Consider the following 137,237-nt stretch of genomic DNA (forward strand, 5'->3'; position numbering starts at 1 on the left):
ATTTCCCCCAAGCTGTTTGCGCAGCAGTATCCATTTTGGAGACCCGTAAGCTTTCTGCCACGAGGCACGGACGCCAACTTGGGTACCCTTTTTAATTCAAAAATGTCCACGCAGGGTCCCTTTTATCGATAATAACCTTCGGGGAGATGCACAAATTTTGCAAATCTTACATTCCCCCTCGATATCCATTTCCTCTGGGGTCATTAAGCATATTATCCCCTTCTCTACCGATAGACGAGCTTTCAATCGCTCAATTTCCTTTTGGCATTTAGTGTGATCAGCTGCTCCTGCTTTTTGTTGCTGCAACACCTTAAATGCTGTTGTTGCATTGCTGAACCCTTCCTCAGCCGAGGCTGCCTGCCGATGTTGCTTATGGCTTTCTTTCTCCCATCTATCAGCTCTTCGCCAATACTCCATCACCTGACACTGCAAGTATTCAATGTTACTTTCCCCTTTCACTTTCTCAGCTTGTCTCTGTTCTTTTAATTCCTCTAGCTCTATTAGCAAATGGTTCTTCACCGCTTCCCTGTCGCTCGCCTTTTTTTTCAGTTGCTCAATCTCTTTCTTATTTTGAACTAGTTGTCTTTGATGGGTGAACAGCGATATCGCTTTATACCATGGCTCCATTCCAAACGGACCTTCCGTCCACTCCTTTACTTTTTGTACAGGGTTATCATTCTGCACAATATCTCTAACCCATGGTTTATCTGTATCAAATTTTGAACTAATATATTTTGCTACCACATCCTCCACACTTCTCACTTTCTTGTCCAGCATTGTTATAAAAATGCTTTTTCCCCTCGAGGTCCCTTCATGGTTCGCCAATTTATGTAGCACTTTCTCTTACTACTGGTCAGACCTCGAGAATTAGCTTAACAATGACAGACAAGGATGTGATCAATAAAATTGGTCTTTTAATCAGAAGTTGAAAATTCAAGTGTACATAGAAGCACCTTTGTCAATAAATTCAAAGAACTCCCTGCAATAAATATGCCTGCAAATGATCAATTCAAGGTATATAAAAGTGCCCCTTTAATGATTCAAATATACATAAAAGTGTCCCCCTTTAACAATATCTAAGCCTTTGTCCAACTTCCATACATACTCCTTCATTTCTGGGTGATCGGTCAAGGGAAACTATAAGGTGAAACATAAACTGGCCAGCTCTCTCATTTCAATCTTCCTCCTGCTTGGTCTTCAAAACCTTTTAAAACATGCCTATTAGTGTCCCTGCACCTAAGAACCTAGCTTAATTTTAAGAGGCTCCTTGAAGGCCCGCAAACAGGCACAATTACCAAAAACTCCCCACGGTGATTAATTCGATCTGGGGATTTGGCCAAGCTTCTAGCGCAATTTTTTTAAAACTGTAGTGGAGCTGAAACCACAGAATTTTGACCCCAGGCACTTCATGGTATAACACTCCTTTCATTATGAAACATCAGATTCTCCAATTTACCATGAGCTCTGCCATTTGAGATCCTCCAGTAACATTTACAATAACAGATGACAAGTCTGAACCCTTTGCTACCCATACCGAAATGATTTTGAACATGATAGTTCCCACTTTGAGCTACCCTGTGTTTCCTATTTTGAGCCAATTTTCTATCTCTGCTCAAACGCGCTCAACACCAATGGTGTCTGAAAGGGAAGAGGAAGCTCGCCTGCCCTGTGATTTCACAAGAGACAACGCCATTTACTTTGTGCAGAGCAACGACAGAACCTCGGTGTGTTGTGTGTCGCTGTGCTGGGAGCTGTGCTGCTCAGTCTCTGGACGTCTTCACTAGTCTCTTCCCACAAGGTAGGCAATCTTACTGCAATCATACTTCTTTTAAAGGATTGATTCAAATGTGGTTGAAATAACTGATCGCATTTTTCAAAGATGTTGCACCCTTCAGATTAAGCAAGGGTACTTCTTTATATAGTTTCATCTCCTTTTTCATAAACTTACACTAAGGGGGTATCTTACAACTCAATTACTGCCGTCTGTTATTTTACACATTTTAAACTTTCCTGCTTGTTGCCTGGTGGATATAAAATTTTCATCTTTAACTGGATTTGATTTTTCTGGTTTCCCAAGTGATGCTCTGGTTCTGTTTGAGGTTTTCATTGTCCTTCAAAGTTCTGCTGGCGATTCAGTTCTTTGACTAAACAGTGATGCCCAATTTAGTTGAAAATGTCTCCCAGAGAAATAGGAATTAAAAGAGTGATAAACTAAAATGTGAGAGAAGAGATGAACCATTATGGACGAACTTGATTGGCAGCCCTTAGTGTGGGCTTGACGACTGCCCCTACTTTTAGTTCAGCTCCTCCAGTGAATATAATACAGGGAAAAGCAGAAGCTCTAAATGACCTAAGGATCTGCCTGAAATCCGTTACCTTCTAATTGAGCTCGGAAAGCACAGCAATTACACCTTGCAGTCTGAAATCGTCACATTGAGTTATCATAGTTTCCCTTTATTGGCACAGTAATACAGTGTGTGTGAGATAGTACAATGCTCCTGCCCTTATAAATCAGCCTCTGACCTACTGTGAGCAGCACCATAGCAGATACACTACCTTTAAAGGATTCTGTTTGCAAATCTATAAACAGAAGCATCACTGTCTATTTACGGTCATTTGGGTCTTTAAAATGTTAAAAAATAATGAAATTGTCATGAACTTGTGCAACTGGTCTTGACTCAGGTCATGTGAGTAACTCAAAGCAGTAGACAGTTATTTTAGTGTCAACATTTGTTTCTTACCCAAAATCTAAAACAGATATTCTGGTCATATATTTCATTACTATTTGTGGAAATTGCTGTGTGCAAATTGACTGCCGCATTTACTGCATTAAAAATGTACTTTATTGATTGTAAAGAGGTTTGGGATGTCCTGAGGTTATGAAAGGCACTATAACTACATGCAACAGGTATCGTTGAAGCAGAGACAATTGCATCTTTAAGGGAAAATTGGATACATTTTTGAGGCAGGGTAAGATTTAGGGCTATGAGAGAGAATGGGGCAGTGGGATTAGTTTTGGATTGTTCTAGCAAAGTGCTGGCAAAGACACAACTGGACAAACACTTCTGTGACGTAAACTTCAATGTCTCTATTGAAAGGAGGGATTGTATTGAAGATTATATTGAGCAATAATCTTTGTATCCATCAGAAAGAACCTTATCCTGGAGGTAGTCATTTACGTGTTAAGGTTCTGCCTGAGATCATCAACATGTATGTGCGTGCACATAGGGAGAAAAAACTTGTATTTATAGACTGCGCTTGACATCGGGGCAGCATTTAACCATGCGTGGCCCCAAGGAGCCCGAGTAAAACTGGTCAATGGAGATCAGGGGCAATACTCTCCAGTGTTGGAGTCAAACCTGGCACAAAGGAAGAAGATTGTGGTCGTTGGAGGCCAATCATACCAAGATGAGGCCATCACTGCCCATATTTTGGTAGCTCAGGAAGGTATTTTGTGTCCTAAAAATGGGGGCTGCGCATTTGAATTTTTTGGACTTTCAGTCCCAGCCTCAAGATAGACTGCTGCCACCTCTAGGCTGCTGATTTGAATCATACGCAATCTCAGTACAAGGAATTTCTTTGCTTAATACAGAGTGCAACAACCTGAGGTAAGATTATCAAACAGCTCACAATAACAACAGCAACAACAACAACTTGTATTTATATCACACCTTTAGCGTAGTAAATGTCCCAAGGCGCTGCACAGGAGTATTTTAAGACAAAAAATTTAACACTGAGCAACATAAGGATAAATTAGGGTAGGTGACCAAAAGCTTGGTCAAAGAGGTAGGTTTTAAGGAGCGTCTTAAATGAGGAAAGAGAGGTGGCGAGGTGGCGAGGTTTAGGCAGGGAATTCCAGAGTTTAGTGCGTAGGCAACAGTAGGCACGGCCACCAAAGGTTGAGCGATTTTAATCAGGGATGCTCAACAGAGCAGAATTAGAGGAGCACAGATATCTCGGGGGGTTGTGGAGCTGAAGGGGATTACAGAGATAGGGAGGGGTGGAGGCCATGGAGGGATTGAAAACAAGGATGAGTTGTCACACAACTGACAAGCAAAACCTATTGATGCACAGGTGTGATGGAACTAAGTTGACTCTGATTTGGCTCAGTGTTAGTGATGAACAAACCAAGACTTTCCTTTTGGTAACTACTTCTTTTAACTCTAATCCTGACCAGTCATTTATATTATTTAAGATCAGGTTTTAAATTTTTTATTTTATTTATTAATTTACAGGATGTGGTCATTGCTGGCAAGGCCAGCATTTATTGCCCGTCCCTAAATGCCCTTGTGAAGGTGGTGCCCTGTAATATCCTTTCACTGAGATGCAAAACAGCCTTGCAAAGGTTTTTAAAAAATGCACAACAAAGATTTTTTTTAATAAATTATTCTCGAGATATTGGCATCGCTGGTAATGCTGGCATTTTTTACCCATCATCAATTGCCTCTGAGAAGGTGTTGGTGGGCCTTCTTCTTGAACCTCTGCAGTCCATGTGGTGAAGGCACTCCCACAATCCTTTTAGGTTGCTTGTTGGCCGTTATTGCAAGGAGGTTGGAGTACCAGAGTAAGGAAGTCTTGCTACAATTGTACAGGGCTTTGGTGAGACCACACCTGGAGTACTGGGCACAGTTTTGTCTCCTTATCTAAGGAAGGATATACTTATCTTAGAGGCAGTGCAACGAAGGTTCACTGGATTGATTCCTGGGATGAGAGGGTTGTCCTATGAGGAGAGATTGAGTAGATTGGTCCTATACTCTCTGGAGTTCAGAAGAATGAGAGGTGATCTCATTGAAACATATAAGATTCTGAGGGGTTTTGACAGGGTAGATACTGAGAGGTTGTTTCCCCTGGCTGGACAGTCTAGAACTAGGGGCATAATTTCAGGATAAGGGGTTAGCTTTATAAGACAGATGAGGAGCAATTTCTTCACTCCGAGTGTTGTGAATCTTTGGAATTCTCTACCCCAAAGGGCTGTGGATGCTGAGTTGTTGATTATATGCAAGGTTGAGATAGATAGATTTTTGGACTCTGGGGGAATCAAGGGATATGGGGATTGGCCTTTAAAGTGCAGTTGAGGTCAAAGATCAGCCATGATCTTATTGAATGGCAGAACAGACTCAAGTGGCCGTATGGTCTATAACTGCTACTAATTCTTAAGGAGGTAGGGAGTTCCAGGGTTTTGACGCAGTGACAATGAAGGAACAGCAATATATGTCCAGTTAGGATGGTGTGTGACTTGGAGGGGAACTTGAAGGTGATGGTGTTCCCATGCACCTGCTGCCCTTGTCCTTCTAGATGGTGGTGATCGCAGGTTTTGGAGGTGCTGTCAAAAATGTCTGGCGAAATGTGCAGTGCGTCCTGTAGATAGGACACACTGCAGCCATGGTGCTCAAGTGGTGGAAGGCGGGAATGTTTATGGTAGTGGATATGTTGACAATCAAGCGGACCGCTTGTCCTGGATAGTGTCGAGCTTCTTGCAAGTGGAGAGTATTCCATCACATTCCTGACTTGTGCCTTGTAGGTGGTGGAGCGGTTTTGGGGAGTCACTTGATACAGCAAACCCAGCATCTGACCTGCGCTATTAGCCACGGCATTTATATGGCTGGTCCAGTTGAGTTTCTGGACAATGGCAACCCCAATGGAAGTTGCTGGTGGATTTGCCAATAATAATGCCATTGAAAGCATGTTATTATATAGACAGTATCAATAAATGGAGCAGCAGTGAATAAGAAAATGCTAATTGCTGTTAATTCATATCCTCAGTTAAATAAAATTCATAGGTTATCTGATCAGTTTTATTTAGCTATATGTGGAAGTGAAAATTACATTGTAAAAATCTTTGCAAGTGCACATTTTGTCCATTCTTCCTATAATAGGTTTCATTTCACTTTTTAGTTCTATTTCAATTACTTTATTGTCAAATGGAAAGTCTATGTGGCTGGTGGATAAGAGGTGGATTTTGCACGGTCCATCTTTTATTAGGATGAGTAACTTTTATTACACTTCTCACAGGAAGAGGTGGAGAAGAGGTTTATGAAGAAATTTACTGAAGAAGTTTATTGTATATTTTACAGTTAAAATCAGAATGGGGAAATAATTTGGAAAGCTCTTTTACCTCATTTCTTTTCTTCACAGTCTGAAGTGTTAAACATATTCAGGAAATGTGCCTCGGTTTTCCTTCTGGTGGTTTTCTGGTGCTATATATATATCTGTATCTATATGTATATTTCTTACAGGCAAAGAGACGGAATCTGTGAAATGAGGCTACAATTTTTCTGCAACAAAATGCCAGCTGGTTTGATGTTCAGTTTCTTTGTGTTTCTACTTCCGTCTGTTTTCACACAAAGTAAGTGTCTTATTTCCACCAATCACAGTCATATTGTTTTACTTTATCAGAGTGTTTAATGAATTCACCCACCTAGTATTCAGCAAGCAAGTAAGGTCTTTATTTTCCTGTCCCTGCTCCTTTAAACAGGGGGTAGAGTTTCAGATTTGGGCACAATCGGCGATTCCAGTGCAAATTGCGCACAAAATTGTGTCCGCTCAAACTCATTTGCATATCGGCGAAAGCAAAATCTGCCCTGAAGCAGTGCAATTGGGCAAAGTTTTAAAACGTTTTTTTATAAAGTTGCTTTAAAAAAATTCCTTGATATATTTAAGAGTGGTAACTTGGTGCAGTTTGCTTAATACAGCTGGAAATGAGTTTATCAAAAAATAAGCATTTTAAATCAGTGTCAATACACCTGTGAGTAAGTGATTTTAAATTATTGAAAATGAATTCAAAAAAATATACAAAGCTGTTTTCTAGTTAGATGTGAGTTCCTTAGTAAATTATATAAAATATTCATTCAAAAACATACCTATTAGTGTCCTTACGCACAAAAGTTCCAGCTTATTTTTTGGAGCCTCCTCAAAGGCCTACAAATGAGCGCAATTAGTGGAAACTCCCGACGGTGATTAATTCATCCTGGGGGCATGGCCAGTTTGTGGGCGGGGCCAGCTTCCAGCGCGATGGTTTTAAAAGTAACGCAAAAGATGGCGGAAGCTCTAGAACTGTTGAACGCAATTTCCGCTTAAAATTCTGCAATCTTTTGCACCGTTTACTCCGATATCGGGGAAATCGTGCTAAAAAAACAGCGTGATCGAGCGGAAACGCCAGGCCGCTGTGTAAGTTCACTTTTCAGAGTCCAACATTGGAACAACTTAATAAAATGAAAAATGTTAGCAGATTTCTCATTGCTCTTCAATTCCTTTTCCCGATCTATCTATTAATCTCTCTGTCTGTACATCTACTCTTGCATGTAGCAAACGTCCATCAGTGCATTTTCTGTATTCTATGATAGGTTATATTTGATCAATCAACAGCTTAACAGATTGCATGGTATAGAATGGGTCAAAAGTAACAACAATATTAAAACGTTAATAAATGTTAAAATTAGGAATTATTGAGAATCATGTTTTGTGTTTGAGGCTGTGGAACATATAAAAGTTACAGTTGGGTAAAACATAATTTGAAAAGATTTGAATGTTTGTCGCTGATCCTCACTTCGGGTCACATCTTGGTTTAGTGTCCAAAGGCATTTAAACATCACTGTGAATTCAGTGTGCACAGAGCCATTGTGGTTTGGGTAATTGTGATGTGAGCTAGTATTTAATCAAGACTTACAGACACATGGGATTTACTGCGTTCGATCACTTCCCTTATGACAATGTAGATAAAATAATGGTTACAATGAGGATTAGTTTACTGTTACCCTTGAAATGAAGGAAGATAATGATTCAAAGGTGGAAATGTAGCCCAGGGAATGGTAACGATGAACTATTGACTGAATGATGTGACCACTGTCACCAGAGACCACCTGGAAGTATCCAAATGCATTATCGTTAAATGTCACCTTCACATCCACAGTTGTCACCTTTCACAGATAAGGCAAAGCATCTGGTGGAAAGAGGCTGCAAGTCAGGTTCCAAGAGCTGGTTTATCTCTGTCACGGTGTCTTATCAGACAAGGGGGGAGGATGCAGGAACTGCCTGATCGCTGCCCACCTCAGGAAACCCTATCACAGGACAAACAGGGTGGAGACCCGACATAACTAACCTGCACCAATTTCTCTCCCCGAGCTCCTGTCCACCCTGATAATGCCCCCTGTAGACCAGGAGTCGCGAGGAGATTTGGAACCTTTATTTTCTGTAACAAGATATTTAGCCATGATCTCTCTGTTTACTTTGATTACTTTTTGTAATAATAATGTATGTTACATAGAATTACAAAGTATTTTACAGCACAGAAACATCTCCCTCATGTGCCTATCTATGTTCAGAAAGCTCTAGTAATAGATACACAGAATATCTACTGGAAGTGTTCTGTTTTTCCCTGTAACAGTGCCTGCAGTGACGGTGACATGGTACAGTGCTTTCTCCTTGTATTATTGCTTCATTGTCACCTCCTCTGGACTGAACTCCTCAATGAAGGAGCTTTGCCAGCTTCTTGGGATTGTAATGGGAGAGGATTTCACTCCCCCTTCTTGCCCAATTTTGGGTAGATTGTGGTCGGCAGGGGCAGAAACTGGGGATGGGGATCCGGCGGGCTGCTCCCTACAGATTGTCGTCACTTCACTGAATATATGGACCCAAATATGGAGAGATTTATTCAAATTGCGTGGAGAGGCCAAGTGTTATCAGATGTTACATTCACCGTCATTACCGCCATAACAATGCTGGAACACAAGGGACATAGAAACATAGAAACATAGAAGATAGGAGCAGGAGTAGGCCATTCGGCCCCTCAAGCCTGCTCCGCCATTCAATGTGATCATGGCTGATCATCCAAATTCAGTACCCTGTCCCTGCTTTCTCCCCATATCCCTTGATCCCCTTAGCCTTAAGAAATATATCTAACTCCTTCTTGAAAATATTTAATGAATTGGCCTCAACTGCCTTCTGTGGTAGAGAATTCCACAGGTTCACCACTCGCTGGGTGAAGAAATTCCTCCTCATCTCAGTCCTAAATGGCTTACCCCTTATCCTTAGACTGTGACCCCTGGTTCTGGACTCCCCCGCCATTGGGAACAGCCTTCCTGCATCTAGTCTGTCTAGTCCTGTTAGAATTTTATAAGTTTCAATCAGATCCCCTCTCATTCTTCTAAACTCTAGTGAATAACAGCAGCATGTTCCCGGCATCTAGCATTGCAATGGCTTGTGGGAGGGGATTTCAATTTCAAACATCTATCTGAAGCAAAGCAATTGATCATGATCAAAGCAACTTGATCCCTCCCTCTCCCAGCTGAGTTCCTCGGATCAAAGCACGAGTCCTGCTGGGAGCCCACAATAATTATGGAAATTATTCTGACCTCAGGAAATTGCCCGGGGTCACGGTTTGGTAAGACAGGCAGGCACGGAGTCTGTCACGCTGACCTACAGACAGATTATGGCCAAGTGGAAAATCATGCCTCCCTTTGATATAGGTAATCCTGTGGGTAGCCTGGTCACTGGTGGTCCAGGAGAATCAACAACGTACTGGGCATTGCACAAGAGGAGGGGAGATCACTTTTGGAGATCGCTGACCTGATTTTTGAGCCTGAAGTGATATAACTGTACTTGTACTGTATTCAGTTTTAGGAGAACACTGATTATTGTGGTGGTATTTCAGATTTCTTAACAACGCTTCCCCTTCCACACTCCCAGTAAATGCTGGATTGTGAAATTGGACACTGGAGGCCCATGAGGTCAGAGTGCAGTGGCAGAAATTCACCCTCTAATGTCCTAATGTATCACTGGATCCGGGCAGATTATTCCCGACAGACAGCTCTTCACCTGAAGGGATAAATACTAGTCCAAGCCCTTTTCAGGCTACCCCAGATCAGGCGTATTCCCCAGACGTTCACCTTCAACTAAAGTTAGAGATAGCCAAATTCTATAAGATGCTTAATTGGGTCTAAAGTTCCAGGCTATCTCTCTCTAAAGGAAAGGAATGACTTGAAGATGTTACCGTCTTCCAGATAGCACGTTTAATAAGTTTAGCTAGATTGTATCCTTCTGGATATTATGAGGGTCTGGAAAACTCTGCCAGAATTCTGCAACTCCTCACAAAAGAGTGTACAGAAATTGAGTTTGCGAGTTTGATACAGAAATACTATTTGAGACAATTCTAAAAATATATAGACATACAGTTAACAGCTTGTGAGTCAATTGCGACTTTAACAGTTCAAAATACAAATAGCTTACATTTCTTATTCTCAGAGACCCTTATTCTCAAATCTTAACTTCGTACATTTATACATTTCATATTATTTATAATCCAGAATATCCACCAAAATCAAATAAGAGTATCTCTTGATCCCCGAGCCTCAAAGAGTTAAAAACTTACAGAGCCTGCCTCTGATGTTGAGAATAGCTTGCCCTTTCCAGCGACTTCTGACTTTCCATCTGCAAAGCTCTATTTTTGTACCTTTTTTTAGTGGTTTATTCTTTGAAGTTTTCTGCTGATGTAAGCTAATTATCTCTAGTCATTATTGTGTTCTTACTGTCATTTCAACTGTTAGCTTGCAGACTTCTGTCTGTTGTTTAGGTGTTCAAAACGTATCATAAAAAATGGCTATAACTTATGTATCTATTCGATGCCATTTTTATCGAAGGGCTTCCATTCAATTCTAAAATCACCTAGCTGTTTGGAAGCAGACGTCGTGACTCCTATATGTTCCAAGTTCAACACAAACACAATGTGATTTCTTGGTGTATCTAATGAAGTCATATTTTCAAAGTCTTCTGTAGGTACTTTTTACAATATGTAAATTGAAAACACTTCAACCGAGTATTTACTTGTTTTACAACTATCTCAATGGTTATACCACAGACATTGTGTCTGCTTGTTTCATTTGATGTGATATTATGAAGGCATATGGTTGTTTAATGTTCTAAGTTTCTGTTTCCCGGAGTGTTAGTTTATAACACTTTAAACTGGGCAATGGTATTGTGTTTCTCCCAAACTGCAGACTTTCTGGAAATTCCAATGGTTTGCTTCAGTAGGGCCATTGTTTTATTGTCAATAACCCATTCCTATTTCAAAAGCTTGTATGGTGTTTGCAGCTTGTGTTAACAACTCATCTTATCTCAAAAGCCTTTGTTCTGTTTGCAGCCTGTGTCATTGAGGCTTTTAGATTTTTAAGCCCAGTTTTCATGTTTTATTGAAGTCAAAATCCCATTCATAGGATGGTGTATCTCTTGGAATATGGCTAGATCCTTTACACACCAGGGTGTGTATGTGTCATTGCTGAATCCATTGTATAAAAAAAAGATGTCTGTAAAAAAATGCTCTCCAATATTAATCATTACAAATATGGGATTAAGGAGTTGCCATTTAAGTAGTTAAATACTTACATTGTTTCTCTTTCTAACAGGAAACCCAAATCATATTTATTTTTTGGATAAGAGCGGTGACTTTCAATTAAAAGGACCAGACAATCCTGGGAATGGCCCTGTTGGCTGGGAATGGAAACCACACTCAGGGCAAGAAATCCAGCAGCTGGTTACTTTTCGCAAAAGGATTTCGAGTCGGTGGGTCGCACAATGGAACGATCACCTTAGAAATGACGACTTGTACTCGAATATAGAACGAGATCCTGGTACCATTAATCTGAGAATTAGAAATCCCACATTTAAATTTGCGGGATCGTTCATCTTGACTCAAACGCAGCCGAGTAATAAAATCCTGAAACTGTACGAAATATTTGGGATCAAAGGTGAGTGGGACAAAGTCTAGAAAAGGAACAATAAAATGATTCTCGGTGAATAATTTCATGTGTAATGATGAGAGATTGCCAGGATCACGTGAGGTTTATATCACCCAGTGCAGAGAGCATCTCTCAGTAAAACAACCAGGGGAAAGATTTTCTTCTGATGAAGGGTCCCAGACCTGAAACGTTGACTCTGTTTCTCTCTCCTCGATGCTGCCTGGCCTGCTGAGTATTTCCAGCATTTTCTGCTGTTATTTTAGATTTCCAGCATCTACGGTATTTTGCTATTGGGAAGATTTTGTTCATTGTTTTTCCTGAAAGGGTCAACATGAGTAAAAACATTTTGACAATTTCAGCAGAAATAGCAAACCGAGGAATCTACCCCACAGATGTTCTGTACCCTGGCTCACTCTGTCAGATGTACTTAATGATGTTACCAAACCAATAGATCCCTTGTAGTAATGGGCCTCAGCGCGATGGGACAGGAATAAGGTTGGCCAGTATCGCTGCTCCTGATTGCTGTCCAGTGAACCTGTTAGATGTGTCACTTGGTTGATGTCCCAGAGGATGTTAAGTGTCCCTGGAACTCGTACTATGACAAGGAGTTAACGCCTTCAGGAAAGCAAGAAGAACATGGCAGAGAAAAAGAGATACATTGGGGGGTAATTTTAACTCCAAAAAATGGTTGGCTTGGGGTTGGGTGGGAGGTTACAGAGTTAAAAATCTGAATCTTGGCCCCAACTCACCTCCAACCCATCCACTCCTGGTTTGAACGGAGGTGGGACGGGGGTGGGGGGTGCAGCTAACCTGTTCTGTAGCTTCCAAAAGCTCATAATAATTTGTCCGTAACTACACAAACCACTCTGGGTCCAGGTATATTGTGTATCAGAAAAACAGTCCGTGACTACACAAACCGCTCTGGGTCCAGGTATATTGTGTATAAGAAAAACAGGTTTAATTAGCATTAAACATCCAGTAAAAGAAGTAATACTGAACAAGGAGATAGTCACAGTTTTGTTCATTTGAGCCTCGGCGTTCCTTCTGAGCGACTGTGGCGCAGTCTCTTTATTCTCTTGCTGTTTTCTCTTGACTGAAGCTCACTTCTCTGGTTTCATGCTGTGTTCTGTCGACTGAAGCTCCTTCAACTCTGATTACTTGGTTCGCGCTGCCTTCAGTGTTCAAAATCTGTATCTTTATACACTTTCCTTTCTTTTGCCTACATGACTGCAACCAACTATCTGACACCTGGTACATGTTTTATGACCTTGTTGATCCCACTCGGTCTAGCTTTGTGCATATCAAAGTGCTCTTTATCTTTAGATGTTCTCTTTTCAAAGGCTATTTCCCAAGATGTTGTCTAAACAATCTGTCCATTTTATAGTGGTATCACTGAGGGGTGCCTTCCATTTCTCTCTCTCTTCTCTTCTCTTATCTCTTTTCCATCACATTACTGAATACCACGTTCCTGGTAGTCTCCATAAACTTAGCATTACATTCCATTACTTCAGTAATTGAAAACAGAGCGAGTTTCAGTCAGGTTGGTGTAATTTCCCATCCTGCTTTTCTCTCAGCCATTCGCCATTTTATACAGGCTTTTAGGCTTTTAACATACAATTTCACATATACAAAAATGATTTACTAAATCATACAAATACACCCTATGCTACAGCTTGCAGGAGGTGAGTTTGCACTTTAAATATTCTAATGGGGTTGGGTGCCTCACAGTGATCCACCATTTTAAATTTAACTGTGGGTGGTCGTGTTTTCCAGGCCTCGGGGAACCCGCCAGCTAAAGGGTGACGAAGACTGTTGGATCCAGTGTTTCTGCCTCGCTACCCGCCCCCGATCGGACACCCCACCCCGACCCTTCCAATCTCCCCCCAACCTCACACTGGGGCCTCTGACACCTCCCCACGAGACCTCCGATCTCTGACCGCCCCTCCGGCCTTCGGACCTCACCTCCAGCCTTCCGACCTCCCCCCTGCAGCTTTCCAACCCTCCTCCGATCTCCGATACTCCCTCTGGTGTTTCGAAATCCCAACTCTGGCCTTCCGATCTCTCCACTCGGGTCTTCCGACCTCCTCACTCGGACCTCCAATTTCCCCCTCGGCCCTCCGACCATCGCCCTCTGGACTTCAACACCACCACCAGTCCCTCCCTCCCTCCTCTCTGTGGCCTGGTGCCCCAGGCCTACACATTCGACAGCCAGTCAGCCTCTCCTTCTGGCTGGCTGTGGGCAGGAAACAGAGATTTTAAATATGAATCAGGCCCTGCCACTAATTTTGGTCCCGCCACTCCCTTTCTGCCTCCTAATTACAATTCCGGCCATTGTATCTGCTCAAAAATATTTAAAACCTTTAGTACAAATAAATCAAAATCTTTAGTTTCTGCCAACTAAGGATGCTGCTCAGCAGCTGCCATTTCTGGTTGGTTGATGTGATTAACATCTGAATAAGGCTGAGGTCACTGTCAAATGTACTTGATACAAAATATAATCCAATCCTGAAATGTCGAAGGAGCCAAAATATGATGGTGACTGTACTGGGCCTGGACCATTGCTCCTGAGGTGTTGGCCCAAACTGCACCAGAATGTGTTGGCCATAATGGCCCAGCAATTCGGGTCAGGCGCTTCCCGCGGGTGCAAGCCCCCGACCTGCACTTACCTAGTGCACCAGCCATTGAGCTGTGGGCCCGCGTGGGATTCCGATCCTGGGCCTCCTCCAACTGCTGGCGCGCAGTGCTTGCGTATCCCAGGGGCGCAGTTAGTTCGATGCGTCCCCTGGGATCACGTGGGCCATGGATAGCCAATGGTAGCAGGGAATGCTTCATTCATATGTTTGACAGGCCTGTCAAACCTATAAATACTATAAGCCCCAAAACATCATTAAATCTTCAAATAAATTTTTTAAAAATCACATTTTTAAAATAACTATAAATTACATGAAATAACTATTTTAAACAATAATTTAAATTTTTGAAAACATAGAAACATAGAAGATAGGAGCAGGAGTAGGCCATTCGGCCCCTCGAGCCTGCTCCGCCATTCAACGCGATCATGGCTGATCATCCAAGTTCAGTACCCGGTACTTGCTTTCTCCCCATACCCCTTGATCCCTTTAGCTTTAAGAAATATATCCAACTCCTTCTTGAATATATTTAATGAATTGGCCTCCACTGCCTTCTGTGGTAGAGAATTCCACAGGTTCACCACTCTCTGGGTGAAGAAATTCCTCCTCATTTCTGTCCTAAAAGACCTACCCCTTATCCTTAGGCTGTGACCCCTGGTTCTGGATTCCCCGACCATCGGGAACATCCTCCCTGCATCTAGTCTGTCCAGTCCTGCCAGAATTTTATAAGTTTCAATGAGATCCCCTCTCATTCTTCTAAACTCCAGCGAGTACAAGCCCAATTGACCCAATCTCTCCTCATACGTCATTCCTGCCATCCCAGGTATCAGCCTGGTGAATCTTCGCTGAACTCCTTCCATGGCAAGAATATCCTTCCTCAGATAAGGCGACCAAAACTGCACACAATACACAAGATGTGGTCTCACCAAGGCCTTGTACAACTGTAGCAAGACATCCTTGTTCCTGTACTCAAACCCTCTCGCTATGAAGGCCAACATACCATTTGCCTTCTTAACCGCCCGCTGCACCTGCATGCTTACCTTCAGCGACTGGTGCACAAGGACACCCAAGTCTCGTTGCAATTCCCCTTCTCCCAATCTATTGCCATTCAGATAATAATCTGCCTTCCTGCTTTTGACACCAAAGTGGATAACCTCACATTTATCCACATTATATTACATCTGCCATGCTTCTGCCCAATCACCCAACCTGTCCAAATCATCCTGTAGTTTCTTGGCATCCTCCTCACAGCACACACGCCCACCCAGCTTTGTGTGAAAAAATTAATTACATTTTCTAATGGGGCTAAAAATAAACTTACCTTTCTTTAAAGTATTTAAAAATAATAAACCTGTGGAAAAAATGTTTTAATTTTAATGAATTCACCACTTACCTTGTAAAAAGCAGGCCTTGCACCTGCTTTTTAAAAAGTGTAACTCCTGGAGACTTACCGTCCCGGAAAAACCTGGAAAAAAAACCTAAGTTGGATGCGCACGCGCTGCCTCTCCTACGCACGCGTTCGACCTCTGAACCCCTTCTTTCAGGGGAATGGAAGTGCCAGTTTCCCACGCATGTGCAGTGCATGCAGGAAACCGGCACTTCCATTGGGCCTATGGGTGAGTACCCCATGCGTACTCAACCGTGGAGACCCGAATTTCTGGGCCAATAGAAAGTCAACTCATTTACATTTGTTAGTGGCACTCATGGTACATAGTACGTGGTACACGGGGAATGCCGCATGGGTTGGGCACCAGAGTGTTGGGCACCAACAGCTAATGGATGCCACCATTATTTTGGCCTGGCATTGGAATTAAAGTCCCTGTTGAAGATTTGATTCTTACTTGTCATGTTGTAGGTGGGACTGAAAGCCAAGGTGAGCATTTTTAGAACAAGCCTCTCCTGAAGTGCTGTTCCTCATGGACGCTCAATGATTGGAGCCCATCTCAGGAGCATTTTGGGAGCCCACTAATTTAAATAACGTAATGACATTTAACGTGGATTTTGCGCATAAGCTCGCAGTGCGTGTATTGGGTGGTCTTACTGAAGTGTACAAGACACTTTGAGAACAGAGTGGGACTGGAGCCTTCTCCATGTCCGATAATATGGGCGCTACATTTCCATCACACCCCCCTCTGGTGAGATTCCATCACCTGTCCATTGTGGAGTCGACTTCCCCAAATGCCATTCAAACCATGTAACCTTAACCAGAACCCGGATACTCCAGCAGGGTCAGGGGGTAAAGATCATCGGCCGCACTCTGGCTCACTTACGCTGGCAGAGCTGGACTGAGAATTTTCAGACCCACTGTGTTATTCTACTGCTAAAATGCACTTGTGTGTAATCTGGCCTGACTCTTTAATGCAGCAGGTACAAGTGCTGATGATGGGCACATCCTACGGTCAGTTAGAACCTAATCGTTGGATTGTACATGTCACTACTTACACTAAATCTTATTGATCTGTTTTTCACAGTTGAGTCAAGTCCACAGAGTGCTGTGGTGGGCAGTGACGTTACACTCAGCTTTACCATCTCCAAACTCTCAGATACAGTCAGTCTTCAATGGAAACAGAGAGACTCATCTCAGCAGAACAGGAGGAACACTGATCAGATCCGACTAAATAACACAGTCTATCTGATAGTCAAACATGTTGCAGTAGAGGATAAGGAGTTGTACGTGTGTGAAGTGCAGGAAGATGGATCCAGTATTCTCACAGGAAAAGCTGATTTTTCTGTGAACCAGGGTAAGTGCAGTTACCTCACAATAGATGTTAAAGAGTTACTAATATAAAAATGTTACATATAAAGTGGAGTCATACATGTCAACCATCAGCACTTCATGCTTACAGTCAGCATGTGGAGGCCTGGTGCACATATCAGCATTGAACAAAAAACTGGCCTCTCGCCCCTCAATGCCACTTCTAACTGAGTTCTGCTGCTATTTGAAATGATTCCAGCTGCTGCATACTCTCGGCTTCAAATAAGCATTCAGCTGGGAGCAGGACTGAGGGAAGAGGGAAGGGCAGGGAATCAATGGCCATGAACGGAGAGGGAAGGATGGAAATGATGGCAATGTAGAGGAGAGATGGTGGGCAGAGGGGAATGACAGAGGCTGGGAGTGGGGCTTTGGGGGAGGAAGTGGGGAAAAGCTGAGAGTGGAACTTTGGAGTCGAAGATAAGAATTTGCATTTGTGTGAAGTGTAGGAAAAAGACTCTGTTATTAAAATAGCATCAAAACTATTGATGTGGATCAGGGTAAGGCCAGAACTATCTTACATTAGATATTAAATAGTTACTGAAATACAGTAAACTCTTTGGTATCCGCACCTACGGGACCGGGGTGGTGCGGGTTGATTAAAAATTCCGGATAACGGAGAGGTGCCGACCGAGGCAATTTATATATCGGCCGACCTCACACCAGAAGAAGGTAATTCTGTGGGGGTGTTCCGAACTCAGGAGGGGAGGTGGGACATGGAGCGGCAATGGCCCAAGCTGGTTTGGTAAAAGCCGAAGGAGCACACCTGCTTATTCTGGCCCCACAAATACACAGTAAAACTTCCCTTTGGGTTCCACTTTGGCTGGGCGGCCAGCTGATGCTGTGCGGGGAAGATTGCAACGCCTACAGCGACGGCGGGAACAAGTGGTAAGTCATTCCCCACCATTTAAACATGCAGTTAGAATGTGCATTAATCAGAATACAATTTTGCCGGTTATTAAAGAATTCCGGATGATTAAGTGCCGTTTAAACAAGAGTTTACTGTAACACTGTTACACACAAAGTACAGGGAGCACAGAGACAGCATATGCTTTTACTACAGACTGGGACCTTATTTTCTCTTTGGAACTTTGGTGTAAATATAACATTGCAATACAGTGGGCAAATATCAACAACCAGGTCTTGATGGATCTGAAAATAAATAGCTAAAGAGTTGAAGGTGGACAGCAACATTCTCACACAGCTGATCAGTTACCAAAACACAGAGACAATTCTTTTCTAAATATGGGTCACTTTACTCACTGCAAGGGCACAGCATTAAAGTCCATCCCTGAATATTTACTCAGTGCTTGTCCAATACACACACATATGGCCGGAGTTTTCCAGGGTGGTAGCGGGGGCGATCGGTGGCAGGTCGGGTGGGAAAGTTATTATTTTTGGAAGTGGGTTGGGAACTTGCTGTCATCCCACCCTCATCGCCTTTCCCCCAGGCGCCTCTGTCATCGCTGAGCCGACTCGACTGGCAGAGGCGGGTGGCCCAATTGAGATGATTAACAGTTAGTTGTCAGACCATTAACAGTCTTTTTTAACTGCACGGCCACGGCAACCACATTGCTCGGGAAGCACGTCTGTCAACCTGAGGCGGGAGTTCCATGGCCGTTGCTCCAGCTGATTGCTTGACAGCATCTAATATATAGTAAAAGCTCCCACCTGACAGATGATCACTTTCCTCAGGCAGAAACTGTTGCTCAGTTTATTTCCAGCACAGATTCTGCAGGCAGCAAATGTTTCCAGCAAAGTCTCCATCCAGTCTCACCTCATTGGAAGAACTCTCTCACCATTGTAAGAAGTCACACAACACCAGGTTATAGTCCAACAGCTTTATTTGAAATCACAAGCTTTCGGAGCGCTGCTCCTTCGTCAGGTGAAGTGGAGAGATGCATAAAAACACAGCTTATATAGTCAGAGAATAATGTCAGATGTTTACAGGTAATCTTTCTAACTGCCATTTATCACACCTCGGCAGAGAGATAATCACAGCAAACAAAGGTGTGAATGGTGTCCAAACAGGTCAGTCAGGAAAACATTACATCAAAGAACAATGAGTTGGGGTCACAAGGGGTCAAATGTTGCAGATGCTGGGGTCTGTATGAAAAACAAAAAAAGACAAAAAACATTTTTTTTGCTAGAAATCACAGCAGGTCCGGCCACATCTGTGTGGAGAGAACAAGCCAATGACGACTCGAGTCTGGATGACCCTACGTCAGGTGGGGTTACATGTAGTGTGACATGAACCCAAGATCCCGGTTCAGGTCATCCTCATGGGTGCGGAACTTGGCTATCAGTTTCTGCTCGATGATTTTGCGTTGTCATGTGTCTCGAAGGCCGCCTTGGAGAATGCTTACCCAAAGATCGGAGGCTGAATGTCCTTGACTGCTGAAGTGTTCCCCGACTGGGAGGGAACACTCCTGCCTGGTGATTGTTGCGCGGTGTCCATTCATCCGTTGTCGTAGTGTCTGCATGGTCTCACCGATGTACCATGCTCCGGGGCATCCTTTCCTGCAACGTATGAGGTAGACAACGTTGGCCGAGTCACATGAGTATGTACCATGTACCTGGTGGGTGGTGTCCTCACGTATGATGATGGTATCTGTGTTGATGATCTGGCATGTCTTGCAGAGGTTGCTGTGGCAGGGTTGTGTGGTGTCGTGGTTGCTGTTCTCCTGAAAGCTGGGTAATTTGCTGCGAACGATGGTCTGTTTGAGGTTAGGCGGCTGTTTGAAGGCGAGTAGTGGAGGCGTGGGGATGGCCTTAGCGAGGTGTTCATCGTCATCGATGACATGTTGAAGGCTGCAAGGAACATGGCGTAGTTTCTCCGCTCCGGGGAAGTACTGGACGACGAAGGGTACTCTGTTGGTTGTGTCCCGTGTTTGTCTTCTGAGGAGGTCTATGCGATTTTTCGCTGTGGCCCGTCGGAACTGTCGGTCGACGAGTCGAGTGTCATATCCCGTTCTTACGAGGGCATCTTTCAGCGTCTGTAGGTGTCCATCGCGTTCCTCCTCGTCTGTGCAGATCCTGTGTATTCGCAGGGCTTGTCCATAGGGGATGGCTTCTTTAACGTGGTTAGGGTGGAAGCTGGAGAAGTGGAGCATCCTGAGGTTGTCCGTGGGCTTGCGGTAGAGTGAAGTGCTGAGGTATCCGTCTTTGATGGAGATTCGTGTGTCCAAGAATGAAACCGATTCTGAGGAGTAGTCCATGGTGAGTTTGATGGTGGGATGGAACTTGTTGATGTTATCGTGTAGTCTTTTCAGTGATTCTTCGCCATGGGTCCATAGGAAAAAAATGTCGTCGATGTATCTGGTGTATAGCGTTGGTTGGAGGTCCTGTGCAGCGAAGAAGCCTTGCTCAAACTTCTGCATGAAGATGTTGGCGTATTGGGGTGCGAATTTGGTCCCCATGGCTGTTCCGTGTGTTTGGGTAAAAAACTGGTTGTCGAAGGTGAAGACATTGTGGTCAAGGATGAAGCAGATGAGTTGTAGGATGGCGTCTGGAGATTGGCTGTTGTTGGTGTTGAGTACTGAGGCTGTCGCAGCGATGCCGTCATCGTGGAGGATACTGGTGTAGAGTGCCGAGATGTCCATCGTGGCGAGGAGTGTTCCTGGTTCAACTGGTCCGTGGGTGCTGAGTTTCTGTAAGAAGTCTGTAGTGTCGCGACAGAAGCTGGGGGTTCCCTGTACGATGGGTTTCAGGATGCCCTCGATGTATCCAGAGAGGTTCTCATACAGGGTTCCATTGCCTGATACGATAGGACGTCCAGGTGTGTTGGCTTTGTGTATCTTTGGGAGGCAGTAGAAGTCTCCCACGCGGGGAGTACGTGGGATGAGATCACATAGGTCTTTTGGGAGGCAGTAGAAGTCTCCCACGCGGGGAGTACGTGGGATGAGAGCATGTAATGTTTTCCTGACTGACCTGTTTGGACACCATTCACACCTTTGTTTGCTGTGATTATCTCTCTGCCGAGGTGTGATAAATGGCAGTTAGAAAGATTACCTGTAAACATCTGACATTATTCTCTGACTATATAAGCTGTGTTTTTATGCATCTCTCCACTTCACCTGACGAAGGAGCAGCACTTCGAAAGCTTGTGATTTCAAATAAAGCTGTTGGACTATAACCTGGTGTTGTGTGACTTCTTACATTTGTCCACCCAAGTCCAACTCCGGCATCTCCACACTATCTCTCACCATTGACAGAATGCTTCTGTTATCTGTACTTCACCTGCCATCTATTCCATCAACATGGGGGCCATTTATACTGTCTCAACCTGGTCCTCAGAATTGGACCACGATGAGCCCCAACACCAGCAGCACCAACAACACCAACCTTCTCTGCAATCACCTGATGCTGCACAGGACAGAGCGCATCAGCACCTGAGCACATTGCTGCCCAGGAGGCCAGGGATGCCCTCATCATGGCCAGATTTAGTTAACTTTAAGCTGTACACCTATATGGCTGCCGCATGACGCACCAGGTTGGCACCACCCCACACCAGCACCACAAAGCATCCCTACAATGACCAAACCACACTCATCACCATTGCGAGTGGGGGCATGGGGTGGGGGGGGGGGGTGGGGGGTGGGTGGTAACGTTATGTCTCACCATTCACTGCAACTCACTAAGCCACTTCCAAATTTGCACATAAATGTGTCCAAGACTGGAAAGTGTTGAAAATAAAGAATTTTATGTTTGATATCACACGAACAGAAACTTTACATAAACATTAGATGAAACACCCTTGTGTGTTGTTAGTTGCACTAGGATGAGGGTGAGTGTGAGGGGTGGCTAGTTTTCTTTTTATTTGTTTATGGGATGTGGGCATCGGTGGCAAGGCCAGCATTTATTGCCCATCGCTAATTGCCCTCGAAAAGGTGGTGGTGAGCCACCTTCTTGAACTGCTGCAGTCCGAGTGGTGAAGTTACTCCCACAGTGCTGTTAGCCAGGGAGTTCCAGGATTTTGAGCCAGCGACGATGAAGGATCGGTGATATACTTCTAAGTCAAGATGGTGTGTGACTTGGATGGGAGCTTGGAGGCGGTGGTGTTCCCATGCGCCTGCTGCCCTTGTCCTTCTAGGTGGAAGAGGTCGTGGGTGAGATGGGGATGTGATAATGTAGATAGAAAGAGAGGGATGGCTGGACGTGGAAAGTAGTTTGGTGTGAGTAAGGATGTGCAGGAATAAGGTAGGGAAGGCAGCGTGCTGGGGATGTGAAGAGAGGCACAGCAGGATGAAGTTGAGTGTGGCTTTGTACTAACGTTTTCTGATCTAATGAGATCATTTAAATGTTTGCGGCACTGCACCCAGGTCCTGCTGACACATCCCTGCTTGTGACCTCTTCTGCAATCTGCAACCAGGCTGTTTTGGTCTGCTGGGGAGGACTCTTTCACCCATCGGAAGGGAAGAGGACCTCCTTGTGTGCTGTTGCCTCACAGCGCCAGGGACTCCGGGTTCAAATCTGGCCTTGGGCGACTGTCTGTGTGGAGTTTGCACATTCTCCCTGTGTCTGCGTGGGTTTCCTCCGGGTGCTCTGGTTTCCTCCTACAGTCCAAAGAAGTGCAGGTTAGGTTGATTTGGCTATGATAAATTGACCCTTAGTGTTAGGGGATTAAATACGTGGGGTTACGGGGATAGGGTGGGATATGTGTCGGTGCAGGCTCGATGGGCCGAAATGGCTTCTATCTGCACTGTAGATTCTGTGATTCTGTGTGTGATTCTGTGATTATTCCCTCCATAAGCACAGGAAACCTGGGTGCAGCCCTGCACCTCTGTACAGTCATTGTCAGTGTTTGCAGCACTCCAATGCTGTAGTGCACCGACAGCTCTATGTTAGATTAAAAATCAAATGTAATGTGGCTGTGGTCCCTTTAAAGATCCCGGCTGAAAACACGTCATGAAAGACGTCACCAGTCATGTTCCATTTAATTGGACCGGGTAACGCGCTGGGCGGGTTTAATAGGCCCCATTAACGTAAGTTTGTTTTCAGTAGTGGGATGAAGCTTGCAGTGGTGTCGCAACCCGTCATGGCCACCGCCCACACCTGACCCGCTGAGGTAGGCAAAGTTCCGGCCATAGGGAACGATAATGATTGACTTTGGTTGAACATCATTGGTAGTGCAAGAATTGTACCAGCAGTTATGGTGCTCTGTGATTGTTAACATCTGAGATCAATAGATTGGGAGTGGAGGGAGGGCAGATGGTTTTAATGTGGCCTGGTTCTGTACAGGTAACTGAATGGGGAACCACTTCACCAGCTGTCGAGAGGCAGTTGGGGGGGAGGAACAAGGTTACAGCAATTATTTGTTTTTCTTGTCTAAAATTGTCAAAGTAAATGAAGCTGTTCAACATGAGAAGGTAGAAAATCTGAATTGCCGCATGTTTTATTATAAGTTGTACCTGAGTATAAAACAACAACAGCAAATGGTTTCAGTAATGTAGCATCTTGAAGAAAGAAAACAATACACTTCACTGAGGAAGAATGAAGTGGACATCAATCATCAGTGACTGAAAGCTTGGTCAATGAGATATGTTTTCAGTTTGTGCGTGAAGACACAGCAAGAGGTGGCGGGGTTTAGGGAGGGAGTTCCAGAGGTTCGGGCTGAGGGAACAGAAGGTTTTGCCACCAATGGAGGGAGGGGACAGCGAGATGATGACAGGGAATGTGAAAGGAGAAATTCTGCCAGAATTTGCAGAGGTAAATTGGGGTGAGGCTGTGGAGTGATTTGTGGATGTTGATGAGGATGTTACATTCGATGTGTTGAGGGACAGGGAGCTGCTGTGTGCCATTGAGGATGGGAAACAGAGATTTAGGGGGTGATTTTCACTCAGAAGTCGGGAAGGAGGCGGGACTACAAATTTCAGGGTTGTAGTCCCGCCTCCATCGAGATGCGGCCAATCCACGCGATTTTAACTTGATTGACCTTGTTGAGCCCGCCCAGCGGGCTCAGCAGGCCAATTAAGGGCCACCCGGCAACAGGTGATGTCACAGACTGAAATGTCATCTGTCAAGACGTGTTGACAGATGGAATATCAGTGTTTCACAGCTGTTTGAAGCTGCCAAACACTGACAATTTTACTTCTAACCTGAGTCCTTCTATGCAGACTCAGTTAGAAATCTCACCAGCACTGAAAGCTGCAGGCTGTCACTTTTGACAGATCGCAGCCATTCTGCTTTTTGTGCCGGCTGAATGATGGACTCCCGAAACCTAGAAGAAGGAAGGCTGTAAAGGTAAGTACAGGTAATTTAAACTTCTTTACACACACCAAACACACTTACCTTTGCACTCATGCACCCATCACTCACCTGAACACCGACATCTCGACCCCTCCAAGCCCTTCAACCCGACGGCCTGCCTGCTCTAACCTGGCGTGGTTTGGAGCCGTCGGGAATCCCACACTTCAAGCTTCAAAATAGGGTTTAGGCTAAAAACTGCCTGTTAACTACCTGTTAACAGGCAGTTAATTGGCACTAACCCCTTCCCGCCTCGGGTCGGCAGGATCCAGTGCGGGGTGGGTACCCGCCTCCTTTGAAACTTACATGGAGGCGGGTTTTGGGCAGGATGGTGTCGGGACCCCCGAATTCGGGACTTTAACCCCCCGCACGCCTCCAATCCCGACTCCACGGGTCAATGAAAGTCGACCCCTTAGTGTGGGAGAGAATGTGGATGGGCAATTTTGACTTTGTGCGATAGTAAGTCATCTTTGTGAGATGTAAAACATGTTGCTAATTCGCTGTCACCCGTTTTACACTATCGCTCAAAGGCAAAATAACCCCATGTGTAGTGTATGTACCTTTAAGAGAGGAACTATCTTTTACAGCCCCTGTATACTGCAGTACCAGCAGTGACCACATCTGTATATAAACCCGTGTAGTAATTTGTACAATTAATTCCAGCATATCCTCTATCCAGTAAACACCTGTTATTACCGTTCTTCTGCAGTTCGTGTATTATTTATACGCGGACATTACCCTGGCGACGAGCAGGTTTGAACTCACCTGCAGTTCTGCACCACCTCACGGGGATCCATCCCTGAAAAGAAGTTTCTTGGAGGTCGAAGCCAGAGCAACGGGCGTCGTTCATGGGCAACCGCCCAGTGATCCATCGGAGTTCAGAGAATCGCAGGAGAGGCTGTTGAGAGCTGGGCTTGGTTCTCCAGTCAAAGGTGTTCCAGCAAATCGGGCAGGTAGCAGGTAGTGTGCTGACCCTTCCCGGACTGCGGCGGGCTAGAGCTCGATCGAGCGGCTCTGCAAGGGGGCCGAGCAGCGTCGTCGGGAAGAAAAGAGAGAGAGAGGGTGGAGCACACAGGGCGCGGCCGGTGCTCAAGAGTCGGGCAGCGTTACAGAAACCAAGAAGAGGGGAAGGAAAAGAGACGCGTAGTGTTCAGCGTCGACGAAAGAATAAAACGCAGAAATTAACAAAAAGAGACGCGCAGAAAGTCGCGAAGCGCCGCCATTTGCCACGAGGACCGCCGAGAGCGGCGTTGGCAGCAGCGCAAGGGAAGTGCGCGAAGACCACAGGGCATCACCATTAATATTTAGAATGCTAAGAGCAGCGTTGGCAGCAGCGGGGAAGAAGGAAAAGCGCGGGAGGTGCCATTTTAATCCATTGGGGAAGAAGGAAAAGCACGGGAAGCGCCATCTTAAATCACCAAAATGCCAAAGAGTGGCAGCATCACTGCTTTCGACAACGAAATAGAAGACTGGACCATGTATGTGGAAAGAATTGAAGTGTACTGCAAGGCAAACGAAGTAGCCGATGAAAAGAAGGCGTCGGTATTATTAAATTTGATGGGCGCAAGAACGTACGGTCTATTGCGGAATTTGATTACCCCAGTTAAACCAATGAAGAAAAGTTTTGATGAAATTGTCAATATTTTACAGGAATATCTAAATCCTACACTGCTGCTGATAGCAGAAAGATTCAAGTTCCATAAAAGAAACCAGCACAAAGACGAAAGTAATGCTGACTATCTTACGGAACTACGCAAGTTATCAAAACACTGCCAGTTCGGAGCAGGACTGGCAGATACCTTAAGGGATAAATTTGTCTGCGGGCTCCAGAGTGAAGGAACCCAGAAACGACTACTTTCGGAAAAGGAGCTTACGCTAGAAAAGGCTTTCAGCGTTGCAGTATCCTATGAAGCAGCAGCACGGGGAGCTGCAGAAGTACAACAGAAACCGCAAGAATATAGCACCAATGAAATGGCATATGGAGCTGAAAAGTGCTATCGCTGCGGCAGAACAACCCATGACCAGAAGGACTGCTGGTTCAAGGACAAAATATGCAGACAATGTGGAAAAGTGGGACACATAGCATGAGTCTGCAGGTCGGGAAAGAAAACCAACACTAAAAGAACTACTAAGGAAAAGTACAAGAAAGTACAAAAGATGACGGACAGTAGTTCCGAAGATCAGAAGAGTGATAGTGACTCCGGGAGCAAGAGACTAAGTTGTCTAAAGTTACAAAATGTGATCAAAAAGGAGGATCACCGAACCATTTGGGTCACCCTCATGATAGCAGGGTCCCAAGTTAAGATGGAATTGGACACAGGATCAGCCCTAACAGTCATGAATCGACGAGACTACGAGCGGCTATTCTCACACATACCCTTGAAGGACACGTCCATTGTCTTGAAGACTTTTACGGGGCAAAAAGTCTACCCCAGAGGAAAAATAAGGGTGCCCGTTAAATACAACGGCAAGGAAACACAGAAACTGTATCTATATATACTACAAGATGGAGGACCACCATTATTGGGACATAAATGGATCCGAAAAATACAATTGGATTGGCATTCCATTCAGGCGCTGACTGTGGCTGACAAAAAGGATGACGACATCACACCTGGGTGATTGTCAAAAATCCTAACTGACGCGAAGAAGTGTTCCAGCAAGGACTTGGAACACTAAAAGGCATAACTGCCACAATAAAGATCGGAGATAAGGCAAATCCAAAATTTTTTAAAGACAGACCGGTACCGTATGCGATCCGCCCAGCCGTCAAAGCAGAGCTGGAGAGTCTGGAGCGTGCGGGTGTGCTGTCCAAGGTGGACTGGAACGAGTGGGCCACACCCATCGTTCCTGTTATGAAAAAATAATTGAGCAGCAAGTCTGGGGAGCCGAAGAAGGTTCGCATCTGTGGGGACTTTAAGGGAACTGTGAACCCAGTCCTTCACACAGTACAATATCCACTTCCGCGGATAGAAGATATTTTCGCCTCACTATCTGGAAGGAAAGGCTTTACAAAGATTGATCTGGCCCAAGCATACTTACAAATGGAGGTAGAAGAATCCTCTAGAAAATATCTCACGATAAACACTCACAAAGGTCTTTACCAGTATAATCGACTGGTATTCGGGGTAGCATCAGCTCCGGCTATTTGGCGATGGAACAAGTCCTGCAAGGGATCCCGGGGACCCAGTGTTATTTGGACGACATCCTGGTTACGGGCGAAAATGACAGTGAACACCTTGCCAACCTGGAGCAGGTGCTCACTAGATTACAGGAATATGGGCTGCGAGCCAATCGCCCCAAGTGCGAGTTTTTCAGGAAACAAATCTCGTATTGTGGCCACGTGATTGATGAAGAGGGGTTACATAAGTCCCCAGACAAGATTGAGGCAGTAGTCAAGGCTCCAGCAATGTATCGCAACTGAGGTCATTCCTCGGGTTGGTGAACTACTACCATAAGTTCTTGCCAAATTTGTCTACAATTCTGCACCCACTGAACGCCCTGCTACAAACTGGAGTAGCATGGAAATGGAGTGATGAATGTAAGCGTGCCTTTCAGAAATGTAAATGCCTAATCACTTCAAAAGAAGTATTGGCCCACTACAATCAGTCACTACCGATTCGATTGGCATGTAATGCGTCTCCCTACGGCATTGGAGCGGTACTGTCGCACAAATTCCTTGACGGTTCAGAGAAGCCAATAGCCATTGCGTCGCGCTCGTTAACCTCAGCCGAGCGTAACTACGCCCAGATTGACAGGGAGGCCCTCAGCCTGGCGTGGGGGGTGAAGAAGTTCAATCACTATCTGCACGGGCAGAAATTCACCTTACTGACTGATCACCAACCTCTTGTCTCCATTTTTAACCCAAAGAAGGGCGTTCCGGTGATGACGGCACAACGGCTGCAAAGATGGTCCCTTTTTCTAGGGGCACATCAATACGAAGTAGAATACAAGGGCACGAAACAGCATGGAAACGCTGATGGGCTGTCGCGCCTGCCGCTGCCTACGGTGGAGGAAGCACCTGCAGTGGATCCTGTGGAGATATTCCACTCGACCATAGTCGAATGTCTACCTGTTACAAATGCAAGTATAGAGAAGGAAACCCGAAATGACCCGACACTCTCTCTGGTCTATGATTTGACGGTGAAGGGATGGCCAGTACATGGCGACTCACTGTTGCCAGCATTCCCGCCAAGGAGAGAACAGCTGTCAGTGTACCGGGGGACCTTGATGTGTGGATCCCGAGTGGTAATTCCACCCAAGTTAAGAGATAGAGTGCTCAATGAGCTTCATGAGGGTCATCTGGGAGGGGTGAAAATGAAGAGCCTAGCCAGGGCGTTTGTGTGGTGGCCGGGGATCGATAAAGAAATCGAGGAAATTACCAAGAGCTGTACAGGATGCCAGAAAGTCCAAAACGCTCCACCACAGGCCCCTCTACACCCATGGGAGTGGCCCTCATCTCCATGGCAAAGGGTACACATTGATTTTGCTGGTCCATTCATGGACTCAATGTTTTTAATCGCTGTGGATGCACATTCGAAATGGCCAGAGGTCATCAAAATGTCCTCCACCACCACGGAGAAAACTACTGCAGTCCTACAGACCATCTTCACCAGGATTGGGTTGCCAGGACAGATTTGCTCCGACAATGGACCACAGTTTGTGTCCGAGGATTTCCGAAGGTTTTTAAAGAATAATGGTGGAAAGCATTATACATCCGCCCCATATCATCCAGCCACCAATGGATTGGCTGAGAGGTTTGTTCAAACCTTTAAAAAAGCTATCAAAGCAATGTATAATGATGACATGCCACTGCAACACAAGGTGGATAATTTCTTGTTTGCCTACCAGAATGCGACACATGCAGTCACCAACCAAGCTCCAGCCATGATGTTCTTCAGCCGAAGATTAAGATGTCGCCTGGATTTGCTCAAACCAAACATCAGACGAGATGTGGAGAATAAGCAATTCCAGCACATAAATGAGAAGCCAACCAGGAGCTTCAAGATAGGTCAACCAGTCTTGGCCCGCGACTACCGAACAGAGAAATGGCAGCCAGGAATGATCTGCACACGGCAGGGACCGCTAATGTATACAGTGGACGTTGGCGAGAGCATCGTGAGAAGCCATGCTGACCAGATTCTAGAGTCACAGGAACAAGTCAAACCCATGCCACGATCATATGCACCTGGTGATGAACCCGAAGTACCAATTGCCTCTACCTCAGAATCAGTGGTATTGGAAGCAGACGAACCAACCAATGTCAATGAGCCAGAATCGACTCCGCCGAAAGAACAGGATACTCGAGAAAGGCGCTATCCAGACAGGATCAGGAAGCCTCCTCAAAGACTGAATTTATAAATGATTAATTTCAGCTGATGTAAATAGTACAAAGGAAACTGTAATTGTAAATTAGTTGTTTAATTGTTAAATGAATGTTATGTACTGTTTATCTAAAAAGGGAGGAATTGTCGTGTATGTACCTTTAAGAGAGGAACTATCTTTTACAGCCCCTGTATACTGCAGTACCAGTAGTGACCACATCTGTATATAAACCCGTGTAGTCATTTGTACAATTAGTTCCAGCATATCCTCTATCCAGTAAACACCTGTTATTACCGTTCTTCTGCAGTTCGTGTATTATTTATACGCGGACATTACACCATGTTTCTGTAAGAAAGCATCATGATTGCTCCCTGGACAATAAGGAAAGGAATCCCCACATTCCAATTTTGTCAGCTGCCAAGTTGTATTGCAACAACAATTAATACACTCTGGGTTAGTCTTGCTGAGAAAATTTAAAGCCTTTAGCAGAAAGAGAGAATAAGAAAGAAAGAGCACAGGTATACATTCTGTGAAAATTATTAAATACAGATGGAGACAGATGTTCACTGTGAAAAAACCTACAAGTTGCCACCAACTCAAACAACAGTGACCTTGCTTTAAGGATTATGTTAAAGTGGGCCAGCCCCATGGAGCAGACATGTGTCCATTTTACATGGGGGAGGTGAGCACTGGAGGCAGAATTTTGCCAAAACTCATGAAATTCGGCACGGGATCTTCTTGAATAATTATTCCATGTAAATGAGGATTGCACTTGCCTGAAGGAACCATATTTGGAACATCGCTCTGTGCAAAATGTAGTTCTAAGCAACCTGCGGCCGCCATCAGCAGGATCCCAGGTTGCTGGTCCAGCCTCAGAATATTGGGCCTGTGATGTCATGGTGCCGTCCATGGGACAATAATCTCATCATATTAAATATCAACAAGTTTTAATTTTTATAAATTTCTGTTGTATTTTGTGAATTGAAGTCGCCCAAGCTGTACAATTTTTAAACAGTTCATAGCTTTGACAAATTAGGTTATGATGATCAAAACACAAAAACGTTTTATATAATTGTGGCTGGTAATTATTCTGGCTTTTCTCTCTACCTCAGCAACTTTTAAAATTCTAACACGTTGTTCTCTGTCTCTCTATTGCAGTTTTATTTGAGAAGATTTACACACTTTATCGGTCAGGCACAGATCACAGTGAACTCGACCTGATTTGCTATTATGCTTATACTACTTTCAACAATGCTGCATGGACCTGGAGGTCACATCATCTTCAAAATCAGGAGCAAGAAATAGCATCTGCTTCGAAATCTCAGCTCATCAATGTAAACAGGACCTACTTTGGGAGTCGACTGGTGCCCACAGAGACAAAGTTTAATGGCACAAAGTTCAGTGTGAAGATTGTCCCCGTACTGTTTGAAGATGCAGGAGTTTACACATGTTCTCTGGGACCATATAAAATGGTGACCATTAAACTAATCACAGTTAAAGGTAGGAGACAGAATGTTGCCGTTGTTTTCAGTGATCAAGTTATTGTTTAAAATCTAAATGATTTCCTTGTTTACACAGTCACAGCTGAACCATCTGATGCAGTGACTGAGGGAGACACCGTTACCCTGACCTGCTCTGTCTCTGATGTCACTGAATCAATGAGACTTGTTTGGATCAATAGTGATGGCAAAACTGTTGGAGAAAAAACATGGAATGGATGGAATGGGGAAGAGAAATCATTGAGACTGATTATTCAGAAAGCTGACAGAGGCAGAGGGAACTGGATATGTGCTTTGTTTTATCAAAACAGGCCCCGGGTTTTAGTCCCGTACTATCTGGAGCCCAGTGGTAAGTGACTCAGGGTTTGCTCTTTATATTTATAATCTCGATAGAAAATTCTTATCACTTATTGTTCTTGTTGCCAGAAGTAGCCCCTCCTTTATATCCTGTGTGGGAGGCTCGACAGTGGGGCAGAGCCTCAGAAAATCTACCCTGAGATAAATACTGTGGCTACAAGGGCAGGTCAGATACTGGGTATTCTGCGACGAGTGACTCACCTCCTGACTCCCCAAAGCCTTTTCACCAACTACAAAGCACAAGTCAGGAGTGTTATGGAATCCTGTCCACTTGCCTGGATGAGTGCAGCTCCAACAGCACTCAAGAAGCAAAGCTTCAAATTCAGAATTCCCATGTGGGCTCCCTGCACACCAACTCTGTCCTGCAACATCACCTGCTCTCTACATCCTGTTAAATAATGTGAATTCTCAACAACACTCAAGAAGCTCAACATCATCCGGGACAAAGCAGTCCGCTTGATTGGCGGCCCCTCTGTCACCAGCGCAGTGTGACTATAGTGGGTACCATTTACAAGATGCACTGCAAGTCTTGTTCAACAGCACCTCCCAAACCCACAAACTCTACCACCTAGAAGGACAAGGGCAGCAGGTGCATGGGAACACCACCACATCCAAGTTCCCCTCCAAGTCACATGCAATCCTGACTTGGAAATATATCACTGTTCCTGCATTGTCGCTGGGTTAACATCCTGGAACTCACTACCTAACAGCACTGTGGGAGTACCTTCACCACATGGACTGCACTGGTTCAAGAAGGCAGCTCACCATCACCTTCTCAAGGGCAATTAGGGAAGAGCAATAAAAGCTGGCCCTGCCAGCGACGCCCACATCCCATGAATTAAAAAAAACTCAGCACAGCCTGGGATTGAGCTTGGAACTTACCTGGTTTGTGTCTCAACTACACCCTCAGTAAACAGTCTGAGACAGGGCAAGCTTTTTTGGACAGCAGAGTGGTACAGAAGCCATTTTGTTTTGTTTTCTGACCCAGAATCAATCAGAATACTAAGGCAGAATGTCAAAAAATTACAGCAAAAGGTCATTCTCATCTGCAAACATTGTAATTGAAAGTCTCCACTATTCAGGCTCAGAGAAACTCTTCTTCTCTGCCTATCTCAGCTGATTCTGGAAATATCGGAGCCTCATCACTCTCATTCTAACTGAGGGCTCGTGCATTGTGAGTACAAGAGCAGGAAACTCGAGGCTGCAGAGACACTGGCCTGCATTATAATATGTTAATTAGCTCATTTTGGAACTCCAGTTGCAGATCGTGGGAAGGGACAAAATGTCCAAGGGGATTCAGGAGCATTGATTTTAACGAAAAAGCAAAGGAAACAGCTTCTTCCCCACTTTGATCTAAAAAAAGTTACACTGCGAGTGTGGAATTGCTGAATTTAGTCAGTGAGCACTTGATGTCCCCTCAGGTACAAATCTCTTCACGTGCAGAATTCTGTAAGCTGCAACTGGAAAAAGCAGAGACAATGCCACCCTGGAGCCAAGCCCAGCATCCACATATGTGAGTTTGTGAACATGCAGTGTGCAGATAACTTGTGTTGGCAGCATGCTCGATGTGCATTTCGATGTGCAATGTTAATGGGCATTTGGAAAGTGGGTGAACAGCTGCCAGAGATCTTTGTACTTTCCCACCTTGATGCTCCATCAAACTTGCAGTGAAGAGCTGACAGCCTGCATTGTAAAAGTAAGATTGCGAAAGGAGGCAAAGTGTGTGCAGGTTTATCTTAGCAACCCTTGGGAGATCAGCAAATGCCTCCCTCATCTACCCCATACGATTGCTAAGCAGTGTGTAAGATGGGGGAGAGGGGGGAGCAGAGGAGGCAGAGGCTGCCTTGGTTTTGGACAAAAAAGTCCATGAACTCTTTGTCTGGCAGTTTGTGGTGTCCATGCGCGTGGGATTGGAGGCGGGTCGGGAGTGAAAATTGAAATAACTTGGAGCTGGTCGGGAACCCGCCGTCATCCTGCCTCTACACGCCTTTCCCTCCGCCACGTTTGCCAGCGCGGCAGCGACCCTAACGGCAGAGGCAGCCGAGCTAATTTAGATGATTATTAGTAATTGTCAGACCTGTAATTGAGCTTTTAACTCTACCTTTCAAATTTCCCTGGATGAGCTGGAAGTTCAGTGGCTATTGATCCAGCTCATTAGTGCACAGCATGGAAAGCACAATAAATACTCCCACCTGACACCTGCTTACTTTACTAAGGCAGGTGCTGTCGCTGAGTGCATTGTCAGCACAGATTTAGATTTCTAGAGGTTGCAAGTGTTTTCAGCAAAGTCAGGATCCACTTTCACCTCATTGGTAGAACCTATCACACCATTGACAGATTGCTTCTGTCCTCTCTACTGACCTGCCATCTACTACATATGCATGGGTGCCGTTTATACTGTCTCACCTTGGTCCTCAGAATCGGACCATGATGAGCCCCAACACCAGCAGCACCAGGCACACCAGCAGCACCAACAATCACACCAGCAACCTTCCGCTCACCAACTTGTTGCTGCACAGGACAGAGGGCATTAGTGCTGCAATACACCAGAGACGATACCCTCAATACAGGGTGTGCAGGCAGAGGATGAGCTTCCTCAACATGACTGAGCAGCAGTGCCAAAGGAGGCTCAGGCTATCAGACCAGGTCATCACAGACATTTGCAGGTTGCTGGAGCAAAACCTGCAGCCCAAAGGAGCGAGTGGACATGCCTTACCCGTGGCTGTCAATGTCACCAATGTCCTCAACTTCTTCAAATGTAAGAAGTCACACAACACCAGGTTATAGTCCAACAGCTTTATTTGAAATCACAAGCTTTCGGAGCGCTGCTCCTTCTTCAGGTGAAGTGGAGAAATGCATAAAGACACAGCTTATATAGTCAGAGAATCATGTCAGATGTTTACAGGTAACCTTTCCAACTGCCATTTATCACACCTCGGCAGAGAGATAATCACAGCAGTCAAAGGTGTGAATGGTGACCCACGGCGAAGAATCACTGAAAAGACTACATGATAACATCAACAAGTTCCATCCCACCATCAAACTCACCATGGACTACTCCTCAGAATCAGTCTCATTCCTGGACACACGAATCTCCATCAAAGACGGATACCTCAGCACTTCACTCGACCGCAAGCCCACAGACAACCTCACGATGCTTCACTTCTCCAGCTTCCACCCTAACCACGTTAAAGAAGCCATCCCCTATGGACAAGCCCTGCGAATACACAGGATCTGCTCAGACGAGGAGGAACGCGATGGACACCTACAGACACTGAAAGACGCCCTTGTAAGAACGGGATATGACGCTCGACTCGTCGATCGACAGTTCCGACGGGCCACAGCGAAAAATCGCATAGACCTCCTCAGAAGACAAACACGGGACACAACCAACAGAGTACCCTTCGTCGTCCAGTACTTCCCCGGAGCGGAGAAACTACGCCATGTTCTTCGCAGCCTTCAACATGTCATCGATGACGACGAACACCTCGCTAAGGCCATCCCCACGCCTCCACTACTCGCTTTCAAACAGCCGCCTAACCTCAAACAGACCATCGTTCGCAGCAAATTACCCAGCTTTCAGGAGAACAGCGACCACGACACCACACAACCCTGCCACAGCAACCTCTGCAAGACATGCCAGATCATCAACACAGATACCATCATCACACGTGAGGACACCACCCACCAGGTACATGGTACATACTCATGTGACTCGGCCAACGTTGTCTACCTCATACGTTGCAGGAAAGGATGTCCCGGAGCATGGTACATCGGCGAGACCATGCAAACACTGCGACAACGGATGAACGGACACCGCGCAACAATCACCAGGCAGGAGTGTTCCCTCCCAGTCGGGGAACACTTCAGCAGTCAAGGACATTCAGCCTCCGATCTTCGGGTAAGCATTCTCCAAGGTGGCCTTCGAGACACACGACAACGCAAAATCGTCGAGCAGAAACTGATAGCCAAGTTCCGCACCCATGAGGATGGCCTCAACCGAGATCTTGGGTTCATGTCACGCTACATGTAACCCCACCTGATGCAGGGTCATCCAGACTCGAGTCGACATTGGCTTGTTCTCTCTACACAGATGCGGCCCGACCTGCTGTGATTTCCAGCCAAAAAAAATGTTTTTTGTCTGTTTTTATGTTTTTCATACAGACCCCAGCATCCGCAATATTTGACCCCTTGTGACCCCACCTCATTGTTCTTTGATGTAATGTTTCCCTGACTGACCTGTTTGGACACCATTCACACCTTTGACTGCTGTGATTATCTCTCTGCCGAGGTGTGATAAATGGCAGTTGGAAAGGTTACCTGTAAACATCTGACATGATTCTCTGACTATATAAGCTGTGTCTTTATGCATTTCTCCACTTCACCTGAAGAAGGAGCAGCGCTCCGAAAGCTTGTGATTTCAAATAAAGCTGTTGGACTATAACCTGGTGTCGTGTGACTTCTTACATTTGTCCACCCCAGTCCAACTCCGGCATCTCCACACCTCAACTTCTTCACCTTAGGCTCCTTCCAGGGATCCACAGCAGAGATTTGCGGCATCTCGCAGTTGGCCGCCCACAGATACATTACACAGGTCATCGATGCCCTGTTTGACAAGTCAGCCAATTATATCAACCTTGCCACTGATGAAGCCAGTGTTACTGAGCGGGTGCTTGGCTTTGCCACTCTGGCTGGCTTCCCATGCGTGCAGGGCATCATGGACTGCACACATGTGGCCATCAGGGCACCCCATCATCACCCAGGAGTGTTTGTCAACCACAAGGGCTTCCACTCCCTCAACGTGTAGCTCGTCTCCAATCATAGGAAGATCATCATGAATGTGTGCGCCAAATTGCCTGGCAGCTGCCATGACTCTTTCAACCTGCGCCACTCCACCCTCCCTCAGCTCTTTGCTGCTCCAAACAGACTTTCCGGCTGGCTGTTTGGAGACAAGGGATATCCACTGAAGACGTGGCTCATGACACCCTTGAGGAGGCCAAGTACTGGGGCCCAGGAGAGATATAATGAAAGCCACATTTCCAGCAGCTGTGTCATCGAGCAGACAATAGGCATGCTGAAAATGCGCTTCAGATGCCTTGACAGATCTGGAGGAGCCCTTCAGCATGCACCTGCCAGGGTCTCCAGAATCATCGTGGTCTGCTGTACCCTGCACAACATAGCGCAGCATGAGTATTAGCGCTGCATGAGGAATAAGGCACTGAGCGCACAGCCTCTTCAGAGGAGGAGGAGGACATACCAGCGGTCCAGATCCCACCATCACCCGAGCACATTGCTGTCCGGGAGGCCACGGGTAGTCTCATCATGTCCAGATTTACTTAACTTTACACAGTACAACCATATGGCTGCCATATGCTGCACTAGGTTCCCAACACCCAACACCAACACTTTAAAGCATCCCTACAATGACCAAGCCATTGCTTTCACACTGACCCCCATTGCTGGAGGTAACATTATGTCTCACCATTCACTCCAACTCACTAAGCCACTTCCAAAGTTGCAGACAGGATTCGCCATGACCGGAAAATGGTGAAAATAATAATTTTTTTCTGAGACATCAGATTAACGGAAACTTCACACAGTTATTAAAACACACAAGTGCTTACCCTTGTGAATCTACTTGTGTGCAATCTATCGTTACTCGTGCTTCTATGAGGTGCTACCCCTATAGCTTCAGCAGAGATAGAGGCAGGCTGATCATTTCCCTGCTGCGAAATGCACAGACACTTTTGGTGGACGTCCTCTAGGACGAGGAGCCTGTGTTGGCCCCAGCGAAGTCTGCTCCTCCTGCGAGTGTGCAGGTGCAGACTCGGCCATCGCGATCCCAGGAGGCATGTGGGGCTCTGACTGAGGGGGAGGCAACATGGGAGAAGTGTGAGCACTTTGAGTGGAGCCTCCACTTCCATGTCCCCTCTCACCATCATCCCTCTCATGGGACACCCACACATCACTGCTAGCAAGGAGGTGGACATCACCTTGCTACACAGCAGTGGGGCCATGAGGACCCAAGTCTACATTTACATCCCTCCTAGTGAGGAGGTCTATGAGCATCTGCCATCTATTCTCCATAGATTCCAGGTGCTCCTGAGAGTGGCGCATCAGCTGCTCCATGAAGATGACCATCCTTTCCATGGAAGAGCATAGAGCTGCCATCACCTGCGACACAGTGGTACTCATGTTGGAGATGGACTCTTCCATTCTCTGCACATTTGCAGACATCACAGTCGCAAAATCTGTCAAAGCCTCCTGCACTTCTTGCTGCGCCTCCAGGATCGCCCTCTTTCTCGATGGCCCCCAAGGCAATGCGTCTGCACGCAGCTGAGCAGAGCTGAGATAATCCTGTGCCCTCCAGCATGGAGTCTCCATTGCTGTTCCTGTCTTCACCATCTCCTTTTGCTCACTTGTGACTTGTGAGACACCAGGTGACAACACTACTCTATCTCGCATAGGACCCAGCGAGGTGTGCGTATCTGCACTGGCGTTAGGTGCGCTTATGTCTGCTGATGGTGCACCCTCAGGGCCTGGAGGCTCCTCTGAGGATTTGTCTTCCTCTTCCTCCCAGACAGTTGGGGAGGCTCTGGATGGACCTATGGGAGAGTAAAGAGATGTTTTAGAAATATTATATCAAGAATGAGTAACAATACCATTAAGCACATGATGAACATTCACTGGTTGCTGACATCAGTCCCCAAATGAGTGACTGCTGTATGCCATGTGGTTGTATGAGATGTAATTCTGTCACTAGGTTGCTGAGATGTTCCTCTCTCTGTCTCCCACTTTCGGCTGCTCTGAGACTTTGAGACTTCCAGGGGGACATCCTCTGCTGCATTTAAGTTGGCCAATGATGGACGGCGACCTCCGGTTCTCTCCCTCTCCTTGTGGGCTTTCTTCTCCTGCAAGGTGGGAAAGAAGAGAAGTTTGAGTGAGAGTGATGGAATGACTGTAAGGAAAGTGTGGGTTATGTCTGTAGAGGGAGACTATGGTGGAGTGGGGTGCCAATGCCAAGTGGCCTCCTTGTGTGCTGTTAGTTGGTATGATTGCATTAGGCTGAGGGTGAGTGTGAGTGGTGGTTAGTCAGATGGGGATGTGATAATGTAGATAGAGTGAGAGGGATGGGTGGATGTGCAAGGTATGTTGATGGGAGTAATGATGTGCAGGAGCAGGCTTGGGAAGGCAGAGTGATGGGGATGTGATGAGAGGTACAGCAGGATGAAGTTGAGTGTGGTTTTGCACTCACCTTTCCTGATCTAATGAGATAATTGAAGCATTTCCAGCACTGCACCCAGGTCCTCCTGGCAACATCCCTGCTGTTGACCTCCTCTGCAATCTCCAACCAGGCTCCGTTGGTCTGCTGGGGAGGTCTCTTCCGTCCATCCAAAGAGACGAGGACCTCCCTGCGAGCTCTGTCTCACTCCACAAGCATATGGAGGGACTCATCTGAGAAACTGTGCAGTCATGTTTCCAAGTGTTTGGAACACTCCAATGCTGCAGTACAGAGCCTGCACTATCCTAGATGAACCTTCAAATGCAATGTGGCCATGGCTCCTTTAAATATCCCGGCTGAAAACACCATCAGACCCGCCATCAGACCCGCACCATTTAATAGGGCCGGGTAACGCACAGGGCTGCCTTAATAGGCGCCATTATGGGAAAGTCGATCTCAGGAGAGGAATGGAATGTGGAACGAGGTCACGACCTGCCACGGCGACCGTCCCTATCCGACCCGCCCAGGTAAAGAAAATTCCGGCCTTTACATTTGTTATCAAAGATCACAATGGAGACTGTGGGAAGGGTTGTCTTAAGAGGTGGCATGTGGTGGAGGAGGAGAGATTGCAGTGGTCCAGAATGTCCCTGGAGTGTTAGGGGTATTTGGTGACTGGGCAATGGTATAAAATGGTCCAGAATGTGCACCCACTATCTGGAGTGTAAGAAAGTCCATCTAAATTTCTGGAGCTTTGCTTTGCCCTTGTTACATGATCAGACTAGATACCTGTGGAAATGGAAAAAATAAACCAGGTTGATAAAGGCAGCTGGTTGTATCCAAATATATATTTCCTTCCTCTTCCTTATCTATCTTGATGACATCCTGCGCAGGCACAGGGTTCAACTTCCAGATGTTTGTTGAGGACACCCAGCTCTCCCCCTCCACCATTTCCCACAACCTCCATGACTATCTTTGGTCTTCAGCCTTCAGCCACAGTCTGAAACTACCACTAAATACCTCCACCTCTCAATTTCTCCGTGCCCCTTTATAAACATTCTCCAAACCCTTTTTTTTTCAATGTTCAGACATATCTCCTTACTTTCACATCATTGCTTGTTGTCTTTTGATCCTTTTTCCTATTTCCCCCTCTGTGCAAACAGTCTTGGAAGGTGTTCTTTATCAAAAGTGCTATATAAATATAAGTGTTTGTTAAACCTTTGAGTTGCTCTCTGATTTTAAAATGTTGGTTCTTCTTTCTTGCAGGAAACCAGAATTATATTTATTTTTTCCATCAGGAAGGCAACTTTGTATTGAAAGGCCTGGAAAATCCTGGAAATGGCTCCATTGCCTGGGAATGGAGACCACACACAGGGCAACAAACTACAAAGCTATTGGGAACTTTTCACAGAGAAGATCAGCGGTGGGCGGTACAATGGAGCGAGGAGTACAATAATATACCAGGCATTTCTCAGAGGATACGTGAGGACTGGGGGACCCTTAATCTGAGAATCAGAAACCCCACCTTTGAACTTGCGGGATTGTTCACCTGGACTCAGACACAGCCCAGTACGAAAACCCTGAAACGGTATGAAATCTTTGGGATCAAAGGTAAGTAGCACAACAAATGGAAAGGATGCAATCATATAATTTTTTGTGAGTAATTCCACGAATATTCCTAACAGAATGTTGGGATGATGTGATGATCCTCCAGTTCTATCACCCAGCCCGGAATGAATCTCTCATTAAAAACAGCCGGGTGGGTAAAATCCTCTTTACATTAGAATGAGTGGATGCACGAAGGGCGAGTAATTGTGATAGTTAGCACTAGCATGTTGTTGCAATGTTTGTCCATCCTCCTATAATTCCTGAGACAATGGCCTTGGAGGAGGATGAAGCGGGTGGCGATGGTATAGAATTCGTGGTGAGGGCCAAAGACGATGGCTTCAGTTGCCAAAATATTTAACTGGAGGGAATTGCGTCCCATCCAAGACTAAGGGGGAAAAATTTGGTTGCTTTGCGCCTCCCGTTAGCGCCTAAGAGGGCAAAGCAACTAGTGCCCGGGTGCGGTGCCACCAACGCCACCTGCGAAATTCAGCGGGAGGTTAGCGGCGGCGGTAACCGGTAGCGCCCCCTGACTTACTGCCGGACTCTATGTCCGACGGAGTCAGGGGGGCCTACCTGTGGCTGGAGCAGCGCTATTTAATGGCGAGATGCCTGGTGGCCATTTTTGTTGCTGGCCGCCTGCCAGCACCTGCTTCTGCTGCTGTCCCTGGCCTCCTGAGCAACAGCCCCCCCACCACCCCCCGCGGAGTGCCAGCTGCACTCCATGAGCCCGGCACTTCTCTTGAGTGCCGGGCTCTTTTGCCGGCACTCCGATCCCAGTGGCCCAGCTGGGCCCCGGGTCGCGCTGCACAAGGCCCCTCCCCTTTAAGATGGGGAGGAATGCCAGTAGCTTCCAGTTGCGCCTCGCTTTCCTCTTGGGGCGCTACCATTCAATTTTGGTGGTGGGAATGCTAATTTTTTCGGGGTGTTAAAAGTAGCCAATGGTTATGATAGAGTAAATAATGAGAAACTGTTTCCAGTGGCAGAAGGGTCGGTAACCAGGGAGACAGATTTAAGGTGATTGGCAACCAGATGCGGCCTGAGGAAACATTCTTTTACACAGCGAGTTGTTGTGATCCCGAATGCACTGCCTGAAAGGCTGGTGGAAGCAGATTCAATGGCAACTTTCAAAAGAGAATTGTATAAATACTTGAAGGGAAAATATTTACAGGAAATGGGGAAAGAGCAGGGGAGTGGAACTAATTGGATAGTTCTACCAAAGAGCCGGCACAGACACGATGCACCGAATAGCCGCCTCCTGTGCTGTATCATTCTATGGGCTTGAAATTTGGCCCCTTAGTGCCGGCTGTTTAGGCCGGTTTTTGGAAGAAATGGCATCCGCCTCACTTCCGCCTATTGGTGAAGCAGGCGTTAGGCTCTTAATATATTCAAATAAGCGGCCTAACGCCTGATTCTGCTCCCTCTTGTAAATTTGGCTTGCACCTGAGGCAGTCAGTGCCAGTAACGTTTACTCCTGGGAAAACAAACATTAATCAGTGCCGAATGAAAAAAAGGTAAGTACTTACCATTGTCATCTCCAACCTCACTCCCGACTCCAACCTCCAGGTCCCCCCGATGACCCCCCAATGCGGCCATGACCTCCAGGTCCCCCAGATGGCCCCGACCTCCCCCTGATGTCGTCCCCGAGTCCTGATCACCCCCGCCGATCCTGGCCCCATGTCGCGGCCTACCTCAGTGTGTTTGCTGGGTGTTCAGACGCTCAGCGCGTTCAGTACTGGGCTGATCGCCACAATAATGATAATCAGCAGGCAGAAACAAGTCCCAGTGCTGCCTGCGATCTTTTTACAGGTGCGAGCAAACCTCGCCCCGAGGAACCACTCCCGTTTACGGCCTTATCGGATTTCTAGGCCAAAGATTCTATGTTGCCGAGGAGCAGCATGTAGATGAGGAAGATGAGGGAGCCAAGAGGGACAAGTGGACATTATTTGGGAAATGTTCATAGTCAGCACTAAACACAGCTGGTCAGCATTTGTCTGACTGTGTCTGTTTGCAGAAGAAGAAAATTCTGAATGCAATAGTTCAGAATGTTTATGGAAAGCTATACTACACGTTGTAATGATCAGTAACCTGTCATTCTGGAATGGTACACTAGGTGGTGCTGTATGTATATAAAAGTGGGTTACCCACGATGCACTAGGCTACCCACAAGGCAGCAGTCAAGATGGATGTCTACACCAAGCACACATGGCTCAATAAAGTGTCTAGCAAAAGCTAGCTGTTCTTAATAAAAACAACTAGTTATTAATGAACATAACACATGTCATTGATCTGTTTTTACAGTTGAGACAGATTCACAGAGGCCTGTAATGGGCAGTGACATCACCCTCAGTTGTACCATCTCCAGACTCTCAGATACAGTCAGTCTTCACTGGAAACCAAGAGACTCATCTCAGCAGAACAGGAGGAACAACACTGATGAGATCCATCTGAATAACACGGTTTATCTGATAGTCAAACACGTTGGAGCAGAAAATCAGAATTTGTACACATGGGAAGTGCAGGAAAATGACTCCATTGTTCTCACTGGAAACACAAATGTTGATGTGGATCAGAGTAAGTCCAGAGCTAGCTTGCATTAGGTGTTAAATAGTTACTGATATAAAACTGTTACTCACAAAGTACAGCGAGCACAGGTACCACTGTGGGCTTTTACTGCAGAATGTGGTCCATGTTTTTGCCCTGGAACATGGGTGTAAATATAAAATGGTGACATTAAGAGTTGATGTAACCAACCAGGTGAACTCAATGGATTCATTTCGATTCACATGTATAAATTAAAAAGAATAACATCCATCAATATATAAAAGCAAATGACATTCCAGTCTATGGGCTCCCCCTTGTGATCTGAACTAGATATTCGTGTCTATCGCAAGTGTCTTTTCGTAGTCTCTTTGAAGGCGGACTGTAAAAAGCCTTTGGTGAGACAAGGCCAGAAATGAATTGTTAACCTGCTTTATCTCACAGCGGGTGATAAATAATGAACACGATACACTTTGCCACACTAGTGGGTCAACGACTTGATTTAAACAATTGGGCGAGAACGTTGTCGGTGTCACCGCAACTGGTGTTAAGGGCCGCTGAAAATGGCCGCAGCGCTAAGGAGAATAAATACGTCCGGGGGGGCTGGAGATTGGTGGCGCAGCACTAACCTTCCGTGCACCGCCTCCTGGTGGTGTTAGTGGAGACCTCCGAGGTGAAGTTCCCGTCCTGAAGTTGCGTTCGAGCGTCGCACAGCCTCTGGGAGTGAGGAATTGTGGGCCATTAAAAGGGCTATGAATTAAAGGGACTATGCACTCAGAACTAATACAAATTAAATTGCAGTGCAAAAATGCAGTTTTCAGTCCATACTGCCTGTCGAAAAATAATATAACATTAAAAAGAAGTCCCAAATGTGATTGGTCAGCTCTTAAAGCTGAATTCACTTCCGAACCTCAAAAAGTAGGAAATCTGCTTCAGCACGAACACAAGTGGCTCAGCAAGCCAGGAAAGGGGCACCCAGCATCTCGCACGCAGCACTCCAGCTTTCTGCATGGGGTTAACACTGCAAGATAGCTCTTCTACCTACAAGGGCCAGGAGACCCTCCAGAAAGAAGGATGAGGAACTACATCACCAAGGCTAACACTGCCAGCAGTGTCGCCCCCACCACCTGGGTCCATGCCGAAGGAAGCTTCATGACCTCAGACCACTGGTCAAGGTCAGTAAATACATCTTCAGAAGTCATCTCCTACCAACTGCAGCACCAGCCTCACACACTGCTCAATGCATGACTCGCCTCTCAATCACTCACGTACCAACAATCTTCACCAATCACGAGGCACATCTCCCATTCTTAGCCTCACCTCACCCCCTTGGAGGAGATGGTGCAGGTCATTCTTGGCAGAGGCATGGCTGAGCCCTTGGCCAGCGGCGGGGCTGAAAGGATACAAGATGCTGGTATCCTCACATGTTATCCTCCTTCTGGCATGCACCTCATGCTTTCCTGCCCTCTCATCACCACAACTCCACCCTTGTGCCTTCCTCATTTCACACACCCAAGAAATGCAGCCTGCCCAACCAGCGGTTGGCCAAGAAGAGGGAGGGTGCAGGAGGAGGAGAAGGAGATGATGATGATTAGGATTAGGATTTGACATTCCCAGTCACCAGCCCCTTAAGGCCGACCAGCAAGTCCATTTGCAGTGTCCCCCACTGAAAGTCAGCAGCTTTCCACCAGCCATGCTGCAGCCACTGGGGTAGCACTGCGTGACATCAGTAGGCTAGGCAAAGGCATGCATAAGGATGATGAGTTGATTTCTTGATGTCAAGATGATGTTGTGATGGTTAGTAACAGATGGAAGGAAAGGTGTGGAAATGGGAATTGGGATTGCAATCACTGGTACCACAGGTGGATGATTCCATCCCAGATATCCCAGCCAGAACGGGACTGACTGGGTTGTATCCTTCCTTCAGATGCTGTAAACCTGAAATGACAGCATAAAATGCAGCAAATACTCAGCTGGTCAGGCAGCATCTCGACCTGAGACGTGAACTCTGTTTCTCTCTCCATGGATGTTGTCTCACCTGCTGTGTATTTGCAGCATTTCCTGTCTTTTCAGAGGCCTTCCTTTACCATCTGAGGGCTTGTAAGCATCCAGCAGCACTCCCTACACACTTAACCAGCTTTTAACATCTACTGCAGCAAGCCACTACTTCAATAAAATCAAAAAAAAAAGTCCAAAAGCTTAAATCCAAATTTACCTGAATGATTTGTGTGTCCCTTTAAGAGGTGCTGACATTGCCACTGTCAGCCTGCTTGCATGCCAGGTTTCCCTGGTGTGCTTAGGACCCAGCACTGAATTCAGTGCTGGGGTCAAAGTTTGGAGTGATGATGTTAAGTCGGTGTTGCATTTTTTTCTCCAATGCGCTGCCTGTTACCAACAACGCAAAGCAAACATCGAAAATGGAGGACGCTGCAGGACCCGCTACCAGCTGGTGAAAGATTGGTGGCCGCCACTCTATCGCCATTTTTTGCCGGTAACGGGCGGCGTAAAGCCCCGAATTTTTCACCCATTAACTCCTAACTGCCCTCCTACATGCTAAACTTCTGAGCCTGGCCCATGCTTGCCCTTGCAACTTCTGTATCAAGCCAGACTGACGATGCACCCTTTGATGGACCTGCCTGTTTGCTTCTGTCTCTCTTTGTTTTATCTCCTTCTGTTAACAACCTGTGGGGACCAGATGTGCCCAACACAATGGGTATGAGGCGTTTATTGACAATCGATTGCTGAGACAGTTTAACAAATTGGTTATCCACAGTCCACGGGGAAACAACATCACTTTGACGGGGGCCATGTTTGAGGCAGATGGACTTTGTAGCACAACCCGGCGTTTAAACAATAGGCAGCCTGGGCCGGCAGCCAGTGTATCCGGGTCCCAGCCAATTCCCCTGTCCCAATGCTGCACTCCCAGCTGGCTTATGTCAGGAGAGCGCTGGATGGCCCTGTGGGAATTCAGAACATCTATATTTCAGCAGCTATATAAATCTAACACCTTGTTTCCTGTCTCTCTATTTCAGATATACGCAATAAGAGTTACACACTTTATCGGTCAGGCACCGATCACAGTGAACTCTCCCTGATTTGTGAAGCTGAATCTGAGATCATTAAAACTAAATGGACTTGGAGGTCACGTCATTTTCAGAATCAAGAGAAAGAAATAGCTTCTACATTCAGATCCAAGCCTATCGAAGTAAACAGGACCTACTTTGGGAGTCGACTGGTGCCCACAGTGGGAAATTTTAATGACAAGAACTTCAGTGTGAGGATTGTCCCCGTACTGTTTGAAGATGCAGGAGTTTACACTTGTTCTCTGGGGTTATTCAATTATGTAACCATTAAACTAATCACAGTTAAAGGTAGGAGACAGAATGCTGCAGGTGTTTTCATTGATAAAGTTGGGTAGAGTTTGCGCTTTGGGCACAATCGGCGATTCCGGAACAAATTGCGCCAAAACTGCGCCGGTTTTGAAAAGTGTTTCCCCCTCACCCCCCGAGGGTCCACTCAAACTCATTTACATATCACCAAACACAAAATCTGCCCTGAACCAGCACAATTGGACAGTGAGTTAAAACGTAATTTCTTTTTGCTAATTTTGCTTTAAAAAATATTCTAGGTGTGTATGTAATATGTGTGCTACTTTGAACCTATGGACAGGACTGCACTACTTGTAGGGCGTAGTGATACGCAGTACCACTCCTGGCCATAGGGGTATAAATAGTACTGTGGGTACTGATCTCCCATCAGTTCCCGCCTGTGGGCATGAAGTAAAGACCTACGTGCAGTCCCTACCTCCAACCAGTAAAGACCTGTTTGAGTTATACGTTTAAGTCTTTGTGTTAATTGTTCAATACAATACACATACTTAACACTGGCGACGAGTCGGTTCGAACCCTGCGGCAGTTATTCCACGGCGGCTTCGTCCAAAGACAGGACATTGAAGACAGGTTTCAATCCTCAACACCCCACTCAAAACTGAAGGGCAGGAGAAATCCTGACAGCTTCCAGCGACTGGAAGCGACAGGCATTAGGACCTTGAAGCCTCCATAACCTCGTGGGTAAGCCGAGCAGCGTTGGCTGCAAAGACAGGGCCACCGATCGGGAGATAAGGGCGATCGCAATCCCTGATAAGAGCCGCGGTGAAACGCGCGAGCGGGTAAGCCAGAGCCCGGGAGGGAGCGAGCAAGAGCCGCGCGAGCGGGTGAGCCAGAGGCCGGGAGCCGCTTCAAGTGCGAGGCGCAGCGCGGGCCAGCGATCGGGACCAAAGATAAGGGCCGCACTCGGACTGAAAGGCGCAGCGGCTGCAGAAGCTCAAGGTGCGAGAGCCGCGGTGCACAGCGCGGGCTATCGATCGCACAGAAGATAAGGGCCGAGAGCCGCTTCGGTCAGGAGCCACTTCGCGATCCAGCGATCGCATCCGCTGATAAGGGCCGCACTCGGGCGATCGCGGCGAAGATAAGGGCCGCACTCGGGGGCTGAAGGGAGACGGCGTCGGGGGACGGGTGAAGACCGCCAAGCGCGGGAAAACCGCCATTTTGTGGGCGGAGGACGACGGCAAGAGCGGGAAGCCGCCATCTTTGATAACAAGTAAAGAAAATAAAATCTGAGAAATTGCAAATCTACAATGCCTAAACACGGGAATATTAGCACCTTTGATAGTGACCTCGAAGATTGGCCCATATATGTTGAAAGAGTAAAAAATTATTGTAAGGCCAATAAAATTCGTGACCAAGATAAAGCTCTAACATTATTAAATTTAATGGGTGCGAAGACATACGGGCAATTGAAACACCTGTTATCACCAGATGAACCGGCGGATAAGACGTTCGATGAGATTGTTACTGTCCTGAAAGATCATCTAAACCCCACGCCGCTGATGCTAGCGGAACGATTTAAATTTTACGACAGAAGGCAGCTACAGCATGAAAGCAATGCTGAATATTTGCTGGAATTGCGTAAATTAGCGAAATATTGCCAGTTTGGAATGGGACTGACAGATGCACTACGAGACAAATTTGTGTGTGGTTTATTTAAACAGGATACACAAAAGCGACTGCTCGAGGAGAATGAGCTGACGCTTGAGAAGGCGGTCACTATGGCAGCAGCACACGAAGCCGCAGCGAGAGGCACGGCAGTAATGCAGCTACGGTCACCGGAGCTCAGTGCACACAAATTGGGTGTGAGTTCTGGCAAATGTTATTGTTGTGGAAAGACAACGCATGATCAGAACCAGTGTTGGTTTAAAAACCAAGAATGTAGAACTTGTGGTAGGCTTGGACATATAGCTAGAGTATGCAGGTCAGGGAAGAAGACCAGCAACAAGAAGTCACCGCAAGGAAAATACGCAAAGGTACACAAGGTGACCGAACAGGAGTCCGATTCAGACGCTAGCAGTAATGAACTGGCTAGCTTAAGCTGCAATGAACTGGCTAGCTTAAGAGTACTCAACGCTGGTAAGGGTGCAGACCTCCAGACAATTTGGGTCACTCTTCAGATAGAAGGAGTCCAAGTAAAACTGGAATTGGACACTGGGTCGGCATTGACGGTAATAAATAAGAAAGATTACGGAAAGTTATTCCAACATATTCCCCTACAGGATACGGGGATTATATTGAAAACATACACGGGGCAAAGAGTGTACCCCATCGGGAAAATAGAGGTTGCAGTGGTCCACAAGGGCGAAGACAGTCAAATAATGGACTTATATGTGATATCTGAAGGAGGTCCTCCACTACTAGGACGGGAGTGGATTAGGAAAATGAATATGGACTGGCATTTCCTACAAACAATAACGAGTGAGAACTCGGTGAAGATAGTCGGCCCAGACTCTGGAACGGATGATGGTAAGCCCAACTCAGGTGCAAAAGACAAAGTTTCAGCACAGAATTCCACTGAGCAACAACAACATAGTTTAACTGTGGATTCTGAGTCTGGCAAGTCTACTGATGTGCCCATTTCTGAGGGACACCGGGCTCGAACTCAACTCCATTTCAAACTACAACAGCAATTAGAACAAATGCTTCACCGTTTTGAGCAAGAGTTGAATGCAACGAAAGAGTTCTTTGATATAGAGTTGGAGAATCTGAATAGACAACAGAAGCAGCTGATGGAGAAAATGGAGCAGGAGCACACAAAACGTCTGATGTCAGAGGAGTTAACGGTCAGCCAACTCCTGCATATGCTGAAGGACAGGACTCTGAAATGGGAAAAACTTGAACACGAACTTCAATATTCAAACGAAAGGGGTTCGGAGCTCTCAAAGGTTATTGGAAGAGCTGAGGTGGCAACACAGACTGAGATGACTGCAACAGAGCAGCCCTTGGATGCCAAAAGTACGCTGACTCACGTCAACGTAGAACAACAGACCGCTGAAACAGCTGCTCCGGTAGAGGGATTGAATAGTCCGATCAATCAATCTCCAAAAGAAGTTGAAGTAGTAAAATCTCAAATGAGGTCATTAGTAAACGACTTGCTGAAAGCCCAGAAAAAGCTGGATGAAGAGGTACGCATGAAGAAGTCTCTTCAGGAAAGATGTCTGGACTTGGAACAAAAGCTGGCTAACGCCCAGCTGGGTATGGAGGAAATAGAAGACCCTCTCGCTGGCCTAGCTCAGGACGACACCGAATATTACTATGTCCTGTCCTGCCCAACTTGTAACTTCGACTCCCACCATACAGAAATCATGGAGGAGCACCGAAAGTCTACGGAACATCGGGAGAAGGTGGCTCTACTACGGAAAAAGGAGGAAGAGAAGGAGGAACTGCGCATGCAGCTGGCTGCTGACAGTGGAGCCCAGAGAGTCTCCAAGAAGCAGAAAAGGAAAAGTCGAAACAGAAGATGACCCATCTGAACCATTATTACCTCTACCAGATCACACACGTGGTCCCTCCGAACGGAGCCAATTCAGTTTGGAAGTTCAAACTGTTAAATCCATGGAAGGACTATTGAATGAGTCACTCCAGCAACGTGAACCGACTACACCACAGAGATTGAATCTGTGAACTGTTTTCCGCAGAGACTGAATCTGTGATCTGTTTTGACATGAAGTTATCTATGTATCTATGTTATTCTGTTATGTAAACCTGAAGTTATATATGTATATATGTTATTACGTTATGTTAAATGGGGAGATGACTGTAAAGCTAAGAAGGGAGGAATGTTGTGTATGTAATATGTGTGCTACTTTGAACCTATGGACAGGACTGCACTACTTGTAGGGCGTAGTGATACGCAGTACCACTCCTGGCCATAGGGGTATAAATAGTACTGTGGGTACTGATCTCCCCTCAGTTCCCGCCTGTGGGCATGAAGTAAAGACCTACGTGCAGTCCCTACCTCCAACCAGTAAAGACCTGTTTGAGTTATACGTTTAAGTCTTTGTGTTAATTGTTCAATACAATACACATACTTAACACTAGACTACTTTTAAGAATTGTAACATGGAGCAGTTTGCTTAATACAGCTGAAAGTGGGTTTATCACAAAAAATAATCAGTTTAAATCACAGTATCGATCCGCCACCTGTGAGTAACCAATTTTAAATGACTGAAAATGACCTTAAAAAATACACAGAACTATTTTCTAGTGAGATTGGGGCACAGTAGTCAGTTCCTTAGTAAATTCAAAAACTTTCAAAATGTACGTATTCGTGTCCTTGCGACCAAAAGATCCAGCTTAATTTTTGGAGCCTCCTCGTCGGCCTGCAAACATTTCACAATTAGTGGAAACTCCCGATGGTGATTGATTCACCCTGTGGGCGGGGCCAGTTTTGTGGGCATGGTCAGTTTTGTGGGCGGGGCCGGTTTTGTGGGCAGGGCCAGCTTTGTGGGCGGTGCCAGTGTTGTGGGTGGGTCAGTTTTGTGGGCGTGACCAGTTTTGTAGGTGGGGCCAGTTTTGTGGGTGTGGCCAGTTTTGTAGGCGGAGCCTGCTTCTAGCGAGATGTTTTTAAAACTAGCTCAAAAGATCACGGAAAATCGAATTGCTCTGAACCCAATTTGCACTTAAAATTCCATTATCATTTGCGTTGGTTACACCGATATCAGGCGAATTGTACCGAAAAAACCAACGCAATGGGGTGGAAACTCCAGGACATTGTTTAAAATCTAAATGATTTCCTTGTTTACACAGTCACAGCTGAACCATCTGATGCAGTGACTGAGGGAGACACCGTTACCCTGACCTGCTCTGTCTCTGATGTCACTGAATCAATGAGACTTGTTTGGATCAATAGTGATGGCAAAACTGTTGAAGAGAAAATTTTTAAGGACCAGAAGCAGGAAGAGGATTTGTTACGGCTGATTATTCGGAAAGCCAATAGAGACAGAAGGAACTGGACATGTGTTTTGTTTCATCAAAACACGCCCAGCGTTTTAATTCCATATTATCTGAAGGTTAACAGTAAGTGTCTCAGGTTTTGCACTTTTAACCTCCATAGAAAGTTCTTGTCACTCACTGCTCTTTTATTATGATAACCTCTTCCTTTTCAGATCCTATTGCACTCCACATTACTCAGAGTTCAGACATAGGTGTTCACACATAAACAATTTAACATCAAAATTCAAACTATACAATCAAAGCAATAGAGAGGAGCTGAAGAGGAGAACATTTATTTATATCTTTGGGGTCCATTACACTCCTGTAAGTGTTAAGTCTGTGTGTCCCAGTTATGCTTATTATAAATCACTTGACACAGACCACAAGAATAACTTTAACAGGCCTTTACTATTCGGAGGTCAGGGCTGAACTGCCCAGTAAATCACTACACAACGCTTATATACCGGTGTGGTCACCACTGGTACTACAGTATACAGCAGCCAAGAGAAAGTAGTACATCTCTTAAGGTAGTTCTCTTAAGGTGGAACAGGTTACATACACCACAATCCTCCCTTTTTAGCTTAACAGTTATATCCCCATTTAACATAACATAATAACATATAGATATATATATATATACAACTTCATGCAAAACAGTTCAAAGATTCAGTCTCTGAGGAGGCCTCCTGATTCGAGTTGGATAACGCCTTTCAGGGGTCTCTGATTCTCGTTGCTGGGGTGACTCATCTAGTTGATCTCTTATGTATTGGACATCATCATCAGGTACATTCACTTCTGAGGTAGATGCTTCAGGTTCACTAACTTCTTCCACGGTTGTCTCTGCCGTAACCATGGGTTCGACCCTTGTTCTCGATTCTACCAGTTGGTCAGCATGACGCCATATTACATTTTCACCAATATCTACCGTGTACATCAGGGTTCCTTGTCTGGCCCGAATTGTTCCAGATTGCCATTTCTCGTTTTTATAGTCCCGGGCTAACACTGGTTGTCCTATTTCGAAACTCCGAGTGGTCTTGTTATTTATATGCTGGAACTGTTTGTTTTCGACTTCCCTCCGCACATTTGGTTTTAACAAGTCCAACCTGGACCGCAACCTCCTGTTATAGAACATCATGGCAGGACTTTGGTTTGTCACTGCATGAGTGGCGTTTCGATATGCCAGTAGGAATTTGTCCACCTTGTGTTGTAGTGGAATCTGATCTTCGCTCATGGCCTTTATTGCTTTTTTGAACGTTTGTACAGGTAGACTACCCTTTATCCGGACTTCCGAAAACCGAAACCCTCTAAAAACCGAAGGTTTTTTCGTTCAGCGTAAGTCGTGCGTACGAACGAAAAAACCTTCGGTTTTTAGAGGTTTCCAGTTTCGGAAGTTCGGATAAAGGGTAAGTCGTGCGCACGACCCCCCGCCGACCCCCCCGCGGACCCCGCCGGCCCCGACAACCGCCGACCCCGCCAGCCCCGACAACCGCCGACCCCCCCGCGGACCCCGCCGGCCCCGACAACCGCCGACCCCCCCGCGGACCCCGACAACCGCCGACCCCGCCAGCCTCGACAACCGCCGACCCCCCCGCGGACCCCGCCGGCCCCGACAACCGCCGGCCCCGCCAGCCCCGACAACCGCCGACCCCCCCGCGGACCCCGCCGGCCCCGACAACCGCCGACCCCCTCGCCGGCCCCGACAACCGCCGACCCCCCCGCGGACCCCGCCGGCCCCGACAACCGCCGACCCCGCCAGCCCCGACAACCGCCGACCCCCCCGCGGACCCCGCCGGCCCCGACAACCGCTGACCCCCCCGCCGGCCCCGACAACCGCCGACCCCGCCAGCCCCGACAACCGTCGACCCCCCCGCGGACCCCGCCGGCCCCGACCCCCGCCGACCCCGACTGACTTACGCTGAGCATCAGCGTAAGTCGTGCGCACGACCCCCCGCCGACCCCCACGCGGACCCCCGCCGACCCCCCCGCGGACCCCCGCCGACCCACCTTCCGAAATCCGAAATTCTCCTTTATCCGAAACTCGGCTGGTCCCGAGGTTTTCGGATAAAGGATAGTCTACCTGTACAAATCTCTCGGCCAACCCGTTTGTAGCCGGATGATATGGGGCAGAGGTATAATGTTTCACCCCATTCTTCTTCATGAATTTCTGGAATTCTTCTGACACGAACTGCGGTCCGTTGTCTGAACATATTTGTTCTGGCAATCCATTCCTTGCAAATATCGTTCTTAGCACCGCGATCGTCTTTTCCGAGGTAGTGGTAGTCATCTTAATCACTTCTGGCCATTTAGAATGTGTGTCCACCGCAATTAAAAACATGGAGTCCATGAATGGACCAGCAAAGTCAATATGTACATGTTGCCATGGGGTTGAAGGCCATTCCCATGGATGCAGCGGTGCAATCGGAGGTGCATTTTGCACTTTTTGGCACCCTGAGCAGCTTTTCGTCAGATCCTCTATCTGTTGGTCGATACCCGGCCACCACACATAAGCCCTAGCAAGGCTTTTCATCTTGACTCCCCCCAGATGACCTTCATGCAGTTCCTTTAGAACTCTCTCTCTTAACTTAGGAGGAATAATCACCCTTGTTCCATACATCAATGTTCCTTGACAGACGGACAGCTGTTCTCGTCTTGCTGAGAATGCCGGTAACAGTGGATCACCATGTGCTGGCCATCCCTTCACTGTCACTTCGTAGACCCGGGACAGTGTCGGGTCGTTCCTGGTTTCTCTTTCAATACTTGCATTGGTGACTGGTAAACATTCGATGATGGTCGAGTGAAATAACTCAACAGGGTCAACCGTCGGTGCCTCCTCCTCTGTAGGTAGTGGCAGGCGCGACAGCCCATCAGCATTACCATGCTGCTTTGTACCTTTGAATTCGATCTGATATTGATGTGCCAATAGGAAAAGGGACCATCTCTGGAGTCTCTGTGCTGTCATCACTGAAACACCCTTCTTAGGGTTAAAAATGGATACCAACGGCTGGTGGTCTGTCAGAAGCGTAAACTTTTGGCCCTGCAGGTAATGATTAAACTTCTTTACTCCCCACACAAGGCTGAGAGCCTCCCTATCTATCTGAGCATAGTTGTGCTCAGCGGAGGTCAATGATCTGGATGCGAACGCGACTGGCCTCTCCAGGCCATTTGGCAACTTGTGTGAGAGTACTGCCCCAATACCATATGGAGAAGCATCACAAGCCAAACAAATAGGCAGCGTTGGGTTGAAGTGAGCCAACACTTCCTCTGAGGTGATCAATGCCTTGCTTTTGCGAAAGGCCCTCTTACAGTCCTCGCTCCACTTCCATGGTACTCCCTTCTGCAAACGAGCGTTCAGCGGGTGCAGCACCATGGATAAATTTGGCAGAAACTTATGGTAATAGTTAATCAACCCTAGGAACGACCTCAACTGGGATACATTATCCAGAGCGGGAGCCTTCGCAACAGCTTCGATCTTGTCAGGAGACTTATGAAGCCCCTCCTGGTCAATGACATGACCACAGTACGAGATCCGCTTCTGAAAGAACTCACATTTCTGGCAATTAACTCGAAGTCCATATTCTTTCAATCTGGTGAGCACCAGTTCCAAATTTGCAAGGTGTTCCTCGTCATCATCTCCTGTAATCAGAATATCGTCCAGGTAACATTGTGTGCCTGGAATGCCCTGTAATACCTGCTCCATGGCCCTCTGCCAAATTGCTGGAGCCGATGCCACTTCAAAAACCAATCTATTATACCGGTACAAGCCTCCATGCGTGTTGATCGTGAGATACTGGCGTGACTCTTCCTCAACTTCCATCTGTAAGTACGCCTGCGCCAGGTCTATCTTGGTGAAGTGTTTCCCGCTAGACAACGAAGCGAAGATATCCTCAATCCGCGGAAGCGGATACTGCACCGTGTGAAGCACCGGATTAACAGTGATCTTGAAATCTCCACAGATGCGAATCTTCCCCGGTTCCCCCAGCTTGTTGCTCGATGAACGCTTCATGACGGGAACAATGGGCGTGGCCCACTCACTCCAGTCTACCTTAGACAGTACTCCTGAACGTTCTAGCCCTTCCAGCTCAGCTTCCACAGCAGGTCGTATCGCATAAGGTACCGGTCTGGCTTTGAAAAATTTTGGGTTTGCATGTTCTTCAACCTTGATGTTTGCCGTAATTCCTCTCAGTGTTCCCAGTCCCTGTTGGAACACCTCTTTAGCAACGTCCAATATTCTGGACAATCGTTTAGGTTTGACATCTTTTTTACCGGAATCTACCGTTAGTGCTTTTAAGGAATGCCAGTCCATATTTATTTTCCTAATCCACTCCCGTCCCAGTAGTGGTGGACCTCCCTCAGGTAGCACATATAAGTCCATTCCTCGGCTTTCTTTGCCCTTGTGGACCACCTTTACCTCTATCTTCCCGATGGGGTATACTCTTTGCCCCGTGTATGTTTACAATACAATCTCCGTATCCTGTAGGGGAATATGTGGGAATAACCTTTTGTAATCTTGCTTATTCCTGACCGTCAATGCCGATCCAGTGTCCAATTCCATCTTCACTTGGACTCCTGCTATCTGAAGTGTGACCCAAATTGTTTGGAGGTCTGCTTCATTACCAACATTGTGTACTCTTAGACTACCCAGTTCATTACTGCTGGAGTCTGAATCTGACTTCTGTTCGTTCGAACTGTTCTCTGTCACCTTGTGTACCTTTCTGTACTTTTCCTGCGATGACTTTTTGTTGCTGGTCTTCTTTCCTGACCGGCATACTTTAGCTATGTGACCAAGCCTGCCACATTTTCTGCATTCCTGATTTTTGAACCAGCACTGGTTCTGATCGTGCGTTGTCTTTCCACAACGATAACATTTTACTGTACCCAAGACCATTTGATTGGTGCTGAGTTCCGGTGACCGTAGCTGCATTTCCACAGTGCCTCTCGCTGCGGCTTCGTGCGATGCTGCAATAGTGACAGCTTTATCAAGCGTAAGATCATTCTCCTCAAGCAGTCGCTTTTGTGTTCCTTCTTTTAACAATCCACACACAAATTTATCTCTCAGCGCATCTGCTAGTCCTGTTCCAAACTGACAGTACTTTGATAGCTTACGCAGTTCAATTAAAAATTCAGCGTTGCTTTCGTCTTTCAGCTGCGTTCTTCTGTCAAATTTAAATCGTTCCGCTATCATCAGCGGCGTGGGGTTTAAATGATTTTTCAGGACAGTAACAATATTCGCGAAAGTCTGATCCGCCGGTTTATCTGGTGATAGAAGGTGCTTCAATAGCCCGTATGTCTTCGCACCCATTGAGCTTAATAAGGTTAGTGCTTTCTCATCATCTGGTACCTTATTTGCTTTACAATAAACTTCCATGCGTTCTACATACGTGGTCCAATCTTCGATATCGCTATCAAAGGTATTAATGTTCCCATGTTTAGGCATCCTTGAAAGTTTTTAAAATTTTACTTTTTCTCAAAATGGCAGCTTCCCGCGCTTGTCTTCTTCCCCCGCCTACTAAAATGGCGGCCTCCCTCGCTTGGCGGTCTTTCCCGCGCTTGTCTTCTTCCCCCGCCGACTACAATGGCGGATTCCCGCGTTTGCCTTCTTCCCCCGCTGGCTGCAATGGCGATTGCCGTGCTGCTGCCGTTCTCGCCTCCCCAGCGGTTCTCAATTCCCCGACGCTGCTTTTACTCCCCCGCGGTTCCCGTGGGCATTCACGCTTCCCCTGCTGTTGCGCCTCTCAGCCCCGCATGCAGCCCGGTCCTTTACACCGGCTGCGTTTGAGTTCTCCGCGGCTCTCGTGCCTTAAGCTGCCCCAGTCGCTGCGCCTCTCGGCCTCGATTGCAGCCCGGCCCTTTTCACCGGTCGTGGTCGAGTTCTCCGCCCTTTTTCCTCCGTTTTCCCTCCCCCACTCCACAGTCAACGCGGCCGACTTTCTGCTCGTGTCGCTGATCGGCTTACCCACCACCGTGGTAGAAGGGATGATCACTGCCTGTCGCTGATGGAGGGCTTCGTGGTCAGAATTTTTCTTTTTAACCCGGGTTCTCGATGCCTCCCGTGCGATGGTGCTCAGCAGGATGATGAGGGCGGATGCCTCTTCTCGACGCCCGTTCTGAGGATGAAGCTGCCTTGGATGTAAAACTGCCGCAGGGTAAGATCGGACTCGTCACCACTGTTAAGTCTGTGTGTCCCAGTTATGCTTATTATAAATCACTGGACACAGACCACAAGAATAACTTTAACAGGTCTTTACTATTCGGAGGTCAGGGCTGAACTGCCCAGTAAATCACTACACAACGCTTATATACCGGTGTGGTCACCACCGGTACTACAGTATACAGCAGCCAAGAGAAAGTAGTACATCTCTTAAGGTAGTTCTCTTAAGGTGGAACAGGTTACATACACCACAGTAAGGAGTCTTTTAAATGTTAAATCCCCTCCTGCCCACTGTAATAAGACTAGATGCCAGTAACAGAATGGTTTTTCTTGCATCCAGTGTTGCTGTGGTGGGTAATGATGGAAAATGTGACTCATGATGTCACTCTGTCCCTGCCACTCATTTGAATATGACCAATAAGTGACCAATGGCATTTCAGGATTCAAATCCTTGCAGTGGCGGCGATTGGCCGGGGAATGATTGGCCGCGGAATGATTGGCCGGGAAATGATTGGCCGCGGAATGATTGGTTGGGGATTGTTTGGCTGGGGAATGATTGGCCGGGGAATGATTGGCCGGGGAATGATTGGCCGGGGAATGATAGAAAAGAACATAAGAAATAGCAGCAGGAGTAGGCCATTTGGCCCTTCGAGCCTGCTCAGCCATTCAATAAGATCATGGCTGATCTCCTACCACATCTCTTTCCTGAACTATCACCATATCCCTTGATTCCCTTAATATTAAAAAATCGATCGATCTCTGTCTTGAATATACTCAACGACTGAGTCTCCACAGTCCTCTGGGGTAGAGAATTCCAAAGATTCACCAGCTTCTGAGTGAAGAAATTTCTCCTCATCTCAGTCCTAAATGGCTGACCCCTTATTCTGAGACTGTGACCCCTAGTTCTACACACCCCAGCTAGAGGAAACATCCTCCCATCCTCCTTGCATCTAACCTGTCAAGCCCTGTAAGCATTTTGTATGTTGCAATGAGATCACCTCTCATTCTTCTAAACTCTTGAGGATATGGGCCTAGTCTACTCAATCTCTCCTCATAGGACAATCCCCCCATCCCAGGAACCTGTCTGGTGAACCTTTGTTGCACGCCCTCTATGACAAGTATATCCTTCCTTTGGTAAGGAGACCAAAACTGTGCACAATGCTCCAGGTGTGGTCTCACCAGGGCCCTATATAATTGCAGTAAGACGCCTTTACACTTATACTCAAATCTTCTTGTCATAACGGCCAAAATACCATTTGCTTTCCTAATTGCTCGCTGTACCTGCATGTTAAATTTCAGTGATTCGTGTACAAGGACACCCATGTCCCTCTGAACACCAACATTTCCCAATCTCTCACCATTTAAAAAATACTCTGCTTTTCTATTTTTCCTACCAAAGTGGATAACTTCACATTTCTCCATATTATATTCCATTTGCCATGTTCTTGCCCATTCACTTAGCCTGTCTATATCCCCTTGAAGCCTCCTTGCATCCTCCTCACAACTTACATTCCCACCCAGCTTTGTATCAGCTGAAAACTTGGATATATTACATTTGGTCCCCTCATTCAAATCATTGATGTAGATTGTGAATAGCTGAGGCCCAAGCACTGATCCTTGCGGTACCCCACTACTTACAGCCTGCCTACCTGGAAATGACCCATTTATTCCTACTCTCTGTTTTCTGTCCGTTAACCAATCCTCAATCAATGCAGTATGTTACCCCCAATCCCATGAGCCCTAATTTTGTTTGATAACCTTTTGTGTGGCACCTTATCGAATGCCTTCTGAAAATCCAAATACAGCACATCCACTGGTTCCCCCTTATCTATTGTGCTAGTTACAACCTCAAAAACCTCTCTCAGATTTGTTAAATACGATTTCCCTTTCATATATCCATGTTGACTCTGCCCAAACCTATTATTATTTTCTAAGTGCCCTGTTACCATGTCCCTAGTAATAGATTCTAGCATTTTCCCTGCTACTGTTGTCAGGCTAACTGGTTTGTAGTTTCCCATTTTCTCTCTCCCTCCTTTCTTAAATAGTGGGGTTACATTTGCTCCATTCCAATCTGCAGGAACTGTTCTAGAATCTATAGAATTTTGGAAAATAACAACAAATGCAACCACTATCTCTACAGCCAAATCTTTCAAAACCCTAGGATGTAGGCCATCAGCTCCAGGGGATTTATTGGCTTTCAGTCCCATTAATGTTTCCAGTACTACATTTTTACTAATACTAATATCTTTCAGTTCCTCATTCTCGCTGGACCCTTGGTTCTCCACTATTTCTGGGAAGATTATTGCGTCTTCTTCCGTGAAGACAGATATAAAGGGCAGGATTTTCATTGTGCCGTGGAGTCGGGATTGGAGGTGTGGGGCGGGGGGGGGGGTTAAAATCCCCAAATTAGGGGTCCCGAACCCATCCGGCACCCAAACCCGCCTCCATGCCAGTTTCAAAGGAGGCGGGTACCCGCCCCGCACTGGGACCCGCCTACCCGAGGCGGGAAGGGATTAGTGCCAATTAACTGCCTGTTAACATAGAAACATAGAAACATAGAAGATAGGAGCAGGAATAGGCCATTCGGCCGCTCAAGCCTGCTCCGCCATTCAATGCAATCATGGCTGATCATCCAAATTCAGTACCCCGTCCCTGCTTTCTCCCCATATCCCTTGATCCCTTTAGCCTTAAGAAATATATCCAACTCCTTCTTGAATATATTTAATGAATTGGCCTCTCCTGCCTTCTGTGGTAGAGAATACCACAGGTTCACCACTCTCTGGGTGAAGAAATTCCTCCTTATCTCTGTCCTAAATGGCTTACCCCTTATCCTTAGACTGTGACATAGAAACATAGAAGATAACAGGAAGTTAACAGGCAGTTTTTAGCCTAATCCCTATTTTGAAGGTAGAAGTGTGAGATTCCCGATGGCTCCAAACCACGCCAAGTTAGAGGAGGCGGGCCGTCAGGTTGAAGGACTTGGAGGGTCGAGATGTCGGTGTTCAGGTGAGTGATGTGTGCATGAGTGCAAAGGTAAGATAGCATAAGATCCAAGGAGAGGATATATAAATTGGCCAGAAAAAGCAGTAAGCCTGAGGATTGGGAGCAGGTTAGGATTCAACAAAGGAGGACAAAGGGATTAATTAAAAGGGGGAAAATAGCGTATGAGAGTAAGCTTGCAGGGAAAATAAATACTGACTGTAAAAGCTTTTATAGATATGTGAAGAGAAATAGATTGGTGAAGTCAAGCATAGGTGCCTTGCAGTCAGAATCAGGGGAATTTATAATGGGGAACAAAGAAATGGCTGACCAATTAAATACATACTTTGGTTCTGCCTTCACAAAGGAGGACACAAATAAATTCCCAGAGATGTCGGTGAACATAGGATCTAATGAAAGGGAGGATCTGATAGAAATCAGTATTTGTAGGGAAATTGTGTTAGAGAAATTGATGGGATTGAAGGCCGATAAATCCCCAGGGCCTGATAATCTACATCCTAGGGTACTTAAGGAAATGGCCCTAGAAATAGTAAATGCATTGCTGGTCATCTTCCAAAATTCGATAGACTCTGGAACAGTACCCATTGATTGGTGGGTAGCTAATGTTACCGCTCTGTTTAAAAAAGGTGGCAGAGAGAAAACGGGGAATTACAGACCGGTAAGCCTGACATTGGTTGTGGGGAAAATGCTAGAGTCCATTATAAAAGATGTAATAGCAGAGCACTTGGAAAACAGTGACCGGATCGGACAAAGTCAACATGGATTTACAAAAGGTAAATCGTGCTTGACTAATCTACTGGAATTTTTTGAGGATGTAACTGGTAAAATAGATAAGGGAGAACCAGTGGATGTGGTGTATTTGGACTTTCAAAAGGCTTTCGATACGGTCCCGCGTGTAAATTTAAGGCACATGGGATTGGGGGCAAGGTATTGACTTGGATAAAGAACTGGTTAGCAGACAGAAAGCAAAGAGTTGGAATAAACGGGTCTTTTTCCAAGTGGCAGGCAGTGACTAGTGGGGTACCGCAGGGATTGGTCCTTGGACCCCAGCTATTCACAATATATATTAATGATCTAGACGAGGGAACTAGATGTAATATCTCCAAGTTTGCAGACGACACAAAGCTGGGTGGGCGTGCGTGCTGTGAGGAGGATGCCGAGAAACTCCAGTGTGATTTGGACAGGTTGGGTGATTGGGCAGAAGCATGGCAGATGCAATATAATGTGGATAAATGCGAGGTTATCCACTTTGGTGTCAAAAACAAGAAGGCAGATTATTATCTGAATGGCAATAGATTGGGAGAAGGGGAAGTGCAACGAGACCTGGGCGTCCTTGTGCACCAGTCGCTGAAGGTAAGCATGCAGGTACAGCAGGCGGTTAAGAAGGAAAATGGTATGTTGGCCTTCATAGCGAGAGGGTTTGAGTACAGGTACAGAGATGTCTTGCTGCAGTTGTACAGGGCGTTGGTGAGACCACACCTTGAGTATTGAGTGCAGTTTTGGTCACCGTTCCTGAGGAAGGATGTTCTTGCCATGGAAGGAGTGCAGCGAAGATTCACCAGGCTGATGCCTGGGATGGCAGGAATGACGTATGAGGAGAGATTGTGTCGATTGGGCTTGTACTCGCGGGAGTTTAGAAGAATGAGAGGGGATCTCATTTAAACTTATAAAATTCTAACAGGACTAGACAAACTAGATGCAGGAAGGATGTTCCCGTTGGTCGGGGAGTACAGAACCAGGGGCCACATTCTAAGGATAAGGGGTAAGCCACTTAGGACTGAGATGAGGAGGAATTTCTTCACCCAGATAGTGGTAAACCTGTGTAATTCTCTACCACAGAAGGCAGTAGAGGCCAATTCATTAAATATATTCAAGAAGGAGTTGGATATATTTCTTAAGGCTAAAGGGATCAAGGGATATGGGGAGAAAGCAGGGACAGGGTACAGAATTTGGATGATCAGCCATGATCGCATTGAATGGCGGAGCAGGCTCGAGGGGCCGAATGGCCTACTCCTGAACCTATCTTCTATGTTTGATGTGTCTAAAGTGATTAAAGAAGTGTAAATTACCTTTTCTTACCTTTTCAGCCTTCCTTCCTTTAGGTCCCGTGAGTCCCTCATCTCACCGGTACAGAAAGCAGAATGGCTGCGAACTGTCAAAAGTGACAGCCTGCAACTTTCTGTGCAGGAGAGATTTCTAACTGAGTCTGTGGAGATGGACTCAGGTTAGAAGTAAGACTGTCAGTGTTTGACAGCTTCAAACAGCTGTGAAACACTGATATTTCATCTGTCAGAACCTCTTGACAGATGAAATTTCAGTCTGTGACGTCACCTGTTGCCGGGTTGCCCTTAATTGGCCTGCTGAGCCTGCTGGGCGGGCTCAACAAGGTCAATCAAGTTAAAATCGCGTGGACTGGCCGCATCTCGATGGAGGTATGACTACAACCCTGAAAGTTGTAGTCCCGCCTCAAACCCGACTCCTGAGTTACATTCCTCCCCAAAGTATTTGTTTAATATCTCAGCCATTTCCTTATTCCCCATTATAATTTCTCCTGTCTCAGCCTGTAAGGGACCCACATTTACTTTCGCTAATCTTTTCCTTTTTCCATACTTATAGAAGCTTTTACAATCTCTTTTTATGCCTCCTGCTAGTTTACTCTCATATTCTATATTCCGTTTCTGTATCAATTTCTTGGCCCTCCTTTGCTGAATTCTAAAATACTCCCAATCCTGAGGCTTACTACACTTTTTGGCAGCATTATAAGCCTCTTCCTTTGATGTAATACTATCTATAACTTCTCTTGTTAGCCACGGTTGGACCACTTTTCCTGTGGGGTTTTTGTGTCTTAAAGGAATGTATATATGTTGTAAATTATGTATTAATTCATTAAATGCTAGCCATTGCTCATCCACTGTCATACCTTTTAATGTAGTTTCCCAATCTACCTTAGCCAACTCGCACCTCATACCTACATAATTTGCTTTGTTTAGATTTAAGACCCTAGTTTCGGATTTAACTATGTCACTTTCAAACTCAATATATAATTCTATCATATTATGGTCACTCTTCTCTAATGGCCTCTTTACTACAAGGTTAGTAATTAACCCTTTCTTGCTACACAATACTAGAATTAAAATAGTCTGTTCCCTAGTTGGTTCATCAACATACTGATCTAGAAAACTGTCTTGCGTACGTTCCATGAATTCGCCCTCCACACTTTCACAGCAAATTTGGTTTGCCCAGTCTATATGTAGATTAAAGACCCCCATGATTACTGTATTACCCTTGTTACATGCACCTCTAATTTCCTGATTTATACTCTGCCCTACATTACAACTACTGTTTGGGGGCCTATAAACAACTCCCACCAATGTTTTCTGCCCCTTCCTGTTTCTTAGCTCCACCCACACTGATTCTACTTCTTGATTTTCAGAGCTAAGATTCTTTCTCTCTACTGTCTTTGTCCCATCCTTTATTATCAGGACTACCCCGCCTCATTTTCCATTTTGCCTATTCCTTCTAAAAGTTATGTATCCTGGAATATTTAGTTCCCAACCTTGGCCACTTTGCAACCACGTCTCTGTTATGGCTATTAGATCAAACCTGTTCTATCTGCGCTATTAATTCATTTGTTTTGTTGCGAATGCTTCGCGCATTCAGATATAATGCCTTTAGATTTGACTTATTTCTCTTCTCCCCTGATGTCACCTTCGTCACTGATGCTTTATTACCTTTGTTACTCTCTCTGCCCTTCCTGACCCACTCTGCTTATTTTTACCCAAATCTCTACTCTGCTCTAGAACCTTGATACTTCTCTCGCTGCTTTAAAATTTACTCTTTCCTGAATCCTCCCGCCCCGCCCCCCCTTCATTAGTTTAAAGCCCTGCCTACTGTCCTAGTTATTCGGTTCGCCAGGACACTGGTCCCTGCCCGGTTCAAGTGGAGCCCATCCCAACGGAACAGCTCCCTCTTTCCCCAGTACTGGTGCCAGTGCCCCATGAACCGAAACCCCTTCCTCCCACACCACTCTTTGAGCCATGCAATTAAACCTCTAGGGGGAAAAATTCAGTTCATTTGTGCCTCCTGTTAGCACCGTGCTAATGGGGCACAAAGCAACTAGCGCCAAGGCAGGGCATCGCTAACGCTTTCTGCAAAGTCCCTTAGCAGAACCTCATTCCTAATATTATCTATATCTTTGGTTCCTATGTGGACCAAGACAACTGGATCATCCCCCTCCCACTCCAAGTTCTTCTCCAGCAATGAGGAGATGTCTTAAACCCTGGCACCAGGCAGGCAACACAACCTTCGTAACTCTCGGTCGCGGCTGCAGAGAACAGTATCTATCCCCCTGACTATACTGTCCATTACCACAACTACATTCCCTTTCACTTCCCCAACTTGAATGGCCTCCTGCACCATGGTGCCATGGTCAGCCTGCTCATCCATCCTATAGGCTTTTCCCTCATCCACACTGGCAGCAAGAACCTCATACCTGTTGGACAAGGGCAAAGGCTGAGGCTCCTCCAGCACTGCACCTGGGTTCCCCTTAACAGCCTGAGTTGCAGTCACACCCTCCTATCCCTGGCCACTGACCAGACCTGTACCACTACCTAACCTAAAGGGTGTGACAGCCTCCTGGATCAAAGAGTCCAGGTAACTCTCCCCAATGTCCACACCTCAGGCTCCAGCTCAAAAACTCTGAGCTGAGGTTCCTCAAGATTCAGGCACTTACTGCAAACGTGGTTGTCCGGGATCACAATGCTCTCCACAAACTCCCAAATGCTGCAGTTGCGGCACATCGCCTGCTCTGCAATGCCTATGTGACCTTGATTTATTTAATTAAATTTAAATAAATATGTAATTAGGAAACTTAGTTTACAGTGTAGTTTCCTGACTACTTACATGATCTAGATTAAGTTAAGGGTACTGAAATTAAATATCTACCTGCAACACAAAGCACTACAAGTAGTGTAGGCGAAAAGCAACAACTCCTTCCCTCTCTTCTCCGAATTCCCACTCTTTCCAAATTCCCAACCAAAGCCCTCTGTTCACGTCCACTCCGTTTAATCCCGCTCTGTGCAGACCGCCCAGGTGCACTGTGCAGGCTGTCTAGCCAATTTACTGCCCCAGATCCATGTGAAATGGGACGGCGAAGGGAGCAGAAATAGCTCGCTATTCACCCTAATAATTTTAACTTTATTGCTCTGGAAGCTACTGCTCCAGGTTTCTTGTTTTGGAGTAAATTTGCCTCTGAATTGCACCCAGCAACAGACTGGGGATTCTGAGTGCACAGGACTCTGACACTCAGTTACATGCAATTTATATTGGGCAACTAACTTCAGGGCCAACTATCTCAAAATCCATACAGTAAATTTAAGATACAGTGCTAATCAGGTGCAAAACAATATCACCGGATTTGCATCCATTGTTTCTGTGCACACTGCCTAAATTTCAGGTGCTATTTTGTTACTAATTCCAGTCAAATCACCCCTTAAATGTTTGGGAACATTTTTACTTTTGTTATACCACCTTTTGCACCATGTCCTACCCGAGACAGTGTGGACAGACAGCCTCTTTCCAGGTCTCTGTCAAAGGTACCCTCCAACCTGCCACAGGGAGGTGCATGAGGTGAGTTGTGGCCGCTTTATCTTTTCATCCTCCCAGGGGAATGCCCATCCACACTTTTCCTACCTCCTTCTGAAACCTGGACTGAGACTCATTCCATGGTAGTGACTTGCTGCTGTAATATGCATTGTGGTGACATTCCTGAAGAAGCATTGTCATGGATTAATTTTTGCTAAATATTATGGCCAGGATGATATTATACACATTTTCTTTCCTAATGTTCTGCCAGTTTTCTCCTCTTTCCTCTTCCCCTCCCATGTTGGTGCCGATCTTGACTTTGTGTGATAGTGTAAAACATGTAACAGTGAGTCGACAGCCCATTTTACATCTTTCTCTATTTTTATTTCCATCCGTTTTACACTATCGCAAACTACCTCATTGAGTGTAGTTCTCATTCAAATAGCCATTATTCAAGTATTCAAGTACAGGCCGAGATAATGAGGATCATTCGCCTATTGTACAGCGAGAAGCATCACAGCTGAATCGGATCCTTTACTTACCAGTCATCTGCACACATCTCCTCTCCAGAAGGAATCCTCGGATTGGAACCAGGAAGTAGAATGCTGTGTGATTATTTTTTTTCCCTGTCCCTAACTGAAGGGACAGTTGCAGCATCCAATGTTCCTGAGTGAGGTCAGTTAACTTGGATTAGGAATTAAACCGAGGACCTTCTGGCCTGTATGACTTAATGGTAAATCAGACAGTAGGGCTATCTACTGGGTCATTAGGGAAGCTTAATTTAAAAAAAAATTAATCTATAAACTAAATGTGAAATCTATGCTTATTCGTCTGACAGGTGATTACACCATTGTTGTTATTTTCGGGAGTCTGGCTCTTCTCCTCATCATTACCCTGACAGTGGTGCTGTGTCTAAGAAGGAGCAAGGTTGCAGGTAAGATAAGCAAATTGCTGCAACCAATTCCAGGTTTCATACATGTAATATAATGTGAATGTGGCACCTGATTCCAAAAATTAGTAATAAGAATTATATCCTTGTTTAATATAAAACAATATAATCCATTAGGATTAGATAAACGGATGTGTTTGTGTTTCTATGTGTCAAATATTCTAGGAAGGCAATAGTTCCTGAACTGCTGAATGATGGGAGTCCTATACTAGGCTCTGCAACTGGTCACAGATAAATAACAACAACCTGCATTGATGTAGCACCTTTAAAGTAGTAAAATGTCCCATGGCACATAACAGGAGCGTTATCAAACAAAATTTGACACCGAGTCACATAAGGAGATATTTGGACTGGTGAGCAAAAGCTTGGTCAAAGAGGGAGGTTTCAAGGAGCCTCTTAATGCGGAGAGATAGATAGAGAGGCAGAGAGGTTTGGGGAAAGAATTCCAGAGCTTAGGGCCGAGCCAGCTGAAGGCACGGCCTTCAGTGATGGAGCGATGAAAATCTGGGATGCGCAAGAGGCCCGAATTGGAGGAGCGCAGAGATCTCGGAGGGTTACAGGGCTGGAGAAGTTTACAGAGATGGAGAGGAGCAAGGCCATGAAGAGATTTGAAAGCAACAATGAGAATTTTTAAATCGAGGCATTGCCGGTCTGGGCATAATATAGGTTACAAGTGTTCTGGATATTTTCTCAATTATATTTGAAACCAGGGGAAACATAATTTAGGACATATAATAACTAAGTGGATTACACAATAGAGCCATCTATACATGGTCTACAGGAAGAATGGGTTCAATGGGCTGAATGATCTTCATTTTTGTAAAGTCCGCGCCTCAATAATACACGGACTTCGGGAGAACAGTTTAACAGGTACTTTACTGAACAGGAGGGCACTCTTTTGTTTGGACCCAAAAAAACCCCAAAACAAATTGGACTGTAAATTAACAAAAGTTCAACTAAAACTTAACAAATCAAATTAAAATTTGGTTTTCCGGGTTGATGATGCACTCCAGTCCCCGCGGCGCCCACCGGTCGCGGAAATACTCAAGCGTGCCGGCGGACACCGCGTGCTCCATCTCCAGGGCCACCCGGGCGCGAACATGGCCGCGGAAGAGAGGCAGGCAATCCGGCCGGACGACCTCCTCGACCGCCCGCTGCCTGGACCAATTGATGGCTCTTTTAGCCAGGCCCAGGAGCAGGCCTACAAGGAGGTCCTCCAACCTGCCTGCTCCCCTCCGCACCGGGTGACCGTAGATCAAGAGCGTGGGACTGAAGTGCAACCAAAAATCGAGGAGCAGCCCCTTCAAGTAGTGAAAGAGGGGCTGCAACCTCTCACACTCGACATAAACGTGAAACGCGGACTCCTCCAGGCCGCAAAAAATGCAGGCGGCCTGGGAGTCCGTGAACCTACTTAAAACCATATTGCACGGGACCGCTCCATGCAACACCCTCCAGGCCAAGTCCCCGATGGAACAAAGGAGGACTCCCGCATAGAGAGCCCTCCATTGGACACCTCCGCCTCCGCCGGTCGGCAAGACACCATGCCAAGGCGTGTCCGGACGGCAGACAAAGATGACAAAGTGGAGAGTGTGCAGGAGCAGCCCGTACAGGAAACCCCTCCGCGCGGAATGAAAAGGCACGGAGAGTATTTCCTCGAGATGGCTCAAGTTGTGAGGCGCCGGTTCCCGAGGGCAGTTTCGGGGCCGGGCGCCGATGAGGAATTCCGTCCGAACAGGGGTAAGCTCGGACGGGATCGCCCCACGTGCTTGAGCCGCCTCGATACACCTAGTGGATTCGGGGCCCAGTGCCACTTTCACCGACTCGATGGCTTCGACTCCGAGCCGGACGTTAGCCCAGGACAGGCGCCGCGCCAGCTCCTCCGGCGCCATCCAGCCCGCTCCTCTGCCATCGAGCAGGTCCCCAACTCTGGTCACCTTGCCAGGCACAGCTCTGCCCTCCGCCAGCCACCCGAACCCGCGGTCGTGGAGGTGCGGATTCCTGAGCAGCGGCTCCCGAAGGAGAGCCGCCGCTCCTGACGGGGGAGAGCTCCGCCTGGAAGCGACGTAGTTCCAAACCCATAGCAGTTCCTGGTAGAAGACAGGCAGCTCCCGCAGGCCGGCACGCCTGCAGCCCACTTTCACAAACAGGAGCTGCGTGTCGTAATTGAGGCCGTGCAGCTGGCGGAAGAAATACGTCGCCAGCGCACACCATCTCGGAGGATTCTCGACGTACAGGTATCTCTGCAGCGTCTGAAGACGGAAAGTCGCAGCCTGGGTGCGAAGGCACACCAGCACCTGACCACCCTCCCTAAGCGGGAGACTCAGAACCGCGGCAGAGACCCAGTGCTTCCTTTTGTCCCAGAAGAAGTCGATGAGCTTCTTCTGCATCTTGGCGACAAACGCAGGGGGAGGGATCAAAGTGACCAACCGGTACCACAACATGGCGGCCACCAGCTGGTTTATGACCAGCGCTTGACCCCTGTAGGACAACACTCAGAGCAGTCCTGTCCAGCGTCCGAGGCGAGCGATGACTTTGGCCTCCAGCTCTTGCCAGTTCGCCGGCCAGGCGTCCTCGGCAGGGCTAAGGTAGACTCCCAAATAGAGGAGCTGCGTGGTGCTCCAGGCGAAAGGCCTGAACTCCTCCGGCAGGGAGTCCACCCGCCACTGACTCACCAGGAGTCCGGAACATTTCTCCCAGTTGATCTTGGCGGAGGATGCGTCCGAGTAAATCTGCTGGCATTCCTGCATCCTCCGCAAGTCAGCGGGATCCGTGACCGTGAGGAGCACGTCATCGGCGTAAGCCGAGAGGACCACCTCCACACCCGGCCCTTGCAGAGCCAGTCCCGTCAACCTCTTCCGCAAGAGGCGCAGGAAAGGCTCCACGCAAATGGCGTATAACTGACCGGACATGGGGCATCCCTGACGCACCCCACTCCCGAAGCGAAGGGGCGCCGTCAAGGACCCGTTAACTTTAATCAGACCCTCCGCGGCAGCATACAGATGTCGGATCCGGGCGACGAAATGCGTCCCGAACCCGAATGCGCGCAGAGTCCCGAAGAGATACTCGTGATCCACCCTGTCGAACGCCTTCTCCTGATCCAGGGAAAGGAAGGCGACTGACAGACCAGCCCTCTGGGAGTGGTGGACCAGGTCCCGGACCAGATGGATGTTATTGTGGATGGTCCGGCCCGGGACCGTGTAGGACAGGTCGGGGTGGATCATGTGGGCCAGCACGGTGCCAAGGCGAGCAGACATGGCCCTGGCAAAGATTTTATAGTCCGTGCTGAGGAGGGAGACCGTGCGCCAGTTCTTAAGGAGGCGGAGATCGTCCTTCTTAGGCAGCAGGACAATGACCGCCCTGCACCAAGAGAGGGGCATCTCCCCGGTCGCCAAACTTTCCCCCATGTCCCGCACGTAGTCGCCCCCCAAGACGTCCCAGAACGCCCTGTGGAACTCCACGGTCAGCCCGTCCAGCCCCGGGTACTTTCCCCTAGAGAGCTGGCGGAGGGCGCCGGTCAGCTCCGCCAGGCTTAGTGGAGCGTCCAATTTTTCGGAGCCCTCCGGGCTGACCTTCGGCAGGTCCTCCCACAAAACTCTGCGCGCATCCTCGCTGGACGGATCCGGAGAGAACAGAGCCCCGTAGTAGGCGTGGGTCTCCGTGCTGATTCCCTCCGGATCCAAGACCAGAGATCCGTCATCGGCCAGCAGCCCCAAGAGCTGCTTACGGACCCCCCGTCTTTTTTCCAGCGAGTAGAAGAAGGGGGAGCCGCGGTCCAGGTCCCGCAGGAGCTGGATCCGCGACCTCACGTACGCGCCTCCGGACCCGTCGAGCTGCAGGTCCTTCAACGCACCCTTCTTCTCTTCATACACCTTCCGCAGGGCCGGGTCCTCGACGACCTGACCGAGACGGGACTCCAGGTCGAGCACCTCCTTCTCCAACCGCCCGACCCGGGCCTCCCGCCTCTTGGTCGACCCCTTTGCGTATTCCTGACAGAAGAGACGGACGTGAGCCTTGCCCACGTCCCGCCATAGCCTCAAGGAGGGGAAGCCCCCCCCGCTTCCTTCTCCAGTCGGCCCAGAACCGACGAAACGAATCCCGGAACCGCGCGTCCTCCAGCAGCAGGTTGTTAAAATGCCAGTACGCGGACCCCCCCCGCGCGCGCAGCGGAGCGAGCTCCGCCCACACCAGGTGGTGGTCCGTGCACGGCACCAGCCGCATGGAAGCCGCCGGAAGGCAGGAGACGTACGCCTGGGAAATGTAGAGGCGTTCGATTCTGGACCTTCCTCTCCCAGACCTCACGCTAGTGAAGGCGCTGGAGTCGGGGTGGAGATTTCGCCAGACGTCCACCAAGTCGAAGGACCCGACCAGGTCCCTCAATTTCTCCATCGCCGCCGGGCTTCGCGGGGGACCCGAACGGTCCCTCGCCTCGAGGGTGCAGTTAAAATCCCCCCCGAGGATGACGCACTCGCCCACATCGACGGAGCCCAAAAGAGCGGACACTTCTTCGAAGAAGCGCACTTGCTGCGCACCGGTCTGAGGGGTGTACACGTGCACTAGATGGAGCGGCACGCCCCCCAGGCGAACAGTGACCTGTAGCAAGCGGCCCGGCACGTGCTCCTTGACCCCCAAGCTCTCTGGCTGAAAATGCGGGGCCAGCAAGATAGCCACCCCGCTGGAATTGTTGGAGAGGTGACTCATGCTGACCCCTCCTTGCCACTCCAGGAGCCACATGGCTTCATCTCCCGGAACGGTGTGGGTTTCTTGCAGGAAGCACACCGCATACTTCCCGTCCCGAAGGACCGAGAAGTTATTGAATCTGCGGCGCGCCTCCCTGCTGCCGTTGATGTTGAGGCTGGCTATGGTTATCTTCATGTCAGAAGCATAGTGCAACCTCTACCTACACCTAATGGGGGGAGGAAGCGAAGCCGCTGGTCAGCCGCCACCTCCTCAGCAGCCCAGTGAGGAACGTTCTTATTATGTCCGTGTATAATTGAGACACGGACAGCAGGAGTTGATTTAAACAAGTCTTTACTGAATGGAGTCAATCGGGAAACTGAAACTACAGAGGGCTGTTAGCGCCTTTTATACAGGGGTGGTCACTGCCGGTTCTGCAGTCTGAGACCAGTTATTCTCTTAAAGGTACATACACAACAATTTCTCCCCTTTTAGATAAACAGTACATAACATTCATTTAACAACTAAATGATAACTAATTACAATCACAATTACTGTTGCTAGATACATTGGTTGAGTTTAAGCAATTATAAGTTCAGTCTTTGAGGAGGCTTCCTGATTCTGTCTGGATAACGCCTCTTTGGGGTATCAGGTTCTTCTGGCAAGGTTGAGTCGGGATCAATGTCGTTGTTTGGTTCATCTGCTTCCAATTTCACCGATTCTGCGGTAGATGCAATTGGTACGTCGGTTTCATCGCCAGGTGTATCAGATCGTGGTGTGGAGTTGACGTTTTCCAGTGACTCTAGAATCTGGTCAGCATGGCATCTTACAATGCTCTCTCCAACGTCCACGGTATACATGAGAGGTCCTTGCCGTGTACAAATCGTTCCTGGCTGCCATTTCTCAGTGCGGTAGTCCCGGGCCAAAACTGGTTGACCTATCTTAAAACTCCTGGTCGGTCTTTCATTCATATTCTGAAACTGCCTGTTCTCCACATCTCTTCTGATGTTCGGCTTAACCAGATCCAAGCGTCATTATAGTCTTCGATTGAAGAACATCATGGCAGGAGTCTGGTTGGTAACCGCATGTGTCGCATTCCGGTAGGCAAACAAGAAGTTGTCCACCTTGTGTTGTAGGGGTATATCTTCATTACACATTGCCTTGATAGCCTTCTTGAATGTTTGAACAAACCTCTCGGCCAATTCATTAGTGGCTGGATGATATGGGGCAGATGTGTAATGCTTAACACCATTGTTCTTTAAGAACCTCCGGAACTCTTCAGACACAAACTGTAGTCCATTGTCAGAGCAAATCTGTTCAGGCAGCCCATTCCTGGCGAATATGGTTCGTAAAACTGTGATAGTTTTTTCTGTGGTGGTTGAGGACATTTTTATTACCTCTGGCCACTTTGAATGTGCATCCACCGCAATTAAAAACATCGAGTCCATGAAGGGACCAGCAAAATCAATGTGCACCCTTTGCCATGGAGATGAGGGCCACTCCCATGGATGTAGAGGAGCTTGTGGTGGGGCGTTTTGGACCTTCTGGCATCCTGCACAGCTCTTGGTCCTCTCTTCAGTTTCTCTATCGATTCCCGACCACCACACAAATGCTCTGGCTAAGTTCTTCATTTTTACCCCACCCAGATGACCCTCATGAAGCTCATTGAGCACTCTATCCGTCAACTTAGGTGGAATTACTACTCTGGATCCACACATCAAGGTTCCTCTGCACACTGACAGCTGTTCTCTTCTCGGCGAGAATGCTGGCAGCAGTGGTTTGCCATGTGCTGGCCATCCCTTCACCGTTAAATCATAGACCCGGTATAGTGTCGGGTCATTTCGTGTTTCCTTTTCTATGTTTGCATTCGTCACAGGGAGACATTCGACTATGGTCGAGTGGAATATCTCCATTGGATCCACTGCAAGGTCTTCTTCCACCATCGGCAACGGTAGGCGCGACAATCCATCAGCATTCCCATGCTGTTTAGTTCCTTTGTACTCGATGTCATATTGGTGTGCCCCTAGGAAAAGGGACCACCTCTGCAGCCGTTGCGCTGTCGTTATCGGTACGCCCTTCTGAGGGTTGAAAATGGAGACAAGAGGTTGATGATCAGTTAGAAGAGTAAATTTTTGACCGTGCAGGTAGTGATTGAACTTCTTCACCCCCCACACTAGGCTGAGGGCCTCTCTGTCAATCTGGGCGTAGTTACGCTCGGCAGAAGTTAACGAGCGTGACGCAAAAGCTATCGGCCTCTCTAAACCATCAAGGAATTTATGTGACAGTACCACCCCAATGCCGTAGGGAGACGCATCACACGCCAGTCTGATCGGCAGTGCTGGGTTGTAGTGAGCCAATACTTCTCTTGAAGTGATTAAGTCCTTACTCTTCCGAAAGGCCCGCTTACAGTCATTGCTCCATTTCCATGCTACTCCCGTTCGTAGTAGGGCATTCAGTGGGTGCAGAATTGTGGACAAATTCGGTAAAAACTTATGGTAGTAATTCAACAATCCAAGGAATGACCTCAGTTGCGACACATTTTCAGGCGCTGGGGCCTTAACAACTGCTTCAATTTTTTCAGGGGACTTATGTAACCCCTCTTCATCAATCACGTGGCCACAATATGATATCTGTTTCTTAAAAAACTCGCACTTGGGGCGGTTGGCTCGTTGCCCATGTTCCCGTAGTCTAGTGAGCACCTGTTCTAGGTTGTTAAGTTGTTCACTGTCATCTTCACCTGTCACTAGGATGTCGTCCAAGTAACACTGAATCCCCGGAATCCCTTGCAGGACTTGTTCCATCGCTCTTTGCCATATCACCGGAGCCGATGCTACTCCGAATACCAATCGATGATACTGGTAAAGACCTTTGTGAGTGTTTATCGTGAGATACTTCCGAGAGGATTCTTCAACCTCCATCTGCAAATATGCTTGTGCTAGGTCAATTTTTGTAAAATGCTTCCCTCCAGATAGTGAGGCGAAGATGTCTTCTATCCTTGGAAGAGGATATTGTACTGTGTGAAGGACTGGGTTCACCGTCACCTTGAAGTCCCCACAGATGCGAACCTTTGTTGGCTCCTCAGAATTATTGCTTAACGTTTTCTTCATGACAGGAACGATGGGTGTCACCCACTCGCTCCAGTCTACCTTAGACAACACGCCTGCCTTCTCCAGATTCTCCAGCCCTGCCTCGACGGCTGGGCGAATTGCATATGGTACCGGTCTTGCTTTGATAAACTTGGGAATTGCATTCTCTTCTATTTTTATTGAGGCGGTTACGCCTTTAAGAGTGCTCAGTTCTTCTTGAAATACCTCTTTGGCGTTAGCTAAGATTGTTGACAATCGTCCAGGAGTGACGTCTTCATCTTTTTTACCGTCCGCCGTCATTGCATGAATGGAGTGCCAATCTAAGCTTATCTTCCTGATCCATTCACGTCCCAATAACGGTGGTCCACCATTTTGCAGTATGTAGAGATACAATTTCCGTATTTTCTTGCCGTTGTATTCGACAGGCACCCTTATTTTTCCTCTAGGGTATACTTTTTGCCCTGTATACGTCGTCAAGACGATGGATGTCTCTCTCAAGGGTATGTGTGAGAATAGCCGCTCGTAGTCTCGTCGATTCATGACAGTTAGCGCTGATCCTGTATCCAATTCCATTTTAACTTGGGACCCTGCTATCGTGAGGGTGACCCAAATGGTTCGGTGATCCTCTTCTGCGATTACATTGTGAAGTTTGAGACAGCTTAGTCTCTTGTTCCCGGATTCACTATCGCTCATCTGGTCTTCGGAACTACTGTCCGTCATCTTTTGTACTTTCTTGTACGGTTCCTTAGTAGCCTTTTTGTTGTCGCTGGTCTTCTTCCCAGGACTGCAAACTCGTGCAATGTGTCCCATCTTTCCGCATTGCCTGCATATTTTGTCCTCGGACCAGCAGCCCTTCTGGTCATGGTTTGTTCTGCCGCAGCGATAACATTTTGCAAATCCCCGTGTCATTTCGTGGGTGCCGTATTCCTGTGGCTTTTGTTGTATTTCTGCAGCTCCCCTTGCTGCTGCTTCGTACGATACTGCCACGCTGAAAGCCTTATCTAGCGTCAGCTCTTTCTCTGAGAGTAACTTCTTCTGTGTTCCTTCACTCAGGAGTCCACAGACAAATTTGTCCCGTAGGGTATCCTCCATGTCCTGCTTCGAACTGGCAGTGCTTTGATAGCTTGCGTAGTTCCGTAAGGTACTCAGCATTGCTCTCATCTTTATGCTGAGTTCTCCTGTGGAATTTAAATCTTTCTGCTATCAGCAGCAGTGCAGGGTTTAGGTGTTCCTGTAGGACAGCAACAATTTCGTTAAAACTCTTCGCCTTCGGTTTGGCTGGAGTAATCAGGTCCCGCAATAGGCCGTACGTTCTAGCGCCCATTAAGTTTAGCAATACCGATGCCTTTTTCTCATCGGCTATTTCGTTTGCCTCGCAATATACCTTGACTCTTTCCACATACGTGGCCCAGTCCTCTATTGTATTATCAAAGGCAGTGATACAGCCAGTCTTCGGCATCTTGAAAATCTAAAATGGCGCCTCCCGCGCTTTGCCTTCTTCCCCGATTTAACAAAGTGGCACCTCCCGCGCTTTGCCTTCTTCCCCGCTGATTAAGATGGCGCCTCCCGCGCTTTGCCTTCTTCCCCGCTCTTGTTGCGTTGCTTTCCGCAGTTTCCGTTGCAACCTGCAGCTCCTCGCGGTTTCCTGCGCGTTTAATATTGCTTTTTATATTATTTTCCCGTCGTGGAACAACCCTGTGGGACTTTTGCCTCCCTCTTCTCGGGTCTGTACGCAGCCCGACTTCGTAGCACCGGCCGCGCCCTGTGTGCTCCACCCTCTCTCTCTTCCCGACAACGCTGCTCAGCCCCGTTGTAAGCCACCCGCTCGAGTTCGCGACCGCCGCAGCCCAGGAAGGATCAGTGTACTACCTGCCACCAGCCCGATTAGCTGAAGCACCGTCGACAGGAACCAGGCCCCGCTTTCGGCAGCTTCTCCAGCAATCTTCAACTCCGCTGACTCAGGGGCGGATGCCCATGGTCGACGCCCATTTCTACTGCTTCTTTCTTCCTTCTGGCCTCGACCTCTGCTCACTTCGCTTCAGGAATGGATCCCAGGAGGTGGTGCAGACTGTAGGTAAGTTCGTCTCTGCTCGTCGCCAGTATTATGTCCGTGTATAATTGAGACACGGACAGCAGGAGTTGATTTAAACAAGTCTTTACTGAATGGAGTCAATCGGGAAACTGAAACTACAGAGGGCTGTTAGCGCCTTTTATACAGGGGTGGTCACTGCCGGTACTGCAGTCTGAGACCAGTTATTCTCTTAAAGGTACATACACAACAGTTCTGAGCCGACGCAGCTCGAGCGGGTTCACGCCCTCGTCCGCGCCCATGATCTTAACGGCGGCGCGGACGGACACGATGAGCAGCGCCAGCTCCGACCACCTGTCGAGGGCCAGCCGGAACTTATTGCGCCGACCCAGGCACGTGGCCATAAAATCCCGGAGTTCCCTTACGGGAATGAGGGGAGACTCGGCAAGGGGCACGAGGTCCAAGGTCATCCATCGCCTCGTCGGCGCTGGAGTCCGAATCGTCCTCCGTGCCCATCACCGAGTCCCCATCCTCCTTCAGGGGGTCGTCACCAGCGGCTGACCCGTCCGCCGCGCAGTGTGCAGCGAACGGCTCGGCCGCACCAGCCAGCCCCGCCTCCGCCCGGATCCCACCCCCAGGATCGGCGGCAGAGTATTCCTCCCTGGGCTCCTCTAGGAGTGCTGGGCCAGAAGACGGCGGCGGTTCAGAGCTCCCCTCCACCCCAGACGCCGGAACGACCGGAGAAACCAGTGAGAGTACAATTCCCAGCTCCTCCAGTACGTCCGGCACCAGAGACGCAGCCAGGGGGCCATCCTCCTCCCCGCCACCAACCTCCGACCCAGCGGATGGGGTGTTTTGAATTAAAACCTCTACCAGGTCGAGCAGCACCTGGGAGATGTCCGGGTTGCATTGGGCGAGCTCATTTTCCTCGAGCTCGCCCGACCCAGACCCCAGGCCGCCCGACCCGGCGAGGGGTAATGGTACAGATAAAATATCAATGTCTGCCGCGGGTTGTCCCGCGCCCACCCCCACGGGCAGGGTCTCATCCCCATCCCCGGGAGGCACGTGCCGGATGGACACATCTGCCTCAGCCTCCCGAGGGACAGGCGACCCCCGCCAATCGCTGGTGGTGATGACAGCGGGGGGGGGGCAGCGCAGTACCCGCGGCGGGCGACGACGCCCCCTGCTCAGAGGGACCTTCCTCCTCCCGGTCCTCCTCCTCTTCCAGGGGGTCGCGCCTTCTTTTTAGCACGGAGGGAACGAGGGAGACCTCCATGTCTGCAGAGGCCTCCTCCTCAGCCCCCTCCGGCGGAGCAGGTTTGTCGGGTTCCTCGGGCCTGAGCCCGGCCGCAGGTATTGGCATTTTCGCTACAGTGGTTGTGGCCACAGGCTCGGGCACGAGGCCCCTCCCACTCACGTCTGCCCCAATTAACTCCGCGAGGAGCGCGGGTGTAAGGGGCTTAAGGGGCAAGGGCTGGCCCTCCACGGGGGGACCCGGCCTAAGGTATTTTGATTTTTTCCGCGCCTTCTTTCCGGCCGGACGCGCTCCCTCCCCCCTGCCGGAGGCCTTGGTGGCATCGGCCTCCAACGTCGACCGCGCATCAGCGGTTCCCAATGCGCGGGCAGATCCGGGGGGAGAAGCGGTGGCGGCGCCAGCCTCAGCCGCACTAGATCATCTGGCGGCCTTGGAGGCAGGGCAGTTTTTCCGAATGTACCGCACCTCCTTGCAGGCGTGGCACCGCACACCGTCCGACGTCCATAAGACGCGATAGGCGGTCCCCTCGTGGAGGATGACGAACACCCCGTCGGTGTCCTCCTCCCGCGCCAGCTGGATAAACAGCTGGCGCCGGAAGGAGAAGACGTGGCGAAGGCTGGCATCCCAGAAGCCGAGCTGGATGGGTGTGATCCCCGACCTCACCTCCCCAAGTTGGCGTAAATGGGGAAGGAGGAGCCCACCAGGAACATAGGGCGGGACATTAGAAATGACGATCCTCTGCGCGGCGGCCTCGAGAGGATCCACTGGCAGGAAGGTCCCGCCCACGGCGGGCCCCTTGGCGACGGCCAGGGACACCGCCCACTCCAACCCCAGGAAGAACACAGCCTTCCCATACATTTTTGAGGCCGCGACGATGGCTGAGGGGCCGACAACCCCAGCCATGGCTTTAACGCAGGCCTCAATGGTCATAGTGGGGTGAGTGCAGCTCTTCACCCCAAGCTTTTTTGTTATCAATCTGAATGGTGACGGGGCAGCAGAAGCAGCGGGAGCAGCTGTGGCTGTGGCGGCCACTCCCGCATAAGTCCTGGCTGGCCCCGCCACCGGCGAAGATGCAGTCGCCATTCTGGGGTGTTTTCTAAAAAGGGCTACACTCACCCCAAGTCACAGGCCTGAAGGTGTTACTTGTGGCCTCAGGTATTTTTTGGTCCTCTATTGAGCAGAGGGAGCTGTTTAAATTGAAGGCACACCTCTCCCCTTATTGATTAGAATTGGGAGAGGGGCCTTCTCCCCTCTGCTCAATAGGTAATTAAAATAATGATAGATGAGGTGCCTTTTGAGAGAAAGGCAGAGAGAGAGAGACAACGAGAGACAGAGAGGGGGGAGGTTGGGAAGGAGGGAGGCCAGAAGGGCAGGGTTGCCACTCAGGATGGTGGGTGGGTGGGTGTTGGCAGGGGTGCACTCTCTGATGGAAAAATTAAAGTCTTTGAGGGTGGCCTTCTGGCAGGGGGAGAAGATGTCTTCGCCTGGGAAAGCTGGAGATGCCCAGACTCAGTCCTGCACCAGGTCTTAATGATGTATTAATTGGGCTGTTCACCTAGGCAGCTCCAGCTATCCCAGGCCAGGCAATAGGAAGGGGTGTTTATTAGTGGTGTGTGTGGCCTAGTGTTTTACAAGAGCCACACACACACACACACACACACCCCTTGATGATCCGGCCCTTTTTTCTTCTTTTCTCCCCCCACCTAAAATACAAAGTCTTTGGGAGAGTGCACCAAATAACACTCACCTGTAGATGCTCTGAAAGATGATGTTGTTCTTCCCTCCTTCCAAACAGTTGGTGGTTGTTGGTTGTTTCTCTCCTCTCTCTCCCTCTCCTGAAGTGGAGGCCAATTTGGGGAGGCAGTAATGGAAAGGCCTCTCCCCTGGTTGATGATGTTGCTGGCCTCCTTTCTCCTTCTCCTCCTCTGTCCTCTCTCTCCAGGCACCTCAGTTGTTATGATGATGGTGGAGGTGGTGGTGGTGACCTATCGATATCCTTCTCTTCCTGGTCAGGAGACCACCACTTTCCACTCTCCACTCTCCTGGTTTGGCTGCTCCTTCTCATCCTGCTGACTGAGGCAGCTGCACAGCCAGCAATGATGAGAATGAGGTCTCAACAGGAGGGCAATGTCAGACTGAAATACAGAAGCCTGCTAGGGCCTTTTATACAGGGGTGGTCACTGCCGGTACTGCAGTCTAAAACCAGTTCTTCCCTTAAAGGTACATACACAACAATTCCTCCCCTTTTAGATAAACAGTACATAACATTCATTTAACAACTAAATAATAACTAATTACAACTTTCTGGATATTATATACATCAACTGAAATAATCATTTATAAGTTCAGTCTTTGAGGAGGCTTCCTGATCCTGACTGGATAGCACCTTTCTCGAGTTCATGGTCACTGGTTGGTTCGTCAGCTTCCAATACCACTGCTTCTGAGGTAGACGCAATCTGTACTTCAGGTTGATTACCAGGTGCACCTTCTCGTGGCACGGGTTTGGCTTGTTCTTGTGACTCTAGAATCTGGTCAGCATGGCGCCTCACAATGCTCTCTCCAATGTCCACTGTGTACATTAGTGGTCCCTGCTGTGTGCATATCGTTCCTGGCTGCCATTTTTCTGTTCGGTAGTCGCGGGCCAAGACTGGTTGCCCTACCTTGAAGCTCCGGGTTGGCTTCTCATTTATGTGCTGGAATTGCTTATCCTCAACATCTTGTCTTATGTTTGGTTTGAGCAAATCCAGGCAACACCTTAGCCTTCGGTTGAAGAACAGTACGGCTGGAGCTTGGTTGGTTACTGCATGTGTCGCATTCAGGTAAGCAAACAAGAAACTATCCACCTTGTGTTGTAGTGGTATGTCGTCATTATACATTGCCTTTATGGCCTTTTTAAAGGTCTGAACAAACCTCTCAGCCAATCCATTTGTGGCTGGATGATATGGGGCAGGTGTGTAATGTTTCACCCCATTATTCTTCAAGAACCTCCGGAAATCCTCAGACACAAACTGTGGCCCATTGTCGGTGCAAATCTGTTCTGGCAACCCATTCCTGGCGAAGATGGTCCTTAGGACTGCAATAGTTTTCTCCGTGGTGGTAGAGGACATTTTAATGACCTCTGGCCATTTTGAATGGGCGTCCACAGCGATTAGAAACATTGGCCTAGAAATTTGGTAGGCCTAGCGCCGCATTTGAGGCGCTAGAGGGCCTAGCGCCGGAGTTATGGCCAGTTGAGAAATTCCCTGGGGCCCTAAATCGGCGTTGCACCGGTAGCGCTGCGCCGGCACCGATGACGTCATCGGTGTGCGCAGCGTCCCGGTTGCCGTGGTAACCCGGCCCCAGGCCGAAATTCAGTTGCGCCCGCCTCGCCCGTGGCAGGCGCAACTCAGACTCTGGCAACAGAGTCTTCCCCCAGTGTGCGCCGGCGCATAAAGGTGGAGCGGCGGCCGGCCGCGTTCCCGGCGGCCGCCTGCCCGCACCTCCCTTCCCGGACTCCTGCATTCCCCCCCCGCGGCCCTGATCAGTGTCTCATGCGAGCCCGGCACTTCCCCGAGGTGCCGGGCTCAGATGTCGGGTCAATCCGCCGGACAGTTGTCGGCTGCAGGCAGCTCCTCCTTAACAGGAGGAGGAGGCCTGCAGTTCCCCCGCCTGCCGCACCGCATCGGGTGCCGCAGCGGGGGATTAGCGCCGGGAAACCCAAGTTCACGCCCGTTTTGAGGCGCTAAAGGAGGGTTTTAGCGCCCGCCGCCGTCTGGGCCCGGCGCACCCGAATTTTCGTCGCGCGCTGCCGCATTACCGCTGGCGCAAACTTTCTGGCGCTACAGCCCTGGCAAGACCAGAACCCAATTTCTAGGCCATTGAGTCCATAAATGGACCAGCAAAATCAATGTGTACCCGTTGCCATGGAGATGAGGGCCACTCCCATGGATGTAGCGGGGCCTGTGGTGGAGCGTTTTGGACCTTCTGGCATCCTGTGCATCTCTTGGTCATATCCTCGATTTCTTTATCGATTCCCGGCCACCACACAAACGCCCTGGCTAGGCTCTTCATTTTTACCCCTCCCAGATGACCCTCATGAAGCTCATTGAGCACTCTATCTCTCAACTTAGGTGGAATTACCACTCGGGATCCACACATCAAGGTTCCCCGGCACACTGACAGCTGTTCTCACCTTAGCGAGAATGCTGGCAACAGTGAGTCGCCATATGCTGGCCATCCCTTCACCGTCAAATCGTAGACCCGAGAGAGTGTCGGGTCATTTCGGGTTCCCTTCTCTATACTCGAGTTTGTAACAGGCAAACATTCGACTATGGTCGCATGGAATATCTCAACAGGGTCCACTGCCGGTGTTTCTTCTACCGTAGGCAACGGTAGGCGCGACAGCCCATCAGCATTTCCATGCTGTTTCGTACCCTTGTACTCTATGTTGTACTGATGTGCCCCTAGAAAAAGTGCCAATCTTTGCAGCCGTTGCGCCATCATCACTGGAACGCCCTTCTTTGGGTTAAAAATGGAGACCAGGGGCTGATGATCAGTCAGTAGGGTCAATTTCTGCCCGTGCAGATAGTGATTGAACTTCTTCACCCCCCACACCAGGCTGAGGGCCTCCCTGTCAATCTGGGCGTAGTTATGCTCGGCTGAGGTTAGCGAGCGCGATGCAAAGGCTATTGGCCTCTCTGAACCATCACGGAATTTGTGTGACAGTACCGCTCCAATGCCGTAAGGTGACGCATCACATGCCAACCGAATCGGTAGTGTTGGGTTGTAGTGGGCCAATACTTCTTTTGAAGTGATTAGGCATTTACATTCCTGAAAGGCACGCTTACACTCATCACTCCATTTCCATGTCACTCCAGTTTGCAGAAGGGCGTTCAGTGGGTGCAGAATTGTAGATAAATTCGGCAAGAACTTATGGTAATAGTTCACCAACCCGAGGAATGACCTCAGTTGCGACACATTTTCCGGTGCTGGAGCCTTGACTACAGCCTCAATCTTGTCCGGCGACTTATGCAACCCTTCCTCATCAATCATGTGGCCACAATACGAGATTTGTCTCCTGAAGAACTCGCATTTGGGGCGGTTGGCTCGTAGCCCATATTCCTGTAATCTCGTGAGCACCTGCTCCAGGTTGGCAAGCTGTTCATTGTCATTTTTGCCCGTAACCAGGATGTCGTCCAAATAACACTGGGTCCCCGGGATCCCTTGCAGGACTTGTTCCATTGCCCTCTGCCAAATAGCCAGGGCCGATGCTACCCCGAATACCAGTCGATTGTACTGGTAAAGGCCTTTCTGAGTGTTTATCGTGAGGTATTTTCTAGATGCTTCTTCCACCTCCATTTGTAGATACGCTTGGGCCAGATCAATCTTTGTAAAACATTTCCCTCCAGATAGTGAGGCGAAAATATATTCTATCCGCGGAAGTGGATACTGTACTGTGTGCAGGACTGGGTTCACAGTTACCCTGAAGTCCCCACAGATGCGAACCTTCTTTGGCTCCCCAGGTGTGCTGCTCAATGCTTTCTTCATTACAGGAACGATGGGTGTGGCCCACTCGCTCCAGTCCACCTTGGACAGCACACCCGAATGCTCCAGACACTCCAGTTCAGCTTTAACGGCTGGGCGGATCGCGTATGGCACCGGTCTGGCCTTGAAAAATTTTGGGTTTGCGTTATCCTCAATCTTTATGGTTGCCTTTACTCCTTTTAGAGTCCCAAGTCCTTGTTGGAACACCTCTTCCGCGTCAGATAGAATTTGTGACAGACATCCAGGTGCGACGTCATCATCCTTTTTGTCAGTCACAGTTAGCGCCAGAATGGAATGCCAATCCAATTGTATTTTTCGGATCCATTCACGTCCCAATAATGGTGGTCCTCCATCTCGTAGTATATACATATATAGTTTCTGTGTTTCCTTGCTGTTATATTTACCTGGCACCCTTATTTTTCCTCTGGGGTAGACCTTTTGCCCCGTGTATGTCTTCAATACAATGGATGTGTCCTTTAAGGGTATGTGTGAGAATAGCCGCTCATAGTCTCGTCGATTCATGACAGTTAGAGCTGATCCTGTGTCCAATTCCATCTTTACTGGGGACCCTGCTATCATGAGGGTGACCCAAATGGTTCGGTGATCCTCCTTTGCGATCACGTTGTGTAACTTTGGACAACTTAGTCTCCTGCTCCCGGAGTCCTTATCACTCTCCTGATCTTCCGAACTACTGTCTGTCAGTTTCTTTACTTTCCTGTACTGTTCCATAGTAGTTCTTGTCGTGTTGGTTTTCTTTCCCGACCTGCAGACTCTTGCTATATGTCCCATTTTTCCGCATTGCCTGCATACTTTGTCCTTAAACCAGCAGTCCTTCTGCTCATGGGTTGTTCTGCCGCAGCGATAGCACTTTTCTGCTCCATACGCCATTTCGTTAGCGCTGTATTCTTGTGGTTTCTGTTATATTTCCGCAGCTCCCCGTGCTGCTGCTTCGTAGGATACTGCCACGCTGAAAGCCTGTTCTAGCGTCAGGTCCTTTTTTGAAAGTAGTCGTTTCTGGGTTCCTTCACTCTGGAGCCCGCAGACAAACTTATCCCGCAAGGTGTCTGCCAGTCCTGCTCCGAACTGGCAGTGCTTCGATAACTTGCGTAGTTCCGTAAGATAGTCAGCATTGCTCTCATCTTTGTGCTGGTTTCTTTTATGAAACTTGAATCTTTCTGCTATCAGCAGCGGTGTTGGGTTTAGGTGTTCCTGTAAGGTATTAACAACCTCCTCAAAACTTTTCTCCATTGATTTAGCTGGGGTAATTAAATTCCGCAATAGGCCGTACGTACTCGCGCCCATCAAATTCAATAATACCGACGCCCTCTTTCCATCGGCCACCTCATTTGCCTTGCAGTACACTTCAATTCTTTCCACATACGTGGTCCAGTCTTCTACCTCGTTGTCGAAAGCAGTGATACTGCCACTTTTCGGCATCTTGGGTGATTTAAAATGGCGCCTCCCACGCTTTTTCTTCTTCCCCAATGGAATAAAATGGCGCCTCCCGCACTTTTCCTTCTTCCCCAATGGGATAAAATGGCACCTCCCGCACTTTTCCTTCTTCCCCTTGCTGCCGCGCTGCTCCTAGTGTTCTACGGGGTAATGGCAGCGACCCGCAGCTTTGGCGCGTCTCGCTTTCCTTCCCCCCGGTTTATTTTCTCTCTGCTGCCCGGTTCTTGAGCACCGACCGCGCCCTGTGCGCTCCACCCTCTCTCTCTCTTGTTTTCTTTTCCCGGCGACACTGCGCGGCCCATTTTGTAGAACCGCTCGATCGAGCTTGAGCCCGCCACAGTCCGGAAGGGTCAGCGCACTACCTGCTACCAGCACGATTTGCTGGAACACCTTAACTGGGGAGCCAAGCACAGCTCTCCACGGTCTCTCCCACAATTCTCCGAACACCGATGAATTCTTTGGGCGGTTGCCCGCGGTCGACGCCCGTTGCTCAGACTACGACCTCCAAGAAACCTCCTCTCAGGGCGAGATCCCCGTGAGATGATGCCACATTGCAGGTGAGTTCGAACTTACTCGTCGCCACTGTAAAGTCCGCGCCTCAATAATACACGGACTTCGGGAGGACAGTTTAACAGGTACTTTACTGAACAGGAGGGCAACGTCAGACTGAAATACAGAAGCCTGCTAGGGCCTTTTATACAGAGGTGGTCACTGCCGGTACTGCAGTCTAAAACCAGTTCTTCCCTTAAAGGTACATACACAACAATATTCCATACTTTTTGCACTTGTGTTGGTTATATCTGGTAATGAAAAAATTTGAAAGGCACAGGGATAAGCCAATAAATTATGATATTCTATAGAGCTCCATTCATCTTCTGACTGTAGGAGTTTTATCTGTGAATTGTAATTGAGTTGAATAATATTGATTTATCCTATAATTTTTTAACCAGATTGCCTTGAAGGAATTTCAGGTTTTTTTTCTTGGAAATGTTACCTCTGGTTATTCATCTTGAGATAGAGAGAGGGAGACTAAATAAATTTGAGAATGTTCCCGGGAGTACAACCTGTACATGGTGCACTGAATGGAGGAGACCTGATTCTCTCAATGACCACTTCTTCTGTACTTTTTAAAATCTTTATGCATAAAAGTGAATGGCCCGGATTTTGCTGCACTAATAAAGGTGAGGCTGTCAGTGCTCACCGTTATTACTGGTTAAACTTGACAGCAAACTCTGTGTCCACACATGCGCAGTTAAAGGTGGAAATCCGGAATGCTGCTGTCAGTGATACCCTGCTCCTCCACAGAGAAGGCGGGTGGTCCTGTACCCCCCAACTGGCAGGAGGCCCTTGCCACAAGTCTGCCAGGCTATGTGGAGGGAGGTGGCACACCACGTCACAGGCAGCACTGTGCCACAAGCTTCAAACACTGCTCAATGCACCACACCCCCAGCACTCGCTGCTTTAATATACTCAACGACTGAGCATCCACAGCCCTTTGCGGTAGAGAATTCCAAAGATTCACTACCCTCTGAGTGAAGACATTTCTCCTCAACTCAGTCCTAAATGATCAACCCCTTATTCTGAGACTGTGACCTCTCGTTCTAGACTCCCGGGCCAGGGGAAACATACACCCTGGAAGAATTTTGTATGTTTCAATGAGATCACCTCTCTTTCTTCTAAACCCCAGAGAATATAGGCCCACTCTACACAATCTCTCCTCATAAGACAAGCCCCCATCCCAGGAATCAGTCTGGTGAACCTTCGTTGTACTCTCTCTATGGCAAGTATGTCCTTCCTTAGTTAAGGAGAGCAAAACTGTACACAGTACTCCAGGAGTGGTCTCACCAAGGCCCTATATAATTGCAAAAGATGTCTTTACTCTTATACTCGAATCCTTTTGTAATAAAGGCCAACATACCAGCAAGACACTATCAGGCCCTCACGATGTCCAATAGCACTTCAAAGCCAATACATTGCTTTTGCAGTGTAGTTACGGTTGTAATCGAGGCATACATAACAATCAGATTGAACTAATGAAGATCCTGCAACAGCAAATGCGATGAATGATCACCTAGTCTGTTTCTTGGTGCTGTTGGTTGATGGAGACATTTTGGTCAGGATACTGGAAGAATTCTGTGAGCTTTGATCTTTGACATCCAACTGAACAGCAGACAGAGTCTTGGTTTAATATTCTATTCACCTCTGACAATGCAGCACTCCCTCAGTATTGCACTGAAGTTTCAGCCTAGATTATGTGCTGGTGTCCTGGAGTGGGGCTTGAACCCAACAACCTTCAACAACAAGTGAATAAGTTGGACTGCAATGTATCACCAAGTCTATATCCAGCGTTAACAAAGATATCAATGATATCTTGTCACAATGTCTTTCATACTTAAAAAAAACTATTTGTGCTAATGGCCCATTTTAATACTGAGTTTGTTTATTACAATGCCTGAAATTTATAAGGAACGCTGAATGCATTTTAATAGGTGAGCTCTGTATGAACAGGTTTGGGAAATCAAAGACAGAAACCTCTGCAACCAGGAGCAAATATAGAAGATGCATCTCCGCTTTCCTCAACTGCTAATGAAATGCAGCAAATCCAAGGTAACATTTAAACACTAATAACATAGTAGTGTAGGAGTGCTTGAACTCCTAATGAAGTACTGAGACTGAAACTAGCAGTTAACCAAACATGGTTTAATGCACGAGTAAAAGTTACAAACAAAAACGCAGGAGAAACTCTACAGGTCTGTACACCAACTGGTTCCACAAGGACTGAGGGGGAACGCCTCTCCCCTCTGACGTCATGACGTCATCACGTTTCCCGCCGTTGGGAACGTCACGTGACCTGCGTGATGACGTCATCGCGCTGGATCGCCATCTTACCGAACCCGCGCTGTTTATACAAAGCAAACACTTAAAGGTAACAAGCCCCCCCAGAATTGTCTCTAATAAGGAAAGTCAATCGCAGAGGAGGTCAGACAAGCCTGTTTGAACGACACCTAAATTCCCGGAGAGGAAAACGCTGAGCAGCTGATGAGCTGGAGGGTATAGCGGCCTGGTCAGGTGCGGCAGCAGCCGGCGGTCGACCCCTACGCGGTGGCTGAGCGGTCTCGACTGGCTGTTCGAGGTCCAAGTGCGCGGGTTTGAGGCCTGAGCAGGGAGACAAAGGAAAGGGAAACAAGGATAAAAGCAAAAGATAGGAAGGAGAAAAACAAAAGTGGCAGTCAGAGAAATCAACAGTTTAAATCAAATGTGGCCACAGTAAATAATAATTCCAATAGGTCTAAGAGCGTTAAAAAAACAAGCCTGAAGGCTTTGTGGCTTAATGCGAGGAGCATTTGTAATAAGGTGGATGAATTGGCGCGGAAATAGAGGTAAACGAATATGATTTGGTTGGGATTACGGAAACGTGGCTCAAGGATGGCCAAGACTGGAAACTCAACATCCGGGGGTATTCGATATTCAGGAAAGATAGGCAAAAAGGAAAGGGAGGTGGGGTAGCTTTACTGGTTAAAGAAGGGATTAACACAATTGTAAGGAAGGATATTATCTCTGATGATGTGGAATCTGCATGGGTAGAATTGAAAAATACTAAGGGGAAAAAAACGTTAGTGGTAGTGGTATATAGACCTCCAAACAGTAAGGCGGAGGTTGGGAATGGCATTAAAAGGGAAATTAAAGAAGCGTGCAATAAGGGCACAGTAGTCATCATGGGTGACTTTAATCTACATATAGATTGGGCCAACCAAATTACTAACAATACTGTGGAGGAGGAATTCCTGGAGTGTTTACGGGATGGTTTCCTGGACCAATATGTCGAGGAACCAACCAGAGATCAGGCCATCTTAGACTGGGTATTATATAACGAGGAAGGATTAATTAGCAATCTTGTTGTACGAGGCCCCTTGGCTCGGAGCGATCATAATATGATCGAATTCTTCATTAAGTTGGAGAATGAAGTAGTTGACTCAGAGACGAGGGTCCTCAATTTAAATAAAGGAAACTACGATGGTCTGAGGAGCGAATTGGTTAGGATTGATTGGGGAATGGCACTCAAAGGGTTGACGGTGGATAGGCAATGGCAAACATTCAAAGACCGAATGGATGAGCTACAGAATTTGTTCATCCCAGTTTGGCATAAAAATAAAACAAAAAAGGTGACTCAACCGTGGCTAACAAGGGAAATTAGGGATAGCATAACATCCAAGGAGAGGACATATAAATTGGCCAGAAAAAGCAATAATCCTGAGGATTGGGAGCAGTTTAGGAGTCAACAAAGGAGGACAAAGGGATTAATTAAGAAAGGGAAAATAGAATATGAGAGTAAGCTTTCAGGGAACATAAAAACTGACTGTAAAAGCTTTTATAGATATGTGAAGAGAAAAAAATTGGTGAAGTCAAGTGTAGGTCCCTTGCAGTCAGAATTAGGGGAATATATAATGGGGAACATGGAAATGGCACACCAACTAAATTCATACTTTGGTTCTGTCTTCACAAAGGAGGACACAAATAACCTCCCAGAGATGCCGGGGAACATAGGGTCTGATGAAAGGGTGGAACTGAAAGAAATCAGTATTTGTAGGGAAATGGTGTTAGGAAAATTGATGGGACTGAAGGCCGATAAATCCCCAGGGCCGATAATCTACATCCCAGGGTACTTAAGGAAGTGGCCCTAGAAATAGTAGATGCATTGCTGGTCATCTTCCAGAACTCGATAGACTCTGGAACAGTACCCATGGATTGGAGGGTAGCTAATGTTACCCCACTATTCAAAAAAGGTGGTAGAGAAAAAGCGGGGAATTATAGACCGGTAAGCCTGACATCGGTAGTGGGGAAAATGCTCGAGTCCATTATAAAAGATGTAATAGCAGAGCACTTGGAAAGCAGTGACAGGATCGGACAAAGTCAACATGGATTTACAAAAGGTATATCATGCTTGACTAATCTACTGGAATTTTTTGAGGATGTAACTGGTAAAATAGATAAGGGAAAACCAGTGGATGTGGTGTATTTGGACTTTCAGAAGGCTTTCGATAAGGTCCCACATAAGAGATTAGCATGCAAAATTAAGGCACATGGGATTGGGGGCAAGGTATTGACTTGGATAGAGAACTGGTTTGCGGACAGAAAACAAAGAGATGGAATAAACGGGTCGTTTTCCAAGTGGCAGGCAGTGACTAGTGGGGTACCGCAAGGATCGGTCCTAGGACCCCAGCTGTTTACAATATATATTAATGATCTGGACGAGGGAATTGGATGTAATATCTCCAAATTTGCAGACGACACAAAGCTGGGTGGGAGGGTATGCTTTGAGGAGGATGTCGTGAAACTCCAGTACGATTTGGACAGATTGGGTGATTGGGCAGAAACATGGCAAATGCACTATAATGTGGATAAATGTGAGGTTATCCACTTTGGTGGCAAAAACAGGAAGGCAGATTATTATTTGAATGGCAATAGATTGGGAGAAAGGGAAGTGCAAAGAGACCTGGGTGTTCTTGTGCACCAGTCGTTGAAGGTAAGCATGCAGGTGCAGCAGGCGGTTAAGAAGGCAAATGGTATGTTGGCCTTTGTAGCAAGGGGCTTCGAGTACAGGAACAAGGATGTCTTGTTACAGTTGTACAGGGCCTTGGTGAGACCGCACCTTGAGTATTGTGTGCAGTTTTGGTCGCCTTACCTGAGGAAGGATATTCTTGCCATGGAAGGAGTGCAGCGAAGATTCACCAGGCTGATACCTGGGATGGCAGGAATGACATATGAGGAGAGATTGTGTCAATTGGGCTTATACTCACTGGAGTTTAGAAGATTGAGAGGGGATCTCATCGAAACCTATAAAATTCTGTCAGGCATGGACAGACTTGATGCAGGAAGGATGTTTCTGATGGCCGGGGAGTCCAGAACCAGGAGTCATAGTCTAAGGATAAGGGGTAAGCCATTTAGGACTGAAATGAGGAGGAATTTCTTCACCCAGAGAGTGGTGAACCTGTGGAATTCTCTGCCACAGAGGGTGGTGAAGGCCAGTTCATTAAATATATTCAAGAAAGAGTTGGATATATTTCTTGAGGCTAAAGGGATCAAGGGATATGGGGAGAAGGCAGGGACAGGGTACTGAATTTGGATGATCAGCCATGATCTCATTGAATGGCGGAGAAGGCTCAAGGGGCCGAATGGCCTACTCCTGCTCCTATCTTCTATGTTTCTATGATCGCCGGAGATGTGGTCCGGCCTGCCCCCAAGGTCGACCAAAAAAGTCTTAGCCGCTGTCTGTAAAACCCGGAAAGGACCCGTATACGGAGGCTGGAGCGGGCTGCAATGGGCGTCCTGACGTACGAACACGAATTTGGCCTTCATCAACTCCACTGGAATGTGGGAGGCAGGAAAACCGTGTTGCGACGTTGGAACTGGCCGGAAGCAGTGGGCCCCTTCCCGGTGGGCTTCCCGCTGACTGGCTGCGGACCACGGCTGTGTAGGAAACGGCAGGAATTCGCCTGGTACCCGGAGTGGCTGGCCGTAAACCATTTCCGCGGCCAAAGCCTGCAGGTCCTCCTTTGGCGCCGTGCGGAACCCCAGCAGAACCCAAAGCAGTTTATCGACCCATGCCGCGTCCAGGAGGCTGGCCCTGAGCGACGCCTTCAATGAGCGATGAAAATGCTCACACAGCCCATTCGCCTGCGGGTGGTAGGCTGTGGTGCGATGGAGTTTAGTGCCTAAGGCTGAGGCCACCGCGTTCCAAAGCTCAGATGAGAATTGTGGACTGCGGTCGGACGAAATATCCATCAGAAATCCAAAGCGTGCTACCCATGATGAGATAAAGGCTCGAGCGACATCTGCAGAGGTGGTAGACATCAGGGGAACCACCTCTGGCCATCTCGTGGTGCGATCTATCATCGTCAGAAGGTGAGTGAAACCCCGCGACAGCAGGAGTGGCCCCACAAGGTCGACGTGGACGTGGTCGAACCGACGTTCCGGTACCTCGAAGGTGGCCAAGGGAGCCCTGACGTGCCGTTGTACTTTGGCTTGTTGACAAACCACACATGTGCTCGCCCAGACGCGGATGTCCTTGCGCATCCCTCTCCAGACGAATTTGGATGCTAGCAACTTCTGCGATGCCCTCACACCAGGATGCGAAAGTCCGTGTATGGCGTCGAAAACTTCCCGACGCCAGGTGGATGGAACAATCGGACGGGGGTCTCCCAAGGAGACGTCACAGAGTAAAGTGGTGCCCGCCAAATGGAACGGCACATCCTTCGGTTGAAGGCTGGCGGAGTCAGAACGAAAGGCTTGAGTGTTCGGGTCGGCAGCTTGGTCGGCCGCCATTCTCGCATAATCGATCCCCAACTGCACGGCTTGGACGGTGGCGCGGGAAAGGCAATCAGCTACCATGTTGTCCTTGCCTGCCACGTGCCGGATGTCGGTGGCAAATTCAGAAATAAATGTAAGCTGTCGCTGCTGTTGAGCTGACCACGGTTCGGCAGTCTTGGCCATCGTGATTGTCAGCGGTTTGTGGTCGACAAATGCAGTGAAGTGGCGCCCTTCGAGCAGAAAACGAAAATGGCGAATGGCCAAAAACAACGTCAACAGCTCCCTGTAAAAGGTACTGTACTGGCGTTCGTGCCGTCGCAGCTGGTGGCTAAAAAATGCCAGTGGTTGCCACGTGCCATCGACCCATTGCTCTTGGGCGGCCCCTATGGCATAGTCTGACGCGTCAGTCGTGAGTGCGATGGTGGCTCCTGGCAGGGGGTGTGCCAACATTGTCGTATTCGCGAGGGCGGTCTTCATGTCCCTGAAAGCGCAGTCCATTTCCGGCGTCCAAACTACGGGCTCCTTTCCCGGCTTCCCTCTGAGGGCCTCGTAGAGCGGCCGCATGAGCTGTGCAGCCCTGGGAACAAAACAATGGTAAAAATTTACCATACTCAGGAACTCCTGGAGTGCCTTCACGGACTGCGGCCGCAGGAATGCGGCGATCACCTCCACCTTAGCCCGAAGCGGCATTGCCCCCTCTGAAGTGATGCGGTGGCCTAAGAAGTCGATTTGCTGCAGGCCGAACTGGCATTTGGCCGGGTTGACAATGAGGCTGTGCAGCTGAAGGCGACGAAAAAGAACACGCAGATGCTTGAGATGGTCCTCCTTTGTGGCGCTGGCGATCAGTATGTCATCCAGATAGACGAACAAAAATTTGAGATCCCACAGCACCGAATCCATCAGGCGTTGGAATGCCTGCGCCGCGTTTTTTAGTCCGAAAGGCATGCGGAGGAACTCAAACAGGCCAAAAGGGGTGATGACCGCTGTCTTTTGGACATCCTGGGGATGCACTGGTACCTGATGGTACCCACGGATGAGGTCGACCTTGGAGAAGATCGAATTCCCTGCCAAATGTGCGGAGAAATCTTGTATGTGCGGTATGGTGTACCGGTCGGGGGTCGTGACATCATTGAGGCGGCGGTAGTCGCCGCAGGGCCGCCATCCACCCCCGGGCTTAGGGACAATGTGGAGAGGCGAGGACCAGGGACTATTCGACCGGCGAATAATCCCCAACTTTTCCATGGTGGCGAACTCCGCCTTAGCAGCCGCGAGCTTGCTGTGCTCTAGCCGCCGTGCACTGGCGTAGACGGGAGAGCCGGTCGTCGTTATGTGTTGCTCCACCCTATGTTTGGTGGTCGAAGCCGAGAAGGTGGGCTTAGTCAGCTCTGGAAAGTCCCCGAGGAGGCGGGAGAAAACGTCAGGGGGTGGCCGAGCGCAGGAGACCGAGTGCGGTGCGACCGTGCTGCGTGCACATGGAACGCAGTCGAACCTGGCGGCGTGAACGAGCCGATGATTTTTTACATCAACCAACAGGCCGTTGGCGCATAAAAAGTCGGTGCCTAGGAGTGCCTGTGAAATTTTGGCGGTGACGAAGTCCCATATAAAGCGTTGGCCACTGAAGCAGACCTGGACCCGCCGTGTCCCGCAAGTATGAATCGCACCCCCGTTGGCAGCTTGGAGGGGAGCACCACGCCTGCCGGACCGAAGGTCGAGGACTGACACGGGATGCTGCACTGCGCTCCTGTGTCGCACAAAAAACGACGGCCCGAGATGGAGTCGGTTAAATAAAGTAATTTCCCGGAATGGCCGATCGCCATCGTGGCCGCGGGGCACGCCCCGGAGTCGGTGTTCTTGATGCGCAGTTGCTTGTTCGGTGTTTTGGGCATGAAACTGCAAGGCGGATGGCAGCTTCTGGCCTTCACGCCAAACCGAGCGTGGTAGTAACAGAAACCGGTTGTTGGAGGCGTCGAGGCAGGGCCCTTTGGGGCGGGGCGTCTCACGACAGCGCAGTCTTGTTGTCGGACCGCGTATATTTTATCCGCCTCCTAGGCGAGCGCTATGCAATCCCCGGTGCCCGATCTGGCGAGGTCCGCCTGCACCTGTTCGGGCAGTTGACTGAGGAACAGTTCGCGGAACAGGAAACATTGCAGCTCAGACCCCAGGAGTGTGAGCATCTGGCTCATCAACTCCGAAGGTTTGGAGTCTCCTAACCCGGGCAACGTGAGTAGGCGGCGTGCGCGCTCTGCCTTCGTAAGACCGAATACCTGCATTAGCCGTGCCTTAATGGCGACATACTTGTCGGTGGCTGGGGGGTTCTCCAGTAGGCTGATGATCCTCGACGCCGTCGAGCTGTCGAGTGCGGAGACCACGTAAAGATAACGGGTCTGATCCTGCACGACGTTGCGGAGCTCGAACTGCGCCTCCGCTTGTACGAACCAGGAGGCCGCCTGTTGTTCCTAAAATTGGGGGAGCTTCAAAGCCACTGCGTTGGCTTCCACCATGGCCCTGCGTTCCGTTTCCGCTGCGAAGAACGTCCGCGAGGATTCGGGGTCACCAATGTAGGAGTGCTTGAAGTCCTAATGAAGTACTGAGACTGAAACTAGCTGTTAACCAAACGTGGTTTAATGCACTAGTAAAAGTTACAAACAAAAACGCAGGAGAAACTCTATACAGGACTGAGGGGGAACGCCTCTCCCCTCTGACGTCATGACATCATCACGTTTCCCGCCATTGGGAATGTCACGTGACCTGCGTGATGATGTCATCGCGCTGGATCGCCATCTTACCGAACCCGCACTGTTTATACAAAGCAAACACTTAAAGGTAACAAGCCCCTGTTAAAGGCAATTATATACATTACTGCAAGAGTCTCTTGGTGGCTTTGCCACAGTAGGAGTTTTACAAGTGCTGGGCTCCATTTGTTCATGGCAATTATGAATCCCCTTTGTAATTTTCAGTTACACTTAAAAGACACTCAATCACAGAAATGTTGTGTTTTTATTCTGTCAAATCCAAATATACTTTAGAATGCAAGTGCATGTTCTTATCCTTCATAACCACTTCCCACTTTTACTGTTAGGTCTTCATTACAGACTCTTGTTATTTGAGTACTTTCTTAAGCTTAGATCCTAGAATGCCGTGGGACATAGACTACTCAACGATGACAATGATCAGCTCTTCCTAAACAACACCCAGGAGTAAGATTACTGCTGGTGAGACTGGTCGCAGTTACCCATCCAAAAACCTGTTGAAGCTCATTCATTGAAAGTATGTGGAGCTCAAGACTGGGAATTAATCTGGAACATTCTACAATGTAGTTCAATATTATTTTATACCATGATCTGATTTCAATTATTTGTCATATTTCATATAACTTTGCAGGGTTACGGGGAAAGGGCGGGGGAGTGGGATTGGCAGAAGGACTCTTGCAGAGAGCTGACACGGGCTCGACGGGCCGAATGGCCTTCCTCCGTGCTGTAACCATTCTATGATTCTACGATTCTATATGCATGGCATTTTACAACAACAACAACTTGTATTTATATAACGCGTTTAACATAGTAAAACGTCCCAAGGCACTTCACAGGAGTGTTAGCAAACAAAATTTGACACCGAGCCACATAAGGAGATATAGGGCAGAAACGTGATAGGATTTAAGGAGTGTCTTGAAGGAGGAAAGTGAGGCAGAGAGGCGGAGAGGATTAGAGAGGGAATTGTAGAGCTTAGGGCCTTGGCAGCTGAAGGCACGGCTGCCAATGGTGGAGCGATTATAATTGGGGATGCTCAAGAGTCCAGAATTGGAGGAGTGCTGAGATCCCGGAGGGTTGTAGGGCTGGAGGGGATTACAGAGATAGGGAGGGGCGAGGCCATGGAGGGATTGAAAACAATGAGGAGAATTGTAAAATCAAGGCATTACTTAACCAGGAGCCAATTTAGCCCATTTTAACATATTCTGATCTTCATTTGGAGACTTTCAAACCATTAACATTAATAAAACACAACACACAACAAAATCCTATGCTAGTTTAAATCTCACTTATCGTGTTATAGATTGCTGTGTCTCCCAATTCACAGTCTGATTAATAGTTGCATTTTGAATCCTTAACACTTCCCCTCTATAAGAGAGCTCATACATTTCCTCAGATATCACCCTACAACCATTAGATGCCTCCAACACACGTCACAAATACTCTCGTGTTTCTAAAACCACTCGAGACAACTAGTGCCAAAGATTCAGTACGCCATGAATATCTTTTTTAGACATTAATGTTTCCTCTGAAGGAGTGATCCCACTTTCCTGATCATTCGAATATGTCTCATTAGCAATGGAGCAGTTTTTGTATAAATACCTGATACAGCTTTTTGAAAATCAGGCCATGCTAATGTATTAATCAGAAAAATATTTTTTCCCAGGAAATAATGAGACGCCGGTGCCTGAGACAAGTAGATTTGTTGAACATGCAACTGTCAGTAGAAAGGCAAAAGAAGACGGTAAGTAGATGAATCATATTATGTGGCTCTATCAGTGGAGGTATTGTTAACATAGAAACTGTCAGATTTCATTGAGTTAAAATGTTGGTTCTGGTTTAATACTTTGGCTCGGAAGCTCTTCAGAGAGGCAGTGATAAATTCTGAGATATTTTAACAATCGTTAATAAAATAGATCTTTGTGACGCTGGTGCACGATAAAAAACTTCAAGCAAAATACAGCAGCCTATTTATTCAGTCATTTTAGTCATTGTGTCGATTACAAGTTTGCAATAGGAATGGCTGTTTAGAAATAATATGAATCACTAAAACAAAGTAAACAAGTAGCAACAAGTGCAGATGTCAGGATCACGCTTGGCTTTGAGACTCCACATGATCATATAGCTTCCCAACACTTCATATCCAGACTCACAGATGAAGAATGAATATTTGAGTTATTTACTGGAGGACTGTCAGAACCTAGTGAGAGTCAGGAGAGGTGGGAGAAAAGAGAATAAAGAGATTAAAATTGGAAAAGATATTATGATCAGCGAGCTATGTTTTTAATTTATATTGTTTAGTAAATCTGCACCAATAGATCTACGGTGTTGATGCTCCAATTTATGAGACAACTTGGCAGCACCGTCACTTCGGAGACAGAAAGTTGTGGGTTCAAGCCCCATTACAGACTGTGAGCATATACTCTAGACCGACACTTCAGGGGGAGGACTGCAGTTTTGCAAGTGTTGACGTTCAGTTGCGAACTGTTTCGGCGAATGTTAAAGATTCCATCGTATCATTTGAAGGAGAGCAGGAAGTTGTCCTGACAAAAATTCTTCCCTCAACCAACAGTCCACAAGAGATTAACTGGTTGTTTCCTCATTTCCTGCTTTGGGACCTTGAATAGTGTTTGTTTACCTGACAACAATATTCCACTTGAAAAGTAATTCATTACTTGCTTTGGGATATGTTCAGGCTCTTTATATATATATAAGATGCAAATTCTTTATTTCCATCTTATTCTCTGCAGACACAGAAGGAGAAGATATTCATTACGGATCTATCGCTTTTCAGGAAAAAGCACCAGGTAGTGAAAACTGACAGTTTTATTATTTTTTTTTTTTTGTGTTCATCAAGGTGAGGAATGTTAGTGCTGAGTAATAAAACTCATTACATTTAGGCACCTCATGTCAGCATCAGGCACTCCTCGGGTAAAGCTCCTCATATTCTGCCCCGTCAAAGTGTCCCGTCGCCAACCTCAGAAGGGCACCATTGGGCCATTTTTCCATACACATACATCTTGTGCCCTCTGTGAGTGAAATTGCCAATAATGTTGATATAGAGAAAGTATTGTGCTGTAGGTCTGTTCCTAATAATAATTCAACTTTATTGTCATTGCACAAGTACATGAACAACGAAATGTGATCTTGCAAGCTCCCATGACTGGGAGAAGCAAAGCCGCTGTGTCAGTGCGCGCCGCCATTCCATTTCCACCATTCCTCAGCCCAACGCCCAGGCCTGCTCACCAGCCGCTCCTCCTTCCGTGACCTTCTCATCAACCGCCCCTTCTCGGGGCTCCTTTTGTGACCTTCTGCACCTGGTCTTCCCTGATGGTCACCCCTCCAGGTACTAACCAGGCCTGTGCTCTGGCTTAGCTTCCAAGCCTTGCCAGTGACCCTGTCCCTAGTCCCAGGAACTGCTCTGAGACTGTAGAACTAGAAAGAGCAAATATTAAAGTACCTCAACAGTAAGACACAGTATTGTGGTGACTAGGGTACTGGACTAAAAACCGGAAAGTCAGGAGTTCCAAACCTAACATGTTGTGAAAGTGAATCCAATAAACTGAATCCAATAAATCTTATCATTTGTAGGCTAGCACCAGGGAACTCTAGATAATTGGGTTTAATAATGTCCTTCAGGGAAAGGCACCTGCCTTGTGGATTAAATGGGTCTCTAATCCACACTATGTAGTTAACGCTTACTGCTCTCTGAAGTATAAAATTGCTTCAAGAAGAAGTGGCGCAGGCTCGAGGGGCCAAATGGCCTACTCCTGCTCCTATTTGTTATGTTCTTATTAAGGCATTCTGAGGTCTGGACAGGCAGAACACACTTTGAGTCTGCTCCACCTGTGCAGCCCCCGAGCTATCAGGACTATCAAGCCCGACATCTAATATAGCATAAATTGGAAATGGGGAATATAAAAGATATGTGGGAAAAGGCAGGGAAATGGGATTAGAACAGGGGGCTGCCGTTGACCAGCGAGCACCAGCCGAGCTACAATGGGCCAACTGGCCTCTTGCTGTGCTGTAATTTCTTTGCTTTCTAACGCTGCAGCAGCAATGAAACTCTCAAACTCTGCCGAGTTGTGTAAGGAGCTTCGTTCATTTATGATCATCGCTGTGGCTCACTGTGTAACTGCAGGGCTTAGTGTGGATCTGAGTCATACAGAGACCAACTGGGTTCACTGTCAATCAATGTCTTGCTGATCCATTGGCTGTACCAGTGAAATGCAGTAAATTGCGGACATTTGTATGACAATTGTCAGGTTTTTTTCAGTCGGATCCGTCAATGTTATCCTTTAATTGTGATGTTTGCAATTATCACAGGGTCCAGACATGGTACACAGTGCAATAAGCAATCTTCAGATATTGTAAGTATATCAATTCCTATTGGTCAAATCACACGACCTACAATATTAATATCTGCCACAAATTTGTAAAGTTGTTATCTGATGTAAAGAGATGCAATAATAGATCACACTATTATAAATCGTTAATTTTTCTCTTGCAGAACCTGGCTCCTTCAAAGGAAGATGATTCACCTGTCATCTATGCACAAATAGCACAAGCAAAATATAAATGATCTGCACAGGACAGAGAGGAAGAGCTTGGAATTCGATATGTGGAATATAACATTTGTGTATCTGCTCTGATTTAACACAATCATTGCATCACGCTGTTCAAACATGAACATAACAGGTGAATGATAACTTGCAATAGGAATGGTTCTCTTAATATAGTTCCAACAATCCTTTCACAGCTTCTGCTGATGCTATGTAAAAAAAAGCAGCTACATTATGAAAAATAAATTGGACGTTACACGTAATTTTGTTTCCCACTCAATTAATATCTCAGAACTGTAATAACCAACAATGATGATTCAACTATGCAATGTGTCACTTAAGCTTGTAACCGGTTTCTGCGGTGCCAATTTCCTATAGGCCCTGCCGCAATCGCCAATTATTGTAAGTGGTTTCGCCCCGCCCGTAGCGAGCACGCAAACCCCCTTACTACAAGTTCTGGACAATAGGGATTACTGAGGACAGATTGGAACACGGACAGCGTTTTTGGGCTCACCCGCACAGTGTTTATTAAGGTTGACAAAACCACTCCACTTGCATACAGTACGAGCAGTGTGAACACAACAGTACAGTTTAAAACAGTACAACCCTGACTTGTCCAACAAGCCCCTGCCATGCTGACTTACCACGGCCTAAAAACACCCTCCCATGAACTAAACTATCCCAGGACCCTTCCAACGCTAAACCCCCTCTGGTTTGGTAGGAAAATACAGGCAGCCCCTCACACAGCTAAGTGATCTTGTGGGTGTGCAGACTTGGCAATGCTCACCTAGATTGCCCTTGATCTTGCTTGCAGCTTCCTCCCGTAGGTCTCGGCTACCTGGTTCCATACTGGCCTTGCGGCATGCGAGTCCCAGTCTGAGCCTAAGTCCGTCTCGGTTGGAAGAGCAAGGCTCAGCTCCTCTTGACTTTCCATTGTGGGGAGGGCAGGAGAGAGCGAGAGAGAGAGAGCTATCCAAAACAGCTCTCTGATATACCCCCCCCAATACACAGACCGCTGTCTGTGGTTTTAATGGACACATGACCTGAGGGAAATGGTTTCCAGGCCTCCTCCCTGGTTTCGATGGTTTAAATCTCGTTTCGATCTCCCAGCCGATTTAACTTAACGAGCTCATCTTCTTCAGAAACAATGAGTCGCCAGCCTCGTTATTCACAACTTGGGAGTGGGCCTCTCGGCCCATTGTTCCCAAGGACAGTCCGTTACCAAACGAATGCAACCTGATTACATCAGCCACCTCCAGCTTGAGTGGTTTTCCACAGCTTCCTCGCCCAAACAGCCTGTCCAGGATTTAATAAGGGCGTATGTTCATAATCTAAAAATCCATGGAGTCTGCGCCGACTGATTTTGGAATGTTTTACTTCACTTTCTGCATGAAAATCGGAGGAAGTAAAACACTAACACACGTTGAACTACTACAATCACATGAGAAATCACAGGAATCCATGGGGGAATCTCGATATTCAGACCGATGTCCCACCATGGCGGAGAAACCAGTTCTTTTATCTCATCCCCCGTTTCCCTGTTCCGTTGTTCGATGGCATAGAAATGCTTCTGGGAGAGTTGAACTTCCTTTATTCATTTTGTGAGGTGTTAGGGCAGAGGAGGAATTTCCTACCCGCACCGTGTTAGGTATTGTTGCAGGTCTTGTACTGTATCATTCACTGTGAGGCGTACCATGGTGGGCTCTGAAATGGGAATGATGCGCTCTTGAGCCACCTGAACTTCTGTGTGGGGTTTGAAGCAGAAATTCTTATTCGTGACCGGGCACCAAGTGTCGTTGTGTACATGGTACTGGTCCACACTTGTCGTGACGCAGTACGTCCCTCTGCCCGCATATGCTACCTGGGGTGGAACATGGCTTTGGGCCATCACCTCCATGGTGCAATTAATGGGCTCCGCACCCTCTGATTCCAACCCGCACACCGGCCGATTAAACGCATTCAAATGCTGGGGACACAGCACCACGTGCGTGCCCCAGCTCTGGCATTCATTGAGGTCAGTGCCGGTCATGGCGTGCTCCCAGTTTACAACAAACGGTGGGGCCCCATGATGTCACACATGCACCCCGTCCCTTAGGATGCCAATATTCTCTACTCAGTATACCGGCACTGGCCGTGGTGACCTGCCCATTACCGGCATCCGGAGTACAATCCCCATTACAGTGTGGTTGGACTGGCCACAGTCAACTGGGACCGGGTGTACCTCTGGGGCCAGTCGGAGTTGGCACAGGCTCAGTAAATTTCCGTACGGGCTGAGCGCAGTGAGGTGCCAGTTGCTGACCCATGAAGGGACGCGACCTTGCTGTAGGTCCTCCAAATTACTGCGCCCTACGTTCAGCAGCCACGCACCGTACAACACACACGCATCGTTTTTCGTTGCCTGTGCCGAGGCATTCTGATCCTCCCTGATCAGACTATTGATCATCTGAGCATGTGCCTCCAGCTCGGGCATGATTTCCTTTAAATGTATAGTCATAGCCTGATCTTCCCGTAACTCCGACCCGTCTAGCTCGTTACCCTCCCCCAGTATCTTTCACAGCTGGTCCCTTAAGGTGTTGACCTGCATCTGCAACTGTGCATCATCCATACTGTTGATAATGGACGTGCCCGTGCTATATCTCCCCGAACCAATGCGATGGTTTACAGTTAAATCGTACAGACTTTCCCGATTCACGTCCACGTAACTTAATTCATAAAATTGTTGGAACATTTCCTTCAACAGGGCCTCATATAATTTTTCCTTTTCTACCGGACACCACCGGGGCAGCTGTACCCGGGTTAAATTTAGAATGACCAACGCGACTTCGTAGTGAACATCTTGGTACAAGATCTTGCCGGTCGGGACTAACACTAACCCATTCCTCGGTCCCGGTGTGGTGGCGGGGCAACTAATCTGTGTTTCCTGTACCGGTGGGGCTGTGGGCAGGGGCTTCCTCTCGTGTGCTACCAGTTCCGTGGAATTTACTGTGTTGGGAGGGTCTGGGATCATGCAGGAATCCCCACTCTGATCCCATCCGATCCCAGCCCCGGAATCATGCCATTGCCGCAAGAAGGCAATCGACACACCCGCTGGGCAGACCCATTCCGACCCCCACATACACACGAAAATTCCCTGTTCCTCTTTCCAACATTTGTTCCAGCACACTTCTACTCCCCTCCCTGCCCCCGTAATCTGTCAGTGCGTATCGTCCCCCAGTTTATCCCAGTCCGCAGATCGGTTACCCTTGACCTGGCCCAACTTCCTTAACCACCAGCACCATCCCAAGGGAATGTGTCCCTCACATCTTAGACAGACGCGTTTCCCCTCGGTCACCCTAACCCGTGTGGCTGTGACCTGCAGTTTGGGACATGGTATGGAAACTTCTCCATACGTGAAACCCTCGCTGCCGGAGTATCAAGTCGAGTTTGATCCCAGCCACCCTGACCACCTTCCCTCATGGAAGTAAGTGGCCATTCCATCCATGTCCCCTGTCCTACCCCCCAGTGTCATGGTAGGCCCGTTCCCTCCTGTGCAGCCATAGAGGAAGGACACCTCGGTGTCTCCTCTTTCCATGCTGCCAGTCCCGATCATCATTAGGAATAGCAGTACGATAAATTTGTTGGCCATATCCCCTTGTTCCTTTGATCTCCTTTGGTTCCCTGCCAAAACAAAAGCAAAACATTTCCGTTCTGTGAGAGGGCTTTCCTCCACTGTTGTAGGATAAATGATTCCTCGGAAACTAGACTTTGAGTAAGAGAGACAACTTTATTAAATGACAGAGCTCTGGGAGAAGAGTCTGCAACCACGCGGTCTGCGAGAGCACCTTCTCCCCGATTGTAGTACGTGCCGAGCTTATATACAATTCCAAGAAGTTGGTTTTAGATCATTTACATTCATCCAATCAATTCATTTATTAACGCATATCGTTATTTTCCTCCAGTCAGGAGTTTACACACTTGTGTTGCCAATTCTGCCTCTTCAGGTCTTCGTTCCGTCTTGTTCCGTCCGCGTCACCGGCGGAATGTGATTAGTTCGATAATAGGATACAAGTGATTAGTTCGATAATAGGATACCAGTGAACCTTGTTAGTCCTCGGTGATTCAATTAGTCCCAGTCAGGACACGAGATGAACTTTGTTCCAGCCATGCGTAAGCGTGGCATGTCTCACTGTGCAGTGATTCAATTAGTCCCAGTCAGTGAATTTGTTGTTTGTGTCTTTTCCAGCAAAATCTTGTCCAGCAATCTTGTCCAGCAAAATTTTATTCTAACAGTCCCTCCTCTTGGTCCTGGAGCACGATTCATTTGCTCCCAGATGACCATCCTCGGTCCCCCTTTCGTCGGTGCTTACAGCCACTGGCTTATGTCCGGGGGTTCGGTTGTTCCTTCGACAGTGTCGTATTGGTATTCATCGTCCCTTGGTAGCAAGTTGGTGTGTTCCTCCTCGATAGAGGCGATCGGCACCACGGTTTTCATAGCAGTTTGGCAACACGACTTTATAAGGCTCAGCGCACAACACATCAACATACAAATTACAACTATTATTATTATCCCTTGCATCATCCACGCTCCCCACCCGGTCTTCCCTAGCAACCAATCAAGCCATCCCCCTGTGCTTGTGGGTTGATGGAGCTTCTTTATTTCTTCTTGGATATGATTTGCTAGGTTCGTGATATTCTCGGAGCTATCTGGGACATATGTACAGCAGTCTGTCCCGATCAGGGCACAGGTGCCTCCTTGCGCCGCCAACAGATAATCTAGGGCTATCCTATTCTGTAAGGCGGTGGTCCGGATCGCCACCATTTCGGCACTCATTTCTCTCAGGGACTCAGCCGTATCGTTGGCTATTTGTTCGAGCACTGCTGCCATGTTTATGGATTCCCTTGCTATTTTTCTGTTCCGTACCAGGGGAATGCTATAGCCCAGAATCTTTCGGTTTCCGTAATCGCTCTCTTAACACGCTTGGCTGGTTGCCATAACGACTGGTACCCGTAGTGGTGGGTTAGGGAGGATAAATGATGGATGTATGGTACTATGTATCCTATATAGCATGACCCAGTCCAGGTTCGTGGAAGCCATGGATACGCCTTATATCTGCAAATGAAATCGGTATTATTATAGGCCTCAAATTTGTTCCAAAGTTGGTACATGATCCCAGGTATTCCCCTCCAGGGTAGATTGCTAGTCCGGTTTAGCACTTCGGATAAATTAAACGTTCCCACGTAGGGCCATTCTAGGGCACCTGGTGGTTTAGTACTGGTTTTGGTTAAAGTGTAATTATACTTGCACTTACTCCATCCGACCACTAACCCTATCTCGTCATAGTTTACCAAGCAGACTTCCCCCTCTGCATTGTTTAGTTTTCCCCCTGTGCTGACTAATAGCTCTTCTGGATACCTTCGATTATCGTACTGGGGTTGAAACCATCCTTTAAAGTTCATGGGGTTATACCCTGCCTGCTTCCACTCATGTTCCAGCTGACCTGGATTCAAGCTATTTTGGGTTTGTATGGTATCCTCCTTATTCCAGGTGGTATTAGAGTATAATAACCACCCTACCATCTCCTCTACCCTAAAGGGGATAGGCCTTAATGGGATTCCTCCCCCCGTATGGGTGGGCACATGGGCGCACACCCAGCAGGAGCTTTGGCCCATTTTTTTCGCATAGACATATGACATATACAGAAAGGTATTTACATGCAATCCTCTCTCTTTACGTAAATGGGGTACCGCGCTTCCCGTGACAATATAAAATAACGCCATTACCCATAATACTCTAAACATGATTAATATATCACTACAGTCCAGTCTTTACAGGAATTTTATGACAAAGGGTATGCAGATCACCTGTAAAACAGATTCAGAAAGTAGCCAGTCAGTCGTCTTTGTATACTTTCAATTGTGTCCAATGCTTCCATACTCCTTTACCCCTTATGTCTAGACAGGCACAGGTAGCCCCACTGATTATGATTTCATATGGCCCACACCATTTTGGGGCGAACCCTGGTTTTCTGGGCAGAGTTTTCACCATGACTTTACTACCCGCTGAGGGAACATAAGCCGTCATTGTGAGCTCTTGTGCCCGATCCTTGTCCTCCTGATTATCGCGGACATTCTTTCGCATCTCCTTTAATTGAGTGCTAAGTTCCAGAACGTATCATTTTAGTCTATCTTTTAAAGGGCCTACATCGGCCCCACCTGTTATGATGCCTTCTGGCAATTGCATCGCCCTTCCTGTCATCAATTCATAAGGGGTCAAGCCTGTCGTTCGGTTTTCAGTGGCTCGCAGCTTCATTAGGATAATGGGCAATACTTCAGTCCAGGTTTTCCCTGACACCTGCATTGCCTTTGCCAATGCATTTTTAAGGGTTCGGTTCATTCGTTCCACCATGCCCGAACTTTGAGGGTGGTATGGGATGTGGAATTTTTGTTTAATTCCCATTAATTGGCATACCGTTTTTATGACACTCCCGGTAAAGTGGGTACCTTGATCAGAGTCCATTTGAATTGGTATTCCCCACCTGGGGATCACTTCTTCAGCTAAGACTCTGGCAACCGTCAAAGCGGTACAATTTCGCGTGGGGAAAGCCTCTACCCAGCGGGTGAATTGGTCTATGACCACAAGGCAGTAGGTTTTGCCGTGTGACGGTGGAAGGGGACCTGTGAAGCCTATCTGTATATGCTCCCAGGGCCCTCGCGGCCTTGGTTGATGTCCCATTTTGACTTTTATGGGTCGCCCAGGGTTATACTGCGCACAGGTGATACATCGACGGCAGTATCTCGCGATATCTCTTCCCATCCCCTTCCACCACCATTCTTTGCTGAGGCTTCCCATCATCGCTTCTCTCCCTGAGTGTACAAGCCCATGGTGGAGTTCTAATAGCGTATTTTGAATGTACTTGGGGGCCATTACCCTGTTGTCCTTTCGCCAGACATTATCGCTTCCCCGCTTTGCGCCTTGTTCTTCCCACGTACCTTTTTCGACGTCGGGGGTGTCCTCATGGAGTTCGTCAATACTTATCTCGTCCTCGGAGCTGCTCACAGCGGCTATTGGTACTTCTTTGATCCTTTCTTGCTCTAGCGCCCTTTGTGCTGCTTGGTCCGCAGCCTGGTTCCCCTGGTGATTTAACCAGTCCGGGCTAGTCCGGTCCGGTTCCCTCTGATGTGCCTTAATCTTAATTACTGCTACCTGTTGGGGTTTGTCGCTAGCTTCTAGGAGGGCTTCTATCCTCAGCTGGTGTTTTATGGGATTGCCTCCCGTAGTAATGAATCCCCTCCTACCCCATGCAGTCATATAATCGTGGACCACCCCAAAGGCATACCTACTATCTGTGTAAATGTTCACGATTTTATTCTCTGACAACTCTAGTGCCCTGGTGAGAGCCACTAGCTCTGCCACTTGGGCCAATAGGCCTCCATCAATCCGTCCTGACTCTACGGTTTTTAATTCACCATTAACCACCGCCCACCCCGTTCGGGGCAGCCCATCTATATACTTGCGTGAACCATCTACGTACAACGTCTCTTCCGCTGTCGCTAAAGGGGTGTCTTTTATCCTATCTTCTTCCAGGTTCATATCTACGTCCCCACAGTTGTGGGGCTCCCCAGTTCCCAGTATTCCTTCTGCCGGGTTCTCCCCTGTGTCTCTAACAATGGTTACTGCTTTACTCGGAGGGAGGAGGACGGCCTCCCACTTGGCACGTCTCATGTTCGAGACGGATCTTAATTTCCTGGTATTCAGCATCTCTATCAGAGTGTGTTTAGTGTGCAATATAATGTTTCCTGTCATTACTATCGGCTCACTAACCTTTACTGCCCAAGCCGCACAATCCAATGCAGCTATGCACCGGGAGAGCCCTGTGACTACCGGTCCCTCCGCTGTGGAATAGTAGGCGACGGGCCTTCTTTTATCCCCATGATCCTGTGTAACTACTGCTGTGTAAAACCCTTCTTCATTGTTGCAATGTATGTGGAAGTCCTTACTCATATCTGGCAGTCCTAGCCCTGGGGCTGATACTAGCTCAGACTTTAGTTTGAGTATAAGCTTCCTCTTGTTCCGGTCCCCAATCTATCGGTTCCAACGCGGGTTTACCCCCTTTCACTAATCTTTGTATAGGTTCTGCTAATTTAGCGAACCCCGGGATAAAATTTTGACTGTAATTAAAGAGCCCCAGTACCTTCCTGACTCCGCGTACTGTTACGGGTCTCGGCATGCCCTGGACAGCGTGTTTCCTGTCCTGTGGCATTTCTTTAGGTCCTTGGGAGATTAGATGTCCCAGGTATAGGACCTGAGTTTTTCCTATCTGTGCTTTTTTAGGGCTTACCTTGAGGCCAGCCGTCTCTAGGGCCCTTAGTACTAAATATAGGGTTGCCAGATGGTCTGCCTTCGTTTCCGAGGCTATGAGTATGTCGTCGACATACTGCAAAATAGTGCTTCCTTTAGGTACTTCTATCTGCTTTAGGATATCACTCATGACGCGGTGAAAAATAGCTGGGCTATTATGGAATCCCTGTGGCAATCGGGTCCACTTATATTGTTTATCCCCTACTGTGAATGCAAATTTCTCCTGTGATTCCGGATCTAATGGGAGTGCCCAGAATCCGTTAGCTATGTCTAAAACGGTGAATATCTTCTGTTCAGGGGATAGCCCATTCAAAATTGTTGAGGGACTGGCAACGATGGGGTGTAATTTAGGAGTGACCTTGTTGAGGGCCGTATAGTCTATAGTCAACCTATAGCTCCCATCAGGTTTCTCTACTGGCCATGTGGGGGAATTAGTAGTGCTCGTGGTTTCCCTCAGGATACCCCTTTCTACTAGCCCCTTCACTATGTCCACGACTGCCTTCCTGGCCTCCGCCTTTATTGGGTACTGGCGGTGTGGCTTGTGTTCTGGTCTGGGAATCTTAATAGGGTCAATACTAGCTTTTCCTGTATCTAACTTTGTTTCAGCCCATACCCCAATCACGGAATCACAAATGGCTCCGTATCCTCCCGTATCTTCGTGCCAGTCCCTGGTAGTTACGGTGGCCACCCCAAGGGTGCCAGTGTTATTTGCCAGTTGTCTAATCTTTTCCTTACGGCCATCCGCCTTTGGCCATGTTAACTTTCCTTTGCCACAATCAATTATTGCTTTGTACTCCCTCATTATATCATTACCTAATATTGTACCTTCATTATTTTTACACACATAGAATTTCATGGGGAGGTATATATTATCGAATTCCACCAGCTGCGTGGTGCTCAAGTGAGCTGGCACTTTAGTGCCATTGAGTCCTCGCAGGAGTATTGACTTACTAGTCGTGGGGAGGGGAAGGTTAGTGACGGAAACTGATGTGCCTGTGTCCACCAGCATTTCACATTGTCGGCCCCCTACTAGTGCAGACACATAAATTCTCCCCTCCCTTTTACCTTTTATGGGGGCCACAGGACATCAACTACTACGCTTATATTCCTGCCATTCCTTATATTCTTCGGCGGTTAGGGTGTTTTGCCCCTCACTAGGCCTGCTGTGTTTTCCGTAACAGGTGGCCTCTAGGTGCCCCCGTTTTCCGCAATAATTGCACTGTTTGTCAACTTTCTTCCCTGGAGTTCTAAAGTCTGTGACACATCCCAACCGTCTTTCTGCATCTTCTTAATTAACGACTGTCGGTTTGTCATATAAGAATATGTGAGGGAGCCCGAAGGTCCCCTCTTAACTTCCTCACCTGACATCGCCGCTGCTTCACCGATCGTTCCTTCGTGTCTAGAGATCTGTTCCTTAGAGAGCCCCCCTATTCTTTCCTTCCGAGAATACCCGAGCTTCTTGTCGCACTCTATGCCAGCATTCTCAGAGGTCCGGGTTTGTCTTTCTCTCAAAACTGTCCGGACATGTAACGCTTGCTTGTTGGACGGGGTTTCTACCCCTCCCCGGTGTCTGTTTACCTGATCAGGGTCCTACAACACCGACACTAATAATCTCCTAGTTCACTTAGCAACATGATATAATGCAGAAAAATGTTAACCATACTCGACTAGTATCACGACTTTAGAACACCTTGGAGTCTCGGCACCTACTTCATGGTCCTGGCCTTCGCGTGGGGCATTTGCCCTCTTAACAACCGGCCTGAGGCTAGGTGTCTGAGACAAGTGTCCTCCTGATCCGAGGTTTTTCTTAGTTACTTAGTTACTATTACACTAATACAAATACACACATACAAATCAAGTAGTGTCTCTTACCCACTCAGTCTGTGTCCCAGATTCGTTTTGGTGCCGCTTCGCCGTTCAGTCGCCTTGTTGAGTGTCTCTGATTTATGGGTGGTCTAAAATCTGACTACTCACCCTGGTCACTGACTCAAGCGACTGTTCAACTCCGTGGCACCCTGCTCGCAGCGCCAATTTGTTGTAGGAAAAATGATTCCTCGGAAACTAGACTTTGAGTAAGAGAGGCAACTTTATTAAATGACAGAGCTCTGGGAGAAGAGTCTGCAACCACGCGGTCTGCGAGAGCACCTTCTCCCCGATTGTAGTACGTGCCGAGCTTATATACCATTCCAAGAAGTTGGTTTTAGATCATTTACATTCATCCAATCAATTCGTTTATTAGCGCATATCATTATTTTCCTCCAGTCAGGAGTTTACACACTTGTGTTGCCAATTCTGCCTCTTCAGGTCTTCGTTCCATCTTGTTCCGTCCGCGTCACCGGCGGAATGTGATTAGTTCGATAATAAGATACAAGTGATTAGTTCGATAATAGGATACCAGTGAACCTTGTTAGTCCTCGGTGATTCAATTAGTCCCAGTCAGGACACGAGATTAACTTTGTTCCAGCCATGCGTAAGCGTGGCATGTCTCACTGTGCAGTGATTCAATTAGTCCCAGTCAGCGAATTTGTTGTTTGTGTCTTTTCCAGCATAATCTTGTCCAGCAAAATTTTATTCTAACATCCACGGATCTGGTTTTGGTTATTTAGAAAATATTTACAGTGTTCCCTGACACATTAACGAGTGCCCCATTTAAGACCTCTCTCGTCGGGGCGTCTTGCGGCTTGCGGTCGGAGAGTAGGGAGGCGTCCACGGCACCCTAGGCCGTGGGACCCGACTGCTCCTCCTTACCGCCCCGTCCTCCGGGTCATCATCGTCCCACACCATGGGACAAAGACCCGCGTCCACCAGGATCATGACTGTGCCCTGGTGCCTCTTGACCTTTGTTTTCCCCTCCTCGGGGTTAAACAACTTGCACTGGTTTACATGAAACCATTTTGTGTGTTTCGGGAGTTTTACTGCATATACCACCCGTAGTGAGCATGCAAACCCCCTTACTACAAGTTCTGGATGACAGGGATTACTGAGGACAGATTTGAACACGGACAGTGTTTTCGGGCTCACCCGTACAATGTTATTAAGGTTAACAAAAACCACTCCACTCGCATACAGTACGAGCGATGTGAACACAACAGTACAGTTTAAAACAGTACAACCCTGACTTGTCCAACAAGCCCCTGCCGTGCTCGTGCTGACTTACCACGGCCTAAAAACACCCTCCCATGAACTAAACTATCACAGGACCCTTCCAACACTAAACCCTCTCTGGTTTGGTAGGAACATACAGGCACCCCCTCACACAACTAATTGTTCTTGTGGGTGTGTAGGCTTGGCAATGCTCACCTAGATTGCCCCTTTTATCTTGCTTGCAGCTTCCTCCCGTACGTCTCGGCTACCTGGTTCCGTACCGGCCTTGCGGCATGCGAGTCCCAGCCTTAGTCGACGTTGGTCTCAGTTGGAAGAGCAAGGCTCAGCTCTTCTTGATGTTACGTTGTGTGGAGGGCAGGAGAGAGAGAGGGAGCGAGCTATCCAAACTGCTCTTTTTATACCCCTCCAATACACAAACCGTTGTCTGTGGGTTTACTGGACACATGGCCTGGGGGAATGGGTTTTCAATCTCTTGAACGGTTTGAAATGGTTTTTGATCTCTTTTCGATCTTCCTGCCAATTAACTTAACAAGTTGATCTTGACTAGAACAATGAGTCGTCGGCCTTGTTAATCAAGACTTGGGAGTGGGCCTCTCGGGCCATTGTTCCCAGGACAGTTTGTTTCCAGACGAATGAGTCATCTCCAGCTTGAGTGGGTTTTACACTGCTCCCCCCCCCCCAAACAGCCTGTCTAGTTTTTAATAGGGGTGAAAAATCCATGAAGTCTGCGTCGACTGCTACAGTGGGGTGCTTGGGTTGACATGCGCTCCTTGCGCTCGGCTTCCACTTGCTCCCGGCAAAGAGACTCAAGATGTTTGGCGCCTTCCTGGATGCTTTTCCTCCACTTTGTGCGGTCTTGGGCCAGGGATTCCCAGGTGTCATTGGGGATGTTGCACTTTTTCAAAGAGGCTTTGAGGGTGACCTTGAAGCGTTTCCTCTGTCCACCTGGGGCTCTCTTGCCGTGTCAGAGCTCCGAGTAGAGCGCTTGTTTTGGGAGTCTCGTATCAGGCATGTGGACGATGTGACCTGTCCATCGGAGCTGATCGAGCGTGGTCAAAGCTTCGATGCTGGGGATGTTGGCCTGAGCGAGAAGACTGACGCTGGTGTGCCTATCCTGCCAATGGATTTGCAGGATCTTGCGGCGGCAGCGTTGATGGTACCTCTCCAGTGCTTTGAGGTGCCTGCTGTACATGGTCCATGTCTCTGAAGCATACAGGAGGGTGGGTATTATTACTGCTCTGTAGACCATGAGCTTGCTGCTGGGTTTGAGGTCCTGGTCATCAAACACTCTCTTCCTCAGGCGACCGCAGGCTGCACTGGCGCACTGAAGGCAGTGTTGGACTTCGTCATCAACGTCTGCCCTTGCTGACAGTAGGCTCTCGAGGTATGGAAAGTGGTCCAAGTTGTTCAAGGCCTTGTCATGGATTTTGATAATCGGGGGCAGTACTGTGTGGTGGGGGCAGGTTGGTAGAGGACCTTTGTCTTACGGATGTTTAGTGTAAGGTCCATGCTCTCGTATGCTTCGGTGAAGGTGTTAACGATGGTTTGGAGTTCGACCTCTGAGTGTGTGCTGACGCAAGACTTATCTGCATACTGTAATTCGATGACAGAGGAAGGGATGACTTTGGATCTGGACTGGAGGTGATGGAGGTTGAACAGTTTCCCTTTTGTTCTATAAATTAGCTCCACTTCAGCGGGGAGCTTACTGAGGGTGAGATGGAGCATTGCCACAAGGAAGATCGAGTTGGTGCGATGACACAGCCTTGCTTCACGCCGATCCGTATATGAATTGGGTCTGTGGTGGATCCGTTGGTCAGGATCACAGCTTGCATGTCGTTGTGAAGCAGGCAGAGGATTGTGACAAACTTTTGAGGGCAGCCGAATTTTGGAGGACACTCCATAATCCCTCATGGTTGACAGTGTCAAAGACCTTTGTGAGATCAAAGAAGGCCATGTACAGCGGTTGGTGCTGTTCCCTGCATTTCTCTTGTAGTTGACACCCCTGTTCTCACTGACCTACACTTGCTCCCGGTCCGGAAATGCCTTGATTTCAATATTTTCATCCTCCTGTTCAAAAGCTCCATGGCCTCGCCCCTCACTCTCTCTCTAACCTCCTCCAGCCCTATAACATTCCGAGAACTCTACGTTCCTCCAACTCTGGCCTCTTGTCCATCCCCCATTTCCTTCGCTCCACCATTGGCAGCCGTGCCTTCAGCCGTCTGGGCCCTAAACTACGGAATTCCCTCCCGAAACCTCGGCCTCTCCTCCTCTCTCTGCTCCTTTAACACGCTGCTTAAAACCCACCTCTTTGACCAAGCGTTTGGTCACCTGCCCAAATGTCTCCTTCTTTGGCTCTGTCTCAGTTTCTGTTTGATTCCCGTTCCTGTGAAGCTCCTCGGGATGTGTTACTGAGTTAAAGGCGCTGTATAAATGCAAGTTGTTGTAGTAGTGTCTGGCCTGCTGCTGCGGTTTCAGATTTCTGCTCCTCTGCTGGGAATTGTTCACTCTCTGCTGAGTTAGCTGCGATCTGCTGGTTTCTGCTGGTCCCCATCCTGCTCTGGATTCCATTCCACTGCTGCCGAATGCCCTTTGCTCGGCGGCTTTCTGCCTTTCCTTCTCGGGGATTTATTGCCTTCCTTTCAGTTTGCTCGCCCCTTCGTGCTTTATCTTGGAGCTCCCTCCTGTGGTCATCAAATGCTTGGTCAAAGAGGTGGGTTTTAATAATAATAATCATAATAATCAACTTTATTGTCATTGTTAGTGCACAAGTGCAGTCCAACGAAATGTAGGCTTGCGGCTCCCGAGAGTGTACATTTAGATTAAGACATTTAAACATTCAACATACATTTGGCTTGTTATACATGAACATAAACATAACCATAATAAAGTGCATTGGCAGATGTGCAGGCTTTAGAGTTTATTTGTGGAGTTCAGTAGGATGACAGCCCTGGGAAAGAAGCTGTTCCTAAATCTGGTCGTTCGGGTGCGAATGCATCTGTAGCATCTCCCAGATGGCAGGAGGGCGAACAGACTGTGGCGGGGGTGGGTAGGATCTTTGATGATGGTCCGTGACCTCCGTAAACAGCGTTTCTGGTATATGTGCTCTATGGTCGGTAGCTGGGTGCCGGTAATGCGTTGGGCAGTTTTGACTACCCGCTGCAGGGCTTTCCGGTCATAGTAGCTACAGCTGCCATACCATACTGTGATACAGTTCGTCAGGATGCTCTCTATTGTGCAGCGGTTAAAGTTAGAGAGGATCAGGGGTGACAGGTTACATCCCTTCAGCCTCCTTAGGAAATATAGGCGCTGCTGGGCCTTCTTCACCAGAGAGGAGGTATTGAGGGACCAGGAGAGGTCTTCCGTGATGTGGACTCCGAGGAACTTAAAGCTGCCCACCCTTTCCACCACAGCCCCATTGATGTGGATGGGGGTGTGACTTCCGCCTTTAGACTTCCTGAAGTCCACAATGATTTCTTTGGTTTTCTTGATGTTAAGGGCCAGGTTGTTATCGGCGCACCACTTCATGAGATGCTGGACCTCCTCCCTGTAGGCTGACTCATCGTTGTTGGTGATCTGGCCAACTACCGTGGTATCATCTGCAAACTTGATGATGGTGTTGGAACCATGAACAGCCACATAGTCGTGGGTGAAGAGGGAGTAGAGGAGGGGGCTCAGCACACATCCTTGTGGGGCCCCCGTGTTCAGGGTCGGTGGGGGGGAGGTGTGGTTACCTAATTTGACAGACTTTCAACCACCATTTCAAATTTAACTCTGGCTGGTCGGGTTTCTCAGGCCTCGGGTAACCCACCAACTAAAGTGAGGCGAGGCCTGCTGGATCCAGGAGGTAAGAGTAAAGGCAATAGTCCCTGCCTCACCCACTCGCCGCGCTCGGATACCCTCGCCCCCCCGATTCCTCCGGGATTTTTACCCCCCACGGGGCCTCTGACTTCCCCCCCCGAGAGCTCTGAGGCTATTTCCCCCCCACCACGATTCCTCCGATCACCCACCCGTGACCTCTGATTTCCCCCTCCCCCCCCACCCCAGGCCTCTGATCACCTTCCCAGACTCCCCCCTCCAGTCCTGATGCTGCTCCGACCCTTCCCCCCACCTTCTCCACATTTCCCTTCAAAATGTACCTTCACTTGTAAATAAGGGCCTTGTCAGCCATGACCTTATTGTGGATGATCAGATTGACATCATGTCACTGACGGAGACATGGTTGAGGGGCTCTACTTTCCAACATATTCCACGCCCAAACCACTGTGGTGGTGGTGTCGCCCTTATATCTCAATCACACCTTGGTCTGTCTCCCTACTCCTCCAGCAACTTCTCCTCCTTTCAGCATCTCGCCTTGTTCCACCCCTCCCGTCTCTCTTTTAAACTCCTTATTCTGTACCGCCCACCCAAATACCACACCAATTCTCTCAATGAGATATCTTCTCTGCTTTCATAGAGTCATAGAGTCATAGAGTTTTACAGCACAGAAAGAGGCCCTTCGGCCCATCGTGTCCACGCCGCCCATCCACCCCTGTCCTGTCTAATCCCATTTTCCAGCATTTGGTCCATAGCCTTGTATGCAATGGCATTTCAAGTGCTCATCCAAATGCTCCTTGAATGTTGTGAGGGTTCCTGCCTCTACCACCCTTTCAGGCAGTGAGTTCCAGATTCCAACCACCCTCTGGGTGAAAAAGTTCCTCCTCAAATCCCCTCTAAATCTCCTGCCCCTTACCCTGAATCTATGCCCCCTTGTTATTGACCCCCCTACTAAGGGGAAAAGTTCCTCTTTATCTACCCTATCTATGCCCCTCATCATTTTGTACACATCAATCAGGTCCCCCCTCAGCCTTCTTTGCTCCAAGGAAAACAACCCCAGCCTGTTTAGTCTTTCTTCATAGCTGAGGCGCTCCATCCCAGGTAACATCCTGGTGAATCTTCTCTGCACCCTCTCCAAAGCAATCACATCCTTCCTATAGTGAGGCGACCAGAACTGCACACAGTACTCCAGCTGTGGCCTCACCAGCGTTTTGTACAGCTCCATCATAACCTCCCTGCTCTTATATTCTATGCCTCGGCTAATGAAGGCAAGTATCCCATATGCCTTTTTAACCACCTTATCTACCTGTTCCGCTGCCTTCAGAGATCTATGTACATGTACACCAAGGTCCCTCTGACCCTCTGTACTTCCTAGGGTCCTACCACTCATTGTGTATTCCCTTGCCTTATTTGTCCGTCGAAAATGCATCACCTCGCACTTTTCAGGGTTAAATTCCATTTGCCACTTTTCCGCCCATCTGACCAACCCGTTTATATCGTCCTGTAGCCTGAGGCTTTCCTCCTCGCAATTTACCACCCCACCAATTTTCGTGTCATCTGCGAACTTACTGATCATACCTTTTACATTCTCATCCAAATCATTTATGTAGATCACAAACAACAAGGGACCCAGCACCGATCCCTGAGGTACCCCACTGGACACAGGCTTCCAGTCACAAAAGCATCCTTCGACCATCACCCTCTGCCTCCTGCCACTCAGCCAGTTTAGGATCCAACGCGCCAAGGCACCCTGGATCCCATGGGCTCTTACCTTCTTGACCAGTCTCCTATGCGGGACTTTGTCAAAAGCTTTACTGAAGTCCATGTAAACCACATCCACAGCATTTCCCTCATCCACCCCCCTAGTCACCCCCTCGAAAAATTCAATCAGATTTGTCAGACATGATTTACCCTTGACAAAGCCATGCTGACTATCCCCGATTAATCCTTGCCTCTCCAAGTGGAGACTAATTTTGTCCCTCAGAATTTTTTCCAATAATTTCCCTACCACAGATGTTAGGCTCACTGGCCTGTAATTCCCTGGTTTATCCCTGCTACCCTTCTTGTATAGTGGTACTACATTAGCTGTTCTCCAGTCCTCTGGTACATCCCCTGTGGCCAGAGAGGTTCTGAAAATTTGTGTCAGAGCCCCTGCAATCTCCTCCTTTGCCTCCCACAGCAGCCTGGGATACATCTCGTCCGGGCCTGGGGATTTATCCACTTTTTGGCCTGCTAAAACCGTTAGCACCTCCTCCCTCTCGATGCTAATATGTTCAAGTATGTGGTTTACATGGACTTCAGTAAAGCTTTTGACAAAGTCCCTCTGCCTCTGCACCGAGCGACTTCTCATCCGCGGTGATTTCAACCTCCATCTGAACTCACCTTGCTCCCTCTCCTCTGAGTTCACTGCCCTCCTTTCCTCTCTTAATCTCTCCCTTCATGTCAACTCCCCCACCCGTATACACGGCCACCCCCTCGATCTTATCATCTCACGTGGCCTCGCTATCCCCTCCGTAACCCGTAAACAAACTCTGGTGTGTATTTATGGCTACATACTTCTTGGATTCCTCATCTAGTGTAATCTGCAAGTATGCATGACTCATATCCAGCTTTGTGAATTTCTGCCCTCCAGCCAGGTTTGCAAAAAGATCCTCAGTTTTAGAAATAGGATACTGTTCTAGTTTAGACACCCTATTTACAGTCAATTTATAATCTCCACAGATTCTTACTGAATTGTCCGGTTTTAAAACAGGTACAATGGGAGCTGCCCATTCCGAACATTTTACGGGTTCCAGAATGTTCTCTCTCAAAAGACGGTCAAGCTCAGCCTCTACCTTTGGTTTCATGGCATACAGCACAGGTCGTTGTTTAAAAAATCTTGGCAGTGCCTCCTTGTCTACATAAATCTTAGCTGGGGGGCCATTAAATGTTCCAAGTTCTTCCTTGAACACATTCTCATGTTCAATCAAGACTTCTTGCAAAGACAATTGTTTGCCCCTCTCCATTTGATTCATTGCTCCCCAATCTAATTTAAGTTCTCGTATCCAGCCCCAATCTAACAAGTTTGGTCCAGAACCCGATACTACAACTACAGGTAGCTGTTCCACGGTGTCCCTGTGTTTCACAGTTACAATAGCTGTACCCAATGTTGCCACTCGTTCACCGGTATAGGTTTTAAGCTGCATAGAGCAAGACTTTAACTCTGGAACTTTTCACAGAATCACAGAATCTACAGTGCAGATAGAGGCCATTTCGGCCCATCGAGCCTGCACCGACACATATCCCACCCTATCCCCGTAACCCCACGTATTTAATCCCCTAACACTAAGGGTCAATTTATCATAGCCAAATCAACCTAACCTGCACATCTTTGGACTTTTGCACAGTTCCACAATTTTGAATACTCCTCCCTGTTCATTATGGTAACATCACATCCGGTATCCACCTCAAAGTTCACCTTAGTGTCATTTACTATCAGTTGCAAAGTGATAGGATCCACTTTAGGAATGTCCTCTACCATACTATGCATTATGAACACGTCGTCTTCTTTCTCAGCTTCTCCACTGATGTGATGTGCTCCCTGTTTTTTCACTTCTCTTACCAGGTTTTGCTTTTCTCCCCCTTTAGGTTTGTATACCTCCAGGGTAGCTTTTGCTCTTCATGCCCGTTTTACATGTCCTTTTTTCCCACACTTGTGGCACTTTTCCTCCAGAAACCTGCATTCCCTCGCCAGGTGGTCGAAATTGCATCTATAACATGCTTTTATATGCTCACATTGTGATTTCGGACCCATATTTAACTTGTGCACACTAAACTGACTTCCAACTTGCTTTGTAGAAGAACAGTCTGAACCTTGTATTTCTTTTACATCATGGTTAGCTGTCTCTATGGCTTGAGCTAGTTCCAACGCTTTTTCATACGTAAGCCCAGTCTCGGACAATAATCTCCTCTGCATTCGAGCATCCATTATCCCGCAAACCAGCCTATCTCTCGGCATGTCTTTCAAACTGCTCCCGTAATTGCAATCATGTGCCAGTTTTCTCAACACCGCTACATAATCCAACACAGACTCTCCCGGGTTCCTGTTCCGTGAATTAAATTTGAAACGTGTACAATCTCACTCGGCCTGGGATTGAAATGATCCTTTAGCAAGGCCACTAAGTTAGCAAATGTTACGTCTCCAGGCTTTTCAGGACTGCATAAGTTTCACAGTAAACTATACGTCTGACTTCCCACGGAAGTGAGCAAAATAGCTCTCCTTTTACCCACATCATCTATATCATTTGCCACAAAGAAATGCTCCAGCAACTCACAGTATTCGATCCATGTTTGTTTTTGAACATCAAAAGCAGAAATCTCTCCTACTCGAGTAGCCATGATTCAGATGCAGTGTTCTTGTATTTTCCCTTCTTCAAGTTGAGATCTGTTAATCCACATCACCAAATGTGATATCCGACTGGTAAGGTCCAATAACTGATAAAAGTCAGACTTCAGGAACCAACACTTAACTTTTTAATTACACAGGTTAGGAGAGAAACATCTCTTACAGGCTGCAGGCATGCACTTCTATTTCTTATTGCACGATGCTAAAATGGAGGATCCGATGAGTCATTCCCATAATGCAATGTTACCTTAATACTAGTAAATATAATCCCTTAGCATTTGTCTCCCTCTGGTGGATAACTTAAACATTACATCTGAGATTACTATAATCTCCAAAGTTTATGAACATGTTGTCGTCTCTCAAATCCATGATCATCTTTCCCAGAACTCCCTGTTTGAATCCCTCCAATCAGGCTTCCGCCCCTGACACAGTGCTGAACCTGCTCTTACCAAGGTTGCACATCGCATCCTAATTGACTCCGACAAAAGTAATCTCTCCGTTCTCGTTCTTCTGGACCTGTCTGGAGCTTTGACACAAAATTCTGCTCCAAGGCCTCTCCACCGTCATCCAGCTGGATGGGACTGCACTCACCTGGTTTCATTCCTATCTTTCCAGACGAAACCATAGAATCACCTGCAATGGCTTCTCTTCCTGATCCCGCACTGTCACCTCTGGTGTCCCCCAAGGATCTATCCTTGGCCCCTTCCTAGTTCTCATCTACATGCTGCCCCTCGATGACATCATCCGGCAACTCAACGTGAGTTTTCACATGTATGCTGATGATACCCAGCTCTACCTCTCCTGCACCTCTCTCAAACCCTCCACTGTCTCTATATTACCGGACTGCTTGGCTGACATCCAGCACTGGATGAGTAGAAATTTCCTCCAATTTAATATCAGGAAGACCAAAGCTATTGGGGGAGAAATTCAGTATCGCCCCGTTTGGGGCGTAAGTATCGGCCGGGCACGAAATTTTGCGCCCGGCGCAAATTATCGCCACCTACAGGTAAATTGGCCTGCTTCGCCCCCAGGAGGTGCTTGGAGCGCTAAAATAGGCGCTGCACGTCTGTCTTAAGGCGTTAAGCCAGAGAAGTGAGGCGTTACCACCGAGGGCGGGTGCAGCGCTGGTGCAGCCAGTTAGCGATTGCACGCAGACACGCTGGCGCCGGTCAGCTGTTAAAGGGAAGGTTCGATCTTGGATTGCAGCCACACCCTGCGCATCGGAGCCCTGATTCTTGGTCTGGACAGACTTGCTGCCACATTCTTAAGCCTAGGACCATGGAGAGGGCCAGGGAGCGAGCGCAGCATTTCAGCGAGGGGGCCTTGGAGGCTCTGGTTGGCGCGGTGGAGCGCAGGCGATCTATCCTGTTCCCGGACAGTGGCAGGAGGCCGCTGCCCAATGACTATCGCAAAGCTTGGAGGGAGGTGGCTCACAGAGTGACCTCCAGCAGCATGGTGCCTAGGACACCTGTGCAATGCAGGAAGAAGTTCAACGACCTCACTCGGGTCGTCAGGGTGAGTGCCCTTTTCAGAATCCTCTTCATCCCTGCATGTCGACCTCACTTTATGGCCAAAGGGTCCTGAAAGCCCCAATGCCCAGCCATCATCCAACACCTATGGCCATTTCAGGAAACTCACATGCACATTCAGCACTTTACACACTGTAAGGGCTAATCGACCATGGGAGGCAGTGCAGCCAAGATCAGGGCTTCACACTGTACTCAGAGCCCGTCCTTTCTCTTGCAGGGCAAGCTGGCGCATAAAAGGAGGCAGCAGCAACGGACCGGGGGAGGCCGGCCTCACCTTCAAGCCCTCACCGATCTGGAACAGCAAGTCCAGCGGATTATGGCAGGCCGGATAATTGGCCCCATCGCCACTGGCGATGCTGACCCCATTCTGGACAGCAATGGTAAGGTCATCACCTTTTTGACCTCTCTCCTTCCACTTGTGCCTCACACCAGCATCCTTTGCCACTATCGAACCAATACAGTACATTGCAGCACTCATGCCTCCCTCGCTGCCACCCTGTCCTCATGCTAAAGCCACTCTTGTACCTCCCTGCCTTCAGATGCTGATTCGCCAGGTGAGGAGGCGGGCCCTCAAGCTGCCACTGTGAGTGACTCTGAAGGCAATGAGGAGGAGGAAGCCAGACCATTAGTGCCACTCTCAGCCGAGGTAGCCCATGGCCATAATGGGGCACGTCTTCCCTGGAGGGGAGCAGGGGGGAATGGACTGAGGAGGGTGAAGCTCCGGGGCCCAGCGGGCTGCACAACGCGGGGGGGGGTTGGTAGGGAAGCTTGGCGGCCTTCTCCCCAGAGGGAGAGTCTGGCCTCGAGTCCTGCTACAGTGAGCGCAGAAGAGGTACGGCTCCTCACTGGAATGAGCGCCCAGGCGGAGCACAGGTACACTCAGCTCATGGCTGCAGTGGCAAGGATGCCCGAATCCATTGATTCGCTGGCAAGGAGTGTCCAGGACTTCAGCGCAGCACAGGCAAGGAGTCTCCAGGACTTCGGCGCAGCACAGGCAAGGATTGTCCAGGACATCGGCGCAGCACAGGCAAGGATTGTCCAGGACGCCGGCGCAGCACAGGCAAGGAGTCTCCAGGGCTTCGGCGCAGCACAGGCGGCTGCCACGCAAGTGCTTAGTGCTGCAATGCAGTCAGTGGCTGGTCTCATGCAGACGCAGATTGAGGCCACACGAGCACTGACTGCTGCCACCTGTAGGGGTTCTCAAAATCCCCTCAGCCCCCGAAGATCGGGAAATATTAATCCACATCGTGGACGAAGACTTTGTGTACTTTAAATTGTCTCTGGGTTGGACAATGTTTTAAAACATGCCCAGAACCACAAAAGGCTGCATTAAGGAGCCCGTGAGCTAAGCAGCAGTTGGACACCGGAATCAAGGGACTTTGTGAAAATTGCACTCTTTAACATTGTACATTTTATTAAAATGTACTTTTGAGTTTTGAAACAGAATTTTCAGCAGGAAAAAGGACAGACAGTCCATTAGCATTTGAATAGGAGCCCGAGCTGTCAATCACCCTGTGGTATTGGGTGGGTCAGGTAACCTACAAGCTGTTTGTTTACACTGGGGAGTAGCCTGTTTGAATCTGCCAATCAAATCGGGAAGCCCCTCCCTGCAGAGACAATCGATTTGTTTACAGAAACTGCTACAAGGATATTTGCACAAGGAGTAATCACTTGAGACTGCAGTCTCAGTTAACTACAGACAATGGGTTTCTGTTTACTGAAGTACAAAGGGATCTGGGGGTCCTGGTGCACGAAACTCAAAAGGTTAGTATGCAGGTGCAGCAAGTGATTAAGAAGGCCAATGGAATGTTGGCTTTCATTGCTAGGGGGATAGAATATAAAAATAGGGAGGTATTGCTTCAGTTGTACAAGGTATTGGTGAGACCGCACCTGGAATACTGCGTACAGTTTTGGTGTCCATACTTAAGAAAGGACATAATTGCTCTCGAGTCAGTACAAAGAAGGTTCACTCGGTTAATCCCGGGGATGAGGGGATGGACATATGAGGAGAGGTTGAGTAGATTGGGACTCTACTCATTGGAGTTCAGAAGAATGAGAGGCGATCTTATTGAAACATATAAGATTGTGAAGGGGTTGGATCGGGTGGATGCGGGGAAGATGTTCCCGATGATGGGTGAAACTAGAACTAGGGGGCATAGTCTTAGAATAAGGGGCTGCTCTTTCAAAACTGAGATGAGGAGGAACTACTTCACTCAGAGGGTGGTAGGTCCATGGAATATGCTGCCCCAAAAAGCTGTAGAAGCTACATCATTACATAAATTTAAAACAGAAATAGACAGTTTCCTGGAAGGAAAGGGAATTAAGGGTTATGGGGAGCGGGCAGGAATTTGGACATGAGTCTAGTTTCGGATCGGTCATGGCCCTGTGGGTAGCGGAGCGGGCCCAGGGGCCGTGTAGCCTGATCCTGCTCCTATTTTGTGTGTCTAATTCTGTTAGATTCAGGAGATGGTTCTGTGATAGTGGATTGGCGGTTAGGATCAGATCAGCCATGATCTTATTGAATGGCGGAGCAGGCTCGAGGGGCCGATTGGCCTACTCCTGCTCCTATTTCTTATGTTCTTATGTTCTTATGTTCTTATAATAATACAACTCCATTCAAACCCATCAGGATGAATGAAGACACATTCAAAACTGCAGCTATCACAGAAGAGACACTTAAACTGAGAAGAGGAACAGTTTAAAATTGAATGGGTTTGAAACACACATTACTGGACAATGGGGACGGTTTGAATCCCTTTTGTTTTAGCCCAGAAAATCCGGATGTGGGTGGGAACATTTCGGCCCCAAAATTGGGGTATAAGAGATAGCTTCTCAGAGCATCGCTCTCTCTCTCTCTGGCCTGCTGCCGTGTGCCCTCTACAGCGTGGAGTCTGTCTGAAGAGGTAAAAACACCAGCAGTTTGCTTTTAAAACACTGGGGTGTTTCTTTACTTCAGGACAGTGAAGATCTCGTGGGGCACGGACCTGGCATTATAGTGGTGAGCATATATTTTTCTGGCCTTCCACAAGGCAACTTAGGATAGGCTTAGGGGTGGCCGGGTAAAGTGGGAATTTCGTAAAGAATTGTTATTTTAGTCGTTCTTCCCTCGTTGTGTCCGTTTTTCCCTCCCCTATTTAAGCAATTTTACCGTGATTACTTTAATCGTGTGGTGTAGTTTCTTCAGTTTAATAAAATTTGACTTTCTCGCATCCAGACCATTTGTACATTTTAATATATCATTAATTATAAGTTCCTCCAGTCATTTCTGGAAGGGTGGGTTTAGCGATTCGGAACCGCTGATTGGGATTGGTCACAGTGCAGGGGGAAAAAGCTGCCTGACCAGGTGAATTACTGTAAACCAGGTAAAGGAAGGTAAATTACCATAAACCAGGTAAAGGATGCCCCCCTACACACCCTCGCTGGATCGGGCACGAATCGCCGGGTCCCTCGCTGCGCCGCAGCAGGCCTGCAGTCTGTGCTTCAGCAGATTGCTCCGTATGCTGCAGTGCTGCCCCGTGGGAGTGCCAGTGTGTCGTCCAAACAGGGAGTTGCTGTCCTCTCTCAGGATGACAGCATACCTGCTGCCAACACTGTCACTTCTCCACTGCAGCTGCCACCACCTGTTGGACAGACTGCTGCCGCCCATGCAGAGTTGGAACGGTCAGCAGCCGAGCCCTCCAAGCCCAGATCTGGTCCAGGCCATCCCTCAAGGGCATCTGCAGTCTCAGTTTCTGACACTCAGCAGCCTTCCCCCAGCCTTGCTGCAGCGACTGGGGTCCCATTGCGGAGGAGCTGCAGGGTGGGAAGGGGCGAATCTCGAAAACAAAGCAGATCACCATCAAAGGGCAAAAAGTAGGAGGTGTGGCAAAATGTTGTTAAATGTTTTATTGAAGGCCGAGAATCCTGGTCATTTTTGGGTTACTGTTTTGTTCATTGTCTCCAGGTTGTGAGAGCCAGTTATGTGAGTGACAGCTTTTTTGGGGGTTCCTCTCTATTACTTTGTCATGCGGGAAGGGCACACAGTTTGTTAAATAAAGAAGTGTCTTTATTCAGAATGTGCATGTTTCCTCTTTGAACTATTTGTTGCCTTGACCGGCTTAGGGGTTGCGGCACGGTTCCATTCATGTTCTTTGAATGGCAGAAGCCATTCCCTCAGAGGGGGCCTAGAACTGACTTGCTATAAGCCGCTGACGGATGGCCCTTGCACTTTGTGCCTCCCTCCCGTCTTGGTGCTGCTGTTCCTCCTTCTCCTCCTCCTCCTCCTCTGCTGGTGCTCCAATGTCTGGTGGCAGCGGCTGAGTCCTGAGGATTGCCAGGTTATGCAGCATGCAGCACACAACAATGAAATGAGAGACTCGCTCAGGTGAGTACTGAAGAGCTCCTCCGGAATGGTCCAGACAGCGGAACCGTTGCTTGAGCACGCTGATTGTGTGCTCAATGATGTTCCTGGTTGCTTGATGGCTCTCATTGTATCGTTCTTCAGCAGGGGTGCTGGGCAAACGGAGCGAGGTCATCAGCCAGGTGCACAGAGGATAGCCCTTGTCCCCGAGAAGCCAGCCTCCTGGGTGAGCCAGGGCCTCGAAAAGGTCTGCCACAGGATGAAGACGTCGTGGCTACTGCCTGGAAAGCGGGCATTGACAGCGACTATCAGCTGTCTGTGGTCACAGACCAACTGGGCGTTCAACGAATGGAACCCCTTCCAGTTGTGGTAATCCTCGGCATTCTCTTGCGGCGCCCGCAAAGCCACATGCGTGCAGTCAATGGCGCCCTGGACCATGGGGAAGCCCGCTATTCTTGCAAATCCCATTGCACGCTCTTGCTGCTTGTCCAGGGTCATGGGGAAGGAGATGTACTGACGTTTCCTTTTAAAGACGGCATTCGTGTCTTGACGGATGCAGCAATGCACCGCGAACTGGGAGATATTGGCAATGTCCCCAGTAGCGGATTGAAAGGAGCCGGTGGCATAGAAGTTCAGAGCCACTGTGACCTTCACTGCCACTGACAGAGATGTCCTGCTCCTCAGTTGAGGCTGCAGATCTGGCTGAAGCAGGTGGCAGAGCTCAGTGACCACCTCCTTGCTGAATCGCAGCCTCCGACAACACTGCTCATCAGACATATTGAGGTATGAGAACTGTTGGCGGAAAACCCTGGGACGGTAAGGTCTCGTGTGCCGATGCCTGTTGGCCCTCCTCCGTCTGGCCATGATTGGCACTCTCTCTCTGCATCTCTGTGCCCTCTCAATGTAATGGAGAAGCCCAACGTTCCCACCCATTGCAGCCACTATAGTATTTGGCCACTCAAGGTCATGCCGGTGAGAAAGCAAACCAACTACAAAGTTCTGGTCAGAAGCCAAAAGTACCTCAATGCAGAGAGCTCTCTCCCTTTGTCTCTCTGCAAATCTCTCTCTCTCACACAGAAGGAGTGGTCCAAAAATGGCTACCACAATGAAGCCAGGAAGAGCCCCCTTTAAATAGCGCCCCCCCAGCCCCACAGCGACTGGGAACCGTTCCGGTTAACCAGTCGCTGGGAGCGACAGGCGGAAAGGAGGGGGGCACACTGAATTTCTGGTTCGGGGCGCCCCAAGGGCGTTGCACCATGAAATGATGTCAGGATCAGCGTGCGCAGCTGAGTGGGCATTGCGGTTTAGCGCCGCCACTAAACGTCCACTCAATTTTGCGAGAGGCGCAGGTCTCGCCGCGCCCGGGCGTTAGCTGGCTCGTGTCCCACTTATCGCCCTCTTAAGGCGCTAACGGGTGGCGCAACCAACTGAATTTCTCCCCCATTGTCTTTGGTTCACGCCACGAACTCCATTCCCTTTCCACTGATTCGATCTCTCTCCCCGGCAACTGTCTAAGGCTGACCAAGTCTGTTCACCACCTTGGAGACATATTTGATCATGAATTGAGCTTCCTACCTCACATCCGTTCTATCACTGAGACTGCCCATTTCACCTGAGCTGGTAGCGCCCCGCTCCACTGCGCTGGCGATGATGATGTCATCACCGTGCACAGCGCCCCGTTTTTGCTCCCCCTGAATCTGCGCCGGGCGATGAGAGCGATGGATTCAGGGGGCGGGAACGGAGCGGCAGGAGGGTTGCGGGCGGTAACTAAAGGGGAGGTGGCAGGCGGGGGAAAAAAGATCATCTGACTTACTTGTAGTGGCCCGTTGCCTCTTTGAATGCGGGGTGCGTGCCGCAATCTGGCAGCCCGGCGCTCCTTGTGTGCTGGGCTGCTGGCACGGCTCCCCACTCCCCGGGGGTCCAGGTAGAGCCCCGCAGTGTTGTGGGCTTGGGCCCTCCCCTTTAATGAGGGGAAGAGCCCTTCCATGCAACAGCGCTACGTGGCCCAGTACGTAGCAGAACGCACCGCCCCGATATTCAGGGTTAGCGCTCTAAGAAGGATGTGAATTAGCACCCCACCTCCCTCTTGGGGCGCTAAAGCTGAATTTACCGATCGCCAGCGCTATTTGTTACCAGGCGTTAAATTTAACGCTCAGGTGATGTTAGCGACCCAAAATGGTTGCTTGCGAAATTTCCCCCCACTATGTGTTACAACACAGAGCTTTCTGCTTTTACTCACAGATAATCACGAGTATTGCTGTCGTTATATCGTCGATTTGTTGTTTCGATGTTTATTTGTCTCCACCCTAACACGGGCTCTTTCTCTCCTGTGATTGGAAGTTCTCACACTCACAGATGTCCGTCCTGTGCAGACTTTTCCTCGTAGATTCCTAATTCCATGGTCTTGAACTAGTTTAATGTATTAAAGAGTTTGGTTGATTGTTTTGAAAAGGTTTCTTTTGGAAACTCGCCCCCTCGTTCTCCTCGCGGTCAAACACAAAATTTAACTGCTGTTGACAAGCAGCCAACAACTTTATTTGAAAAAGGCGCTGTGTCATTATTTCCTGCTTTTGTGAAGTCAGGAATTTCATTGTGACGTCTTGTGGCTCGAGCTGTCACATGACCTGCCAGGTGATGACCTCACTGGTGAGGGTGACCTCACAATTGATCGACTCGTACATTTATGGGTTGATTGTTAAACTGCTTTTAAAATTATTTTTCAGTAAGTTAGTGGTAAATAATCCAGATTTAAGGATGGATTCTATGAACTTGTGTTCTTGACAGGGTGCCCTGGCCCTCCATGTCCCAGATACCCAATATGAGCTCCCAATGGGTGAAGCTCAGCAATGGGAGTCTGAGCTGGTAATATCTTCCCTTATACAGCATCATTACAGGGGTTCAGCTCCAGTCATTAATCCTGGGCTACACAGATTGCAGTCGGGTCTCTCAGTTATACCAGGGCCTCATTTCTTTCTCGCAGTGACTATTGACAACGCGGCCGGCCTGCCTCATCGGTGAAAATAATTACATTAAAAAGCATGGCATTCTTATTAATGGCCCAGAAATTCGGGTCACCACGGGTGAGTACGCGCTGAGTACTCACGCGTAGACCCAACAAAAGTGCCGGTTTCGTGCATGCACTGCACATGCTCGGGAAACCGGAACTTCCGTTCCCTTGAAAGAAAGGGTTGACAGGTGGAACACGTGCGGCGGAGAGGCAGCGTGTGCACATTGAACTTGCATTTTTTTTGCAGATTTCTCCGGGAGGGTAAGTCTCCAGGAGTTACACTTTTAAAAAGCAGGTGCTTTTAACAAGGTAAGTGGTGAATTAAATAACATTAAAACAATTTTTCCACAGGTTTATTATTTTTAAATACTTTAAAGAAAGGTAAGTTTATTTTTAGCCCCATTAGAAAATGTAATTAATTTTTTCAAATTTTTAAATTATTGTTTAAAAAGTAATTTCATATAATTTATAGTTATTTTAAAAATGTGATTTAAAAAAAAAATTATTTGAGGTTTTAGTGATGTTTTGGGGCTTATAGTATTTATAGGTTTGACAGCTCTTCCTGTCAAACTTATGAATGAAGCATTCCCTGCTACCATTGGCTCTCCATGGCCCATGTGATCCCAGGGGACGCTTCGAACTAACTGTGTCCCTGGGATACGCAAGCACTGTGCGCCGGCAGTTGGAGGAGGCCCACGATCGGAATACCACGCGGGCCCACAGCTTAACGGCCAGCGCGCTAGGTAAGTGCAGGTCGGAGGCTTGCACCCACGGGAAGCCCCCGACCTGAATTTCTGGGCCATTATATTAATGGAAAAATTGACATTCCACAAATATAAAATGAGTTTTTCAGGGCCAGAATGGTTGTTAAGCAGTCAAAACACCCTTAAAACCCAGTTACACCTCTTTCAACAAGGCTGATCTTTTGAGGTTTGTTTTAACAGCGATATTGCAGTGTAATAGGGGAAGTTTTCATCAGGAACTACATTTCGTTGTGATTTGAATTGATTGTCGGCTCCGGGGAGCTCTACAGCGCCACCTGCGGAGACGGCGAGAATCACCAACAGCAACTTCTGGATTTCTCCGTCTATCTGCGCACGCACTGACTCCGGAAGATTCTGTCACATTCCAAGGAGTAATGACAGTGAACGCTGACAGTTTCACCGTCATTACTGCCGCAAAATCTGGGCCAATGTATGAAGCCTCAGTTTCTCTCTAACTCTTGGATAAAGTCTCCCCCGGGCCTCCTTTACTCCAGTATAAACATTCTCAGCTCCCGGAACCTCTCCTTGTAGGCCCAGGGCCTAAAGAAGAAAGAGCTTCAATTTACGGAGCACTTTTCCCGTCCTCTGGACATCCTAAAGCTCTTCACCACCAATGAATTACTTTGAGGTGCAGTCACTGTTTTTTCGGCCAACACAGTCGCCAATTTACACGCAGCAAGTTCCTAGAAACAGCGAATAAGATGAATGATCTGTTTTGGGTGAGGGATGAATGTTGGCCAGGATACCAGGAGAACTCGCTTTCTTCGAATAGAGCCCTGGGATCTTTTACACCCACCTGTGAGGGCAGACGAGGCCTCGGTTTAATGTTTAATCTGAAAGACGGCACCTCCGACAGTGCAGAGCTCCTTCAGTACTGCACTGGAGTGTCAGCCTACATCACGGGCTCAAGTGGGACTTGAACCCACAATCTTCTCACTCGGAGACGTGAGTGCGACCAACTGAGCCACGACTGACACTACCAGCTCCTCCTGTGATTGTGGGGCTCCCAAGATAGCTTCTAACATTATGGGGAGTCGGGCCTTGGTGGTGCTTTCCGATCGGCAGTCCTAGCTTCCTTTGAGAAGAGGAGCCTCTGCCTCTACTGTCGGCCAAAGTGTGGCACGTGCACATCTGTCTGCAGCTGGGCACAGGGCACCTCTCGGAGCACCGACTGTGCCTGGCATCTCTCAGCTGGCCTTCCAACAGCTCAGACGGGAGTCACCAGTGGGGGCCACAGCAACCTATGTGCCAACCAAAGAGAAAACAACAAAAAAGAGAAAGAGGGTCAAGAAATGTCCGCAATACACTGACATTACCGTGACCTTTAAGTGAACTCACTTATGTTACTGCTGCCTAGCAACCCTGGATAGGCCGCTCACGCAGGTAATGTTAAGAATGTCTGGAAATCGTACGCGGGATGCCCCTCCCCCAAATTAATATTTAAATGGTGTTGTATATTTCAGGGGAACATGAGCTTCTGGTCACCTGTTATTTTAATTCTCCAGATCACTCCCACTCTGACCGCTCTGTCCTCAGCCTCTTACACTGTTCCAAAGAACCTCAACGTAAGCTGGAGGAACAGCACCTCATCTTTCTATTAGGCACTGTACAGCCTTGGGGACTCAACATCGAGTTCAACAATTTCAGATTTTTAAAAATTCATTCATAGGATGTGGGCATCACTGGCAATGCCAGTATTTATTGCCCATCCCTAATTGATCTTGAGAAGGTGGTGGTGAGCCACTTCTTCAACTGCTGCTGTCCGTGTGTTGAAGGTACTCCCATAAAAGTTCCAGGACTTTGACCCAGCGGTGATGAAGGAACAGCGATATATTTCCAAGTCAGGATGGTGTGTGACTTGGCGGGGAACTTGGAGGTGATGGCGTTTCCATGCACCTGATGCCCTTGTCCTTCCAGGCAGTAGAGCACGTGGCTTTGGGAGGTGCTGTCGAAGAAGCCGAGGCGAGTTGCTGCAGTGCATCTTGTAGATGGTGCACACTGCAGCCATGGTGCACTGGTGGTGAAGGGACTGAATGTTTCAGGTGGTGGATGGGGTGCCAGTCAAGTGGGCTGCTTTGCCCTGGATGGTGTTGAGCTGCTTGCGTGTTGTTGGAGCTGCACTCAGCCAGGTAAATGGAGAATATTCCAACACACTCCTGACTTGTGCCGTGTAGTTGGTGGAAAAGTCTTTGGATAGTCAGGAGGTGTAAGAAATAGCTGTTAGATTCAAAGATGGGTTTAATTCTTAGAACAGAGACTGAGAACATGCAGCCGGGAACAAATAGCAGAAATGCCAGCAAGGTCGAATATCAAACATCAAAAGACAAACAGAAGTGATAAGGGAATTGTAAAATGTAAAACAACACAGGGTGGTGGGTAAGAGACAAAAATGGAGCCGAAAAGTTATAAAATGTCCTTAAAGAAACATAACAAAACATTCCTCAGAAAGATAAGAGGGAGGCCTTGTCAGTCATGCAGAAAATGACGGCAAGGGTTGCCTTCCCGCTTCACAACTGGACAATAGGATGGGGATCAAATGATGGACACCAGGTGATTACTGGCCCACCGAAATAACTATAAATATCGACGACCGAGAGAGGAAATCAGGCAGTTAGGGGTGAAGGCTTCCCCGAGGTGGCTACGGCCTAACACCTTGGTCAAGTTTAGCCTCTGAGGTGGCTGACGGCCTAACACCTCCAACAGCTTGAGAGATGACCCAACAGAAGTGACCGCTGCAGCAGAGTGCAGGAATTCACCCAATCTGAGACCGCCGTACTGCCTCCCTGAACGTCCAGTCGTGGCATTCTGATTCGGGAGTCGTAGATTGCTCCTACTGTCACGGGTTGTATCTCTATTATTCTCGGCTTAAACCATATGTAATACCTGATTATGCTTTAAAATTGTAGCTCTTTAATAAAAGCCTTACAACTTCTTAAACCCTTTTGGCTTGTGATCCGGATCTTACAGAGATGAGTCACTTTCCACGGAATACCCAGCCTCTGATTAAACATAGAAACATAGAAGATAGGAGCAGGAGTAGGCCATTCGGCCCCTCGAGCCTGCTCTGCCATTCAATGCTCTTGCTCTTGTATTTATGTGTCTGGTCCAATTCAGTTTCTGGTCAATGGTGACCCCCCAAGATAGTGGGGTTTCGGCGATGGTAATGTCATTGAATATCAAGGGGAGGTGGTTTGACTCTCTCTTGTTGGAGACAGTCATTGCCAGGCACATGTGTAGTGCGAATGTTAATTACCACTTATCAGCCCAAGCCTGAATGTTGTCCAGGTCTTGCTGCATGTGAGCATGGACTGCTTCATTATCTGAGGAGTAGCAAAAGGTACTGGACACTGTGCAAGCATCAGCGAACATCCCCACTCCTGATCTTGTGAAGGAAGGAAGGTGATTGATGAAGCAGCTGAAGACGGTTGGGCCGAGGACACTGCCCTGACCTACTCCTGCAGCAATGTGTTGGGCTGAGATGATTGGCCTCCAACAACCACAACCATCTTCCTTCTTGCTAGGTATGACTCCAGCCAGTGGAGAGTTTTTCCCCGATTCCCATTGACTTCAGTTTTACAAGGACGCTTTGATGCCACAATCGATCAAATGCTGCCTTGATGTCAAGGGCGGTCACTCTCACCTCACCTCTTGAATTCAGCTCTTTTGTCCATGTTTGGACCAAGGCTATAATGAGGTCTGGAGCCCAGTGGTCCTGGCAGAACCCAAACTGAGCATTGGTGAACAGGCTAAGAGCAGCTTGATAGCAGCTTCCATCACTTTGCTGATGACTGATGGGGCAATAATTGGCTGGATTGCATTTGTCCTGCTTTTTGGGGACAGGACATATCTGGGCAATTTTCCCCTTTGTTGGGTAGATGCCAGTGTTGTAGCTGTCCTGGAACAGGCAAACCCGAAAGCAGTGACACCGACCAACCTCAATGCTCATATAAGCATTCTGGAAAATGTAAGGGAAAGGCTACAAAGATCAAGAGGACAACATCGGTGGCACAGCCCAGGGAGAGTGAGAAGCAGTGTGCAATCCTCATAGGGGACTCGATCATCAGGCACACAGGCAGCACCCTGTGTAGAGGTAAGGCTAGGGGACTCTATCATCAGGCACACAGACAGCACCCTGTGTAGAGGTAAGGCTAGGGGACTCGATCATCAGGCACACAGACAGCACCCTGTGTAGAGGTAAGGCTAGGGGACTCTATCATCAGGCACACAGACAGCACCCTGTGTAGAGGTAAGGCTAGGGGACTCGATCATCAGGCACACAGACAGCACCCTGTGTAGAGGTAAGGCTAGGGGACTCGATCATCAGGCACACAGACAGCACCCTGTGTAGAGGTAAGGCTAGGGGACTCTATCAGACAGAGACAGCACCCTGTGTAGAGGTAAGGCTAGGGGACTCTATCAGAGAGAGACAGCACCCTGTGTAGAGGTAAGGCTAGGGGACTCTATCAGACAGAGACAGCCCCTGTGTAGAGGTAAGGCTAGGGGACTCGATCAGACAGAGACAGCACCCTGTGTAGAGGTAAGGCTAGGGGACTCTATCAGACAGAGGCAGCCCCTGTGTAGAGGTAAGGCGAGGGGACTCTATCAGACAGAGACAGCCCCTGTGTAGAGGTAAGGCTAGGGGACTCTATCAGACAGAGACAGCCCCTGTGTAGAGGTAAGGCTAGGGGACTCTATCAGACAGAGACAGCCCCTGTGTAGAGGTAAGGCTAGGGGACTCTATCAGACAGAGACAGCCCCTGTGTAGAGGTAACACTGTCTCAAGCAGTGTTTTTTTCTCCAGGAGCTAAGGTGGCTGATCTCTGGGATTGTTTGTTTCAAGGGGTCCGTCAAATCTTCCGATTGTTTCTAAAATGATTTCACGTTGACTTCCTGTTGCTTTCTATTGGATGATCACCGGGGGGATTACTGGCGATCAGCCGGTTCCCTGGAAGCGATTCTCTTTCTGTGGACAGATGCGGGGTTTCAAGGACTGACACCCCCTGTGAAGGAGGAAGGTCTCAGACAGATTTCAGTCTGTGGAGAAGGAAGAGAGGAAGAGCTGTCTTTGTGCACAGGCAGCCTGCTGCCCGGGTGGCTGAAGGACGCGATCTTGCTGCTCCAGCCACGGCTCTGCCTTTCACCATCCCGGGACACTGAGACAGATTTGGGGGAGCAGCCAATGTCGCTCTTGGAACCGGCTTATTGAAGAAAATGATTCATTGCTGAATGTGTCGGAGCGATGCAAAGGCAATCACCGAGCCTCGAACTCTGACCCGTGCCGCAATGATGGTTGTTGGGTGTCTTTTTGCAGCACATTTCAGTTGAATTCTACGCACCAGCCCAGTGCCCAGGGGATGATTTGCCAGTCAGCCCGTGGACTGTGGGAGCGGGCTGCCTGGCTTGAAATAGGATTGCAATGTCGGCGATTGATTTCCTGGGGACAGCTTGACACATATTGGAGTGCGGTCTGTTTGATCTCTCTGGAGATGCAGCCGATGGAACAACACGTTTCATCTGAAATAATGGCCTCACATTTCCTGATATTCTCAACATTGATTCCTGGTTACATAAGCGACAGGCTGAAAACATTCAACCACCATTTACTGCTTTAAAGCCGCACACCGCCTCCTCCAATGGTCAGTCCGACTTTTGCAGCATCCCGTTTAGTTCTCAAACATTCACATTGAACCTTGAGATGTTGGGTTCGACTGGTTTGGTGTTTCAGCAAGTTTTCAGACTCGAGAAGCGGAATCCCAATTGATCATTGTGAGACCAGCACAAAGCACGGAGATTGAAATATTGATCTCATTGGGAAAGAAGAGTTGCTAGTCGGAGGGTAGTTGTCCAGCATTTTAAAGTTGCAGATTACTAACACACATAATGTGCCCGGTTTATCTCAATAACTCTGGGGCAGTTAAGTTTACAAAGACCAGCGAGTTTATTAAAGACATTAGTTGCTTGTTTGCCATATTTTCAGTAAATAAACTGAATCCTGCCAAACATGTGAACACAACCTTTGTCTTCGAACACAGATTTGTTGTAAAACTTGTGAATTTGAGGAATTTGAAACCATCCAGATGATCAATCAGGTGAAATGACTGCGCTGCAGATCAATGAATCTCCCCAATGTGGACATCCTGACCTTAACATGCCACAACTCAGACAATCTTTGCATCAATTTCTTTGGAAATAAGCTCGATCTGAAAATAAAGTCAGTTGTTTGGACCTGTTGTTGCTGCAGATTTTGGTGCCGGGCCTGGGGAATGTCCTCGAACTATCACTAAATAATGCCAATATTCTGCTGGGGTTTCTGGGTCGCACATTTCTATTTATTGAGATATCGGGGGGGCTGGGGTGGGGTTTCTGTGCATTTGGACCAGAATCCTATCCCTGCTCTTTATAAATGGATTGATGATGTCGGTACAGGAAGGACTGAGGGAGTCTTTCTTCCAGCTCAGCTGTTTGAAGGATGAGGCCATTTATACTCAGACTGTCCTAAAGTGATGGATCACCTTTCATAGACTCATCGAGCACAGAAGGAGGCCAATCGGCCCATCGTGTCTGTGCCGGCTCTTTGTTTCATTGTGTAACTAATTTTTATACAGAAAAATACTTGTGTTGTGTTACAGGGGTGGGTGGAATTTTTATAACATGGGAGGGAGGCCTCAGAAGTAAAAAGGTTGAGAAACCTTGTGTATAAGAACTTTGAACTTTCCATTTTTCTGGCCCAGACATGAGGCCGATATGGATGTTTCACTGCACACCCGCCTGACTGCAAACCGTGTGGAGTTGATGGAAAAGTTCAGACTATTGTAATTAATACTTCAAAATGGGAGGCCCAGAGAATGAAGCAGGCTCAATGCCCCATCCTCTGGCCGGACCTAGAAATGTATTGTAGTTATGTGTACACAGGAAGCTATATAGAATGATTTGTGATTCGAGATTATTCCTACTCTGTTAAACTTTTCCTCTGTGTCTTTGTCTTCCACATTATGTAATCGCACATGTCGATTGTTATTGTGCAATGCTGAGAGAAATGGTACACGATTACACAGATAGAAAACAATTGCATTCCAAATTGGACAAACAAGTGAAAATCTGGGATCAGATGGGAATATGGATTGGTGTGAGGTGTGAAGATATGGAGCAGTGTATTATGCCAGGAAGCCCTGCAAGCAAAGTGACATTGAGGATACTACACGAAGCATTATAACAGCAATGACAATATGAACAGACTGGGTAAGGATTAAAACCTGTGAGAGAATTCGAGCCCAGGGATGTTGTCCTACATTATACACTGTTTCCATCTTCGCTCTCCCAGCTGTCCTATATCCTTACCAAGGCCACATTTCATTGTTGATCAACTTGGCGACGCTCTGATGTGACCGTCCGGTCAAGTCTAGATTTAAGACTCAGTGTCAGTGGTGGAATCGATGTCCAAACTGTATAACCACCTTCTCGGATTCCTCCCTTAAACCAAATCCACCTCGATCTCCGGAGCATTATGAACGTTCACTGGGATCAGGACTGAACTTGCAATTTCCATAGGAAACTCTAGAGAAAAGCAAAATAATGTAGTTAATACAGGGCACTCTTGCTTCCCATGATGGTAAGCCAAGTCCGATGTGGTCCCACAGTAATGACCCCTTCCCATGTACCCGTGTCTTGCTTGTCCTGATTTCCATCTTTGAACACTAACAGTACAATTAGGGGAGCGCTCATCCAGGGTGAAACCACAAGCCGGGACACTGTTCTGGGTGACATCAGACCGACACATCCACGTGTCTTTGATCAGAGATCAGCAAGATCAATCTGGTGCCACCCTGGTTCACCACTCTTTCTCAATACCTTTGGATAGTTTACCAATTCCTTATGAATATCCCCTTCGAGGACGTCTATGGACTCCACCTTGAACATCTCGAGAGGCTTCTGGTCGGGTGGTAGGCGTGGAATTCCAATAGTCACAGCGAAAAGTTGTCCTTCTATCCACCCTTGACAGGAGTGTTTTACGGAGTATACAGATCCCAGGCGCCTAACATTACAATGGTTTCCTCCATCACCAGTCCATTTATCGAGCTGTTCATCACTTATAAAAGAAGGGCTAATTAAGAAAGGGAAAATAGAATGAGAGTAAGCTTGCAGGGAACATAAAAACTGACTGTAAAAGCTTTTATAGATATGTGAAGACAAAAAGATTGGTGAAGTCAAGCGTCAGTCCCTTGCAGTCAGAATCGGGGGAATTTATAATGGGGAACAAAGAAATGGCAGACCAACTAAATACATATTTTGGTTCTGTCTTCACAAAGGAGGACACAAATAACCTCCCAGAGATGCCGGGGAACAGAGGGTCTGATGAAAGGGTGGAACTGAAAGAAATCAGTATTTGTAGGGAAATGGTGTTAGGAAAATTGATGGG

At 47.9% G+C, this 137,237-nt stretch overlaps 1 protein-coding gene and 2 long non-coding RNA genes across 6 annotated transcripts; 1 reads left to right on the plus strand and 2 right to left on the minus strand.

Annotated features, from left to right (window-relative positions):
- Positions 1-364: 364 nt before the first annotated feature.
- Positions 365-99,799, plus strand: LOC147114232 (uncharacterized). Of its 4 annotated transcripts, XM_085995908.1 has the most exons (16): positions 365-1,798; positions 6,237-6,346; positions 11,397-11,738; positions 16,831-17,100; positions 30,840-31,181; positions 31,260-31,529; positions 40,023-40,367; positions 42,663-42,935; positions 45,935-46,273; positions 51,041-51,310; positions 66,796-66,891; positions 87,434-87,532; positions 96,647-96,724; positions 97,731-97,787; positions 99,307-99,350; positions 99,491-99,799. In XM_085995908.1, the coding sequence occupies exons 2-16, from the start codon at positions 6,259-6,261 to the stop codon at positions 99,560-99,562; spliced, it is 2,985 nt and encodes a 994-aa protein (XP_085852034.1). In that variant the 5' UTR covers positions 365-1,798; positions 6,237-6,258; the 3' UTR covers positions 99,563-99,799. The 4 variants fall into 4 exon arrangements, with proteins under 4 accessions (XP_085852034.1, XP_085852036.1, XP_085852033.1 ...); XM_085995907.1 differs by lacking the exon at positions 365-1,798 and having other exon boundaries at positions 5,914-6,346; XM_085995910.1 differs by lacking the exons at positions 365-1,798; positions 45,935-46,273 and having other exon boundaries at positions 5,909-6,346.
- On the minus strand, positions 42,817-43,630 carry LOC147114233 (uncharacterized). The gene is made up of 3 exons (XR_015079391.1): positions 43,532-43,630; positions 42,998-43,061; positions 42,817-42,905 (listed from the first exon to the last, which is right to left on the minus strand). It is a non-coding gene; the product is annotated as an uncharacterized LOC147114233 (long non-coding RNA).
- LOC147114234 (uncharacterized) lies at positions 87,611-119,397 on the minus strand. Its single transcript, XR_015079390.1, has 2 exons — positions 119,112-119,397; positions 87,611-88,081 (listed from the first exon to the last, which is right to left on the minus strand). It is a non-coding gene; the product is annotated as an uncharacterized LOC147114234 (long non-coding RNA).
- Positions 119,398-137,237: the final 17,840 nt, after the last annotated feature.

The sequence above is a fragment of the Somniosus microcephalus genome, chromosome 8 (assembly GCF_052327205.1).
Source record: "Somniosus microcephalus isolate GS21.2 chromosome 8, FLI_Smic_1.0, whole genome shotgun sequence".
Classification (NCBI taxonomy): Eukaryota; Metazoa; Chordata; class Chondrichthyes; order Squaliformes; family Somniosidae; genus Somniosus; species Somniosus microcephalus.

Bases quoted from the DNA above. Each gene is read 5' to 3' on its own strand.
- LOC147114232 (XM_085995907.1), top strand. From the start codon at position 6,220: ATGTATATTTCTTACAGGCAAAGAGACGGAATCTGTGAAATGAGGCTA. The intron at 31,530-40,022 runs GTAAGTGACTCA...TCTTTCTTGCAG, and splicing joins GTACTATCTGGAGCCCAGTG to GAAACCAGAATTATATTTAT. The intron at 40,368-42,662 runs GTAAGTAGCACA...CTGTTTTTACAG, and splicing joins TGAAATCTTTGGGATCAAAG to TTGAGACAGATTCACAGAGG.